Source organism: Mauremys mutica, chromosome 23 (genome assembly GCF_020497125.1).
Source record: "Mauremys mutica isolate MM-2020 ecotype Southern chromosome 23, ASM2049712v1, whole genome shotgun sequence".
Lineage (NCBI taxonomy): Eukaryota > Metazoa > Chordata > Testudines > Geoemydidae > Mauremys > Mauremys mutica.
Genome location: NC_059094.1, coordinates 11,295,204 through 11,429,595, shown reverse-complemented (window position 1 = coordinate 11,429,595; position 134,392 = coordinate 11,295,204). Strand labels below are relative to the sequence as shown.

General features: G+C 50.6%; 3 protein-coding genes across 5 annotated transcripts in view; 2 read left to right on the top strand and 1 right to left on the bottom strand.

Moving 5' to 3' along the window:
* Positions 1-16,897: 16,897 nt before the first annotated feature.
* SLC9A1 (solute carrier family 9 member A1) lies at positions 16,898-67,359 on the bottom strand. Its single transcript, XM_044997880.1, has 12 exons — positions 66,450-67,359; positions 33,460-33,920; positions 27,245-27,495; positions 24,556-24,773; positions 23,336-23,538; positions 22,476-22,565; positions 21,969-22,039; positions 20,949-21,122; positions 20,505-20,619; positions 19,460-19,561; positions 19,024-19,096; positions 16,898-17,477 (listed from the first exon to the last, which is right to left on the bottom strand). The coding sequence occupies exons 1-12, from the start codon at positions 66,805-66,807 to the stop codon at positions 17,155-17,157; spliced, it is 2,439 nt and encodes an 812-aa protein (XP_044853815.1). The 5' UTR covers positions 66,808-67,359; the 3' UTR covers positions 16,898-17,154.
* Positions 67,360-76,743: 9,384 nt separating this feature from the next.
* Positions 76,744-117,067, top strand: WDTC1 (WD and tetratricopeptide repeats 1). Its single transcript, XM_044997881.1, has 17 exons — positions 76,744-77,040; positions 84,724-84,786; positions 88,304-88,451; positions 91,878-91,961; positions 92,908-92,954; positions 93,895-94,006; positions 95,132-95,319; positions 98,256-98,438; positions 98,769-98,863; positions 100,198-100,313; positions 101,605-101,680; positions 102,276-102,372; positions 103,646-103,819; positions 109,862-110,097; positions 110,928-111,096; positions 111,805-111,997; positions 113,811-117,067. Exons 3-17 carry the CDS (start codon positions 88,344-88,346, stop codon positions 114,006-114,008), a joined length of 2,076 nt encoding a protein of 691 aa, XP_044853816.1. The 5' UTR covers positions 76,744-77,040; positions 84,724-84,786; positions 88,304-88,343; the 3' UTR covers positions 114,009-117,067.
* Positions 117,068-127,334: 10,267 nt separating this feature from the next.
* TMEM222 (transmembrane protein 222) overlaps positions 127,335-134,392 on the top strand; it is a 16,378-nt gene continuing 9,320 nt past the window's right edge. For 2 of the 3 annotated variants that reach the window (XM_044997732.1, XM_044997731.1), the window contains exons 1-5: positions 127,335-127,486; positions 131,857-131,941; positions 132,908-132,939; positions 133,706-133,802; positions 134,368-134,392. The exon at positions 134,368-134,392 is cut by the window's right edge and continues 106 nt beyond it. In XM_044997732.1, the coding sequence (XP_044853667.1) occupies positions 127,359-127,486; positions 131,857-131,941; positions 132,908-132,939; positions 133,706-133,802; positions 134,368-134,392 (367 nt within the window). In that variant the 5' untranslated portion in view covers positions 127,335-127,358. The remainder of the gene's footprint in view (positions 127,487-131,856; positions 131,942-132,907; positions 132,940-133,705; positions 133,803-134,367) is intronic. The other variant, XM_044997733.1, reaches the window with a different exon arrangement.

The following is a 134,392-nucleotide window of genomic DNA, read 5'->3' as shown; positions in this document are numbered from 1 at the left end:
ACTTCTGGAGAATCGTTGCTCTTGGTTCTCAAGGAAAAGAAACAATGTGCTGTGTATCCAGCTGGGGAGGCTGAGTGATTAGGCAACGTTTCAGCACGATCCCTTAAGAAATGCTGGCGTTTCACTCTTAGCACTTATCTACAAAGACAAGTGACGCAAATGCTCTTGTCTGGGGCACCTGGCTGACAAGGAAAGCAGCAGGTTGGGTAGCTTAGGAAGCTTCTGGCACATAGTACCAGCTTTGGCGTAGAGCCCTGGAAGCCACCATTGGCACAGCCCCGAGAAAGACACCACGCCATTAAAACAGAACGTACCATTGCGACATCCAGTGACTTAGACCCCACGGCCCTCGCAAGGAATCCTCTCTCCTCCCACTCATCCCAGGGAGAAGGAGAGTGAAAGCAAGGTAATGGCATTCACAACTCGGATGCGAAGGGAGATGCCCCATGCAAGACACCAGGCTGGGGACATGCTCCGTGCCTTGGGATGCTTGTTTGCACATGGCCAATGTTCACAAATGAAGTTGGAGCAGCACACCCAGTAGTTTAGGTCCAGGGACTAGGGCCCAGGAAACGAATGTTCTACTCCCTGCTCGGGGAGGGGTATGGTTGGAGCAGAGAATAAGGAGTCAGAAGGCCTGGCTCTGCCACTGATTTTCTGTACAACCTTGGGCAAGTCACTTCCTGTCCCAGTTACCCTGCCTGTAGACCAGGGTTAACGGCACGGACCTCCCTTTGAGGGAAAAAGTCCTCTCATCGAAGGTGCTCGAGAAGTGCAGAGTCTGATTTCACAATGGCGGGGTTATGGACGCCGATGGCTAATCACCGGATGTTGTCTCAAGCTGCAGCCATCCACCAGCACTGGGACTAGCTGAACGTGCCCAGGACAGTGCCTAAGACAGCAGCCGAGGACACTCAAAGACCAGGCGCCCGCTGTCCCGACAGAACTGCAGTGATCCCTGCTCCACAGCAGAGAGCAGGCGCTGACTTTCACACCCGCCGAGCAATGCGTCCGAGAACAAGCGAGATGAAACCCATTCCCTAGTGCAGGGCCTGATCCTGAAATCCTTACTCACCCGAGCAGGAAGCCCCTTTCAATCACCGCAGTCTTGCCAACGCTTGTGGGTTTTTTCCAGCGTTTTTCTTAAAGCTGCAGCTGCTGTACTCAGGAGCATCCTGGCTTTCATTTAAAAACAAAGTTTCTGGCCCACGTAGTTGCAGAGAAAAGCCTGAAACCGTGAAGCAAGCACGACCTAAAGGGGTGGGCTGGGGAAGGAAGGCAAATAAAAGGAACCCGACTTACAAAAATCCTGATTTTGAAGCCAATCTCCTATTTCGGGCAGGCCAGCCTAAAGGTTGGTGAACATTTGCCACTGGCAATATTGTCAGCGAGATGACTCGGGTAAGGAAGGGTTCCAGGGTCTGGCTCCAACTTACCTGCAAAGACCCGACTTCATGGGTTCCCTGATCCAGTCAATGAGATATCCGCCCCTCCCACCCCGACCGACTGTGGCTTAGCTGCCACCGAAACAGAGGCTTCTGGGCCTGAGCCTTGTCAAGTCAGATGTTCAGAGAAATGGGGGCGAGAGCTAGGCAGGGACTGACTGAAATGCCAGTTAAATGGACCATCCCTTTTCGGAGGGCAAAGTGTAAAGCCATGAAATCAGTGCTAAGAGCTTCATTAAAGCAACAGGCAGAGGCTGCCTCGTGGAAAAGCCCAAGTCAGTGGGTGGATGGTTTGTTCCGTCCAGAGAGATCGTTGCCAAGGGGGGGGAAATAGCCTGCCAGAAAATTTCCTAGGAATCTGGAGTCCTTCAGAGTATGTCAACTCTACTGTCTCTGAGTCAACTCTCCTGGGTTAAACATGCAGACAGCCAAGCCACACACACTAGCAACAGTCAGGCCCCAGTTCAGCAGGGTATTTAAGCATGTGTCTAATTATAGGTACATAATACAAATTAATAATAATAATAATGAACATCGACTAGTTACATGCTTCAAGTCAAGCAAGTGCTTAAGTACCCGGCTGAATCAGGGCCTTAATTGGCAACAATTAACAAGAGGATTAAAATGGCACTTTTGTAAAAAAGACATGGCCCCTGAATGCGTCACTGCTGTCACTCTGCTGCATCCCACAAATTCACGTTGACAGAGAGGACAGAGCTCAGATCTCCCTGCTCCCAAAGCCGATGCCCTGGCCATTTGAACTTTAAAGGACAATCCCCTTTAAGTGCCAGCAGTATAGGGCCTATGACACACAGCCAAGCCATTCCAATTCCATCCAGTAAAGCGCATCAGTGCACACAAGCAGGACCCAGTTCATTATTAGATGAGTGCCCCATAACATACATAGGATGGTTTAGTGCTCTGCATGCCAGTCCCATGTTTGCTAGTTACCAATACAACCAGTTTGGTACATTTTCTCCTGTTATAAAATAAAGCCTCCCAGCAGAAGCATCCAAAAGCTTGGGGAGGATAGTGTCACCTTGGCTCATGCCCACGCACCAGGACGTAACTTAATTGCTGAAGCCCAAACCCAGCTATTAGCCATGAAATAACAAGCTGCACAAATGGCAAAGGACAAATTCATTCAGAGATTCCAGCTGCCAAGGTGTCATTTGAGCAACCCCTAGGGAATGGGGCTCTCAGTGTGCCAGTAATTCTGCATCCCAGCCCTTCTAAGAGGTAGGTGTTTGTGATCTCTCATTTGCAGCTGGGGAAACAGACACGACTCACCCGCAGAGCCAGGATAGAACCCAGAGGAGCTGACTCCCACCTCCCACCTTAGCCACAAGACCACACGTCCACCCGGCAAGCCCCAGCTGAACCACTTTGTGAACAATCAGCAGGGCCGGCTCCAGACCCCAGCACGCCAAGCACGTGCTTGGGGCGGCATGCCGCGGGAGGGTGGCAGGCGGGTTCGGTGGACCTCCCGCAGGCGTGTCTGCGGAGGGTCCACTGGTCCCACGGCTTTGGTGGAGCATCCGCAGGCGTGCCTGTGGGAGGTCCACCGGAGCCGCGGGACCAGCGGACCCTCCGCAGACACGTCTGCAGGAGGTCCACCGGAGCCGCGGGACCAGTGACCGCCAGAGCGCTCCCCGCAGCGTGCCACCCTGCTTGGGGCGACGCAATTCCTAGAGCCGCCCCTGACAGCCAGATCCAGCTCACATCTGTTCCCCTCCTGCAGACGAAGCCTCATCCCAGCCCCAGGCCTGGAGGTCCAGAGAAGTTTAATGTTTTCTTGTTTTTGTTTTTTTTCCATTCTTTGCCTGGCTTCTGTGCTCCCAACCAGGTCATTCCCTATGGCCTGATGGGGCCCCGGGAGCAGCGTGAGTTCAGGGGGGACCCTGCATGTGCCAGAATTGTTGTGCGAGTCCTGGGCCAGGCAGGGCTGGAGAAAGCTGATCCCAGATTCTCCTCCTTCCTCAAAGTGAAGGGGAGGTCTCAGCCCAGGGGACAAGTGTCTCCAGCAGACTGTCCCTCTAGTGGGCTGTCTCAGCATGGAGACCCAGGATGCAACGGGCCGTGGGGAGCCCAGAACACCCCTTTCGTCCCAGAAAACGAGGGCTGAGGCACATGAGTGAGGGGGTCGGGGGGACCGTGCCTTGTAAACAGGCTTCCGTCTCCAGGGCTGTTAGCTGGGTCGTGCTGGCCCAAAATAACGACTTCCCCAGGAATTGTCCTTCTCGCCGGGTGGCTAGAGGGAGGCCAGGCTCCAGCCAGCGCGCTGGGTCTCCTCAGCCGCAGGCAGGGAAAGGGAGGGCACTGTCCACCAACTCGGCCCAAGCTCAGCCAACTTCTCTTCTCCGTAACTGATCTGCCCTGAAGGACCCACAGCCAGGCTGGCCCTGGAGGCGCCGTCTGAGGCCTGCATGGCCGTGTCTATGCCAAAGTGAGAGGAGGGTCTTTGCCCCTCTCTTCCGTACTCAGCTTGGAGCTCATCAAGGGGAAGGCCAAGCCCAGAAACCCCCCTGAGCTGATGGGCTCTTCCTGGGACCCGGAGCCTCTCTAGAGCAGCACGTTCTTTGCTCTCACGCCCCCAGCGCCGTCTTGGAGACCGAGCTGATGGCAAGTCTAGTCTGTGGAGGTTCTCAGGCCGCTCTCCTCGGGGAGTACCTGAGCACCGTGCATTGAGTGACATGACTGACCCCTCTCGCAGGGGGTTCATTATCCCTCATTCTCTGCATTAGGCTGTTGTGCTGCACTTCAGAGCTGGGTGTTCGAATTGATTCCTGAGCGTGAAGGATCTCCTGGAACTTTTTGACATCACAGCAACGTTAACGCCGGTGACCTGGGCAAATTCCAGCTGGGACAATTATCTTCCTCTTGCAATTTTGGTTGGATACAGTTGGCATTCATCATTTCCGCTCCTAAAATGTTTGATAGCAGCGCCGTACACTGTTCAACAGCTGCTTGGTTCCACCCCAGAAACGGCTGCATTTCAGTGAGTGGGGAGGCGTGCTCAGGGTATCTCTATGCAGCAAATCCCAAACCCTGCAGCAGCGTGTCTCAGAGCCTGGGTCGACTGGCTGGTGCTCGCGCTATGCGGTGAAACATGGGGGTGTAGATGTTCCCACTTGGGCTGGAGTCCGGGTTCTGAAATCCGGTGAGGGCGCGGGTCTCAGAGCTCGAGCTCCACCCTGAGCGGGAACATCAGCCCTGCTGTGTGTAGCCTCATAGCATGATCCCAAGTCAGTTACCCTGGGCTCTGGGGTTTCTCACTTTGCAGTGTAGACATACTCTCCATGTCGATAGCTACCACATGCATTTGTCATTGGGGCTGAAAAGTGTAATGGAAAGAGCTAATGCTCAGGGTGGGGTGAGATGGCCCCAGCCATTGGTGGCTGCTGCTTCTAGCACATTGGGCCTTTGGTGGGGTGTATTTGCCATAAACGAGGGGCTACTGACGCATCCTACAGGTGCAGAGAAGTCACTAGCAGCCAGCAGGTACTTTGCAGGGCTCTCCAGTTTCACTGGGATTCCTGGAAAGCCAGTTTCCTTTTGTTCCTAAGTAATTGCACGTGTCTATGCATGGAGATGGATGTGCAAGAGGATACGCACGTATACATGGGAGGGACCGTGCAGGCCTGTGACTACACGCTGGGGACCGTGCCTGAGAAATCCAAGGGCCCAACTCTTATCCCAGTGGGGGTGGAGGGAACAGGATCTGACTCCACATCTGCAGAACAAGCGACAGGGCTGCGGCCCCAGGGTCAACGGTGACCTGGCCTAAGGGGCACCAGGAGACGGCTCTATCCCTCTCACCCCTGCCGCGCTCGGCCAAGGTGTGCAGCCCTGTCTGAGCCCTCCTTTGTGTGTGTGTCTGTGTCCCATGGCAACTTCGCCAAGCCGTGGTAAACACACCTGCCTTCTGGGACGGCACACCCCTCCGCCTGCAAGCTGTTTGCCATCAGCTCCTTGCTAAGCGAGCGCAGAGACATAAAACACCGGTGTCACTGCTCTTCTCCTTCCCCTGTCGCCGCCGGCCTGCAGCGGGGGGATGGCCCTTGCACCAGGGAACGGCCCTGCTCGGTCTGAGCTGGACTTTGCCAGCCGCTGAGCTAGATGCGTGTGCTGAAGTCTCCCAGCTCACTAGGGATGCAGGCCCAGTCTCCTGGCCCCCAGCAAGCAGCGGCCGTCTCTTCTCTGGCCGTTGCTTCTCAGAGCAGGGATCCTCCTGATCTGGCCAGACCGAAGCACCTCGGAGCTTTGCCAGCGGCAAGTAGGGTTGCCAACTTTTGAATGGCACAAAACCGAACACCCCTGCCCCGCCCCCTGCCCTGAGGCCCCGCCCCTTCTTGCTTCATCCCCCCCACCCTCTCTCACTTTCACCAGGCTGGGACAGGGAGTTGGGGTGTGAGGGGGGGTATGGACTCTGGGCTGGGGGTGCAAGCTCCAGATGGGGCCACGGATGAGAGGTTTGGGGTGCTGGAGGGGGCTCCGGCTGAGTGCAGGAAGGGGTGCAGGGTCTGGCTTGGGGTGTGGGCTCCGGGGAGGGGCCAGGGATGGGGGGTTTGGGGTGAAGATGGGGGCTCCAGTCTGGGGTGCGGGCTCCAGCTGGGGGCGTGGGCTCCGGGGAGGGGCCAGGGATGGGGGGTTTGGGGTGAAGATGGGGGCTCCAGTCTGGGGTGCGGGCTCCAGCTGGGGGTGTGGGCTCTGGGGAGGGGCCAGGGATGAGGGGTTTGGGGTGCAGGAGGGGACTCTGGGCTAGGGCAGGGGGTTGGGTTGCGGAAGGGGGTTCGGGGTGCGGGGTCCCGGTGGCGCTTACTGTGGCTTCCAGGAAGCGGCGGCCAGGCCCCTGCAGACCCCTGATGCATGGGCGGCACAGGCACCACCCTCGCAGCTCCCATTGGTTGCAGTTCCCGGCCAATAGGAGCTGCGGAGCTGGCACTCAGGGCGGAGGCAGCGCCTCCTGGCTGCCCATGTGCCATGGGGCCGCAAGGACCTGGTGGCTACTTCCGGGAGCTGCAAGGAGCCTGCCTTAGCCTCAGCCCCTGCTGTGCTGCCGACCGGACTTTTAACGGCCCAGTCAGGGGTGCCGACCGGAGCCACCAGGGTCCCTTTTCGACTGGGTGTTCTGGTCAAACACCGGATGCCTGGCAACCCTCGCAGCAAGGAGTTTGGGGAATTATCCCGAGCTTCACCCAAATAAGCCACCTCTCTTCCTCTCCGCTCAAGCTGTGGAGTGTTCCTGCCTGCAAAGCACCGCGGCAGCGCCTCAAACCGTGGTGCAGCACAGTCACCTTCCCTCAGCCGTGATGCCACCAGCCCTCCCTCCCCTCCTTGGACTAGGGGAGAAGCAAGCATGACAGGGGGAACACATGCACAAGCAGGGTCTTATTAACAACGTAACACAAACAGCTGGGGGGGAGCAGTAGGTGTGATAGATCTGCAATGTATTGAGGCTTTTGACGCAGACCCCCATGACATTATCACCCCCCAAACTAGGGACATGAAGCCTAGATGAAATTACTATAAGGTGGGTGCACAACTGGACGGTTGGAAGCCTGGACTCCAAGAGCCGTTATCAATGGTTGGCTGGCAAACCGGGAGGTGGAGGAGTAGGGCCATCCTCAGGCATACACCGCTGCATAGGGCACCTGAAAACTTGGGGCACCCCTGGGCCTTAGTGTCCACCCTCTCCCTCTCCCTGTTCTGACCCTTCCTGCAGGCTCCCACCACAGCTGGCGGCTGCAGCCTGGTGAGTCTGCCGCAGGAGGGGATCTAGTACTTAACAGTGAAAAAGCCTCCAGCCTGCCAGACCTATTAGCTCAACACTGAAACTGTTAAAAAGCCGTTCAAGGGGTAATGACGCCATTTACCAGGCATTTGCCAACTCCCAGGGATATCCTGTCCATTTCTGAATTTACTGACGAAAATAGTTGTGCGCTACTGTCATACTTCGGGTATGTTGTTTGCACACAGTAGGATGTGGTCTCTGTTTGAAAGCACCTTCCATAAGTTCTCTCCCTTCTCAGGCCAGCCCTGGGTGCCCAGGAGGAAAGATCACTTCATGCTTAGGGACACAGAGAAGTGGAGGAACTTTACCCAAGCCCCTGCCTGAGGTGGTGCTGGAAGCATGAGAAATCAGGTCTGTGCAGTTTCCAATCCTAGGCTTCTACCACTAGGGCAGACTTCTATGCGGAGACAGGAGCCCAGGTGGCCATGGATTTGGGGCGCCCATCTTGAAAATCTGACCCACACCCTCAGCACCCCTAACTAGGCCCAGATTTTCAGATGCTCAGCACCCTGTGGGCAGCTAACTAAGCGCACAGCACCCAGCTGCTCCTTCAATGACACTTGCAGCCAGGTGGGCAGGAGAGGTCAGCACCCCACATGCAGAGCAGGTGTGAGAATCTGGTCCTGTGGGGCTGATTTTCAGACCTCATGAGCATCCCCCTGGGAGCGGAGGGGGCTCGGCCCGCCTGAAAAATACCATCCAAGCTAACACCTTGGGGACCTGAAATCACTGGCCTCTTCTGAAAACTGATCCCACTGTATTTCCTCTGTCACGCCTGACTGAGCTGCCAGCAGATCTAGACTCCGCATCTCCTCTTTCTCAGAAGGTGCTCAACCCCCAGACCCGATTCTACACACACGCCGGAGCCTTTCTAATCCATGCCCCACTTCACCACGAGCCCCGCTCCCACACACCGTTAGCTGCCAAAGGAACCCGCCAATCACATGTACAGCTTTTAAAGGCACAGTGTTAAGATCAACGACATACTTTAAATCTCCTCAGTATGACTAACACCCGGCTCAAACATTCAGAGAGGCTGGTTTCTAGTCCCAGCTCCGGCACTGACCTGCTTTGTGATCTTGAGCAAGTCCCTGCCCCTCCCCTGCCTCAGTTTCCCTCCCATCCTTTCTCTGTTCTGTCTATTCAGACTGTAATTGGGGCAGGCCCCATCTCACTAGGTGTCTGTGCAGCACCCAGCACCGTGGTGGCCCTGGTCTTGGCTGGAAGGTCGAGAGGCTACTCATCACCAACGCTGCTAAAGTGGTTAAGCAGAAAGGATATTGAGAACCGAATGCAGTTCCCGTGTGGCTGTTGTCTGACTTTTTGACGTGCTCCTTTTCTCAGTTTACAGAGATAAGTGGTGGGTTGTCTCTCTCGCTCCGTCTGCGTTAGTCAAACCCAGGGATAAAACTGGATGAAATGTGATGGTCTGTGCCCTGCAGGAGGTCAGACACCAGGAGCTAATGATCCCCACCTTAATCTCTATAATCAGAGCCCCTGTTGGTTTGCCCTTAAGTTTCAGCTTCTCACACCCCAGAAGAATTTTTAAACTCCCACAAATCAGTTTCTTTGCCATTAAAAGTAAAATTCTAGATAAGCCACTTCGGCCTGTGTGTGTGTGGCAGGGGGGAGGCTGTTCTGTCTGGGCCCTGGCCCCTTGACACGGTCCCCTTTTAACCCCAGTGCTCTGCCAACGGCAGGTCAGAGTTAAGCATCAGCCTCTGGCACCAGCTCCAGCCTTTCACCCTTCTGCTGGTGGCCACGCTGGTGATGGCAGCAGATGGGCGGAGCCCGCGGCTCCTGGCCTGTATTTCTGGCATAGCGACTTGTCCTGACCCGGCCACACTCGGGGCAAGGGAAGGAGGAAACAGGCTTTCCACGGGGCGGCTCCTGCCCCCACACATCTGGGCGGAGGGAGCAGGGGGCTGAGAACCAGGTTTGCAATGCCAGCCTTTCGAGAGCTGCACTCCCCAGGGCTGGGACGTCTCTCTGCAATGGGGCAGGCTGGCATGCTAGGAGCTTGGCGTGCAATGCTAATACCACCCTGCTCTGCCCCCTTCATTGCAACCGGTCACCTGCTCTTCTCTCTTCCCCACAGCTGGCGCAACCAGTCATATGCACCTCTCCCAAGCACCGAGCTGGGGGGTTGGGGTGTGAGACATCCCTTGCAATCGATACCTGCGCTATCAGCCCAGTACCCCTGGCTTGCACCACCCAGTGGTGTTGAGGGCACCACGCCACGTGCTGTGTGTCTGCCTCGGTTTCTGGCTATGAGGTGGGAAAAAATCAGGCTGCGCACTGAATTCGAGCTCCACGCCAAGCTGCCGGTGGCCCTTTAACATGCAAGGGATGGAAAATAAAGTTGAGGAGGGCAAGAGATTAGACGTGCCAGCGAACGAGCTCAGCCTGCCCCTGGCAGAGCAAACAGCCCGGGTTTGTGTGTGTTTCCATGGGCCACGTGCCCACCCAGTGCGGTTCTTCCCAAGCGCTGGAGTGAGGTGCTTGCACTGCACAAAACCAACCCCCTCACCTTCAGCCCCGGCAGCAGGGCCCTGGGTCAGCGGCTCATAGCGCTGCCCACCCAGCGTGCCCGCTGCCCTGCCACACAGCGAGTCTACCTTGCACAGCGTCCCTGCCTCCTGCACCCCAGAGCTGCGGGGTCGGGGCACCCCAGGGCCAGTGCGCCCCCAGAACCCAGCTCAGGGGCTGCCGAGAGACTAGAACCAGAATTTTCCAAGTCTGGCCACGAATTTGGGGGGAGTGTTACATTTCCTGGTTCTCTGCTTGAGCCACCTCAGGCCACGGAAGGGGCTGGGCTCCCGTGAATACAGGCCTCAGCACCACTGAGAATCAGGCCCCACGCAGCTCAGGTTGGGCCCCCAAAGGCTGAGGTAGCCTAGGCCGGGCCCAAGCGAAGGGGAGTCGAGACCACGACTGAATGGAGCCTCCTGGGACTGGTCTGGCCACGAGCCACCTCACCCCTGCCTTAGCCACCTGCTCCCAGGGCCCTTGAACCAGGAGCCCAGCAGGACTGGCCCGGGCCTGACAGCTGGAGCTCCCATGTTGTACTTGCTGCGCAGGTCTCTGCTTCATTATGTCCCAGTGGGGGATCTAGGCCAGGAGCAGAGGGAGGCCCTGACCACCATAGACCACCTGGACCTCTGGCCATGGCAACTTCCCATCCCACAGCCCGACCCCTTTGCTCCAAAGCCTTCGTAACAAGCGTGGCCCCAGCTAGGAAACTCCTTGTTCTCTCCGCCACACACCACGGCTGCTCCAAACTGGCCCTGCTGTTGGCATGAAAACTCACGGAGCTCACACACGTTTGGAGCAGGTGGGTCCGCTGCTTGACCCCAAGGAGAATCTCCCCAGGCAATTAGCAGTATAGGGCCTATGACGCACCAGTGTCTTACTCAGATTGTAAGCTCTTTGGAGAAGGGACTTTTTGTTCTGTGCTTGTACAGCGCCTGGCACGGGCCAGAGGCGCTATGTGGGAGGAGGGGGTAAAAGCACAGGGAAGTGGAACCCAGTGGTCAGGCCACATCATAGGTCCCATGAACAAGCCAGCCATTCCCAGGCCAGCAGCTCCTCCTCGCCAGGGACCGCTGACTCCTGTCATAGTGGGCTCATGTCACAGAGGAGGAGATTTGATTAAAGCCATGCCAGAGCTCTCCAGCAGGGAAGCTCAGCATTCATCAGCACCTCGACAATTAGAACTAATTATTTTAATAAGGCAGACCGGGTCAGCGTCCTCCTCCTGTTCAGTGTCATATGCCTCGCCCAGGGCTTGTAGGGTTGCTAGGAGGAGAACTGTTTGAGCCTGCAACTATGCCAACGCCTGCTGGGAGACCGTGGGCTCCATCAGCAAATCCGGGGCAGGCTGGTTTACTATTTCAAGGGGAGACCCCCAGCCCCACTCACGGTGGGGATATTCCTTCAGAAAGGGGTGCCCTGCTCTCACCAAACCAGTGCTGGGGGACTTCGTGCCGACAGAGGCCTCTGCTTGCAAAGGCTCTGATGGCAGAGTTTCAGTGTATCCATTTCACTGCCTAGCTTAAATTGTTAGGCAGCGTTGCTGTGTGCCGTTAAGCAGCTGCCCAGTTCCCCCCAGAAGTGGGTGCATTTCAGCCGTATGCAACTTGATTTCCTTAGCACTCCTGCTCCACTGCAGCCCCCTAAGTCAGGGACAACAGCCCCCCCAGCTGAAAAGTGCCATGTAAATGCACGAGCACACTGACACTGCTTCTCTACACCCCCACCCCTGTTAGCATCTATTTAAAGAGACATCAGCCCAAGAATCGCCAGTTTCACATATGCTCCATACAAACAAAGCCAGCAGGTGCCTGCTGGGGCCAGTATCGGGTGGCAGAGAATGCTTGATGCTCATTAGGAAGAGCTAGTTCTCATGATCCACACCGCAGGGAGCAGGAGGTCCTGTGCAGTTAAGCTGCGGGGGTAGGTACGATCCATACAACAGCTGTGCCGAGATCGACCCAGAACCCTGCTCCTCCATCACGCAGGCGTCGGAGAGGCCACCTGCTTCTGATCCAGCACCTCAAGTGCACCAGGACAAGTTGTTGCTCATTCTTTAGGGAGCTGGCACCCTCTGGTTTAACACTGGACTGAACACTTCCTTGTGCAAATCGGGGGAGACGTGATCACACAGGCACCTGGGTGGGGCATGAGGCTAGGGGAGTGAATATCACACCCCCTGGAGATAGCCCGGCTGTCGCTGCAGAGCCTAGGGGGCAGCCGGGCCCGGAGCCAGCAAGCTGTTTCGCCAGGGCTGGCCAGACCCCCAGCCCTCCTGCTAAGCCGGTGAGACACAAGCAGCCTCCCCGTGAACAGCCAGGCCTGGCTGCTGGCAGATTCCAGAAGGCTCCCCACCCCTCTCCGCCCCACCCCAGCGCGTATGAGTCAGGGAACCTTCCTAAAAGGGAGGCTGGGTGCAACACCTGGGAAACCGGTGGCGTAACCAAAGCCCCAGCGCCGTGACCCAAACCAAAAGGGAGACAGCAGGCAGGAGGCTGCCAGGGCGTGTGGGGGGAGGGGGGAGAGAGAGTCCATTGCCCAGAGCAGGGTCCCACACGGCTTCATGCCACGCCCCGAGCACAGCCCGAGTGACGTGAAGGCACCAGAGCCCTGGGGAAGGAGTGAGGATCTGCTCTGGCACTCGGTGAGGACAGGGGCAGGACTCCCCTTGGACTCCACCTCTCTGGTCCCTGATGGCTCAGTCGGACCCACTCTTTTCCTTTCAGTCTCTGTCTGCCCTTGTGGCTAAGCACAGAACTAGGAGCCAGGCCTCCTGGGCTCCGTTCCCCCTGACACGCTGGGTGAACCGGGCATTGCCCTTCTGTGCCTCAGTTTCCCCATCTGGAGCTCTTATGTCACAGAGGCACCGAGAGGCTTAAATTAACACTTTAAAACAGGCTTTGACACCCAGAGCTTGAGACACGCCCATTCTTCTCTATTCAACTGATACAGCTCCAAGAGAGACTTGCAGCAGAAAAAGGTTATTGCTACGACTCCTCCAGCCATATACGATGCTTTACTACAGGGCTCAGGACCCAAGGCCCGGGTACCTTAGAACAAGTGCCTGCTGCCAGGCCTTGGTCTTTGTCTTTCCCTGGTATGGCAGCTGATTGCTTTATGTAACTCCACTACAGTGGAGTCTGCTGCAGACGACTCCCTGTAGGTCACACACACACACTTTGGCAGAATCAGGGTCAAAACGAGCCGTGAGGACAGGCCACTGGGGTGGGACTCAGCAGCCCTGGGTTCTAGTACTGGACAGCCAGGATTGAGCACATCATCAGAACAGCCCTGGCCCGGGGGCAGAACAAACTGGCTCTGCCGTTCGAGCACCTCAGCTCAACCGAGCCCTGCCAGGAGAGCAAGTCCCTTTCACCTCTCCCTGAGCAGGCCAGTTTGGCATTGTTACAGCCGACAGCAGCAGAATGAGACAGGTGCAGATACGCCCTTGGAAACGCTGCTGGCCAGCAGCTGGGGGGGGGGGGTTTGAGTTCTAGACAGAATAGCCCCATGAAGCTGGGGTTTCCACTATCTCCCCCCGCTGCAGAGACACGAGCTGTCCAGGAGAGAAGAGAGGGTATATTGTGCACTCCAGGATGACGGTGGCATGGCTAAAGGAGGCTTGGGGCTGGGACGCAGATCTGGGCTCAGTTCTTGGCCCTGCTACAGATTCCCTGAGAGTGTGAGCAAGTCACTGAACCGCTCTGGACCTCAGCTCCCCACCGGTAAAGTGAGGCTAACGATCCTCTCCCAGCCATCTTCTGTCTTGGGTGTTTGGCCTGTAAACACCTGGCGGCAGGGACGGTCTGATTCCAGATGAGTTCAGCGCCTGGCACAATGGGGCCATGTTCTCGGTTGAGGCTGGTAGATCTCAAGTAATAACCCTGGACAGCATCTGCCCAACTCCCCACATACCCTGCAGTCAACTTTCTACAGCCAGGATGACTTTAAGAGCCAGCCGATTGGAGACAGACGCCAAAGAGCTTGTTGCGTTCCTTTGGAGAGGCAGGGCTGCCTGCCTGCCGTGAAAATTAGGGATCGTGCTAAAAGTAGTTCTGCCCTTCTCCTAAACCCAAGTTAGGGAGGGTGCAGACAGCCCCTAGTTTCTGAGCACCAGTCTGCCCACCTAGCATGCGAGACCACCTGTGAATGTGCACTGCCATCTGCTGGCTGGAGCTCCATCTACCTCCAGCCCAGCGCTCTGATGCCTCGCCCATCAGGGTCCCCTGACCCTTACAAGTGAGTCCTGCCTCCTCCATCCTTCGGGTCTGTAGGGGGTAGTCCTGAGACCAGGAACATTCCCGACAGTGGGCTCTGCAACCACCAAGCAGAAGGGCCTAAGACTGCTACTAGCTTTGGGTTTGCGCTGCCAGGTTCAGCTGCAGCATGACAAGGATGCTCTAGGTTACTGCTCGTCTTCGGTGCATCCACAGCCGCGGGTAGTGCAGCTCAGCACCGTGCCCCGCTTCCAGAGGTAGGGAAGAAGCGAGATAAAAGAGGGTCTGGCTGAGGGTTGCAGCTGGTTGTGGATACTAAAGGGAAGAAGGTCTGCAGTAGCCAGAGCACAGAAGAGAAGTGAGGAGACCTACTCCTAGCGCCAGCCCTGTTGCTGACTCACCATGTTAGCATTTGGCAAAGTGCAGCCAGGGTGACTTAGTTTCCCCATCTGCAGAAGGAGGATAGTACTTATCTAGCTGCAAGGCAGTGGGTTGGGCCATTGGCAAGCGCTGCTTTGAGGTCTGACTGGAAGCTTCTAGAGAAGGAGGATAGAAGGGTCCAAGGTCAATGAAAAATCACTAAAAATTCAACATTAATTTATTAGAAGAGTCATGAAAAAAGATCTTCTTTACAGGTGTTTTATACAAGAGAGAATTTTCATTGCTTAATTATTCCTCCTGGAGGCAGAGCTTTGCACACGCTCCCAGAGACAGCCACGTTCCTGTGGACTCCCTGCCTCTGGGCACTCAGAGGCCATGAGCTGCAGAGAGCCCTGCGTCAGACCGATATTGCACGTCAGAGAAAAACCACGCCGCCCGCCCGCCCCCTGGCCCCGCGACCAGGCTGGGCGAGCAGGAGGCTCGCTACGTGGATGGCGGAATGGATTCACATATGGAGCAGGCTGGGTCGAGGCAGGCGCTCCGGCCAGGCCCACCAAGTCACTGGACACACAGAGCATTTACTGAAGGCAGAAAGGTAGGAGGATGCCGTTTGCGCAGGCAGACACCGTGTGGCTAAAAGGCACAGCGCGGGGCACAGAGCAGAGCGCTCCAATGGGGTTGTCTACATGCTACTGGAGGACGGCAGGCACCAGAAGGGCTGGCTAGGCGGCAGGTGCCCGTAAAGCCATGCTCGCAGCACGCCCTGGAGCGCCCTCCACAGGAGAGGCAGCGCCCACAGGGGGCTCAAGAACTGGAGGTTTTCCGCCTGCTCCAGAATGGACAACCCAGGCCCTCATCCCCTCCCCCATGCCTGCAGCCCCGCCTCCCCCTGGCCCCCATTTTAAATACACGGCCCCAAAGCAGCAGCTGTTCTGTGTGACCGCCCCTTGCTGGGCAGCCCCGTGGATCGCCCCTGGCCACTAACAACCTAGGAGCCCCTCCCTGAATACAAAGCAGGGGAGCAAAGCTTTGCAGCCCAGGAGAACTAGACCCAGACTCCTAGGACGGGGGGAGCGTAGCAAGAGCCGGTTTCAGGAGATTCTCCCACCCAGCACGGGAGGAAAGCAGCCCACCTGCAGCACAGGGGTGGGGATGGGACAGCCCCGGGGGTAGATAGGAGCAGGAGCTGTACTACATGCCAGGAAGCGATCAGAGATGCCCCTGAATGGGTCCATCAGTGGGGAAGGGAGGAGGGATACCAGCTATGGGAACAGTCGACAGAAACATGGGCGAACCCCAACCCCTGGAGCCGGTGACCCACTGGGCTGTCCCCTTTGGTGGAGAGACTTCTCTGCCTGTCAGGGGGCGTTAAAGCTTTACATTAAGGAATGTGCAGTGTGAGGCCATGGAGGAGGCATCCCCAGCCAGGCAGGGCGAGTGGCTTGGACGTCCCAAGGCCCAGACCATGTTCATTAAGTCACCAGGTAAGAAAATATACGCCGTGTTTAAAGAAAAAAAAAGCATTGTTCCCTATGTGCAATCAACCATCTTTGGTTCAGAAACGCTCCTTGCTTTTATACAGCTCTAGAGCCGGGTGGGGGGTTTAGAACGAGGCGCCTAGATCATCAGATCAGAAATTTGCCAACCAATTGGGGTGGGGGGGGTCAGGGTATTCCACACAGTGACCGTACCCAGAATAGGGAGGGATGATGGGTGGGCTGGGGCTCACCCACCACTGCTCAGAGCCCCCCTGCGGCTCAGGTTCTGCCTCCCGGCTTGTGGCAAGCTCCCCAGCAGCTTCTAGCAAAAGCTTTTAAGTGAGAGAATGCAGAGCGAAAGGAGACTTCCGGGGCATGGAACCACAGTCACCCCCTATGGCTATACGGATTTTTTTTTTTAAATTTTACCCACCCCCCTCATTAAAGAACCTAAAATGCTGCATTCACCCTAACCCTGAACAAAGACATTTAAAAATCTGGCTGTGGGGGGAGGGGGGGGGAGGAGGAGGAGAGGAGACGGACACACACAGCCTGGCAGCTGGAGGTCAACGCAAGGCGAGAGCAGCCGCAGAACAGACCCTGCCAAGCTGGGCCCCTGCTGAGCTCGGGGAGAGGGTGAGCTGAGCACCGCTGAGGCTGCTGGAAGGAGATGAGCTGTGCGTTAGCACCTGCAGCAGAGCACGTGCAGGGTTTCCAGCCCCTCTGCGGAGGGACACCCTCGGGTTGCAACAGCCTCAGTGGCAAGGCCGGCTGCCGCGCTGGCTCTGGGACAGGGACGCTAACTTACAGCGGGTAACCAAGCTGGGCAGAGGCTAAGCCCAGAGTCCTGCTTCCCTCATGCAGCCCGTCTGGAGAGTAACCCACAGCCACACACACTGCAGCAGTCCCTGAGTTGGCAAGGATTAGGGTTGCGTCTGAGGCAGGGTAAACAGCACAGATCTGCCCTTGGGGGAAGTTTCTCCAACAGCCACGAAGCGCCCGCGTAAGCCGGCTCTGCTGCCGCACAGGTTCCCGTAGAGCAGGGCTCCTTTCAGCAAGGGAAAGCAGCCCAGGGCAGCGCGTGAAAGCTGAAGGACCGGGCTGGAATGCATGGGCTCCCCTTCTCGCTGAGAGCTGCTGGGGTCTTCTCCTCCACTCAGGCCGCCTGCCACAGCCAACGCTCGCTCGGCAGGGCTGCGGCCCCATTCCACCCTCTCAAACCCCCAGTGTAACCAATGGGAAATAAAAGAATCCATGTGCGTGCAAGCAGCTCCCCCTGCAGGCCAGAGCCGGCAACGCACCCGCCGCTACTTCCCTTTGGGGATGAATGGCTCCCCCTCCTCGGGTTCGGGCTGAGGCCCAGGGTCACTCAGGCACCGCATGATTCGCTGGTTGCTGGGGCTGTCGCCGGCCCCCGGGGTGAAGACGTCGTCAGTGCCCGGGGAGGAAGGATCCTTCACACGCATCACGAGCCCTTCCTCGTCCTCCTCGGGCGACGGTGGGAGGCAGCTCGTGCCCTTCAGCTCCTCGTTCACCAGGTCGACGGACTCCGGAGACTGGGGCGAGGCCGGGTCGACCGTGATGATAGGTAGGTTCCCTGAGTCCGACTTGGGCTCATACGCCAGCGGGTCTGGAGAGAGGGAGCGGGGCGAACACAGTCACCACCTCAGCTGCCCTCAATACACCCAGAGGGCCAGGTGGAGTTTTCTTAGACCACTGGGGGAAGTGGAGTCTAGTGGTTAGGGCAGGGGGGAGGGGAGTCAGGACTCCTGGGTTCTATTCCCAGCTCTTGAAGAGAATATGATCTAGTAATCAGGGGATGAGGAGCTCAGAGTACAGACTTTTGGGATATGTTCCTACTTCTGGGAGTGTGAGCTAGTGGTTGGAGGGTGGGGGTGGAGGGCTGGGGAAATCGGAGTCAGGACTCCTGGGTTCATTCCTGGCTTGTCGAGACTGGGCAAGTCACTTCACCCATTCCTAGCCTCGGATAACTTGTCCGTAAAAAGAGTTCACAACACTACTACCCGACCACACAGGCAAGTCAGAGGCTTCAGCCAATGTCTGTAAAACGCTTTGAGGTGACGGTTTTATACATGGCAATAAATTGTCACGAACCTCCCGCCCGGAGCGAGGACAGTTCACCTTCTAAAGAGCGAACACTCAAGGCTTAAAAAACCCAAACCCTGACGAGAGCAGCCCCTTTAAGGCAGCCCCACTCACCCGGCTGGCTAGGAAGCCCAGGAGAGAGGACACTGCTAGCTCAGCACAGGTGCCAGCTATGTAAAAACAGTCTTTGAGCTGCATGCGCCTTTTCAAGTGCCCCAAGAATATTTGCTTTGCCTGGGGCTCGGGACAGTGCACGGGAATCTACAGTGCATGGTCCCTGGCCACCGGGCCCAGTTTGAGCTGCAATGCAGGACACCTTCCCCGAGCAGGAGGCGCAGCTGCAAACTCGGGGCCTGATCTCCAGAGTGCAGAGCATGGCCCCACTCGAACAGAAGTCAGTGGGAGCTCAGCACCCCTGGGAACTGGGCCCTGAACAGCTGTGGGTCACCTATGCAGCAGCAACTGCACCTTGCCAGGAATGGCTCACTCCAGAAGCTGGAAAGGCTGCCCCCTCGTGGCCATGGGCAGGAATTGTCAGAGGTCCTGACAATTTCCTCTATACTTCAAATTCTCACTCCCAAGGGCAATGTGGGTTTCTTTTCTATTCCCTGGGTGTTTGATTCAGGCCGTGCCAATACAGTGCTCCGCAGAGTGCTGGACATGCTTTGCAGGAGGGAGGGGATGGGGAGGAAGAGGGGGAAACGACACAAAGGACTAGCTGGTGGGGGGCCTGGCCCGGAGGGGGTGGCAGTTTCCATAGTGCTGCCCTGCTAATGCAGCTGGGCCAAAGCAACGGGAGTGGAGGGGAGTTCAGTTCCCAGTGTGACAAACTCCCCCTAAAATCCAGCTGAACAAGGCTGGTCTGGAAGCAAGAGGAACAGGAAACTGCAGGGGACTGCGTCATCATGACCAGAGCTGGCCTTTAACGGGAAGCGTGAAGAGCAGAAGGGGTCGGGTCGTCGTCAGCACAAGTGCAGCAGAACAGCTGCTTTAAACAACACCCCATCACCGCGTCTCTCGCGTCATCCCAGGCCACCTTTTACCCTCCACCTCCGGCCGCCCCCACGTACCTGAGCCGATGCGCGCTCTGGACATGGTGGGAGAGTCGAGCTTGTGGGCTGGGACTGTCAAGTAATTGTTGATCTGAAATCAGGAGGCAAAGCGGGCGTGAGAGCTCACATTTCTAAAGGGCCAGGACGGGGGTCACTGGGGACGGGGCAAACAGAAGCAGTGAGGCTCCCAGTGGATTCACAGGGAGCAGATGCACCATCCCCTGCTGCACGGACAGCAGACAGAAGCTCTGGGCCGGCTCAGCTGCTCTGGTGAGGGACACACCCTTAGGACAAACCCCACCGGCGTCTGGAAGGAGAGCCACGGAGGGTCACCACATTTCACTGGCTGCCACTTGGGCCCAGTCTCCTTCAGCGGGAGTGAGAAACACTCTGTGCAAACGCCCCCCGCCCAGCACACCGCAGCCAGCTGGCAGCTCCCGCCTCCCCAGCGCACCTTCTGCTCCAACTGCCGGGCCTTTTGCCTCCGCAGCAGCATCTGGTTCCAAGCATCCTCGTAAGGGTCGGCCACCAGCGTGTGGCGGTTGTACGATCGCAACTGAGAAGGGACCCAAAAGGGATCAGGGTAAGACACATGGGAAATATGCAAGGCACCCACTCTCGGCCGCAGAGCCCTGGGTCCTGCCGCATGAGAAGCCGAGCGTGTTCCCCAGCACAGGGAACAGGGCTGTCAGCAGGTCTCCGAGCAACTCCCAGCATGGCATTTCCGCACCTCCCCAGAGCGAGCAGCAAAAGTCCATAGATTTCATCACAAAAACCAATGGGACTTGTGCTCCTAGCTCACCGAGGAGCTCCTGAGAGCCCCCAGAGGCCCCAGCTGAGATCAGGCCCCGCTGTGCTGCACCAAACACACAGATCCTGCCCGCAGGAGCTTACACGCCAAAGGCAGGATTATTTTCCCTGTTCTACAGCCAGGGAACCAAAGCACAGAGAAATGATGCAACTTGCTCCAGATCACAGACCGTTTAGCAAAGCTGGGGAATTGAACCCAGATCTCCTGGGTCCCGAACCAGGGCCTTAACCACAAGGCCAGCATTCCTCCGTCCAGCAAGTCACCCTCCAGCCCAGCTGTGTGCTTCTTCAGGCTCGGTACAGCCTAACAAGGGAAGGGGAGGAAAGGACTGGGAATTACTGGACCCGTGTCCCTAGCCTCTGTTTGCCCGAAGCTGGGAGTGGGCGACAGGGCATGGATCACTTGATGATTTCCTGTTCTGTTCATTCCCTTTGGGGCACTTGCCATTGGACACTGTCAGAGGACAGGATACTGGGCTTGATGGACCTTTGGTCTGACCCAGTCTGGCCGTTCTTATGTACACAGGTAGACAATGAGGATGAGGCGGGTAAGTACACTAACGGGTGGGTAGGAAATGCAACACGGGTCCCAGCTGCCCTATTTGGAAATTCTCTCCTTCCTCCCCATCCCCCCAAGGGGATGGGCTGAGCTGCAAGGAGGCAGCCTGCGGGTAGATTCGAGTCCTTACCCTCTGCCTGGTTTTCTGGAGGTTGTTGCGCAGGATTTTCCGGATCTCCTCCTCTTTGTCCTTGGACAGTGCTGGCAGCATGCGCTTCACGGGCAGGGCTTTGGGATTGATGTTCCTGGAGAGACGGACAACGGTAAGGGAGGAAGGGAGATAAGGGCTTTACGGCAGCCGAGGAGGGAGGCGCTGGGAAGAGGGATTTAGAGCCAGTGGGAGCCAATGACAGAAGTTAGCTGCCCCTATAAAGCAAAATGTGGTTTGAGCACTGGCCTGCTAAACCCAGGGCTGTGAGTTCAATCCTTGCGGGGGCCATTTAGGGACCTGGGGCAAAAATCTGTCTGGGGATTGGTCCTGCTGTGAGCAGGGGGTTGGAGTAGATGATCTCCTGAGGTCCCTTCCAACCTCGATATTCTATGATTTGCATCAAAAACAACAAGGTACACTCACTGCATGGAGACCGTGGAGATGGCAGAGGGGATCTTGCCCAACCCTCCGCTCTCCACCAGCTCGATGGCTTGTTTCATCTCCATCTTGTGGTAGAAGGCAATCAGCTGTGGCTCCTTGGACCGCTCGCCCGCAATCAGGCACTTCTTCACGTACTTCTTGTTGAAGCGATTCAGCCTGCCCGGGGTGGGGGAGAGAGAAGGGGATGTGTCAGGAAGGGACCCTGAAGTCCCTGCCCCATTTGATTAGTGTCATGCCCAGCGTCCTTGTGTCTTCCCTTAGAACCAGCGAGCCCAGCAGATCAATAGAGTTCGGTTCCTCTGGGTGCGGCGGAATCTGGGCCCAGGGGTCAGACACGCTCCCCCCGTGCCCAGGGCCCCCAATATGCTTCAGAGACTGAAGAGTCGCACATGCTCATCAGCTACAGGTGACATCAAGGCCAGAGGGATATCCAGGACCGGCGAGCACAGCTCCTGGAGCGTTGGCATCGGATCCACTGAGCACGGCAGCGGGCTGCTGGGTCATGCGGTGATGAGAATGAAGGCAGAGATGCATCCTGCTACCCCCCTCCATCAAGGAGCCGGTGCTGACCCTCCCCCCTCCAGCGCCTGGCAAATCCCTCCCTCACTCGGTAGCGAGTCCCCCACGCTCTCTGGCAGCCCCCATACACACAGCAGGCAGCCAGGAGGCGGAGCCAAAGCTGAACTTCCCACGCAGAGCAAGGCAGTTATGGAATGTGCTCTGGGCTGGAATTGGCTGGGTGGAATCAGAGGGCAGCCTGGCTGGTGGGGGAAGAGGACAAGGGAGCGCAGGCCTCTGGCACAGCATAGCTCCATGCGGCAGCACCGCCTCCCTTTGCTTCTCACCAGGGGTTCCTGGAATGAGCTGGAGCGGAGCAGGCTTTCAGGACATTGCAAGAACTGGGGGACCTGAGCTTGCTAGGCTGCATCTAAAATTCTTGCTCCTTGCCCCAGTTTCCCCTCATCCCCCACACACACCTGCACACGCGGGAGCCGCACTCACTTGTCTTTCCAGTGGTGGTGGCCGTAGTGACCACATATATCCTCGATGCCGGTCAAGAGATGATCCAGGAACTGGAGAGGGCGCAAAGCAAAAAGCCTGTGTTCAGCCTCGGGAGCGTGCACCGGCCAGACCTCTCTGCCCACCCGTCCCAGTGAACCCGGGGCTGGTGGGCTGTCAGGCTGAGCCTCGCTATTAGGTGCGGCTCCAGGAGGATCGGCCTCTGGGTGGCAGCACAGGCTTATCCTGATTGGCTGCTCTGCTACTAGTTACAACAGGAAGGTCTTGGCTAGAGAATGTGCACTAAAAACGACAGGGACCCGGCAGAGTCCTTTAACTGTCCCCTCCCGCCCCCCTTACCTTGGGTACCAGCTCCGAGGCAGTGCCCGGCTGCACACCCACCTGGGTTATCGCCTTTGGGGCAGGGGAGCAGAAACAGAAGAGGACTGAAGGCAGAGAAGAGCAGGAAAGCAGCGCCAGGGAGGGACCCCAGCTTGGGAGAGCCATTACCTGGGTGTGAATCTCTTCGTTGATGGAGCGTTTCGTCTCTTGCTTCTTCTTCACAGCCAGCAGGTCCACCAGGGGGCGAATGGTCATCCCCTAGGGAGGAGATTATACCCCTGTGAGAGCCCTCGCCCGGCTGAGAGAGCCAAGCACAGGCACCATCCTTACCCTGGAGCAAACCCTGCCCTCCTGGAGTCTGTCCTGTTACATGACACAGTGGACCCAGACACTCCAGGTCCCTCCTACCTCCTCTAAGGCCTAGGGCTGTCACAACTGGAGATAAGAACCAGGCTGTATCTTATCTAGCTGGCTTGTACCCCTCTGCCTGTGAGGTGCAAACCGCCCTCCTGTTCCTTTGTGCCATGGGAATCCAGCGGTCGGCCCCCAAGAGACTGACATTACAGGGGGACCCTTCTCTATAATAGACACCGAAGCACAGAGGTGATGCCAGGCAGAGGCTGGAGCCACTCTGGACTTATCACGGCCTTTGAAAGCTGCTGAGAATCACGGAGCTCACAAAGCGACAAATCTGCGGCGTTTCCCAGCCAGCAATCCCGAAGAGCTGGACAAAGTCAGGCAAGTGTCACTACCCCATTTTACAGACAGGGCAGCTGAGGCCCTGAGAGCGGAAGGGATCTGCCCACAGTCATGGAGTGAGTCAGCAGCAGGGCGAGGAACATCCAGAGTTCCTTGCCAGGGTGAGTCACTGGGCTGTCCCACAGCTCATCCTCGACAGCAGCCATGGACCCAAACATCTGCTCCTCAGCCAGAAGCGCCAGGGAACCAACATTCCTGAGTGATGCCCATCGTCACATTGTCAGGGTGCCTGGCCAGGCAGCAAGGCCAGGAAGGGGAGTTCCGCCTACCTGCACGAAGACCGTGAAGAAGATGACTGTGATGATGGCTGTGAGGAACATGTCTCTCATGGGAAAGTGCTCGTACTCCAGGAGGTAACCCAGCGAGAAAGCAATGGCCCCTCTCAGGCCACCGTAGGCGATGATGAACTGGTCCTTTGGGGTCAGTTTCACAATGCGGAATTTGTTGATGAACCAGGTGAGGCCCAGGACACCTGGAGAGCGAGCAGGGAGGACAGGACAGACCTCCTCCAGGTTACACAAGCAGAGTCACATTCACACACCCCGACCCCCGGCTAAGGTCAGCCATGTTATTCCATCAGCGGAACCAGCCACATGCAGCACAAACCATTTCCCTTGGGGGAAGGGGTGAAACACAGAGTGCTCCAGTGAAAGCAAAGGGCTGACAATGGTAGGACCCCCATGCTCTGTGGGGGTCCCTCTCCCCATCCCAAATCTTGGCTTGCAACCCCCAGCTCTAACCATCCTATCCCCGGCCAATAAGACACAGCATATTGTCTGGTACAGCCTATGCTAGAACCTCCCATGGGTCTGAGCCCAGCCCAGGCTGGCAGTAGCCAGATACCCCCACCTGGAGGCTGCTCAGGGGTTGGGCAGGGCAGGTCGCAGTCCAGTTCCCCATGGACAAGCGTCGACAAAGGAACATCCCAACCGTCCCTTGCCTGAGGGCTGAAAGGGGCCACGCAGGCTGAGCAGCCTCCCCAGGGGGGTCTGCAGCCCAGATCCGAGAAGGGAACGGCGACGGTGCGTGCGCTCCTGTTCTGTGGATATGCACAGGCCCCTCTGGCCTCCAGAGGAGTCAATCCAGTGCTCGGTTCACCCAAGGGAGAGCACGGGCTAATGGGGGGGGGAGTGGTGTCTAGGGACCAGTCTAGCCCCTTGCCTGGGTCAGCCTATGACCAAGGCAGGCTGGAACCCAGTCCTCTAGAGGCCAAGTGCTAGGGTGTGAATGCCAGAAGCCCCGATAAGTGCTCCTCCCAGCCCCCCCTGCAGTGCTGCATGCTCCCTAGAAACCAGGCAACCGCAGCCTCCCAGCTCAGTGCTCTACCTAGCGAGGACGAGAATAGCAACAGCCCCTATCTAGGGCTCAGAGAAGCCAGCTTCCCGTGGCAATACCGCTGCTCTCCGGCTCCGGGGGCGTCTCCATGCTTGGCGAGGGCATGAGCGCGACCCCACCAGATGGAGCAGGCACCAGAGCCCCGGCGCCTCACCTAACACCCTGGCGATGAGGCAGAAGATCAGCGTGCTGATGATGAAGGTCCAGTTCCAGTAGTGCCGGCCGCCCACAGTGGAGACCCCCAGGAAGATGAAGATCAGGGTCTCGCTGACGCTGCTCCACATCTTCAAGAAGTACTTGATGGTGGTGTGGGACTTGTGGGAGATGTTCGCCTCCACGTAAGGGCGCATGACCACACCGGAGGCGATGAGCCTGCAGGGAGAAGGAGGGGAGAGGACTTAACAGCACCCAGGGAAACCAGCACCCAGCAGGATTGTCTTCAGCTCCTCACCCTGGGAGCAGCGCTGGCCTCAGCAGCACCTCTGGCTTTATTACACACAGGTCAGTCAGCAGAGACCTGATACGAGAAAGGCGGCGCTGCACTGCCCAAAGGACAAACACCAGTGCAGGTGGGGCCGGAGTCCGGGACCCACCTGCAGCCACTTGGGGCCACCAAGGAAAGCGGCAGAGGAGTTCCCGGGCAGGGCACGGCTCAGGAACGTGACTGGAGGCAGGCTGGGGCTGGGGCACAGGGTGCTTTGTAAGCAAAGGGCTCACCATGCTGTGTCTGGCACGCTGGCCTCTCTGGCAACAAAGCACTGCAGTGACTCACCAGGCCCACACTGCAGCTGATTCGGCTCCATTCACAGCGGGAGCGACAGGCAGGGAAGGAGGCGGCAAGGCCTCTCTCTCTAGCCCCAAGGGCAGGGCAGGAGAGGTTGCAGAAGCAGCCTTGGTGTGTGAGACACAAGGAGAGCTCAAGCCACCTGCAGTGAAAGCAAACTCTCCAGGATCACTAAGGGCACGGCTACGCTGCAATAAGAGACCCACCCAGCTAGCCCGAGTCAGCTGACTATAAAACTGCACCACGGACTTTTAGGCTGGTTCGCAGTGTAGATGTCCCCTAAGGGGCTCAGCACCCATCCAAGGGTGGGAATGGAGGCACAAAACTGACCATGGCTACTGCTACGGGCCTGGCACAGAGCTAGAGTCACTGGAGCAGGAGCCTGGGTTCTATTATTAGCTCTGATTGGTGTGAGCTTGAGAAAGATTTCTCTTATGCCTCAGTTTCCCCATCTAACATGCCTGGAGGCCTTCTGATGACAGTGCTACCCGAGTGCAGAACAGTATCACCGCTGAGAAGGAATTAAGTGGTCCACCCCCAAGCTCACTCTCCAGGACAGCTTCCACTTCTGGAACCAACATGATGGACATTTGAATTCCTGTCCCCATGCAATTTAAAACCCTGGAAAGGCCTCTGATCCCTGCAGGGTTTGGCTCTCGCTGGCGACCACCTTAGGCCTGGCTGACGATCAGGAAATTCGCACTCGGGTAACCACGGTGATGCAGTTCATCAATTCCAAGGCCGGAAGGGACTGCTACCGTCACTAGTCGGAGACTTCCCAGAATTACTTCCTGCTTGAACTAGAGCAGGCCGTGGCGAAACCCCCACTTGATTTAAGAGTTCCCAGTAAGGGAGGATCCGTAAGTCGCTCTAATGGCTAACTCCCCTCACACCCTATTTCCAGTTCAGTTCCTCTAGTGCAGGGGTTCTCAAACTTCACTGACCATAAAAATTACTGCACAACCCCAGGAGGGGAGACTGAAGGCTGAGTCCACCTGATTCCCACTGCCCGGGTGGGGGAGCCAAAGCCCGGACCCCCCTGCCCTGGGCGGGGAAGCCGAAGCCTAAGGGCTTCAGTTCCAGGCACGGGACCCGTAACCTGAGCCCTGCCGCCCAGGGCTGAATCCCTCACGCTTCAGCCCCAAGCCCCAGCAAGCCTTAAAATGGGGCCCTGACCCCCAGTTTGAGAACCTCGGCTCTAGTGCAAGCCCCTGAAGCAGGTGCACTGCACTGGCACGACACGGGCTTCCCCCAGCTCAGCAAGTCTGCGCTAGGGCCCTGCACTAGCAGAATCAATGTAATTCAACTGGGGCAAGCCCATAGCAGGTATCATTGGGGCCAAGAACACGGCCTGATTCAAAGAGGGACTGGAGGTTTCTACGGAGAACAAGACTATCTGGATCTATTGCAGGAAACACTAGAGCACTCCAGGAGGGATCGAAACCTGCTGTGTCAGGATAACACAAGTTTAACAGGTGTCAGGAGGAGATGGTCCCAAGCGCAGATTATCCCATAGCTGCCTACAGTGGGGTTTCTTCCACCTTCCTGTGCAGCCACTATCAGAGAACGGATACTGGCGTAGATGGATCAGGGGCCTGATCCAGTGTGGCCAATGTTACATCCCTAGTTATGTCCCTAGGGAGTAGGGTGACCAGACAGGGGGTGGGGGAGTAATAGGAGCCTATTTAAGACCCAAAAATCAGGACTGTCCCCATAAAATCGGGACATCTGGTCACTCTACTAGGGTGGGTCTACACTTAAAATGCTCCAGTGGCCCAGCTATCTATGCCGGCAGGAGGGACTCTCCCGTCGGTGTAAATAACCCACCTCTCTGAGAGGCGGTAGCTAGGTCAATGGAAGAACTCTACCGTCGATCCAGCGCTGTCTACCCAGGGATTTAGGTTGCGCGCTTGCGTGTCACATCCCTGAGTGACTTAGCTGTGCCAACCTAGTTTTCTAGTGCAGACCTGGCCAAACACAGCTCAACCCTGATCACTAAGCCAAGGCAGAGAGTATATTAGTGTGCTGAGTGCGACAGTCCCGCCCAGCCGGTACTCACGCCATGATGCCGGAAAGGTGGAAGAGCTCGGCCGACAGGTACGCCATGTAGCTGTAGAGGAAGACGAAGAGGGGCTCGATGACGCGGATGTGGGAGGTGAAGCGGGAGGTGAAGGCAGCAATGACTCCATAGATCACGCCAATGAAGACACCACCCAGGGACACCACGAAGAAGCTGAGGAAGCCCAGGATGATGTCAGTAACTGTCACCTGCTCTAAGTTGGCAAACTCTTCGAAGAGGTGGTAGAGCACCTGGAAAGGGAGAACATAAGAATGAGCCTACTGAATCAGACTATCAAGGTTGGAAGGAACCTTAGGAGATCATCTAGTCCAACCTCCTGCTCAAAGCAGGACCAAACCCCAGACAGATTTTTGCCCCCGATCCCTAAATGGCCTTCTCAAGAACTGAACTCACAACCCTGGGTTTAGCAGGCCAATGCTCAAACCACTGAGCTATCCCTCCCCCACAAAATTGTGGAGATATACCTATTTCCTAGAACTGGAAGGGACCTTGAAAGGTCATGGAGTCCAGCCCCCTGCCTTCACTAGCAGGACCAAGTACTGATTTTGCCCCAGATCCCTAAGTGGCCCCCTCAAGGATTGAACTCACAACCCTGGGTTTAACAGGCCAATGCTCAAACCACTGAGCTATCCCTCCCCTCTGGGTCAGACCAGAGGCCCATCTAGCCCAGGGGGCTGGCGAGAGAGAGAGGGCTATTTCAAGCAGCCAGCCACGCTCCTGTGATGCACAGGGAGGATGGGCTCTCCCCTTGGGGGAGCCCTGATCAGAGGCTGCCAACGGGAGATCTGCATCAAAGGGACTATGCATTAGTCTGCGACATGGCAAGGAAACATAGCTAAGCCCCTGGTTCCATAGCCAGCACCCGCCCTGCTGTGTGCAAACCCTTTGGTAATTGCCATCCTGGAATATTTGTTCCATCAAATCTAATGCAAAAGCAAGTGGCGCTCGGCTGCATGAGACATGTAAACACCCCAGGGACGCAGCAGCTGGGAACAGGTGGGGGGGGAGAAACCAGCCCTCCGGGCCACCTTCCCTTCTGGTTCATTGGTGCTTCACTTGATCTCAGCATCCTGCCTGCAGGGCGCTCTGCTCTCCAAAGCAAGCCTCGCGGCTCTAATGGTTTTCATTCCAGGAGGGCCCAGAAGCGCGGCGTGCAACACAGGCCTCCTTGTGTCTGTACAGCTCCTAGCACAGCGAGACGCAGCCCCCGCTCCCAAGAGTTTGCAATCTAAAATGGACAAGATCAAAGGTGGGGTCCCCCCGGGCCACGGAGATTGAAAAGTCAGAAGCTCCCCTGGGCTGCAAGGTGTAACAGCAAGTGGGAGACTGAAAATCCACGAACCCCTGCTCAAGGTCTGCCATCTCAGCTGCAGCCACAAGGTTGCCTGGTTAGTCAGTGCGCACTGGGGCTGCTCCGTTAGCCAGACCCAGCAGAGCCGAGATGCCTTTCAGGGCCATGGGATTCAGCTCAAAGTACCGTGGCAGCCACAGCAGAGCAAAGGGCTAAGTACTGTCAGCTGCAGTGCTAGCCCCAGAACCAGGCGGCCACGAGTGCAAAGAGCTGGTGCCTTCCCCAAGGCCCAGCAAGAGCCGTTAAGAGCCTGTGGGGCAGGGAGTCTCAGGCAGCGCAGGGCAGACAGCGGGACAGTCACGACACCTCCCTCTTCGCTTCCATCTCAGGTTCCCGAGGACCCTGGGTAGGCTACTGAGCAGCCACGCTCCGACGCGGACAGACGGGACGTACGGTAAGAGCCATTGCACCCAAAAGCAGCGCAGAAGAAAGCGGGAGGCGTTCTGCTGTCCGCAGCACTCGCCTCCGGACACTGCCTGCACTCACAGCCGGCCCTTGGACCGGGATTTCCCTTGGCAACAGCCAGGCCCAGAGCCCTAGCTCATTCCCTGGGGCGCTGCTCTGTCTTCCCTGCCAAAGGCTCCCAATATCCGTACGGGGAAGGGTCCGCACCTTGCCAGAAGAGACCCCCAAGATTATATTAAAGGCCAGTCTCTTGCTCTTCGGGGCTAGGGTGACCAGACGTCCCAATAGAATCGTGACCGTCCCGATATTTAGACGTTTGTCCCAACATTAGTTACTCCCGACATTTCACGGGACTCTTTTCTGGTTTTGCTCCGTTGGCAGCACTCGGCTTTTTTTTCCTTTTGCTTTGCCGGCGACTCCCCCCCCAACGTGTCCCGATATTTTCTTCCTCTCATCTGGTCACCCTATTCAGGCTCTACCTACACAATCCCCACAGGGCCAGTGTGTAGCTTAGCCGGGACCTTAACCCTGCCCCCAAGAGCCTTCCGCCTATAGCCAACCCCCTTGCTCAGTGCTCCAGGGCAGCCCAGGCGCCAGGCGCATGCAGGTCCCTTCCCTTTCATTTCCCGCCTGGGTCACAGGCATGGGGCAAGCCCGCTGCTAGCCAGGGGGGGTCCAGCCTCAGGCAGGATGGAGACCCCAGCTTGCGCTTAGCTAGAGCCTCCTGACCATTCTTTCCTTTTCTATTGCTCGGTGACGCTCCTGCTCCAGTTTCTATGGCACTGGGCTGCAGTTTTACAGCCTGGATCCTAAAACGACCTTCTGGAGGGAAGGCTTCTTAAGCGCAATGACTGCAGCAGCAGAACAGGTCCCCTTGGGAGGGCCTGGTTCTGCCCTGCATAGTCTGGGGTGGGGGAGAGAGCCATGATCCCGCCCTCCAGTCAGCCAGCCGCACCTGGGCACCCAACAAAGGGATAAACCTGTTAGACAAGTTGCTATCTGCAGAGCTGCAGGCCCTTCCTCAATACAGGGCGGGAAGAAACCTCACACACCCAGCCTAGGCCAGGGTGGGTCAGCAAACCCCACTCCTTTCCCATGCCTGACCAGGCGTCTGCCCCCTTGCTGTGGGGGCCCGGCTGCAAGAGAACAAAGGCACCGACCAGCACTGTACAAAACACAGCAACCCAGGCCCAGCAGACAATTGGCATTTGATCCCTTTACTGCCCCAGGTCGACTTTGCCCAGGCTGCAGGGACGGGCTGGGCAGGTAGACTCCCTGCGTGTGTGCACATGGCAAGTGGCAGGCAGCCAGCCAGAGCTATGGGAGCTCGTAAGTGGCCCTGCTCAGGGCTCTGTATAAATGGTGAAAGTGAAAGTGAAGCCTCCTGTAACAGGCCTAACCGCTGGCTCACCCTGAGAGACCCCCAAAGGATGCAGCCAGTCACTTCTGTATTACACAGAGCCGCCGCGGCCAGTGCTCTTGCAAACGCAGAGTTAAGCGGTTGTTAGTCTGCGTCTGCAATCGGAAGGCAAGAGTCTCCCCAGACTCACGTCCCTGTTCCAAAGGCTCTGGCAGACTGCACGTTCTGACCGAACACCCAATGCACAGGCCACGACTCTGGTGCCGCGCTTCCTCCACATAACTGAGGGCTCCGGAAATTTCCCTTTGCACGCAACACCTAACAAAGGAGGAAGCATGCGTGGGCGGTGCAGTCAGTGCTTTCCCTTGCCGAGAGCAAGAGCAGACCCAGATTTCTAGGGCTTAGCGATGCAGCACATTCTCAGCCGATTTACAGAACCATGTCCCATGCCCAAGCAGCAGCTGAGCCCAGCCTCTCCCCTGGAAGGGAACAAATTTAAGAGACACTGATTTCACTCCACGATTAGCACCCATGTTGCCACAGACACGGAGACAGATCTCCATAGCCAGGAGCTCTTACACCTGTTCTCTAGTGATGGCAGGTGTCAGAACTGGCTCCGACCAGGGTTCCAGAATATCCTGTTTGAAGGGACTTGGAGATGCTTAGTTCCCCAGCCTGGCTATTCCTCTGAATGATCCTCGCAGACCACTAGTTATGCGCAGACCCCACGCATGGACTGTCTGGTCCCAGAAATGCCTCGGAGCAGGATGCCAAGTCCCAGGTGAGCTTTGATGCCAATACATGTAGCAAACCGCTGAACGGTTTCCAAACATCTACCCCCTTCAGTCAGCGTCAAACATCCCCTCGCCCTTCCCTTCCCTCCTCTCCCCCGAGCAATCGGCACTAAGCTCTTCCGCCACTACCCCCTCGACTGCTGGTGAGCTCCTGCTCCCGCCAGCAAGCCCAGCGGCAGGGAGTACACAGGCAATCTGCTGGGCAGCTCGTGCTAGACGGGTGAGACCCGAGCGCATAGAATAAACCTGCACCCCAGCCCAGCCCTGGGAGAGGTTTTCCCACGGCTGCCTATCCAGGCGGCGGCACACAGCAAAGCAGGTCACCCCTTGCCCTTGTGGGAGAGTTTAGCCAAGCTTGCAGTTTTGCCCTTATCAGAGAGCTCAGCAGAGTTTTCTATAGACATTAAAATAAATCCTCCGGCACTGTGCGGGAGGGAGGAATTAGAGGCTTGGCTGAGCGCACTAAACCGTGTACGTCCTCGCTCAAGTTTAAACCAACACAAAAAAACCCCCAGTCCTGGGCAGCGTTGATCTATCCGGATGGAGAGGTGAGCGCGGGCCGCAGGACGGGGACAGGAAAGGAGAGAAGAGGCCCCTGCCCCGGGCAGTGACAGGCTCCCATCAGGCCCTGCTCAGACCGGGATCCAGGGAGGAACTGTACAACTTTATGCAAAGAAACAGAGTTAAAAATAGTCCAGCAAACTCCAGCCCGAGGAACCTTTGCGGTGGGACGGGGGGGGAAGTGTAGCTGGGTTGCTTCATTACCAAGTGACAGCGTGTGTATCAGAGGCTGTTTCCGGTCTGGCTCCTCTCCAGCCCCCGCTGCAGCCTGCAGACAGGGATAGATGCATCACTTCCACCAAACAGCCGAAGATCCCAGCTGCCCCCACCCGCTGCCCACTTCCCCCAACCAGAGGGCATCAGCGCTGCCAGGGATCAGTTCAGAGAGGAGTGTAACGGGAGCGGAAACGGTGGGGGACACTACTATTAACGATTGCTATTATCACAGCACCAAGGAGCCCCACTGGTACGCTCCCAGCCCTGCCAACGGAGACCCAACTTCTATTCCTGCCCCGACCTCAGGCACCTCCCTTGCCCAGTCTGTGCTCAGTGTCATGTCCCCCCCGCCCCCAACATGCTTTACCTGAGATCTCCAGAAGGGCTAACGGTATTATCACCCACATGCAACTCAGGCTACGTCTACACCGAGGCGGAGGGAGTGGGGAAGGGGGGGTTGATTTGCAGCACACATAGCACATAGCAGTGAGGACCTGGTGGCAGAGACCGCACAAGCTCACTTGACACCCCACACCCCGTATGCACTCGCTTGTGCAGCCTGCGCTGAAGTGTGCACCACCACGTCCTCACCGCTCGCTAGCTAGCTAGAGCACAGCAAGCTTCAGCAACGCTACACAAGCTGCAAGTCACACCCCAGGCTGCAGTGTAGGTGGTCACCTAACCCCCACCCACAACCATCCCCCTTCCAAGTCAGAGTCTATGGGGAGATCCAAGTCAGTGCAACTCGTACGTCAGGGTTTAGCAAGCAAAGCATCTAATCCAATCATGGCGACAGGTCATCATGGTCATCAGGGGCTCGTTCATCTGCACATCTACCAATGTGATACATGCCATCATGTGCCAGCAATGCCCCGCTGCCATGTACATTTGCATCTGGTTTGGCCAAAGACTAAATGGACACAAATCAAGAACTGTAACATTCAAAAACCAGTAGGAGAGCACTTCAGTCTCCACGGACACTCACTAACAGACTTAAAAGTGGCCATTCTTCAACAAAAATATTTCAAAAACAGACTACAATGAGAAACTACAGAACTGGAATTAATTTGCAAACTTGACAGCATCAAATTAGGCCTGAATAAAGACTGGGAGTGGCTGGGTGGCGACAAAAAATAATTTTCCCTTTGTTGATACTCACACCTTCTTGTCAACTGGTGGGAATGGGCCACATCCACCATGATTGAATTGGCCTCGTCAGCACTGACCCCCCCACTTGGTAAGGCAACTCCCATCTTTTCATGGGCTGTATATTTCTACCTGCTTACTGTATTTTTCACTCCATGCATCTGATGAAGTGGGTTCTAGCCCACGAAAGCTTATGCCCAAATAAATTTGTTAGTCTCTAAAGTGCCCCAAGGACTCCTCTTTGTTTTTAATCCAATCATACCCACCTGCCCTCCAATCTAGACTCTGCCGCCCTCAAGGGAGCTCTGCCGCCAGACCAACCACAGGGCCGCACAAGCAGCTGGACACGTGCTTCACTCACCACAGTGACGGCGTCGTTCAGCAAGGATTCCCCAAACACCAGGATGTGCAGGAGCTCATTGATGTGGATCTCCTCAAAGACAGCCAGCACCGCCACTGGGTCCACTGCTGAGATGATGCTGCCGAAGAGCAGGTTGGCCAGCAGGCCGATGTCATTCAGGCCAGTGCCGCTGATCTGGCACACGGCATACATCAGCCCGCCCAGGAAAAAGGCGTTCCAGAGCGTCCCCACCACGGCAAAGATCAAGATGGTCCCCAGGTTCTCCGTGAACTGGCGCAGGGGCAGGAAATAGCCGGCATCCAAGATGATGGGCGGGAGGAGGAAAAGGAAGAAGATGTCCGACTTCAGGCTCGGGGGAGTCTCCCCGACCCCCTTGATGAGTCCCCCAACCAGCAGCCCCACCACGATGAGGAGGCAGCTCTCCGGCACGATGTTGGACACAGAGGGAATCACATGGAAACCTAGGCGAGAGAAGACAGTTGCAGCCACGTTACAATGGGCAGCCCCATCCCCTCCCCTAGTAGTGAGCATCAAACAACTGAGACATGTGTTTGCTGATTAAAGGAAGGGTGGTCTTGTGGCTAAGGCACTGGCTTGGGACCCAGGAGACATGGAGTCTATTCCCTACTCTGCCACTGACTCTGAGACAACTTGGGCATGTCACTTCATCTCTGTGCCTCATCTGTAAAATGGGGCTATTAGCACTGCCCTACCTTGCAGTTGCAGACAAATGCATGTGAGTGGCTCAGATAGGAGGGTGATGGACTAAGATGACCTGGCAGATCTTTGTTGTTCACTTCCAGGCCAGGGAACAGAAGAAGCTATGAACTTCCACGGGCAGTAGAGGCTACTTGTTAATGGCATAGCTCTACGGCCACCCAAGCGCTGCCCCAAACTCCACCACTGCTAGTCTGCAGGGCTCAAGCTGCTGACTGCTACAGCTCTGCTCATCAGACTTACAAAGCCTAGACCCAAATATGCCCCTGGTGGAGAGTTCACTGCCCACACAATGCTGCTTCAAAGGACACTAGGCCAGCACAAGCTGGCTTGTGCAACACTCCCTTGATACCCCTGGCTGCCAGTCTCCTACCCAAGGAGCCCAGCACCTCTAGCACGGACAGTGGCCACTAACTCAGAAGCAGACCCTCTGCTCTTTTGAGGCCAGAGCTGCTCCTTAGCCCTCCCTCTGCAGCAGAAACTAGCTGAAACATCCAGGCACGAAGAACTGGGCAACACGTCCTCATGGACCGGGGTCGCTTTGTTTTGGAAGCTGAGTTGGGGACTTATTTTTAACTTGTGAACTCACCCTCACCTTGGAGCATGGGGGAAGGAGGCCAGGATACGAGCTCCCTGTACATCTAGGCCCAGCACCCACAGTACTCCCTTCCGCTGGCGTAGGAATCCAACTAGTGCTCCAGAGAGGCGTTTTATAATCCTCTTTTAAACCACCATTTCAACCAAGTTTCCGGATACTGATGCAATTCCCTGGATTTTACCCAGTGCTTTATTGTTAAGACGCGAGGCACATATGCTACCCTCCAGTTTCCTGGCACAGGGGCGGATTTTAAATGAGAAATCCCATGCTTTTGTTAGCAGCTTGGCCATTTCATTCTTCCGAGCGCATGGCTGTACCATCTGTTCCTGGTGACGTGGCGAACAGGAAGCTTTCTCCAGTGAGGGAAGGGGTCTAAGTTATCAGTCGTCGAACCGAAGATTTTCTACATGGATCGAAGGCTCTTTGGGACAGGGGACATCTTTTTGTGGTGTGTTTGTACGGCGTCGAGGACAATGGGGTCCTGCCCATGCACTACAAATAAATATATAAGAAGTTGCAGCCCTTACATGGCTGCAAAGATAACTTTCCATACGAGAACCAGAGCAACGCTTTCCTCCTGAATCTGCAGAGACGCAGCCCCAGTGCCTCTGGTGCTGCCCAGGGTTTCACCTTGCGGCTGCTTGAGGAAAGCTAACAAGGCTCTGGTCAGTTCCCTTATATTCAGAGCCCAGCAGGCAGGAGTTGAAGTGATAAGAATCAGGTTTGTTGTTCTTGGTGACTGCTTGGAAAAAATGAAGCAGCAGCACAGGTAGGCCCTGTGGCTTATCATGGGGGAGGATGACCCCTATTCCCCCCCTCCCCCCCCCCACTTCTCCCCACACCTTATCACCTAAAGTTTAAAGAAAAAAATAGCACCCCCTGCTATGCAGGAGCCTTTTGGGCTAAAGGGCCCCAGAGGGGTGGGGGAGAAAAAGAGAACACGCTGCCCCTCTGGGGGCCAAAATGGGGAACCGACAGGTGGCTACAGGGAAGGACTTGAAATGTATCCGTCACCTACCAGTCAGAGACAGATATGAGAGCTGGAGCCTTGGGACAGGCTCCTGTCATGGATCTCAGGACCCTTCTCCTCTCCAGGGGCGTAGGAGGAGTAGAGCTGCTGGAGATCCCGAGTCTCCCCCCAGCCCCCTCCCACTGGCTTCTGGCTAGCAGGTTTAGTTCTCTGGCTAGCAGACTTCGGACAGGCTTTTCAAAGTAATAATTAAGGAAGCTGAGAGAAACTAGTAACATTTTTAACCCCCATTTTAACAAAACCCAACCCGGCTTCATCTCTGCAGGTGCCCTAGCTGCAAGGTGAACTAGCGAGCAGGCAAGTCAGGCGCAGGGAAGAGGACATCTGCAGCTTGTGTATCAGGCAGACGGGGCTTCTTGCCTTCCAAGCCAACCGTGCGAGGCAAGCATCTTGCAGCGCGAGCAAACGCAGACGTGCCTAGTTCAGCTGGGAACGCAGGGCTCAGACACGGCCTCTGCTCCGCCAGGACATCCTGCGGCTTTCACCCGATTTGAGCGCTGGGATGGCAGAGGCACAAATTCGAGCGCGTGGCTGACGGTCAAGCAGTGAGTCAGCAGTTTGGCTCTGATCACTAGAGTGGATCACATACCCCCAGGTTTATAGGATTTACAATGAGCAGGCCTAAAGGACGGAAATAGACTTAAAATGACGTTAGCTTCCATTGCCTCCAAACTGCAGCCACTCCCTCACTGCGCAGCGGCAGCAGAGCTCCAATGTGGGGTAGGGGTTATTTCCATCCCCACAACGTGAAACCAGCCAGCCTGGGGTTGGGCTCCGGGCTGAACGAGGACTTTGTGACGCTGCAAAGCTCCAATAGCAGAAGGGGCATTTGCAGACCTCAGACGCAGTTACGTCTAAACGAAGGAGAGAAGGGAAAACGCTTCGTGCTCCTGCTTCATTTCTCAGGGTGCTCGGCCCAGAACAACCATCGCACCAGTGCCAACTGGCTGCTTCTAGGGGAGGGGCTCCTGCCCACCCCCACCTATTAGAGCGCCTTACTCTGAGTAAGCAGCCCCAGAGCATTGGTGCCTTTTTTGGGGGTGGACGTGTGTGACCAAGAGACTTTTTTTTAAATGGGTAAATTTTAGTGCTGGGAGAAAACGTAGGGTTGACAGCCCCAGAGAACAGAACAGCGAAGGCAAAGGCTGCAACGGTGCAAACGTCCATCTGTGAGGGGGGAGTTCGGTCTATGTGGCCCCTTCAGTCCATGGCCTCTGCTGAAGCTAGCGAGGGGACCAAGGGGCGCCAGTTACAGTAAATCTGCAGGAGGGGGACACTTGGCCATCGTCCAATTCATGTCATGCAGGCCAGACAGTCATCCGGTCACTAAAGCCCTGGGTCGGCTTTTAACCAGAGACCCGGAGAACAGAGGCTCTTAACCCCATTTCCAGTCCCCCGATGCATGCGGTTACCTCTGCCACCAGCTGCCAAGAAGGCACATCCAGTGGAATTACTTGTAGACAGTTACAATTAATCGCCATGTACCAGACCTGCCATTGTCACACACAATCTAAGAGTCTGACGGGGACGCGAAGGCGGCTGAGGATCTGGAGAGGAGGAAAAAGCATCCCCTGCCTTTCGCATCTGCTAGCAGGCAATAGAGGGAGGAGTGGGGGGAATCATTCAGCTCCTATATTAGGCACACTGAGCCAGTAACATACAACAGAAATGCGACCGTGCTGCATGTTACTTCCATCTCCCGCCCTAGGAAACGGGCCCCTCCAGAGGTGATGAGCTATTGGGATTTGTCTACACAGCAGTAAAAGACCCACATGTGGCTCGCCCAGGTCAGGGGCTACAAAACTGCAGTGTAAACATTTGGGCTCAGGCTGGAGCTGGGACTCAGACCCCAATGGAGGGGGGGAAGGGTCTCAGAGCCTGGACTCCAGCATAAGCCCGAATGTCTGCCCTGCTGTTTTTAATGCTGCAGCCTGACCCAGGCTCCGAATCTTGCAGCATAAACACACCCCCAGGGACTGACTGGAGCTGCGGATGATCAGCACCTTTGCCAACCAGGCCCTGGGGCTATAAGGCTAAAACCAACCTGGTTTCTGCCTTGCATAAAAAGCAGGCGTGGCAGTGGAGTCTACCCAGGTCCCTGACCCTGCTAGTGACAGAACACGTGGCTTTTGGCGCTCGCCCACTTCCGCTGCCACTACCAGACACAGCCACGTCTCTCACTTGCCCTAAGTCATGTCGAGATGGTGTTCTTTAAAACACCGGTCTGTCTGTTTCCCAGGAGAGACGTTAAAGCAGAGGATTGAAAAGGTTTGTACTTCCACTGCATGGGGTATTAGTGTTTCTCAACCTTTTTGATACCAGGGATGGGCTTGCTGCCTTCCTGAACTGTGTGAGGGAAATCTCAGGGACCGGCAAGGAGGCTGCTATGGACCAGCACCAGTCCATAGACCTTTGTTGAGAAACACTGATCTAATGCACATCAGCCCTAGCCAGATCAGGGCTTAAGTACATGCATTGCAAGAAACCTGCAGTGAGTCAGTCAGGTGTCACTTGTGACATATGTTCAAGTACTGAATAATACTCTCTCCCCCCAACAATTCAGTGTCTCTCACTTTGTCCCTATAGCTCTCAGGAGTCCATTAATCTGGAGCATCCATGTGCCAGTGCGAATTCAACACCCACCGCCTTTCTGTGAAGCCCTAAAAATAAACTTGCATGGGCTGCGCATTAATTATGCCTTTGATCTTGCTGAATTTCAACACGTTCACTCCCCACCTTCTTCTCTCCTTAAGAACGCACCAAAGCTTATGTCTACCTGGCTTCTGCTGTGATCCCATGGAGACAATTACCAGCCTCAGCCCGCCAACGACGGGAAAGCAAGGAACATTAGAGCAGCGCATCGTGGGATGGGGAGGGGGTAAAAACAGTTATGGCAGCAGCGTACCCATTGCTGGAGTGGCGAGCACCCCCACCATAGTGCACCAGGCCTGATGTGAGAAAGGGAGGCAGGGCAGTGAGTGGGAGAGAATGGCCCTTGCAGTGCAGGCTTGTGGCACACAAGCAAGGCCAAAGTTCGAACACCACCTGACTTCTAACCCCATCTCCGACACAGACTTCCTGTGAGTCTCTGGGCAAGTCACGTGTCTGCGTGCCTCGGTTTCCCCATCTGTAAAGTGGGGATGGGATTTACCTCCCTGGAACCTCAGTGAAGCTGCGAGGGTTGATTTCTTCCAGAGGAACTCTGCAGAGGCAGATTGCTCCTCAAGGGTTAAGCAGCCACGTCAGCTGGGGCAAGGCAGCTTTCCGGTACAGTTCACCCCAATAAGAACACGTGCCAAGCAGCAGGCTTGCCAGGCGAGCTTTGCGAAGCCTGCAGGGCCTCGTTCATTCAGTGAAGAGCACCAAGGTATTTCGTGGGCAGGAGGCGAAAGGTGACAATTGGCTTTCTGATTATCATCCCCTTGGAGCAGGATTCCCAGCCTAAGAACTGCCACCCTCTGAAAGGCAGATGCTGATCCAATATTAAAACAACTAGAGCAAGCTTTATAAAAGCTTGCAGCATCCTCACCTCCCAGCTGGGTGGGGATCGTTCAAGAAAAAATTAAGTACATCTTTCTCCCGTTAAGTGAAGCAGGCACGGGACACCAGAGCTAAGGTTCCCCAGCACCCATTCACATCACTTGCTCATTGCTGTTACCAAGGGAACCTTCCCCGGCCTCGTTAGAAGCTCTCGTCTTCTCTCAAGCTCTCTGTGTGCTGTATGTCGCAGATGGGAGCGCGATACAGCTGCGGCGTACAAAGGACACCGGTGGAGCTCATTCTCCAAGCTCCTTTAAGAAGAGGCAGAGGCTCTACCTTTGAATGCAGAACCTGCTCTGCTACCAATAGCTTTGGCCCAGAACACAGCCCTAGACTTCAACGCCAATTCTCTTCTGGCCTCCCAGGACTGAACAACAATTTAGATCTCTGTTCCCTTCAGGGTAACATAAGCAGTCTAGCATTGCATGGAGGGCCTGGTACTTTCCATGTGGGATATTTACAGACTGCATGGGCTTGCTCAACTGCTGAAAGTGTTGCATAAGGGTTATACAAGCTGTGTGTCATCTCAGCATTGAACCCAGCATGGGTTCATTCGGGCATACAGATGTTATGTTTTGCTGCTCTCCAATCCTCCTGCGATTTCAAATGGATTGCGTGTTGTTTGCTTCCTGTTGCGTTGTGCGCTCTCCAGCCCCTGCTGCGTTCGGGAGCCTAGCAAAGCAATTCCTGTTTGTACAATGTGTGGAGAGGGCTTTGGGACCCTCTGGGATGCAAGCACAAAATAGGGTAAGAGACAAAGACATGGAACTGGCTGTAAAATGCCAAACAACAAATCAAGTCAGGGCTCTATTTATTTTAACAATCCAAATTTAGCACCTGGCCCAGGTTCATGCTGATCTCTGGCAAATCCAGATGTACGATGCACATGGATTGTCAGCATACAGAATTGGGCACATCTAGTTCAGGTAAAATATTAATTATTGCAGCGCTTAATTTGTAATGAAAGACGTGCCAGGGCTCAGGCCGGTTTTTTGGTTTTTTTTTTTTTAAACTTTCGTAACAGCTGCAGCAAGCCCAGCGGTGCTGGGGCTACAAACCCCCAAGCCCTGGCACAAAATTAAACGCTGATTATTTGTACTGTGGCAGCATCTAAGAGCCCCAGTCACGGACAGGACCCTGTGATGCCAGGCTCTATACAAACACAGAACAGAAAGATGGTCCCAGCCCCAAAGAACCTACATTCCAGCAGCCTATTTCAAATGAACGCAACTGACACTGGAGACCATCGCTGCTCCTTGGCGTCCTGATTTCAGAAGTAAATCGTTTTTCGCTGCAGCACAGGACAGAAGCCTGATTTATTTATTTATTTATTTAAAGTCTCCATAGGAAAAATCCCAGATGGGAAGGATCTCCTCAGGCAAAGCTATTACAAAGTGACTCACCCAGGATGCCTGAGAAGAGTAAACAGCCTTCCTTTGCTAATGAGCTAGGAGCATTAACAGCAAGCCAGCTTACACAGGAGCGTATGAAGTTCATTTCATTTAGGCTGCTGGCAGAACACTGCATGGGGGGGAAATCTCTGGGGCTAATGACTCTTGCTATCAGACACGTCAAATGCCATAAAAACTATAAAATGCAAGAAAGCTGAGTCAACATTAGGGCTGAGAAATCAAACAATCAAGGAAAAGGAAATCCAAAAGATAGAGGTTTCTATTAAACACTGACTTGGCCATGTCACATCCTGCATGTGTTCCGGCACATATGGGCAAACAGAAGTTAAAGATACATTTAAGGAGGCAGACAGAGCAACTATTACCCATATGCAACGTGGTCAGGTTAGGGTTAAGGCAGACGCTAATTTTTTTTTCAAGTTCCCAACCAGAGCTCTCAACATTCACTTCAGGGAAACTGAACGCAGCATAATCTCCTCTTGCCCTTAAATGCCTCGCACCTAAAATTAATGATCTTTTAAGCAATTAAGGATGCCTCAGAGGCTGTACTGTCGCTGCCAAAAAAGGTGTGGATTTTACACTGAGACTGGTAACTCAAGATCGTTCTCAATGTAAAACTTTAATGGAGGCAAGGGACAGGTAGTTTTTACCTGGGTGGTTAGTCAAAGTCAACCCTACATTCCCATCCTGGCACTTGCCTCTATGTAACTAGTCAAAGTAATAAATTAGCTGTGCCCTGTCTCCACTAGCACTTTGCATTGAGATAGATGTGCTCCTGCGCCAAGTTGGCCATCTATGTGTTGCTTTGAAGACATAGCTCACGCTGATGAGTTTCACTGGATGCCCCATGTTCTAAACAGATTTACTGTCAGCCTGCCACTGAAAGGCAAACGGACGCGGCTCCACTGAGCAAGTCCAAGCACTCGATTTTAAAATGTTTATGACTAAGGCCTTGCACCTCCATTTGATCACATGGGGGCAGACTAGCAGTGAGGGACCCTCTGCTCAGGCAAAGGCCCACTGGCGAAGCCCACCTGTGTGCTACCCACTGCAGGAGTGGAGCCTAGCTCCCTGGTAAACCACTTTGACATCTGAAAGTGGAGTGCTGTGCAAATACTAATAAAATAACTTGAGAGAGACTGATCTGCTTTTCGACAGAACGGCATGGGGCGTTTTCCCTTTGGCACTGAGAATTAGGTTAAATAAGCCAAGTCCAATATGAGCATTATGCAGCTGCTTGATGTCAGCCAATGTCTGCTTTCTTTACTCACTAATGACTCTGAAAACTTATGCTGATTCTCCTCAAACTTTCTAAGAAGAAGTCAAATTCGGGCTGAATCCAAACCCGGGAAGGGAACGCCCCAGGTGACACAAGAGAAGAAATGGGGGGGAGGAGGGGAAGAATGAAAAACGGATCTCACTTATTCGTCATGTTTGCTACCAGTGGACACCATCATAAACTGGCCCCTCACTATGGCAGGAGGTGAGTGGTGGTGATGGGAGGTGATCTTTTAACTGGAGCTAACATTTGTACCACTGCAGCCAAGATAAAAGTGCTACCCAGGCTTGGTGGTATTTATTATTGATCAGTAGCTCTCAAAGCGCTCCATAATCTTTAACCCTCACAACGGCCTCGTGGGACACAGAGGTGCAATTATCCCCATTTTACAGATGGGGAACTTCGGCATCGAGAGACTGAGACCCAGATCCACAAAGGTATTTAGGTTTCCTAACTTCCAAATTCAGTGGAAGACCTTTATGGATCTAGGCCTGGGTGACTCGCCCAATGTCACACAGGACGTTTATGGTGGAACAGGGAATTTAACCCAGATCTCCCAAGTCCTGGGCCTAACCACTGGGCCAGGCTTCCTCTCTCTCGAGGCAATCTGGCTGTACATAGCTGCCCAGGGAGGGGCGGTCTAGAACAGTGCCGGCCCTAGGGCGATTCAACCGATTCCCGGGAATCAGGCCCCACGCCGTCCCAAAGGAGCTGCCGCTGAAGTCTGGCGGCTGTCTTTGGCAGCAGCTCAACCGTTGCCACTGTCTTCGGCGGCATTTCCGCGGAGGTTCCTTCCTCCGTGGCAGCGATTGAGCTGCCGCCGAAGACAGTGGCAGGACTTCAGCAGCAGCTCCTTGAATAGGGCCCCGCAGTGCCTAAAGCCGGCCCTGGTCTGGAAAGTATTCTTTGTGCACTCGCCTACCCCATCCATGGACAGCATCTGGATCATTTATTTTTTTCTCCACCACCCACTGATGCATGAACAGCTTGTCAGCCACAGTCAGATGCAGCCTCAGGATTCTGATCTAATAGGCCATATCCTGTCTCTTGGGCTGCTGACAGAGATAGCCTGGATTATAGCTACTCATCAAATCAAAAAGAATCCACCCAGTGCCATGGAACAGGTCGGATTTGGCAACAGATTGAGCAGGAAGAGGTTGCGAAATGGGCTGGAAGCAAAATATTAGAGCTAGAGCAGAAAAAGTTCCCAAGTCTGAGAAATGCCTACACTTCTCCCACCTTAACTTCCAAAGCAACGCTTTTTCTGGAATCCCAGCAGACAGCTCAGTAATACTAACAGATACTATGCCTCAATAACGAGCCCCACTATTATTGCAGGGAACACACTTCCATCTCACGAGTTACCGTTCCCCTTTTCCAGAATGGGAGAAACTGAGGCACAGAGAGGGGGAAGTCTCTTGCCCACGGCCATGCAATGACTCGGTCAGAACTGAGAATAGAACCCAGGACATCCTGACGCTCAGCCCATGCTGCTTTTCATTAGATCAGATATTTTGCTGCAATAACCCTTTTTAGAGAGTGCTGGATACCAAGGACAGGAAGATGTTGCTCTTTTGTGTGACTTCTAGGTGACACTAGACACCAAACACAATGAAGAATAAAATCCCTGGGTCATCAAGTTCCAGACTGACAGTGGAAGACCCCGAAGATGGGACCACCCCCCACCACCCCCAATTATTAACCGTGGTTATTCCTTTGCTGTTCTAACTAGGGTTGTGCAGTCCTTAGTCCTCTGATGGGAGGGTAGTCTGGATGCAGTCTTAAAGGAGAAACATGGTTCCCTCCTACAGTCTCTGCTCAGTCAGCTGATGCATACAGCGCAGAACAAAGAGCAAAAAGTTAAGTCTGCAGCAAAACTGCAGATCCCAGAGCAGCTCAGCCAGTGCGAAGGCAGCGATGCTCCCAACAAAACCCTGTGGCTCCCACCTCACTGGAAATACACCATGGAACTATACCCATCGCTGTTCCAAACACAGCATCGCGAACAGCTGGAAAATAGATTAACACAGGAGGGGAGCGGAGCATGCTCAGTTGGGGCTGCCCTTCTGAAGGACACTGCAGATAGCTTGCTCCAGCAAGACAGACAGCTGCACACACCTCAGGTCTCTGTGCAACACAAGCGTCTTCACAACAGGGCTACCTTTAACTCTTTAGGAGGCCAAAGCTGGCAGGTCAACACCATCCGAAGAGGCAGCAGTAAAAGACTGAACGAGGATGCTGCTCTTCCTAGACTCGACAGAGGGGAGAAGTGCTGAAATGTATATGCATTTCAGCAAGCAGACGGAACACCCTCCCCCAGTGTTATTTACTGCTTTCAGAGGGATTGACAGGCTCTTGCTCCCCTATACAAAAAGGATCAGCCCAACTATACAGTTGGCTGCATTGAAGCCAGTGTCACTCTAGGAGGTCGACAAACCGGGATCCAGTCGCTAGATGCCTGTGACTGCTTAGTAGGGGGAGCAAGCACGATCCCCTCATAATAGTTATCCTAATCTTGGTACTTATATGACCAGCCCCTGTTGCCACAGTAACCACGTACCTAATCCAGTTGCAGTCCTGCTACACCTACGAATCCCAACATCCTCTCTCTCATCCTTCTGCTGGCCCTTAGAAGACCACTGTATTCCACGCCCATTTAAACACCCTTCCATAGGCCCCCCTACCGCTTCCATACCAGCTTAATGAAAGGGGCCTGCTCCCCGATGAACTAACCAGTGCACCCGGTTCCCTTTTTGCCCAGCATTAGGAAAAGACAAAATTTCCACCAGACTGAAGCTACGAACTTGAAAAGGCAGAGGATAGAGTGGGGGTGGGAAGCTGCCGCTAGCTTGGTACCTTCTTTGTCTGAACTGAGTAGGAGAACGCATGGTTTCTGTGCTAGGAAGAACAGACAAGCACTCGTAAGGTCTAAGCTGGGTGACGTCTCTGATGCACACACATTTCTTTACTCCTGTGGAGCAACTTGTCATATAACAGGGGAGGGAAATGTTCTTTGGCAGGTGGAGCATAGGCTTGGGAGTCAGGACTCCTCCTGAGTACTATTCCCAGCTCCATCGCTGGCTGACTGTTTCCAAGGGTACAGTGACTTCACCTCTGTTTTCTCATGCATCACCATAAGAATACTGCCACCTCCCAGAGCTGTGAGGCTTAATTAGCGTTTACAAGTGCCTTGAGATCCACAGAAATGCAAGAGATTACTCTTAATTAAAATCCTGTGTATCTGTACATTTTGGAGCGAGGATTTGTGGAATAAGCATCTGGGACTCATCTACCAGCTCATGAGTGGAGGCGGGAAAGCAGAGAAATCCCATCCCCCAACTCCCCTGCCATAGTGATTCCTCGTTTCCCCCAACAACTTCACCTCCGGCGAGGCAAAGAGCTGTTCCAGAGCTGTTCCCGAACCCCTCCCTCCAGTTACTCATTTATCCAGACACTGAGTGAGTTTCCAATGTTCTTCACTCTGGGATGAGGATCCTGGAAAAATGTCAGTTGAAAGACATCCCCTGCCCCCTAGCTAATCTTCCCCAGACACAGGTGTGGCTATGAATTCAAAAGTGCTTCCTATGACGTTGCGGAATGTTATGCCCAGCTGCTTTAACAGAGTTCTATCTCAAAAATCCACATCCCTCCACTAGGCAGGGTGGCAAATGGGACCAACCGGCCCACCCGTATGAAAAATAAAAGTCAAAGACAGACCCTAGGGCTCATGCAACCACAGCAGCACCAGGCACTCAGCAGTAACCTAGATGCTTTGGGGTAGAGACAGAGACTGGACTTGCCCTGAGGGAACTAAACAGCTAGTGATTTTATACCTAACGATAAACCAAAACCTATGCTCATGTCCGCCCTGCAGTTAAGACCTTAACACTTATTATATTCGTTAAATCACATGAGGTCACTCAATCACCTGCCCCATCCCCCAAACCCTTATTTAAAGAGGGATGAGCCCCAAACCACATCATTCTGGGAAGCCATCACACCCCCACCTCCAAACTTCTTGGCTCCCCCCCACCCCCGCACTGCAGCTCTCCTCCCCAGGGCGATGTACGTGAGGGCTGGTGCTCTGCCAAAAACACTGACATTAGTTGAGGGGCAAGAGAAAGTACCAATCAAAGGCTCTGGAGCCAGAATTCACCCAAAAAGCCTCACTGAAGGAGGAGGAGGAGGAGGAAAGGGAAAGAAAACCAAAAAGCAAGTCCTGAGACAGAAGGACGCAAGCTCCATCCGAACTTTCCCTAATGCTCTTGGACTTTGCCCTAGGCTGCTAAGCAGCAATCAGTGTTATTTCAGAGAGATTCAATCAGCTAAATGAACCGGGAACTCACTGAACCACCTCATGCAGTGGGCCCATTCAGAAGCTAGATAAGATCTACTAGCGTCAACATCCTGGTTTGTAGTTTCTAGCCATTTGCACTCTGCAAAGGGTGGGCACTGAATACATCAGCCCCAATTACTGACATTCAGACCAACAGATGATTTGGGCGGGTGAAGGGAAAAATACACGGCTCTAGCCCTGTCTGCGGAATTGCTGCCTGCTGCACTTCATCAAGCAGCTCTTTATACAGGCATGGGGCACTGGGCTACAGTCTAGGGAAGACACGTTGGCCTGTGTAACTCAGCTCTGGACTGAGACTCGTAGGAGACAACCTTCCTAAAATGTTCCCATTTAGCTTGCGTACAGACCTTGGGCTCTCTTTTCTCATACTGAGCCAGATCCTTGGCTGATTTACACTGCCTGAGCATTGGGCCCACAACATTGAATACAGAGTGGAAACCCACCCAAGCTAATGTTAAGTGTCCAACTGCTTGGCAGTGACCAAAGCTACCAGGCACGTCTTGCCTTTGCACTGAATTCAAAAGAACGTCTACGGAACAGGGGTGGCCAACCAGTGGCTCTTCAGAAGTTAACATGCGGCTCCTTGTATAGGCACCGACTCTGGGGCTGGAGCTACAGGTGCCACCTTTCCACTGTGCCGGGAACTCCTGGCTCTGCCACAGGCCATGCCCCCTCTCCTGAGCCTGCCATGTCCTTGCGCTCCTCCCCTCCCCCCAGCCTTCTGCATGCCATGAAACAGCTGATCGGAAGGTGTGGGGAGGGAGGGGAAGGCTGCTGGTGGGCAGGAGGTGCTGGGAGCTGGGGCGGGGGCTGCACACATATTACTGTGGCTCTTTGGCAATGTACATTGTTAAATTCTGGCTCCTTCTCAGGCTCAGGCTGGCCACCCATGCTCTGGAAGGTAGGACGCAATGGTGTTTTCCGTTTAACAACTATGAAGATTTGTTGCGAGCTCCCCAAAATATGATGATCTTTCCTCTCTCTCATTCAAGTCTCTCACCACTCCTTCCAGGAATAAAAAAAACAGTCCAGAAATATGCTCACAAAGAGACCCCACCTTATAACAATACACTACTCCCTTGCTTTTCACACCTTCTTTTACTACTGCGAACAAAGCCGCTAATGGATTAAAGGAGGCGGAGTTTCCCCTATTAGCAGATTAACAGGTACCTGATACAGTTTGCTGAACTTCGCCTACAAGAAACCAAACCCACGTGACAAAGCAACTTGCCCAGACCCAGTCACTTTGGAGAAGATAAAGAACCATGTGAATCATATCAGGCCAGCCCCTCATGCTATGAATGAGTCCAAGCTTTCGAGTTACCACAGAACTCGTGTCGGTTACTGTAACCCAGCCACCCAGAGAAATATACTCCCCACCCCCGAGGCACGTAAAACATCAGTCTTTTAAGGAACAGTTACTCAGAGCTTTTGACGAATTCCAGCTGCCAGGATGGGCAAAGGCCACAGGGACCAGCAATAGGCAGATTGTATCTTTAAACAGCTGAATTTCACTGGGCATTGAGGAAGGTCAAGTCATCTAGACAGAGGGAAATGACTCCAGGCTGCAGATCCTCCCCTTCCAGAGCAACACAAGCCCCCTAGGAGGAATGCCGATCTCCTTGCCATTGTTTTTAGAGTGAAAAGCCTGCGGGACCAGGGCTGAGTCAATAAGGCGAGAGTCTCTGTTCCAACACATTAAAAGCTGGCACAATAACGTGAGGAGTCATAGGAAGAGGTCTCTCTATTGCGGTAAGTCACTCCCTACTACAGCTTCAGGGCAGGGTGCATCTGGGCCACATCTTGGTCACAAGGGCCTCGTCTTCACTAGGGAATTTTTTGCTCCGATTTCCCGCCTGTTTTTTCACTGGGCACAGCTCCACCAATGGGAGCACTGGTGTACGTGGGGTGCTGGGCATTAAGCCCCATGTTGTCTACCACTGCTCAGAGTAGTTCTATAGCCAGATTTGGAGTCCCGTCTATTATATCACTCCCACCAGCAGTTGCAAAGGTGGCTAATTTTTAGCAGAAAAATTCTAGCACAGGACCATGCAAAATTTAAGGGGGTGGGAAGAGCCTGGGAAACGGCACCATTTCAGCCTGCAAGACCACGAGGTGCCTACAGTGCTCTGCATCACAGTTCCCGGCACAAGACCCCCATCTGCTGCTTTGTCCAGTTTTCTCCTTGTAAAAGGCAAACTCTCAAGTTTCAGTGTTGGGAGGACCAATTGCAGCGATGCAGCTGAACAAAGTGTCCAGTGACACTGCAATGGCGTAGCAAGCCAGCAAAGAGTGCAATGATGAACCTTACTCAGAGCAAATGGAATTTAAACAGGGCTGAGCACAGATGTGAGAGGTGTTACAGGTACTGCAGGTTCTTGTGACACCAATTCTCTAGTGCAGCTGAACCTTTTGAGCTCCCGGCATCAGTTCCAAAATATCTTTATTCCCTGGAGGAACAGGCTGAAATCTCAGCAGGGTTGAATCAGCTCATTGTCCTTCTGAAGGAGATAAACTGGGATGTAGGCAATTTCTGTGAGCTGGTCTATTAGCACACACTTCTATGATTTCATCTATCTGTGGATACTAAAGATCTGCTGGTAGTGGTTTACCCATGTATCCATGACCAAAATCCCCCATCCCATTCTCAGTTCAGTATGTTGCATACTGCTTGTCTACCTGGCGGCAGCCCTCCCACCCCAGAAGTAGCTGAATTTCAGTGGCACTGCGTATATTTTGTACAGGCCTTGGGGTCCTTTAGGATGAAAACAATGATGTAACCACAGAAAATATGCACTAGGAACAAGGTACTCTGATCTCTTCCTTAAAAGGCTGTGAGATTAAGCCGTTTTAAAAGCCACCAGAAGGCTGGAGACAGAACGTCTATGAGACCAGGAATCATGCATTCCGTGTTTGGCCTCAGAGTTTGGGTGGGAGGCTCCATTTCATCTGTGGTAACAGAGTTAAATCTCAACACAGACAGAGAACAGAGGCTGACAGAAGAATGCTGCAGACCAGGCCAGTCAACCAGCCAAGAAAGAAATCCCAACAAGCAACAGCTAGATGCCCTGGAAGGCAGTCCTGTGGGGTGGATGGAACAAAGGAAGTGAGTGTACATAAGCTTCTTGTGGTATAGGCAAGAGAGATTGCTTCCCTAGAATTCAGGCCAGAGAGGCCTTCTGCTGGATAGCCACATACCCAGAAGCCCCTCAAATGGAGAGCCATAAGGTGGAGGGGAGAGAATATTTCATTTGTAACTTGCCATCAGAGTCACTTTCAGCACCCATGGTGGCTGTGACCTTTTCCAGCAGCAGGACGCTGCTAGGACTAGAGAGCAGAGTCGACTGTATTCCCACTCTCCATCCATCACACCCAACACCATAAACTCTGGCTTCTTATGTTTAAAGTCTCACATGCCAAATGTATACACTTTCTTAATCTCTAGAGCTGGCAAAAGTCAAACCAAGAGAGATTTGCTTTCCAGCTGTCTCCAGTAACCCCTAAGGTGCAGCTATCCCTCCAGCTGAAGGGACGGTAAAAGGCACTCAGGTACCATGGTGACGAGTGCAGTACAAGTGCCTAGATACTGCAGATAGATCCTGTATTTCTGTTTTTTAAAGCCACCTAAGGATTAGCTGGCTGTTGTGCCCAGATGAGCTGGAACAGTACTTGGCAGCTTTCCAGGATCCCAACCACAATATACAGCAACCTTCATCCAAAGAAGCAAGATGGTCTTGTGGTTAAAGCACAGGACTCGGAGACAGGAGCTCTCGGTTCTTATTCCAGCTGCGCCGCCTGGTTTGAGACTGCGCCTCATCGTGAAACAGGGCTAATACTGCCCATCTCCACGGATGTTGCAAGGCTGAAGTTTTTGATGTTTGTCAAGGACATGGAGATCCTCAGACAGCAGGTGCTGAAGAAAGGCAAAGGGCTCTCAGTGGTTCGCAAAGGTTAATTAAGTCTAACATTGACTATATCCATCTAGAGCAATGGGGAAATTGAGTCACGGAGCGCATCAGTGACTTACGCAGCGTCATGCAGGAGGTAAATGGCAAGGACAGAAACAGAATCCAAGAGTTTGGATTTCTAGTCTGCTGTTCTAGCTACTCAGCAACGTTAAGGGTATTGCAGAAAAGGATCTGCTATGAGAGACCAGCAAGTTCAGTACAATAATGGAACGTTTGAATGTCCAAGCGCCTCACTTCCTTTCCTCCATCAAATCTCACATCTAGTGATTACCAGGTCAAAAAGCACAACACATGAACAGATTTCCTGTTTAGAAATAAAGTGTGAGTGAGTTCTTCTGATTGACGGCTGAATGGCAGAGACAGCACTCTATAAAGCACTGGCCCTGAGGTCAGATAACTGCAGAGTATAGCAGACAATTAACAACAAAACAAAAAACAAACCAACCATTTTCACCCACACTGGAAACCAGACAGCAAATCTTACTTGTGGTTTGTTCTTACAAGCCTGCAAATTTCCAGGCCAGCACTAAACAGGCACCTAAGCTTCCACCAATTAACTTTATTATCCTGACATAGGCAGCGGCTCATCCAGACCAGCTAATGTCTCTAAACAGGCTGGGGACAGTAACTGCTTCCTTGGTCCCCTTCCTCCAAAATAATGAATGACTTTGGACGGATCAGTTATTCAAACACTTCTCCAAGTGCTACATAGGTGAGCAGCTCACAGAACCCTATCTGGTGCAGCAGACCACAAAGAGCCTGACTGGTTTACTTACCAACTCGGCTACACAGGGTTTTTAAAAGGGTCTTAAATTATTTTAGCTTAAATAGATTGTAATAGATTTCCATTAAGCCAAGTCCACACCAGGGAGGACTGCATCTCTCTGCTGCAGCCTCTACCAGAGCAGTGTTTAGATCAGGCCTATGCCATGGCTCTTCTAGCCACATAAAACCATGTTAGACGTGGCTTGAAAGAGCAACCCCGCTGTTTGCATCCTTGGCAAAGAGGAAGGCTCATTTTGGGGCCTTCCTTACTTCCTCCCAGACAGGATAGACCTGGTCAAGGTGTAACATTAAATCCTCCCTCAATTAACCTCTTATGATTTGGCAAATAAGCTACAGTACAAACCAAGAGGACTCGCTCCTTTCAGCCCCTCGCTTACTCCCTTCTTGGGGTAAGGGAGCAGACGCTGGAGGGTGCTGATAAGGCAGAGGGAGGAAAGAGATAAACATAAGCAGCGTGCGTAGAGAAGATGAAACACATGACCCTGTCATCTGGCACGGAGAAGTACATAGAGGAGACAGTCAGCACTTATGCCTTGAGTCACGGGAACAGCCACCGTGACCCTAACTGAAAAACCAGAGCCCTTCTGAACTAGCCAGACAATGCTCGAACTGCAAGAGATGCTAGTATACTACCACTGTCAGTGCAGCTGGGATATTCACCACCCCCATGTATGCAAAGCAAGCCCTGGTCACTATTTCAATAGCACCTTTGTCTCAACAGCACTGATTGAGTGAGTTCAACAAGTCAGGCTGTTCAGAGTCCAGGATCAGCTTACAGAGGAGAAGATGACATTTCCATGAATTACCCTAGGTCACCATAAAATAATCTGCAAACAGGAGAAGCCACAAGACATTTCTGTTTATTTTTCAGGGCAGGGAGAACTAAAGCACCAAGAGGCATTTACACACATCTTGCACTTGACATTAACAAATCAGTTGCGACTCCCCTGTGGAGTAGGTATTAATTCCCTTTTTGCAGATGGGGAAATGAAAGAGAGGTTAAGTGACTTACCCAGGGCCACCGAGTGAGCTGGCACTGGAGCCAGCATTAGATATCAGCAGTTCTTGGCCTCAATCCTACTTTTACATAATGTCTCACATTCGACCAGAAGAAGAGTCAACTTCTGGAGGGAAAAAGATACTAGGCAGTGTCCACTTGCCAATAAGGAACTAAAACCCTCTTGTGACAATCTCAACTGTCACCCAGAGTTGTGCTCTGGCCAGACAGGGAGAAGAACATTTCCACCTAATTTGGAGAGGATCACAGCTGTTGGTGGGGTGGGAAATGCAGATACTTGATGCTTCAAGACATAAGCCCATTACCAACTGTCTGGTGTTCAGAAGAAACTTCTCCCATAGCCACCTTATCACAGAATGCTCCACGACGGGGTTCCTTGCACCTTCGTTTGTAGCTTCTAGTTCTGTCCACTGCTGCAGATAGGAGTCAGACCCAAGCAGACTCATGTAAAGTCTACATATTGATATTGTACAGTCATAACCCTCACTAAATTATATTTACATTACAGACGCATTCCCCCAAGCCCTCCCAACACACAAACTGAGATTAGCAAAACTGTTTAAAACCCTAAGGCATGATCTACACAGTTTTTGCACTGGTCTAACTGTGTCGGACAGGGGGGATACTGGTTAACCCCTAATGTTGATATAGTGGAACCAGTATAATGGTGCCTAACATCAATATAGCTTATTCCCCTTCCCGTACAGGAATAAGCTATTCCAGTGTAAGTATGTTTATACTGGTATAACTGCATCCACACCATGGGTGCTTTAAGGATACCAGTACAGTTAAAGCAGTACAACGTGCGCGTTCAGACAAGGCCTAGTAAAAATACTCTAGTAAAGAACTCTTTGTACTCTAGGGAGGAGGACTGAATAAGTAAACTTGACTGTACAGCAGAGGTCTTAGCCGTGACCTACACATTTTTCCCAGATTTCAACTGCAGCAACATACACTGAATGTCACAAATAACCAGGCTAGGAGAGATCATTTAGCATAGTTGGCTGCAGTTGTGGGATTTTATAATAAAAATGGTGCAAGTTACCAACCTTTAGCGATGTACAAGGTCTCCACAATGCAGCTTTTAACACAATCATGAAACAGCTTTGGAATGCTGGATGCTTAAGGCTGATTTCTGATCGTCACCATTCCATACGCAGTTACAGAATAAGGTGGTCCAATTATTCCTCCTTTTAAAGGAATTATTACACTTCCCAGCCTCGTCTTCTATTGCACAACACAGGTTACAATTGCATAGAAAGGCACTGCCTGCTGCACCTTAGTGAAGCCTCATAAATGGTTAATACGATCATCAGACTTGCATCAGTCATATTAATGGGCCATAAATAAACTCCCCAACTAAAAGAGCACAACTGCTCTTCTCAGATTAGAAAGACACATTTAGCAAGTCCTGAGGGAGAGCGAGGGGGTGGACAAGCTTCCAGGGAAATAGTCAGTTGGTCTCCCCACCACTCTGCACTACTACCCTCTGAGCAGGGATAGTGGGAATCACAGTGGAAATATTCCTGTAGCTTCCCAGTCAAAAAACCAAATAGCACAATTGGAAATGCATGTTGGTCCTTGGCTTTCCGGGAAACAGGAGCCACTTTGTAAATTCCACATCAGCATCTGACATCACTTGCCGCTTCTTGAGCCATTTATAGTAATGGCGAGAGATGCAGTTTTGCAGGCTATACCTACATAATCCCTGACACGTGACACTCCCACTGGGGGTGGGATATGGGGCCTTGCAGTGGTCAGTCTTTAGAGCTGTATTCACACACAGAATTCACTGCTATCATGCAGACAAATATTGTCTCATTGTTTCCTTGTACTCTCCCACTCCCTCCCCCCCAATCAGTCTGTCTGTACCCCTCTGGGGGCTCCTAAGAGTTACAATACAAAGAAATATACTGTTTACAGAACCAGCCCTCTGAAGTTGTCCCCAGAAGCAGGCCCCAGAGGGTATGTCTCTATTGCAATCACAGGTTATGACTGCAGCTCGAATGGACATACCCAAGCTAGCCTGGGTCCTGGAACAATGATGCTGCAGCTGCATGAGCTGCACAAACCTGCCAGGAACCCTGGATGATTTCTTGCAGGGCTAGCCTGCACTGACGCTTGCGCTCACGTGTCTGCACTGTTTCAGGACCTGAGCCAGCTAGATTAACTTGGGTATGTTGGCTCAAGGTGCATTCATTCACGCCATGATTGCAGTACACATATACCCTAGGGTACAGCCAGTTCAGTTTCACACACAGGTGACCTGCAGAATCACTACTGGCTCCATTCATTTACACTATGGGTTATGGAAAGGAGAATGAAGTAAGTTTCAAACCCAAAGGAATTCAGATTGCAATGGAAAGAGGCCTCCCAAGAGAAAATTAAGGTCTCTCTCTTTAAGGGCTTATATATGCATAAGAATATGCCAGTGAGGTTTGTGCTGCTGAAGCCTCATGCATCAGGCTCAGAAACTGCCACCTCACCTGGGTCTGCCACTAAGTTTTAGTATGGCATGAAAGTGACTCCCAACCTGGGAATATTTCTGAGAAAAGAAAAAAATCCCACTGCAGATTACCAGAAAGGATTTTGCTCTAGTAAACACGTCCCTCGCGGGCTTGGTAAAGCTAAAGAAATTATTTTTTTCCACCATTAAACGGAATACAAGAGCTGTCCCCAAGAGCTTATTGTAGTGCAACTTTCACTGCCTACCTGGTGACGCAGAAGCCTGGATGCTGCGATGCCTACGAGTCATAGATTCATAGACTTAAGGTCAGAAGGGACCATTATGGTCATCTAGCCTGACCTCCTGCACAATGCAGGCCACAGAATCTCACCCACCCATTCCTGTAACAAACCCCTAACCTATGTCTGAGTTACTGAAGTCCTCAAATTGTGGTTTAAAGACCTCAAGGTGCAGAGAATCCTCCAGCAAGTGACCCATGTCCCACGCTGCAGAGGAAGGCGAAAAACCCCCAGGGCCTCTGCCAATCTTTCTTGGAGGAAAATTCCTTCCCGACCCCAAATATGGCGATCAGTCAAACCCTGAGCATGTGGGCAAGACTCACCAGCCAGCACCCAGGAAAGAATTCTCTGTAGTAACTCAGATCCCACCCCACCTAACATCCCATCACAGATTACTCCTAGTTGAGGGAAATGCATTTGTTTTCGTCTCATTATGAATAATACTTTGCATTTATTGGACTTTCCACCTGAGGATCTCAAAGCACTTGACCAATATCAAGTGCTGCAACGGCCCTGTAAATAATAGATCCATTTTACAGAGGGGGAAAGGGAGGCACTACATGCAGTTCCCTCCGGAGTCAGCCCAAGACTGTGGAATGAACTCCTACAAGAACCAAGTACCATCACAACCCTTACTATTCTCTCTGCATTAAGTGCAAGGTACAGTTCTTTAACCGTGGCTTCTCTAACATATAGCTCTGTGTTTAGACACATGACAGATGCTAGTCACAGGGGTTACCACAGTACTGAAAGGCAGTCAGATGCTACCATGAGCACAGGCCAGCATGCGGAAGTATAGGCATGGAGGATAAGCAACATGCAGGGCACAGACCACACACTGGGGCTTCTAAAGTCAATCAACAGCCAAGACCTCCCTGCTCCTTTAAGGGGTGTTTTCCTCACTTTGGTGTTACCTAAAGTGGGTTTGTTGGGAGCCTTTCCCCATGATCCCTTTGAAATCAACAGAAGCAGATTAAGGCCCTAAAACAGGGGTGGCCAGCCTGAGCCAGAATCTACCAATGTACATTGCCAAAGATCCACAGTAATAAGTCAGCAGCCCCCCATTAGCTCCCCCCCGCCCCGTGCCTCCTGCTCACTGGTGGCCCTGCTGATCAGTGCCTCCCCCTGCCTCCTGCCCACCACGATCAGCTGTTTTGCAGTGGGCAGGAGGCTCGGGGGGGGAGGAACAAGGGTGCTGGAAGGAGTGGGGACCTGGGGCAGAGCCAGAGGTTGAGCAGTGAGCACCCCCCGGCACATTGGAAAGTTGGCGCCTGTAGTTCCAGCCCCGGAGTCGGCGTCTATGCAAAGAGCCACGTATTAACTTCTGAAGAGCCGCGTGCAGCGCCGGAGCCACAGGTTGGCCACCCCTGCCCTAAGAGATAAGAAACAAGTGCTTAAGGCCTTTTTATAGCTACGGGTGGGAGCAGGGAAGGAAAGTACTTCCTTAACTAATGCTACTTAAAGTAGGCTCAGTACGGCTGCATTCTCACAGTATAGTCCGGATGGATTTCAGTTTTCATCTGAACAAATTAAGCCTTTGGGAGTGAAAGAATCCAGTGTTTACAACACTGCTGCAGTAATTCATTCCTCATTATCGTTTGCTTCTAAAGTTTCCTCCCTCAGTACCCACAATCCATTCACTGAGCCACTGGACCAGCTACGTTAAGAAGATTCAGAACTTACCACATTACCGAAAGTATTTTAGGGGCACTCTCCTACGGAGACGTCTATAGCTTCACACCGGGAAGGGATGTTTTTGAGGGGAGAACGGGTTACAGTAAGGCAAGCCTATTTTTCAACACAGTAACAAAGCGCTTGCTGAATTTCTGTTTTATCTAAATGAAAAAAGTGGGTCCCCCAAAAGAAAAAAAAAATGTTATGCTTCAGGATCCAAGATGTCTACCTACTTACAATCCAGAGAGAACAGCATTACCTCCCTCAATACTGGTGCCAATATCTAGCTCATGTTTCCGCTCTGCTCCATTCTCCACTTAATCTGGCCTTCATACCATCTTTAGAGATGTTATCTGGAGTGTACCTACTAGCACTCAACCAGTGGTTAACTTGCTAGGGAACGCTAGTTCAAGTTCCTTTGACGATCACAGTTGTGGCAGTAGGGCAGAATATCTCAGATTCATAGTTTTTTTAAAGCCAGAAGAGATCATTACAATCATCTTGTTTGGCCTCCTTCAGAACACAGGCCAAAGAACCAGATCCAATAATTTCTGCTTCAAACCCGTCACTTCTGTTTGAGCGACAGCCTATCTAAAGAGATCTAGTCTTGGTTTAAAGACTGCAAGTGACTGAGAATCTGCCATGTCCCACAGTTAATTATCTTCACTGAGACCCTAGTAACCACAACTCTGAACCATTTATGGCTTTATAGGTTAAACACTAACACCTTGAATTCCACCCAGGAACTTGGTCAGTTTTGTGACATGCCCTCAACCTGTTCATAAGAGGAGACTTCAGGCTGGGACATTCCACACTAGTCTTGAGGTGTAGCCGGATACAGATTGTATTTTAGCAGACACTAGGGCTCACTGGGGAGTGCTCTCCGGGGGGGGGGGGGGGGTAGGTACAGGCTGCATTTACACACATCACATGCACACAGATGCTCATGTTCTTCCCACTCTGTAAATAACCCATATTCCATGTGAGGAATTTTTCACCGCTCATGCCCTAATTACATTAGTACTTTCCTCAGTTCCCTGGAGGAAACTGTTTGGATCGTTCTTCTGTTCAGGCGCCAGCAGCAGACAGACAAGCAAGAGAGAAAAGGCCACTGCCAATCTCCTTCTCAACCCTCAGTCACGCTGGCAAACTGTATGAAAAGGCAGGAAAGAAATAGCTGTGTGCATTAGGATCACTCACAGATAAGGAAGCGAGAAAGACCAACACGGCTGCTGCTGAAAAGAGTGTTTATTATAATTAAGAATAATTTGCACTTCTATAGCACCAGCCAGAGAAGAACCTCAGAATCATTTACTCATGTTCATGAATCAAGCCTCAATACCCAGGCAGAGAATGTATTACCCTGATCATCCAGATGGGGAAAGAGGCACTGAGAGTAGGGAATCAGCCTCACTAGACAAAAAGTGGGCCCTGCAAGAGCCCTGGCAGAGCAGTTCAAACACCTTTCCACTCTGGCAAGTGGCCCAATTGCTACTCTATAATTTCCATGACATTCGAGCCTGCGGTGTGCTAGCTGCTTTCCACATAGATCAGAGATCACAGTCTTTGCCTCGAGGAGCTTACAATCGAACAGACAAAAAAAAATGGGGGAGAGGGATAAACACAATTAAATAAGTATCACTGTCTCCAGCTGCTTTTCTCTCAGTCACTTCTAGTTGGCCAGTCCTTTCTGGATGCTCTTATTGGTTCAGCTAATACAACATGAGAGCAATTTGTGTTTCAATTCTTTTCTTGCTCACCATTCACTGACACTCAAACCTGCTTTGTTTCCAACCCGGCCAGAAGCTTGTTGTGACATTCAGAGCAGCTCCCCAAATTCTTCTAGGAATAGAAATTCTTCTAAGAATAAGACTGATGTCTTCTTAAAGAAACCTAGCAAAGAGTTCTGTGGCACCTTATACACTAACAAACGTATCAGAGCCTGAGCTTTCGCATCCAACGAAGTGGGTATTCACCCATGAAAACTCATGCTCCAATACGTTTGTCTATAAGGTGCCACAGGACTCTCTGCTGCTTTTACAGATCCAAACTAATACGGCTACCCACTCTGATATTTAAAGAAACCTGCGTTACTGTCACGATGAGGAGAGCTCGTGTGAAGACAGAAAACTGGTTACTAGATGCATTTCTTGGATCTTTGGTTTCAGAGTCCAGTAACAGTGAAAGCTCCCCACGCCTGCACGGCATAAGCTTAGAATGTCCCGGGTCTCCTCCCACCTGTGAGTCGGTGCCATCTGGCACGCCTGCCCTCATGCCCAGAATACCTTCCCCAATCCTACACACTATGCAGACTCATTCTTCTCTTGCTTCATGTCTTTCAGCCAAACTTTCCTCACACTGGTTTCTAGTCCAGCCTCTCATGCCACGGTAGGTATCTACCACACTCCTCACAATGGTATCTCATTGAATTTAACTCCTCAAACCTTAGACACTTAAAAATCCTACAATACAATAAATACCAATATACACGTCTTGTTGGTTTCTCTTTTTATAATGGGTGGGGCTTTTCAAAAGTGCTGAAGTCTCATTTCCAGAAGTGGCTTAGGCATGTAGGAACCAAAGTGCAAAATTTTCAAGAGCACTATGTAACTTAGGAGCCTTAGAATCACTGCCAGTGGGATTTAGGTACTTTTGAAAAGCCCATCCATTACAAATAGATACCTGTCTTGTTGGTTGCTCCAACAAATATATCCTGTGATCTTTTACCCTACCCCCCTCTAACTCCACTTGTGTTTTGTCACTTTGTTGTCCTTTTTCTAGCTCAAATGGAAAGTTTTTTGGGGGGCAGGAACCTCCTTCCTTTTTATTCATTGTTATAGTGCTGAGGGCCACATCAAGGTTGCGCAACTGTATGGAGGGCAGGGAAGGGAAGGCTGTGCCTCCCCAAGCAGCCTGGCCCCCACCCCCGTCCGCCCCCTCCTACTTCCTGCCCCCTTCAGAACCCCCAACTCATCCAACCTCCTGTTCCTTGTCCCCTGACCGCCCCCTCCCGGGACCCCCATCCCCCCGCCCCACTCCCTGTCCCCTGACCCCATCCACACCCCAATCCCCTGACAGCCCCCCCTGGGACTCCCACTCCCTATCCAAACTGCCCTCTGCTCCTCATCCCCTGAGCACACCCTCCAGAGATCTCCCCCCGCCCCTAAATACACCCCAGGATCCCACCCCCTTGCCCAACCCAACCTGCTCCCTGTCCCCTGACTGCCCTCCCAACCCCTATCCACATCCCTGCTCCCCGACAGGCCCCCCGAGACTCCCACTCCCAACCCTCCCTGTTCCCCATCCTCTGATTGCCCCCGTAGAACCTCTGCCCCATCCAACCGCCCCCTCCTCCCTGACTGCCCCCCAGGACCCACTGCTCCCTTATCCAACCCCCTCCCCCCGCTCTCCACCCCCTTAGCAGCAGCAGGAGCTCGCAGACGCGACACCCGGCCAGAGCCAGCTGCGCTCCCCACGGCGGCATGGCTGCGGGGAGGGGCCAGGAGCTCAGGGGCCGGGCAGGACGGTCCCACGGGGCCGTAGTTTGCTCACGTCTGTTATAGCGTCTAGGTGTGCGTGTGGCACTTTGAAAAGGAATTAAAAAGAGCACTGAATATTTGGCTGCAGGAATCAGATGCCATTGCAGGAAGCCGTTGGCTGAAGTTAGTGACATTTCTGAGACCGTACCATAGAATTACTGAAACGGATCTTGTCCTGCCTATTGTAGATGGGCCCAAGAAGCCTAGCCTAACAGACATCAGAAACGTCTGTAACTCCACTACAGCACCCCGACTATTATCCATAACACAGGGTCTGTGTGTCTACGTGGAACAGGAGGAAAAACAAAGTGTTATTTTTCCAAATAACAGATCTCAGCTCAGCTCACTTTACAGCTAACGTAACGTAGCTAACAAGGACATGGATCTTTGTGACGTATTGGTTGCTGTCTGCGGCTCTGAAGAGACAGGTTAGTGTAGTGCTTGTTGTAGACCAGACAACCCTGATCCAGACATTCAGAAAGACCAAGTGCTGTGAAGAAAAACCAGCGATGACTCAGTCATTATAACAGGCTCCAGCCAAACAGGAAGGCTGCATCAGCTGGTGATTTAAGGTCTCACATGCTAGAGCAGGGGTTCTCAAACTGGGGGCTGGGACACCTCAGGGGGTCACAAGGTTATTACATGGGGGGGTGTCGCAAGCTGTGAACCTCCACCCCCAAACTCCGCTTTGCCTCCAGCATTTATAATGGTGTTAAATATACTAACAAGTGTTTTTAATTTATAAGGGGGGGGTCACATTCAGAGGCTTGCTATGTGAAAGGGGTCACACATCCAAAGCCTCCTTCAGTGCAATATGGAAGGCTTGGAGAGAAAGGATCAGACACGCTGCCACACCTTGAACCCGGACAATTCCCAACACAGGGCAGTAATATTTTGCACTTCTATAAAACAGATTGGGGGTCTCCAAGTGCTCGATTGACACAGTTAAACCTCAACACTCCTACAACGTATTTTTCCTGCACAGGTCGGGGAAGTGAGGCACCCGGGTGAAGTGACTTACCCAAGGCCAAACAGCAAATCTGTGGTAGAGGAGAATCCTGACTGCCAGTCCCTGGTCTATTCTGCTATAGTCTGGCACTGAAAAGAGACACCATGACAGGTACTATTACTGCAATTTGTTATTAAGCCTTTATTTGCATTCCTTGCTCATTCTTTCCATTTCAGTGGAAATGAGCGATATTTATTTATGTCTGAATTAAATGCCTGTCTCCTGACGCACTGGCAATGAAGGTCAGCTCCCTCTCTCTAACCTTGAGTTCTGAAGTCACTGGCGATTCTAGTCCTACCAACTGACGTTGCACTAAGAGAAAATTAGCGAACAACACTCTAAGCAGGCAGGGCGTAAAGAAAGACTTAGGAGAAACCTGAAATAATAAAAATGAAAGGGTGAGTGGGAGAGAAGGTGAATCAACACCACAAGAACCCGGTTTTGTCTTCAGTGAGGCCATGTGAGAAACCGTCTTGAAATTTCTACCCCAAATGCCCTACCCAAGACTCAGTGCCAAAGCCAGGGGAAATAATCTGTGCCTGCTTCACACAGATGGAGGATTCTTTGCACTGCAGAATCACTGGTTAGAAGCTTAGCTACCACTATCTCCTCCTGAGTGGGTGGTCATCAAGGGCCCATCTACACAACTGAACTCGCCACACGGCAAATAATGTTACAATAATTTGGTTTCTGCTAACACAGCTGGCACCAGACTCCATATAACTAAGATCCCAAATGAAGATTAGGGGTGTAACGCCTTCCATAATCTATTATGGTTATACCATGATATGGTTCCATCTAGACAAACAAAGCAAAACTGTTACAACACATTTCCGACATGTTAGATGGGGCATAGAAGGTGTTTCAACTTACATTCCCATAGTCCATTCTGGTGCATTTCACCGAGCATTCCATCTTAAAATGCCTCTTAATAATATATCAGCATCAGTCCTAACCACAGGTGCTCAGACTAGGTGAGCCAGTAACAATCCTAGTCTCCATGGCTGGTGGAGATCACGGCCACAAGTGTGTTTGTGTTACACTAGCGCTCACTTCTAGTGCCGGTTACATTCTCACAAGCCGGCCAGTAACTGAAATTTGCAAGATAGCTGCTCTTTGAGGCACGTCACAAGACGAGCGTGTCAAAGTCAGCCAAAGTGCACGTGCCAGAGATCCCAAGGAATCAGGTCCCTCAAGACTGAGCTGTTAGGCCAAGCAACTAGGACACTGAGGCTCTTGAAGTGCTGGCTTGGCACAGATTAAACTGCCATACAAAGATACCCCAAGGGACTCCTTTAAGAGAGGAAAGGAGTTTTTAAAATCAGGAAGTGGGCGGGGGGGGGGGGGAAGAGATCGAGGAGTATGACAAAGTATAGCTGGGGTCTGTTGACCCTGATAACAGCCCATTAATTTTTACTCCAAGCTCTTCAGCTTCTTTTCCAGTTCTTTCAGTGTGCACCAAGCAGCCCATCCATATTGCCACCAGTTATAGGTATCCAGAAGAGCACTTCCCAGGATTTGAATCCTGTCCCCCAGGTCTCTGCAATGGCCCAGGCATCATTATTCAGAGGAGCTGTTCAATCATCAGCCCCTGCCTCAGTTGAGAAGCAGCCTGGGCCAGTGGACTAAACCCAGAGCTAGAAAACAGAAGCTCCTGAGTTGTAATCCCAGCTCCCAGACTGTTTCCCTGTGTGGTTATGGGCAAGTCAGAAACTCGCCGCACCGGTTTCCTTATCTGTAAGAGAGCAGTAATACTTTTGCCCACCACCCAGGGCTTTCACAGGTAGAAGTCGAAGTTTGCAAAGGGCTTTGAAAATAAAAAGAACCACATACAGTGCTAAACACTGTTGCCATTAGCCATTCCGATCCTGCCCTTACTTCGTATTAGGCCCTGTGGGGAGAGTAAGCATGAAAGATTTGGAGGATAAATCCTTGATCTGGTTAATCAAACCTGGAACTCCCAAGTCCTGTCATTTTAGATTCCACTGCATTGATCTGTATCAGCACCCACAGTTACAGACTTGCCGATCTGTCTGAAGACTGAATTACGCAGCCAGGACACCATGAGCTACAGGGGTGGGGCTAGGAGCGCAGAGTAAGCTCCTGCCAGGGAACATGCTCCTCCCAGAAGCGGGGACATGTTCTCTAACACAGGGGTTCTCAACCTTGTTCTTTCTGAGGCCCCCAAACATGCTATAAAAACTCCATGGCCCACCAGTCCCACAAGAACTGGTTTTCTGCATATACAAGCCAGGGCCGACGTTAAGAGGTAACAAGCTGGACAACTGCCTGGGGGCCCCATGCCACAGGGAGGCACCGTGAAGCTAAGTTGCTCAGGGCCTCAGGCTTCAGCTCCATGCAGTGGGACTTCGGCCTTCTGCCCTGGGCCCCAGCAAGTCTAACACTGGTCCTGCTTGGCGGACCCCCTGAAACCTGCTCGCGGCCCCACACGGGGGCCCTAGACGCCACGTTGTGAACCACTGCTCTAACAGACAGCAAACAGGTGCTACCACAGCAATGATGTTAGCAACTCATTCATTTGGAAAACACTGGTTTATACCGTTAATCCCCTAGTTTAAGGGGGTGCAATCGGGAACTATGAGCTAAGACCCAGAAACACACTAAGACAGTTATTCTCACCCATGCTGAGCTGACCCAGCATCAAATCCCTTGGAAATAAGGCCAAGGAATAGGATGTTCCATCTTTGATCTACAGCCAGAACTCCTAACAGGAGTAAGGCAACCTAGGCTGTGGTGTAGGCTGTGTCCCCAACACCTCAGTTACCTGCAATGGGTTCTCAGACATCCTTGAAAAGCTGCAAGACTGGTCCTCCTAAAACATGTACCCCGAACACCCAGACTCCCCACAATCCCTTCGATGTGTAAGAAGTGACAGACCCTGCTATTGACTAAAAACAACCTTAAAACAGCACAAACAGCCCTAACCCACAATGTAGAGTTCTGCAGAATCTGCTGTGTCGCAGCCTCTGCGTAGACACTACAGATCACTCTGATAAATGAAGATGCTCACAAAAGAAGGCAGCCAGCAAACCTACTGGAAATTAGAAATTCCCTAGCCCCATTCCCCACCTTCGGCGCATCATATTTCCTTACAGGGTATTTCTGCTGCCTGTCCTGGTGCTTTTCACCTGCAAACACCAGTTTCACATCTTGCACACCAACCACAAAGCATGCCTTGAGACACACTAACAGAATTGAAACCAGGTTCTGTGTGGCTAAAGACCAGAAGGAACAGCAGCACACCCTCTTCTATCAGCGCATGGAGATTTCTGATCTCCCCAGCCAATAGAGTATTAGAGGGGTAGATGTGTTAGTCCAGGGGTTTTCAAACTGGGTGTCGGGACTCCTCAGGGGGTCATGAGGCTATTATGTGTGTGGGGAGGGGTCGCAAGCTGTCAGCCTCCACAGCAAACCCCGCTTTGCCTCCAGCATTTATAATGGTGTTAAAACATATTTAAAAGTGTTTTTAATTTATATGGGGGGGGCACACTCAGAGGCTTGCTGTGTGAAAGGGATCACCAGTACAAAAGTTTGAGAATCACTGTGTTAGTCTGTATCCACAAGAACTAGGAGTTTGGTGGCACCTTAAAGACTAAGATTTATTTGGGCATAAGCTTTCGTGGGTAAAAAACCCACTTCTTCAGATGCAATGGACGAAGTGGGTTTTTCGTCCATGAAAGCTTATCCCCCAATAAATCTGTTAGTCTTTAAGGTGCGACGAGACTCCTCATTGTTCCACCCAATAGAGTTAAGGAAGACTGTAAATGCAGTGAAGTAACTGGAATCAGTCACTACAAGTTACTTAACATATGGAACACGTGCCAGCTGAGAGGGGACTATGGCTATGAAGAGAAAAGCAACAGCATTGCTTATTTGTCTAGCACCTTCTTCTAAGGATATTTAAGAGCACCTGAAATGACTTGTCCAGTTAATGTCTGAGTTGGGGGGGAGACAGAACCCAGGAGTCCTGATTCAATACCTGCTCTAACCACTAGAGCGTACACAGACAGACACATGGAAGTCTTCTGGGCCTAAATGTTGACACTTATATCCCTAGATTCAAATAAAAGGTTAAGAGGCCCACAGAAAAGTATTGAAAGTTGTTCATATCTACACATACACTCCCCATCCACACCAACTTTGGGGGGGGGGGGGAAACATTTCTGTAATCTCAGGCAGTGATCAGCCATTTGCCCTGAATTACCAGTCCAGTGTTTGGAGTCTGTTACACCAGAACCACGGCAGGCATAGCCAGCCATGAGATTCCCCAGCCCAAGCACCAATCTTTCTGTTAGCTCTCAGAGTCTGACAGGATCCTGGTGCAAGATTCAGCAAGTTACAGAGCACTACAGAAGAGCCTCTAGGAGTGTTAGGTTTAAAATAATTAATGGTAAGAGTCAGGAATGAAATGAAGGAAATGCAGATCTCCTCCCCCGTGACCATCCAAAACAGGAAGCGGCAGACACTTCATCCGCACTCTTGGCATTACGACAGAATATAAACCGAGACATCACCAGTTGGAGAGCGGCCAGTTTGACCTCTACACTGAGAGTCAAAAGCCAGCTTTGAAATCTAGGCATGTGATAGGACCAAGTGTGCGCAGATCAGATTCTGGAGAATTCAACTGGTATTAATCCGGCTGCAGAAGTTCTGAGAGATTTTTCTATCAGAACCTCAATACCTCAGACCCTGTTTGGGATCATTATCTCTCCAGGGTATCTAGGTACTTATATGCCCCAACTTTTAGAGTACCTGAGCACCTCACAATGTTTAATACCCACAACACACCTGAGAGAGAGGAAGTGCAATTATCCCTATCGTACAGGTGGGGAACTGAGGCACTGAGAAACTAAGTGCCTTGCTCAAGAGCTCACAGGCGGTCTGTAGTAGGACAAGGGATTGAACCTAGGTCTCCTAAATTGCAGGATAGAGCCCTAACCACTGGACCATCCTTCCTCACTAGGGAGGGTCAGCTGTAAAAGGAAACAGAAGTGATTGTTAACTGATCCATCTGAATTTCTTTGTCACAGAATGGTCAACAGTTGCGACTTCTATACCATATTTCATCCATGGATCTCCGAGACCTTTACCAATGAATCTTACAACACCCCTGTGAAGCAAGTTTTATACCCATTTTACAGAGTGGAAAGCACAGAATGGTTGAGCACTTCCCCTGAGATCACAGGGATACTCATCGGGAAGAGAACCCAAGAGTCCCGACTCCTAAGCCTGCAAGCATGGGCACTGTATACACCCCCTCCACCCACACCGCCTGCAGAGAAGTGGTGCCAACGTACCCAGTTTCATGAGACATGCCAGCAGTATCCAGAGGGAGATCTCAAACGGTATCCGCACATGGGTGTAGTCAATGCCCAGGACAGGGAAGGCTTTCCGGTACTTGGCGTGCCCAGGGCTGGAGTGGTTGGGCAGAGGGCGAATCTCCTGGGAGACATCCAGAGGGGCTGCCGTGAAATCCCCAGGTTCACTTCCACTGATGACTGCTGGGTAGTGGTGGGGTGGCTCAGAGGCCAGCATCGGATTAGGCTGCAAGCCATGGCTGTGAAGCAAAGGCAGCAGCCCTAGGAGGGCTGCCACAAGGAACAAAAAGGGCAAAGCGCGGAGGGAAGGGGCACCGCGGGAGCCTTTCGCCTGCATCTTTCCCTTGCCCTCCAAGGGAGAGCCCCGCTGCCCGGCTATTTCAGAGGAAGCCTGTCCCGGAGGGCTTCATGGGGAGCGCGAAGGGGCCGCTGCAGAGGACAAGAAAGCGCGAGGGGAGGGGAGAAGGGGGCAGAGCCACCACCAGACCGCTCCAGTCTTCCCCGGGAAAGTGGATTTAACCAAATAAATAACCAACTCCTGAGCCCAGACCGGGGCCGGCCGCTTCCCCGGGGAGGGGCAGAGCCTGCAGGCAGGAAAGCGAGAGTCCTGCGGAGCCCGAGGCAAGGCAAGACCCCCCCTCCCCCAGCGGCGGGAGCGCAGAGCAGCCGCCCCCGGGGACAGAGGGTGCAGCAGCCCCCCGGGGAGCCCCGGGCCGGCGGAGCGAAGCGGCCGAAGGTGAAAGGTGCAGCCCGCGCCCCGGAGAAGCCGGTTCCTCTCTGCCGGAGAAGGGCTCGCCCAGGTCCCTCCCTCCAGCTGGCTGCCGGGCGGCGCGGCCCGCCCCGCCCCGGGGCTCCGGGCAGAGGGGATCGGGGGGCCAGGGAGTCCCCGCTCCGGCAGCTCGGCTCCTCCCGCAGCGCACGCCGAGCTCCTGCCCGCCCGCCGGCTCCCAGCCTTATAGCCGCCGAGACAAGGACGCGGGGAGAGGCAGGCAGCGGCCGGGGCGCAGCCGCATCCACAGCAGCACCCACCGGCCGGGAGCAGCAGTGCACAGGGTCCCGCTGCCACCCGAAGGAAGGGAGAGGGTGGGAGGGCTGCCCTGGCCCTAGTCCTACCCAGGGGCATGCAGGTTTCAGGGGACCCGCTCTTCCTGCAAGTGACCCTTAGGACACAGGGTTCAGCCCCCTAAAGTCAGGACATTCCTAGGTATAGAAATGCGGCCACCTCTGGGGAGTAGGTATCAGCCCCTTAGCAGGAACAGCCATGGAAGAGATGAGGGAGTGGGTAGCCCAGGGCAATGGGACAAAGTCCAGCTCTTAAGAAAAGTGCCATGGGATCTTTAATGGAGCGTGAGAAGGAGAGACACCATGGTGATGGGCACCTCAGTACAGAGAGAGAAAACAGCCACACATAAAACAGACAGGAACTTAAATAAGGTCTCATGCAAACAACTACTGTGCCCAGCAAGCTCCCTGGAATTCAAGCTCCAGCATGTACAGTCTATAAAATAAACACAGCAAGGAAATTCATGCAGCAAAGCATACCAAGGAGCACTGGACACTGTGAAAACAAACCAGCAAAGCCAACCAAGAGAACGTATAGCCTGTTTTAATTGACTTTTTATGCATGTATACAAGTAGAAAGGAGATTTACTACCAAGGATACAGCCAACGTACCAGACCTGGCCAAACCTTAAGACCTACACAGCCTCTTGGGACCAGATTTTTAAAGGTATTTAGGTGCCTAAAGATGAAGATGTGGGATTTACAAAAGCACCTGAGGCACCTAACTCTCATGGGTGGTGGGTTAAGTTCCCTGTAAGCTGCGCAGCTGGGGAGAGGCGCCCCTCCCCTGGCCCAGCCCAGGCCGACTGGAGCTGCCATGGCCTGGGAGAGGCACCTCTCACCCGGCCCTGAGCTGCTGTGGCAAGAGAGGGATGGAGGGAGTTCTCTCTCCCCACCACAGCCTGCACCCCAAACCCTCATCCCCAGAGCCTGCACCCCCAGCCAGAGCCCTCACCTCCTGCACCCCAACCTTCTGCCCCAGCCCTGAGCCCCCTCCCACACTCAGAACTCCTGGCACTACCTCCACCACACATCACCTCCATATTGGTGCACATAAATTTCATTCCACACATGGATGTAAAAAATTAGAGGGAACACTGGTGGCGGGTATCATAGGCTGGAGGAGGCTGAGCCTCCCCAAACAGCCAGGCATGGCCCGGCCCCGTTCACACTCCACCCCCAGTCCCAGCTCTGCCACTTGTCTTCCCCTGTGCTGTGGCCCCCAGCTTGGGCTGGGGCTGCACCACCCGCCTGGTGCTCCAGGGCTGGGGAGGGGATAGGCTGGGGCAGGAGCCGGTCGCCTTGGGCAGAAGTGGGAGGCACTTGGGCAGAAGGGATGGGGATGGGGCTAGCCTCCCCGAGCCAACCATTCATGCACCACCCATGCTGACTCCCATTGGAGTTAGATGACTCAGTGCTTTTGTAAACTCCCACTAAGCATCTACAGTATTTGTATCATTAAGCACCTAAATACCTTTAAAAAATCTGGTTCTTGGCTGTTAAATCCGATCAAAGAGCCACCCGAAAAGCAGACCTGTAAAATAAAACCATGGCAGTAACATGGATGGTTTTGTGGTGAAGCATGTGATTTTTGGGAGTCAGCTGACATGAACTCTGTTCCTGGCTCTGCCACCCATCCCCAGGCACAACACACAGGGCCTGCTCCATTGAAATCAATGGAAATTTTGCATTGTTTTAGTGCAAAACTAAACACCCATTTATCCGCCAACGTAAAATGGGGAGCATGATCCGTCCCTACCTCGCAGGGGTGTGGTGAGGATAAATTCAGGAATGTTTGTGAGGCACTCAGATACTGCGGGGATAATGCAAACTCTCAGCTTGCAACACTCCCACCACTGAAGCAAACCAGAGTCCCATGCATAGCAGACTCAGGACCTTGGATTCATTTGAGTGGGTCTTTGTTTTAAATAGCATTGTCTCCCAGGATGCTGTGCTGCAGTTTAGATAGACAGAAGAGGAGAGTTGAATACCGGGCTACAGGAACTGCAGGTTGAGTATCACTGAAGGATACATTGCTCAATAGATCCTTACTCCAAACTCTGGAGTCCAGAGTAGGGGAACTAACGGTCTGTCAGTTACCCAAGAGAACCAACGAAGAATAAACCTGACTAATCTAGGACTAGAAAGAAGAGAACATTCAAATGAATCACAAGCCTGAACAGGAACAGCCAAATGTGTTAACGTCTCACTTCTGCTTGGATACAGAAGAATCCCATGCACTGCTACAGACTACGGACCGAGCGGCTAGGCAGCAGTTCTGCAGAAAAGGACCTAGGGGTTACAGTGGACGAGAAGCTGGATATGAGTCAACAGTGTGCCCTTGTTGCCAAGAAGGCTAACGGCATTTTGGGCTGGTTAAATAGGAGCATTGTCAGCAGATCGAGGGACATGATCATTCACCTCTATTCGGCATTGGAGAGGCCTCATCTGGAGTACTGTGTCCAGTTTTGGGCCCCACACCACAAGAAGGATGTGGAGATATTGGAAAGAGTCCAGCGAAGGGCAACAAAAATGATTAGGGGCTGGAGCTCATGACTTATGAGGAGAGGCTGAGGGAACTGGGATTGTTTAGTCTGCAGAAGAGAAGAATGAGGGGGAGGGGATTTGATAGCTGCTTTCAACTATCTGAAAGGGGGTTCCAAAGAGGATGGATCTAGACTGCTCTCAGTTGTACCAGATGACAGAATGAGGAGCAATGGTCTCAAGTTGCAGTGGGGGCGGTTTAGGTTGGATATCAGGAAAAACTTTTTCACTAGGAGGGTGGTGAAGCACTGGGATGGGTTACCTAAGGAGGTGGTGGAATCTCCTTCCTTAGAGGTTTTTTTAAGGTCAGGCTGGACAAAGCCCTAGCTGGGATGATTTAGTTGGTGTTGGTCCTGCTTTGAGCAGGGGGTTGGACTAGATACCTCCTGAGGTCTCTTCCAACCCTGAGATTCTATGATACATTCTGGACAAGTAAATTCATCTGCAAGGAAGTCCTGGACTTTACATTTATCTATAGGAAGAGCTTTGTCACATGCTCCTGAGTAGGGCCCTATTCCTGAACTATTAACCATGATGAGAGTTTTGCCATTGGTTACAGTAGGAGCAGAAACAATCTTCCTCCTGCAGAAATCAATGGCAAAACTCCCATTAACTTTAAAAGGAGTTACAATTCCTAGGAACATGCAGGTAAATAGACACTTGTCCAGGGCACTCACCTGGGCTGGTTCTCTTCCAGAAATAGTGCCCAGAGTAATTAGGTCAAATCTTTCCATCTCCATAAGGGTGCCAGACTTTATCTAGATCACTCAGTAATAGTGGTAAATAGGTGCAAATTCCCTAGACTCTGAAAACAGGATGTTTGCCAATTAGGACGTGGGCTCCAAATTAATTTTTTTGCTATTTTGGTCAGACATTTCACAATCAGCTTGACTGAAAGTAACTGTAGCTGGGCAATATCTCCTGATCGACCCCTACAGTGCAGAAACATACGGTACTCTTCCATTCATCAAGGCCCAGTGCAGACTACTAGTTATTCACGATTCACATTTTATGGGGGGAGTCGAACTATCTACCGGAGATACCCTCTATGAATTTTAGAGCATGCATTTACCTTCACGCCAGAAGGAAGCCTAATTAATTCAGTTTAAGCTTCTTGATCTGCAAGAAATACAACTGTATGGAACAAGCAAACAGGCCTTTAAAAGTATACAATGAAGCTAGGGCCTGTCATCCTTCTAATTTCCTTTTCAGAAAGTAAAGAAAAGACCCTCCCACAGCATCCCAAACAAAGGAACTTAATATCCCACAATCTAGAACTCATGGGAGCACCAATAGCCTTACCTTATGCAAGTTCCAAAAGCCCTTTCTCGGTTATATTTGCACATCGTTCATGCAGAATTCAGCTCCACTGGAGCCATAATGGAGGAATTTGCAACATACTTGCCCTTCTATGGCATCCTTGATCAGAGGATCTACAAGTGCTTCACAAACATTGTTTAACGAGGAGGTAAGCATTATTTATAGCCATTGCACAGATGGGGTAAATGGGAGACTACAGTGGAGTCGCGTCATAGGCACATTTAACTTACGCGATTTTAACTATACGAGCTCGGCAAAACAAAAAACAAAAAAAGAGAGAAATAATTTAAATACTGTACCTGTAGTGTGGACGATTCTGCCCGCCATTCCACTCAATGAGCGTTTGATTATACACGATTTTCACCTTATGCACGGACTTCAGAACCTAACCCCCGTGTAAAATGCAACTCCCCTGTACATTGTCCTAAATCACATAATGAGGCAGTGGTAGATCTGAACACAGAAACAAAAAATCCTGACTACCTAGCCCATGCACTGGCCATTAGACCACACAGCTGTTAATGTGTTTGTACCTCTACTACAGTTTATCCCTATATCTGACCCATTTATTTCTCAGTTCCTACTGCTTTTTTCATTCATGAAGAATATCCTAGCATGTCTGTCTCTCTCCTTTTAAGACATTTTTTACATCCTCTCGCTGTTTCTCCAAGCTGATTGTAACTTATGATCAGCTGAGAAAAGTAGATGAGATGCAGCCTTCCTTCCCTTCTTGATTCTCCGCCACATCCCCTTGTAAACCAAACCAAAAGAAGTCTGGAATGGTGTGGCTTTTCTCCTCTCTACCTCTGATGTGTGCAGCAAAAACATATGGGAAAAATAATATACTATTTAATTTTGCTTTTCATTATAACTGGCGTGGACTAACATTTAGCACCTGCGAATGCAGGGTCTATTCCATGCTCTGCAATCAACTTGCTAGGTGACCTTGGGCAAATCACTTCACCTCTCTCTCTACACTCGTTTCTTCTTCTGCATGACAGAGGTGGTAATGATACTTGTCTACCTGGCAGAGAGTGTTGTGAGGCTTAATAATTAAACACATATAAAAGACTGAGATTCTCCAATAAAAGGTGTTGTACAAGTGCAAAACATTATGATTTAAGTACAGCGGCTAATTTAAAAATGTAAATGAAAAATAAAGTATAATGAAAATAGAATGCTGATCTTACAGAGCTTATACAGTGCATAGAAGCAGTCAGATAAGAAGATAAATCTACTTGGTTCTCTCTCATGTAAGAACACTAGATACTGAATCACATGGGACCTGTTTTCCTAATAATTCCATAACAGAAGCCCTAATGAGATATAATATGAACTAGATGAGATTATTTCAAGCCCTCGCACATTCAGAATTTCATGAATATAAAAGTCTTCATATAATGCATATGTACAACATCGCTTACTTAACACTTGTGGCACCTTAAGAGACTAACAAATTTGCAGATACAGATTAATATGGCTGCTACTCTGAAACCTTACTTAACACTGCAATAGAGAATGTAACTTTGAAATTCCCAAATTTTGTTGTTTACATTCCCAATTCAAGTGGTGTGTTATTACCCAAAGTTTTTGGCTTTTTATTATTAAAGAAAGAGTGGGAGACAAGGAATTGGGTGTTTATTGAGCATGTAATTTAAATTATGTGATAAGTCTATTTTCATTTGAGTGTTGTAAAATGGAAGAATCATCAGTTCTCATCTCAAGGCAGTTTTATTCCATTCTTCCTGCATGTTTCTTAAGACAGAAAATCCAGCAATCTCCTTTCAAGTGAGTTGTGTAAAAGACCACGTATATAACATGTATATTAGGCAAGTGGGAAGGAGAAGTTACATTCCTAGCTTTGACTTTCTCAAGGTCACACAGGAAATTGGTGGCAAACTCTCAGGACGTGACACTCAGAGCCTCCTGAAAACCTGCAGCTCTCGGGACTTTCAGTTGTGGGGGGCATGCCCCCCACCTCCGAAAACCAGGCCCTGCATTCCTCCATTTCCCCATCTGTTAAATAGGATAATGACACCTACCTGCCAGGAGCCTCTGTGGCTTAATTAGTTTCTGTAAAGTGCTTAGAGATCCCCAGATGGAAGGCATTAAATAACTGGGAAAATATTGTAAAGAAGGTTAGACTGTAGGAACTGGAGTAATGGATTCTGACTTTTAAAAAAATGACTTAATCTGGCATTAGCAGTGTTGTTGTAGCCATGTTGGTCCCAAGATATTAGAGAGATGAGGTAGGTGAGGGAATATTGAACCAACTTGTGTTGGTGAAAGAGACAAGCTTTTGAGCTACACAGAGCTCTTCTTGTCTGGGAAAGGTAAGTTAAATACAAGGTGGAACAGATTGTTTAGCATAAGTAGTTAACACATTTTATAAGAGACATTCAAGATGAAGTGGCCAGTTAACACCTCTTCAGTCATGGGACAAAAAAGGGGGTTAGTGGGTTATATATTGTTGTAATAAACCATAAATCCAGTGTCTCTATTCAGTCCAGAGTGGTAGCCATGTTAGTCTGTATCAGCAAAAAGAATGTACTTCTCGTTCTATTCAGTCCATGATTTTAGTATCTAGCAAAGTTATCAATTTAAATTCCCAGGCTCATAGGTGCCGACTCCATGGGTGCTCCAGCCCTGGAGCACCCACAGGGAAAAATTAGTGGGTGCTCTGCACCCACCAGTAATAATAAATAAAATAATACTTTGAGATATACCTACCTCATAGAACTGGAAGGGACCCCAAAAGGTAATTGAGTCCAGCCCCCTGCCTTCACTAGCAGGACACGACTGATTTTGCCCCAGATCCCTAAGTGACCCCCTCAAGGATTGAACTCACAACCCTGAGTTTAGCAGGCCAATGCTCAAACCACTGAGCTACCCCTCCTGCAGTCAAACCCCCTGCCCTGAGCCTCTTGCTGCATCCTGCACCCCACACCCCAACTCCCTGCCCTGAGCCCCTGCCACACCCCACCTGCACCCCCTGGGGGCAGGGAGGGAGCGGCGTTGGGGTGGGGATTTTGGGGAAGGGGTTGGAATAGGGGCAGGAAAGGGGTGGGAAGAGGTGAGGCCTCATGGAAGGGGTGGAGTGGGGGCAGGGGCGAGGGCAGCGGGGACGAGCTGTTAGTAATGCGGCCCTCAGGCCAATGTACTAGTCCTCGTGTGGCCCTCGTGGTCATTTGAGTTTGAGACCCCTGGTGTATAGGGAGGTGACATCCATGGTGGCAAGGACAGTATTCTGAGGGAGGCTGTTAATCTTGCAGAGTTTCTGGAGAAAGTCAGTTGTGTCCTGTGAGACCTTCTCATGAATGTGGATAGATGTGACAGGGATAGTATCACCATTTTCACTGAGACATACCACAAGAGGAAACCAAAAAAAGATAATGAGAGATTGCCCAATTAGAGGTAGTAGTTGGTCATTTATCAGAGGGGTAGCCGTGTTAGTCTGGATCTGTAAAAGCAACAAAGAGTCCTGTGGCACCTTATAGACTCAGGGCTTGGCTACACTTACAAATTTGCAGCGCTGCAGCAGGGTGTGAAAACACACCCTCTCCAGCGCTGCAAATTGCGGCACTGCAAAGCGCCAGTGTGGTCAAAGCCCCAGCGCTGGGAGCGTTATTCCCCACAGGGAGGTGGAGTACGGACAGCGCTGGGAGAGCTCTCTCCCAGCGCTGGCGCTTTGACTACACTTAGCGGTTCAAAGCGCTGCCGCGGCAGCGCTTTGAAGTGCTAAGTGTAGCCACAGCCTAACAGACGTATAGGAGCATGAGCTTTCGTGGGTGAATACCCACTTCGTCGGATGCATGCATTGGTTCTCTGGGTTTCAGTGTGGGGGGGGCACATTCATGGAGCTTACATATAGTAGCTGTTTTAAGAAGCTGCTGCTCTTTCTGCAGAAGTTGGAGAAGGAGAAGCAGTTTTCTCTTGCAATGTCCAAGGTTGAACCTGGAGGCATGGGATTGTGGTTTTAAATGCACCTTAAAAATTAGTAAAGGGTTCAAAATATTTAATTGCAAAATAAAGGATATTTTGATTTTAAATGGAGTCTAATGATTCTTGGAATTTTAGTAACTATAAATTTTTGCATTTTTCTAATCAGTTGATTGTGATTTAACCTCACTTAATCAGCATTGTACTTCCCACCCCATGACTCTGATCTGAAAAGTGCGGCACACAAAAAAAAAAATCTCTGTGTTAGTTGGTAAAACAAAGAGCAATGTTTAGATCTCTCAGAACCGCAGGGATCTGTGCTTGAAAGATGAAGCAAGGGAGCATTTTTGCAAACAGTGCCACCACCTGGAAAAAATACTTTACCACAGCAAAAAGGTCCAAGCCTGGAGCTTCCTAAGATAAGACCAGGTTCCTCATTTGATTTCTAGGACAGTTTGGTATGCAGACCAGAGAGTCAAGCTTAGGCATTTGGGTTTTCCTGACAAGACTTGGACATGTCCACTTACCTCACTGGACTCTAGGTGATTTCAGGTTGCTCCTTGAGGTGTTACTGCAGAAGGTGGATATAGTGAATACTGCAAGCCGGAGAGTCAGAACAGCCTATGCTCTAGAATAGGCCGAAGGGAGACAGGACACAGCACTGTTGGGCTGGAACGCAAGGCCGGGGCTCAGGAGGAGAATGACCCTGTAACATGTTGACAGGTGAGACTGGGCTTTCGGGACACTTGGAAACCATAATGGGTTGGAGCAGGACCCTGGCCTGGGAGACCGAGTTCCAGGCAGACCAGGTGCCATGGAGAACTACAGCATGAGATGGGGATTTGGGGCTACCTGGCTGCTGTGGGATGCGGCAGGAGAGCAGGGCAGGGAAGGGCCTAAGGAAACACGGCTAGTGGGAGGCAGAGGCCAGGGCTCAGGAAAGCCAAGGGGCCCTGGTGGGTGGGTGAAAGGGAGACGGACGGGGGCTTAGCTTGGCCTGAAGACCTGGTGGGTGGGTGGAGAGGCTGCAAGCTCGGCATGGCCTAGGGACCTGGCAGGCCAATGGGGGTGAGGCTGGGGCTGCCCAGGAGCCTGGCTGGAGGAGCGCGCACAGGAACAGGGAGGGAGGCAGCGATTTGCACCGCGCCGCCCAGCGGGGCTGCCACTTATCAACTCCTCTTATAGTCTAGCACGGGCCGCCCGCCCTCCTTGAACAAACTACAACTCCCAGCAGGCGCAGCGGCGCTCCAACCCCCGCCCCTCTTGACGCACCTGCCGGCAGATTGGCTCAAACCGCCTGCGGAGCTGGGAATCCCGTTGGTCGGGGCTGCTGTCACTCCGAGCGCGGGCCGAGAGACGTGATAGGCGAGGGAAGGGGGATTCTAGAAGCGAATCCGCGGGGTTTGCGTGGCGTAAGGGCTGCCGCGGGGAAGGAGTGGTGGCGCAGTTAGCGTGGCGCAGGCGCAGTGCTGGGGGAGTTTACTGAGCCCCAGACAGCTGGAGGAGATAAACAGAGGAGGGGGCTGGGGAGGGACCGAGTCCCGGCCAGCCTGGGGCTGCGGAGCATGGCGAGGGGCTAGGGCGGCCAGCCCCACCCGCCGAGGGAGCCGCCTGTCCCGGCCCAGGGGCCGGGCTGTCCCCTGCATGGATGGAGCCTCTCAACTTCCACTCGCTGCGGAGCGTGCGCGCTGAGGAGGCCTGACAGGTAACTGCCCCCCCCCCCGCCCGGTAACTGCCCCCCCCACCGCCACTGTACCCCTGTCCCCTCCCCCCCGCCCGGTAACTGCCCCCCCCGCCACTGTACCCCTGTCCCCTCCCCCCCGCCCGGTAACTGCCCCCCCCGCCACTGTACCCCTGTCCCCTCCCCCCCGCCCGGTAACTGCCCCCCCGCCACTGTACCCCTGTCCCCTCCCCCCCGTCAGATAACTGCCCCTCCCCCCTACATCTCCGACCCTGCCCCTGCTTCCCCCCCGCCCGGTAACTGCCCCCCCGCCACTGTACCCCTGTCCCCTCCCCCCCGCCAGATAACTGCCCCTCCCCCCTACATCTCCGACCCTGTCCCTGCTCCCCTCCCCCCCGCCCGATAACTGCCCCCCCTCGCCACTGTCCCCCTGTCCCCTCCCCCCGCCAGATAACTGCCCCTCCCCCTACATCTCTGACCCTGCCCCTGCTCCCCCCCCCGCCCGGTAACTGCCCCCCCGCCACTGTACCCCTGTCCCCTCCCCACCCGCCCGGGAACTGCCCCTCCCCCTACATCTCCGACCCTGCCCATGTTCCCCCCCCCCTCCTAGGTAACTGCCCCCCCGCCACTGTACCCCTGTCCCCTCCCCACCCGTCCGGTAACTGCCCCTCCCCCTACATCTCCGACCCTGCCCATGTTCCCCCCCCCCGCCTAGGTAACTGCCCCCCCGCCACTGTCCCCCTGTCCCCTCCCCCAGCCAGATAACTGCCCCTCCCCCTACATCTCCGTCCCTGCCGTTGGTCCCCCCCCGCCTAGGTAACTGCCCCCCCGCCACTGTACCCCTGTCCCCTCCCCCCGCCAGATAACTGCCCCTCCCCCCTACATCTCCAACCCTGTCTCTGTTCCCCCCCCTGCCCGGTAACTGCCCCCCCTGCCACTGTACCCCTGTCCCTCCCCCTGCATCTAGGTAATTGCCCCCCTCCCCCACTACACCCCTGGCCCTGTTCTCCCCCCCCCCGGGTAGGTAACTTCCCCTCCCCCACTACCTCCCTGGCCCTGTCCTCCCCCATCCCCCCACTTGGTAACTGTCCCCCACCCCCTGCCACTATACTCCTGTCCCTGTGCCCTCCCCCCCTGGCTAGGTAACTGCCTCCTCACCTATTATACCCCTGGCCCTACCCCCCTGCTAGGTAACTGTCCCTTCCCCCATTACACCCCTGGCCCTGCCAGAAAACTGCCCCCCCGGCTATGTCCTCTCCCCCCACCAGGCAATTACCCAATTCCCCTGCTACACCCCTGGCCCTAGCAGGTAACTGCCCCCCTGGGTGAGGTAACTGCCTCCTTTCTCTTTCACTATACCCTCTCCCCCCCCCCCGGCCCTCCTCCCCTGGTGAGGTAACTGGCCCCCAGCCCTGCCAGGTAACAGCCCCATCCTTCTCCTGCTACACCCCCCCTGTCCTGCCATGCAATTGCCCCCTGCCCTGCCCGGTCACTGTCCCCTCTTCATGTCCTCACTGCTGTATTCTCATGACAAGTAACTACCTACTCTCTTCCCTGCTACACCCTCTGCCCTACCCCTCCCAAGTAACTGCTCCTATCCCTACAGTGTCACTCCTTTCTCCTCCTGCCCCCAACAGGTAACTGTCCCTCTGCCTCCCCTCCCTCTGCATGCCTGCCTGCCCTTGCATGCCCCCTGGCAGGTAATTGCTTGTCCACTCCCTTAAATAACTGCTTCCTTCCCTGGCCCCCCTTTCCCCATGCCTTCCCTGTTCTCCCGACTTTTTTCTCCATCCCTATCTGGTAATTTTCCTCTCTCCCCTTATTTCCCTTGCCCTGACATTTCTCCCACAGACACCTGCCCAGCTTCTTCTCCCTTGACAGGTGATGTGCTGCCCTCCCTCCTCCTGATTCCCAGCCAAGTGACTGTCACCTCCTTCGTTCCTCCCAGGTGTCTAGGGTTATTCCGTAGAGACACCCATCTCTGGACAGTTGGATTTGAAGACCTAGGACATGTCTTAGTTTTTTTTAAAAACAAAACAAAGACCCTCCACAAACACTGCCCCAACCAAGCTGATCCCTCTGAGATGTCACTTGCAGGATTTTAGGAGTAGGGAGTGGAGCCCTGCAACATGACCTGAACCCGATGGGACCCAACTGCAAGTGCTGGGGTTGGGTCAGGTGGGAAAAGAACGAGATCAGTTTGAGTTAGATTCGCTCTCTTCCTCCTCCTCATAGGGTCAGTGTGATGGCAGCTGCATGCAGCAGTGGCAGCCTTTCTGCTGTCCACCATCCCCAGCTGCGCTGTGTGTGTTGCAGATTGAGTGTGCCACGGAGTGGCAGTGCCTCTCACTCGGCAGTGCACACACAGCAGGCAGTGGTGGATGGGGAATAGGGCCTGCACGTATAGCTGCCATGCTGACCCCATGGGCAAGAGGGGGTGATGGCAGCTATGGCATTGGCTCACCGTTGGTAGGAAGGGTCAAGGTAGGGTCAAAAAAAAATACTCAACCCTCTCTGGCTTGGGTTGGGCCTAAAAATTAGGCCCGAGCAGTTTTCTAGTAGAGGTTATTTTACTTCTGTGTTTGGCATTGATGGGACTGCTTCTGGAATCCTGTGTCTAAGTTCTGATGTCCCCAATTCAAGAAGGATGTTGATCAGTTAGAGAGGATTCAGAGAAGAGCCCCCAACACAATTAAAGGATTGGAAAACATGCCTTGTAGTGGCAGGCTCAAGGAGCTCCATCTAGTTAACCACCTCTTAGTTTAAAGTGAAAGTTAAGTCTGTAAGTACCTGCATGGGGGACAACTATTGATAATGGGCTATCGGACAAAGGTATATCAAGAGCCAAGGGCTGGAAGGTGAAGCTAGACACGTTCAGATAGGAAATGAGGCATACATTTTTAACAGTGAGAGTAGTTGACCATTGGAGCAATTTATCACTGGCTGTAGCGGAGTCTCAGTCACTGGCAACTTTTAAACCAAGACTGGATGCTTTCTTAAAAGACGTGTGTTCTAGCTCAAAAGGAATTTACTTTGAGGGAGTTCTGTGGCCTGTGTTATGCAGGAAATCGGACCAGATGGGCGCAATGGTTCCTCCTGGCCTTGGAATTGATAAACTGTGCCTGGGGGTTGCCAGGCCTTTGTTGCTCCTGCTGTTGGACCCCATCCTCTGCCAGGCCAATGAGCCACTTGCACCTACGGGCTGTTGTGCTTCTTATTTTCCCCTCTCATCCCAAGAGGGTGATTATGCCAGTTTAGGGATGAGTGGCATGGAAAGGTGCAATTTAGATTAAGTTTGCAGGATTGTTGCCCATGCTGTATCTGTTGTGTGGGTTAGTTTCATTCTGGGCACATCCAAGCTCCCCTATGGCAGAAAGCTAAGAACCCCTCCATGTTGTGAGCTGGTGCTGCCAAATCCCTAGCTGCTTTCCCACCTGCCTCAATCCCATTCTAACCAGCTTCTTTTGCTGATGGCCCAGATTGTTGAAGTGTTAGATAGCAGCTCTGTCCCCGTTCTCTCTTTCCCCTTGTCCCTAGGAGTTGACTGCTGCTGACAGCACCTCGTGCTGTGTTTCTGCTCCTCACTAGCTTATTTCCCCTACCTTTCTAAGCCTCATAAAAAGGGAATCTTATCAAGGAGCAGTGACATTGTGGTAGGCATGGGGGAAAGAGGTGGGTGGAGCTAGTGCATTGGTGAGTACCAGTTTGTATTGGATGGGTGAAAATAGTTTGTGTGTTGAGGGGGAAGGTTGTGGAAGTTTTTCCTTGAGATAAATTGTATTTCTGAAAGGACCATGGGGAGGTAGAAATCAAAAAAATGCCCCCCCCCTTTTTTTGGCCTTGGATTTACAGTCTGAAAACCCTGAATTATGTCCAAAAGGTTTGGGATTAGATCACTAATTTAATGACAACCTCTGTGGTTTCCTAGTGGACTCCTATTCACTTGGCATTGGCAGAACTTTTTTGAAGAGTAAGTGATACCAGATTTTAACTTTGAAGTACAAAAACTGTCAGACTCACAGGAAACTTTTGTATACATGTGTACCTTACTGCATGTATAAGAGAGGTGTGTGGGAGGGGTGATTTGGGGGGAGGAAAGCTAGTTAATGGGTTAAACTAAATCTGCTGTTCATACAAAAATCTAGTAGGATTCTGAGATACAAAACAGATCAAGAACTACAGCTATCTGCATTTTGACTGTAGTGACTTCCTCCTGCTGGGAACAGTTGGAGTTTACCAAGAAGGCACAGAGTGTTCTTGAACAATTAGCAGGACCACTGGGTGAACTAGTCTGGTAAATCTTGTAACTCTCTTTTGTGGAGTGCTTTGGGAGTGTCTTTCCCGGAAACTGCTGCTGTCTGTGCTCCTAAAGTATTGTAACTCCACAAACATTAACTGGCAGGCTGGTGAGGCCAAAGCCAGTAGGATTCTGCTGATCATTAACTTTTGGCTGCAAACTTTGAGATCAAGCATCACAAAGTGTCAGCTGCCTTTCTAGACCTTGCCTGTTCTCCAGCATCACTTGCACAGGATTGTTCTGTTATGAATTATGAAAAAGTGCTACAGAGGATGGGGAAGGGGGGGGGGATGGGGGAAGAGTGTGAGAAGAGTGTAAGGATGAAATCCCATCTGCAGTATCTCCAGACTTTGTGGAACGATGTGCAGCAGGTAATTGAAGGAAAAATCTGTTCTGGATTAACTGAGTTGATCATAAGGACAACTGCATGAGATTTGTATGGGAAATATGTTCCGATGTGGCCTAATACCCTGTCCTGTTTATATTGCTTTAGTTTTTTTAGTAGTATAAGAGTTCAATGTTGCATGTACCCAGAGTGAAGTTACCCACAGCACAGATATTGCATTGGTAGTAATAGTGTAAGTTTACCCTAGAATGTGGCACAATGGTAGGGAGCAATCCTCTCTTCCCAAGAGATGCCAGTGCCTGCTTGAGGGTCTTCTAAATGCATTTGCCGCTTTGCCTCTCTGAGACTACCAACAGGGAGGGGAAATTCTGATGATGATTTTGTGACATGGATACTCTACTAGGAACAGATCTGAAACACACCCACTTGTTTTGCACAAATCATCGAAAAGCCAGTGGTGACTAATTCTCTATTGTCACTAGTTTGAATCCAGCCCAGATCCTGAAGGTGAGAAGGCTCTGTCTCACTACTAATTCCTTGACATACCCAGTCCCCCTACCTCATAGCAGAAAAAAGTCTTATTTTAGAGGTTAGAGGGGAGAGATCAGGAAAATGGAGGGTATCGGACTTTCTGATCTTGTCTCTGACCGAGATGCTAATACTGAACCTTAAGGTAACAAAATAAATCAATTAGTGCTTTCTCTCTTGGTGGAGGATGCTATATGGAGTGCAGGGAAAGAAACAAAGTGAATGAAGAGATGGGAATGAAAAGGGATTCCTAGTAAAGGAAAGAAAATGGTAGAAACTAGTTGGAGTCACAGGTGGGATGAAGAAAAATGTGGTTGTATTAAACCAAGCCTTGTAAAAGTAGATCTGATGCCCCTTATAGTTCTAAATATTAGCTGGCTTCCAGGGCATGGCCTGAGGTTTTTCCATTAGGTATTGGGTCACACTGTACTTCCTGGAGCACCTTGGTTTTTCCTGCAACGTCTCTGTCCCATCTGAGTTTTGTAGCCTGATCTGGCTCATAGCTTGAGGCGCTGTTGCTACAGACTGCGGTGGGGCATTATGATGCCGGGGACATTCAAGCACCTCCCTGACAAAATACTCCCAGCTATATGGTTCAGAACTATATATAAAATAAACAAAATTAAACCAGCTTGCTTTTAAACAGATTTCAGCCGGGGTGGTACAAAATATGCTTTTTTGAATAACTAGGAAATATCTAAAAAATGAGCCACATGGGCCGAGAGACCTGCTGCTAGAGAAGCATACATTGACTGATACAGTCTGTTGGGGGTAACAAATGTGCATGCCCTTTTGTGGGACATCCAGTAACCATTTGGCCAAAATAACTGGAAGCCCTTAGATGTACTTCCCAGGAGATCCATAAGGTTTAAAAGCCTTAATCTAAACTTTATTTTGGGATCTGTTTCTAAATTAATCAGGGACTATTATCTTTAAATCTTAAGAGTAAGATAGCATGGCTAGCAGAGTGGCACTCCGGTTTATTAATAATGAGCACTTGTAGAGCGCTCATTATCTGCAAAGCACTTTAAACACCAGCTAGCCTATGCAACACTCTTGTGGGTTAGGTAAGCATCAAACATATGATGAAAGTGAGTGTGATTTGCAGATGATGTCAAATTGGGGGTTTGGGGGGGTTGCTTTTACTTGTAGTTTTGAATTCTGATCCTCTCCTCCCTTGACAAATTGGAGAACTGGTCTGAAATCAACAAGAAGAAATGTAATAAAGACAAGTGCAAAGTACTATGCTTAGGAAGGAAAAAAATCAAATACACAATTACAAAATGGGCAATAGCCGGCAAGGCAGTAGTAGTGCTGAAAAGGATCTGGGGGCTATAGTGGATCACAAATCAAATGACTCAACAATGATGCAGTTGCGGAAAAGGCTAATATTCTGGGGTGTATTAAAAGGAGTGGGTAATTGTCCTGCTCTATTGGCAGTGGTTGGGCGCTCAACTGGAATATTTTGGCCAGTTCTGAGCACTGCACCCTTTAAGAAAGATGTAGACAAATTGGTGGGAGTCCAGAAGAGAGCAACAAAAATGATAAAAGGTTTAGCGAACCTGACCTATGAAGAAAGGTTTAAAAAAAAACTAGGCATGTTTAGTCTTGAGAGAAGATGGGGCAGGGAGGAACCTGATAAATCTTCAAATATGTTAAGGACTGTTACAAAGAGGATGATGATCAATTGTTCTCCATGTCCACTGAAGGTAGGACAGGAAGTATTTGGCTTAATCTGTAGCAAGGGAAATTTAGATAAGATGTTAGGAAAAACTTTTGAACTATAATGGTAGTTAACCTCTGGAGTAGGCTTCCAAGGGAGGTTGTGGAATCCCCATGTTTTTTAAGAGCAGGTTAGACAAACACCTTTGAGAGATGATCTAGGTGTCCTTGGTCCTGCCTCAGTACAGTACAGGGGGCTGGACTAGATGACCTCTTGAGGTCTCTTCTAGTCTTAACTTTCTTTGACTTTCCCAGGACTACAGACCATGTCTGATTTAGGATTAGAAGTTGGGAGTTCCTGGTTCCCAGTCCCCTTCTCAAACCAATAGGTGATAATTCAGGGCCTGCAGTCCAACTGGATAGATGTTATCTTGAAGGATTTAGGATCTTGCAGACTTGGTTCACTGCTCAACAGGTCTTCAGAAGCGGTAGATGAAGAAAGCAATTTTTCAAACTTTATCTCCAAACCATCACCGCTTCCAAGACACACAGACTTACAAAATTCTTCCAGACCAGTGTTTAAAATCTTATAAAATTCAAAATCAAGACCAAATTCTTACTGGGCAAAAGTAAACTGCTTACTCTCATACTTTCCAGCTTGACCATTTTGTCCCAAGCCATTCCTCTTGCTCTTGTATCAGCCAAATGTCTTTTCTGGGATAAGGGGGATGGGGTGGGGGGAGGTATTTAATAGAACTGCAAATTGTTCAGTGCAGTGGTGATAGTGACTTTAAGTTGGGACAGTCCTTTGCAAAGACACGTATCTTGTTGTAAAAGTAACTTACCCTTTTCCCTTTTTTTTTTTTACATTTAGTACTGATGATACACAGAATTGGCAGACCTGAAGGCAGAAATTCTTCATATTACTGCAGAACAGGTACAGCATGGGAAGCAGTGGGGCTTTTATGTACCCTGTCCCACTAATATTCCTAAATCATGCCCTGGAATGACCACCAGTACAGGCAAAAGGGTAGCTGAGCCCTGTTGACTGCTCTGAGAATCCTAACAAAAGGCTTCATTGGCAGTTATGTGGATGCTTGTCCACTGAGAGCAAAACTATGACCTCCCAAACTCATTCCAAATGAGCTTCCAAACAGCTGGCCAGCTGAGCATAACACCCTTCTGGTTACAGCAAAACTGAGCTGAGTCTTAATGGTCAAACAAGTTGAGAAGCTCCATATCTCATTACTCAATCCTGAAAGCCGGCCACTTTCTCAAAAATAGCGAATGACTGGCTTGTCTCTGTGCTCCTTCAGCGAACTGGTTGTTCAGGATGTTCAAAATTGCGGGGGGGATTTACTTATAAATGGAACTTTTAAAGAAACTGTAAATGCCTTTCTTGGGCCACTTTTAACAAGTTGCAGAATTTGGGAAGTCCCCTACGCTTGGCTAAAATGCCAGTTTGTGTTGGCCTATGTGGAGAAGGAGGGGGATCTGCATTTTTATTAATATTTTTATGTACCTCAGCTTACCTGCTTGGCATTCCAACTGACCACAGCCTTACATGGGGAGAGACTGAGAGGCAGAGAATGCAACAAGGGCAGTCAGTCTGAGACAGAGGCACTGTGGTGTTTCTGGCAGCCAGGCTTGCCTATGTTTTTGAAGAAGTGATAAGATTTAGGCAAGGCCCAGGTGTGCAGACCTCTTGGGATACTAACCCTTTTATCTGTGTGCAATGTACCTTGGGGTGAATGGACCATATGTCTATTTACAAAAAAGTGATTCAAAACCACTCTCTCTACCACTGGTCACAGGTTCATGGAGGTCACTATTTTGTAGATGCCAGATCCAGTTGGGCCTGTCATGTAACCACTGTTGGAAATGAGATCTGATTCCCCAGGCAGAGTTGTAGAACCATGGGGTTCTCACCAGAGAGGGGGAAGGTAATTAGTGAAGGCTGTCATTGGGGGTGCACTCGTGAGGGACTGCAAAGGGGTATAGAGTACTAACCGTACACTGGGAATAGGGGGTTTTGTAGCCTGGCAAGGCAATGTAAAGTTGAGTGAACCATGGAGATTGACTCTGGAAGAAGTGCAGGTAGAGACCCATTGCTTGGAAAGATTGCCTGCGGAGGTACTGTGGGAAAGATCACAGGTAAAGCTTACTGCTGAAAAGTCAGTCTGTCAAAACTTGAAGCTTCCCTTCCCAGAGAAGTCAGGAGAAATTCTCTTATCTTCACTCAAAGCCTAGCAGAAAAGTGACTGACTGGAAACAGTCTTTACTGGTTTCTCTGACAAAGTAGCTTGTTTTGCACATTGATGTGTTTTACCCAGGACTGGCCTTGGGCACAAGTAATGGTTTGGTGCCCTGTGCTTCTGGGGGCCCTGCAGTTCTGCCTCTGAGTCAGGCTGATCTCCCTTGCCCAGTGTTGGGCATAGAAGGGGAAGTAGGAGCCAACTCCCCATCCCCGTTCCGCACAAAGTATCTGGAATGGAGTGTGACAATCTTATTTGTTGCCACTGGGTTTGCTGCTGGGCTAACCACAGAAGATGATGTTATGTTCCCTTTAGGAATTTATTAACATTGTTGGTAAACTGGCCTGGATAACCAGAGGTTAGTTTAAAAAATCTGATAGTTTAATCATCTTACCTCACGGTTAGAAATATTGATGACTCGAATGCATTCACAATGCTGCCTTTTAACACTGAGTCTGGGAGGTGGGATTAATATGGGTAATGTTAAGATCACTTAAAAATGTAAGGTCTCTTAATGGGCATACACACCAGCTGTCTGGTATCACTTCATGTGTAAATAAAATCTGGATTGAGTGTGCATGTCTAGTGGCAAATTGACTGCATCGGCCTAGACTCAGCAAAGGCCCAGTAGCGTTGGCCATACCTAGATACAGTACAGACATGCTGTCCAAACTCCCCTCTTCTCATCCTGATCTGCAGCACCTTCTGCTATTCAAGCCCTGAACTTCTGATGTGCAGAATTTACTAAATTTTGTTTTAAGATGTGTGCAAAGAGGTAAGAATAAGACAATAACAATCAGTGTCTCTCCTAATCTGTTCTAGGAATTGTTCCCAGACTTCTGGGGTGACGGGCTATCCCACCTTGTTGTTTCTTCTCTCCACAACACCACTCAGCAAGACCTATTTATTTGATCGACTGCTATGCACTGCTAAAAAGTTCATGTTTAGGTGTTCTAACTTCCCTGTTATTCCTGAATTTCAATCTCTGCTTAGCATTTCCTGATTCTTACAGGTTTAAATAAGATCCTTAATGTTACCCTTATTTGGAGTTGTATACTGAGAGCAAGCTAGATTAATACTCATGAACTCTCATTAAAGAGACTGTCACCTTTAGTTCTGGTACCCCATAACACAGAATGTATATTAAAACCTGAACTTTCAAAGCTGGGTTTAGAAATATTGAAACAGTGACAGGTACAGCATCCTTAGTAACTGAATGAGGTTAACCTCACTGGGAGCTGATGTTTTATTTATACTCCATCAGCTGAACCTCCTGTTGGGGAACAGGATTGAGACACAAGAATGTATTTCACATTCCTATGCTGAGACTCAAATTTCAAAGCCTTTAGGCAAGTTATGTTAATTTACTCCCTGAAAATTAACCACCTTTATTATCTTGTTTAGTTTGTTCAAAACAGGTCCCTTCTTGCATTCAAAAAGTCACCAGTTGCTGATCTGACTGTCAAGATGGCAGCGATGTCTGATGACTAATCAGCCTTTATCATATCGAAGGAACACTTAGGCTCTTCTAGTAATTTACTGTAGTTCATAATCAAATGTAGTGATAATCGGTTGCATTCAGTTGCAATTTGTTTTTCTTTTAAAATGGAGCCTCCTGGCTAGAAGCAAAAGCCTAAAAGCATACATATGAAAGAGCTTGTACACACTATCACTTATGTCTGTATAATGTCTGTCGCTCAGGGGTGTGAATAAGCCACCTCCGGAGTGATATAAGTTACTCTGACCTAAGTGCCGGTGAGAGCTTATCCTGCCAACATAGCTACTGCCACTCACGGAGGTGGTTTTATTATGCCAATGGGAGAGTTCACTCCTGTCGGCGTGGAGCGTCTTCACCAGATGCACTGAATCGGTGCAGCTGCACTGGTGTAGTGCTTCTAGTGTAGACTAGCCCCGAAAGTCCACGTACTCTTATTACACTGATTTGGGTCTCTCCTACCCCCAACCCAGACTTGCATCCTTGATAGCCTCAGTACTTTCAAGGTCTCTGCTGCTGACAGGGCTTCCCTCTTGCTGTCAGCCATCTCCCTTCTGAGTCGCTGCTTCTCACTCCTGTGCTAGGTGGAGGAGCCTTGCTCGAGGCTCACCAGTTCTTTTTGGGAAGGGAGCTCAGCGCTGCCATTAGTTGGAGACAACACTTAATTAGCATGACCTGTTAAGTTTTTCTTTCTCTGTTTGTAGGTAATTAAATGTCTTTACTGTGGATCTCTGCTTTGTTGGAATGCTTGGATGCACTGCAGCTCCTCCTATAGCTTTCTTTTGTCTGCCTCATTGTGAGAAGATGGCAAAAGTAAACATTACTCGAGACCTCATCCACAGGCAGATCAAGGTATGTGTCATTCAAGAGTCTTATTTGTGGTTGGTGGATGGGTAAGGAGAGCGTCTGTGGGGATAGTCCTCACAGAACTAAATATCTGCCATTTCCCTCACCCTACCCCCAAAATATCTTGCTGTGATTTTGTTCGCTCTGGGAAGGATTCACACTTGGCTGGGAAACTTTGCTGCAGGAAGTTGTGCTGTGGATTAGGTAGGGCAGCACTTTCTTCAGAGTAGATAGATATTGAACTAGTCCCCAAGCATAGTGTTGGGGATACTGTACTGATGGAGTTACCATCTTGGATGACACCCAAGAGGTTCTGATGACTTGTGATAAATTAAAATCCCTTTAGTAGATGAGAGGTGTTAACCTCTAAGTCCTGACCAAGTTTCAGCTGTGACAATTCTATTCTTTAACTTCCTGAGCAGTTTCCTCTGGACACTTAAAACGTTTTTCTTTCCTAAACTGTTGTGTCGTGCTAGTATCTGTATTTCTAAGGCACTCATTACCATTGTGTCTTGGAGTTGTAGGATGGTATTTAAATTGTTTGTGTCTTAAATTTGTAAATGTTTGCAAGCGAATGGGATGAAACATGCAAGCTTATAATCGTGCTAGCACTGCCTCCTTTCCAGGTACTGAGCAGGAGGGCAGAACATCCAATGCTCTGACTTAATTTCCTGCACTATGGCCCTGTGCCCACAGTGAAGAATGCAGTGGAACCTGATTGTTGGTGCCATATTGTAGGCCACTAAAGCAGTGACTTTCAAACTTTTTTTTTTTCTGACGACCCAGTTGAAGAAAATTGTTGATGCTCATGACCCAATGGAACTGGGGATGAGGGCTTTGGGGTGTGGGGATGAGGGCTGCGGGGTGGGGCCAGGGATGAGAGGTTTGGGGTGTAGGAGGGGGCTCTGGGTTTGGGGGGGCTCAGGGCTGGGGCAAGGGATTGGGGCATGGGGTTGGGGTGCAGGCTTATCTCAGGCATAGGTGCTGACTCCATGGGTGCTCCAGGGCTGGAGCACCCATGGGGAAAATTTGGTGGGTGCAGAGCACCCACCGGCAGCTCCCCGATCCGCCCCCCCCCAGCTCACCTCCGCCTCCTCCCCTGAGCCGGCTGCCACGTCCTGCTTCTCCCCCCTCCCTCCCAGCACTTGCGCCGCTAAACAGCTGTTTCGTGCAAGCCTGGGAGGGAGGGAGGGGGGAGGAGGAGGAGGAATGCGGTGGTGCTTGGGGAAGAGGCGGGGCCAGGGCAGAGATTTGGGGAGGGATCCAATGGGGCAGGGAGGGGGCGGAGTTGAGCGGGGCCAGGGGCGGGGGGGGGCGCGAGCACCCACTGGTGCCAACAAAAGTTGGTGCCTGTGACCTCAGGTGGCTCCCAGTCAGTGGCGCAGCAGGGGTGTTAAGGCAGGCTTCCTGCCTGTCCTGGCATTGCGGGTCACGCTGCGCCCTGGAAGCGGCCAGCAGCAGGTCTGGTGCCTAGGCGGAGGCATGCAAGCACCTCCGCGTGGCTCTTGCCCGCAGCTGTTGCCCCCCAGCCCCCATTGGCCGGTTCCCAGCCAATGGGAGTGCAGAGCTGATGCTCAGGGTAGGGGAAGCGCACAGAGCCTTGTGCCCCCCTCCCACCTAGGAGCCAGACCTGCTGCTGGCGGCTTCCAGGGCATAGCACGGTGTCCAAACAGGTAGGGACTAGCCTGCCTTAGTCTGGCAGCACCATTGATGGGACTTTCAACAGCCTGGTCGCCAATGCTGACCAGAGCCCCTGCGACCCAGCACCTTACATTCCACAACCCAGTACTGGGTGGGGACCTGTAATTTGAAAACCACTGCACTAAAGTATACACGTGCTGCTCTGCCACGCTCTCTAGACTAAAGTGCTAGGTGCTCAGTGGTTTGGGCTCAGGATACTTAAAAGATTGTCTAAAGCTCCAGGCAAGGACTTCAGGTAAGATTGCCAACAGTCCTGTATTATAAGGGATGTCCCTTATTTAAATAAAATATTGTCTTGTGCTGATTTAGTGGGGGACAGACACCTTTTATCCCAAACTTCAACTAGGGTAGTGCTACTGGTTGGCAACTTGATCTGGTGCACAGGGTCACAGTGCCACTCAACTTTGGCCCAGCCACCCCTCAATCATGCCTTAGCAGCCCCTGGACCTCTGGGTTTCTCCTGTATTTTTGAATTGGTGTTGGCAACCCATCTGCACAGTTCTGTTCTTCAAGCACAACGGAACTATGCTCACCAAGGGTAGACCCCATTCGGACATGGGAGTGGAGCTTTCTCCAGGGTCGATCCAAAAGTGTGGAATGAACTTCCACAGGAATTAACCATCAGACCCTGCGACTTTCTGCTCCAAGTGCAAGGTGCACACTCTTGAGCTTGCTTTTGCAAGTACAAGCAGTATACATGTATTCTATCAAATTATCTAAAAACACATTTATCCTTGTGGGGGAGAGAGAACTACACATGACGGGTGTGGATTTTGTTGCTGAACATACTTCCAGAAGGGGCTCAGATACTGTGGTCACAAGGTCTATATAAGAAGCTTAATAGTGCAGAGCCTCTCTGCATTTCATGAATAAAGAGTTAGGGTGATATATGGTGTAACTAGGAATATACGGCCTCTGCAGTTAGTCTCCCTTCATCCGAGCCAACTACTAACCTATCTATGATCTCATTAAGGAACACAGGGAAACAACCGTCCTTCATTTTCCTCCTCTTCTTCGTTTGTATTGGCACAGCATTGTGGTAACTGTTCTCTTCTCTGTGGAACAGCCTGTGCTAATGGTACTGCAGTTGTGTGCCTCGGTTCTGTTCCTCTGTCTGTGAGGCAAAGAAGGCTGTCCAGTTCAATACCCCAACTAGCTCCTGTCTAGTGGTTAAAGGTCTTGGGAAGACTGAGAATAGCCTTGGAACAGTGAAAATGCAAGTGCGGATTTTGTAGTAAAATGACACTTGGCCCTTCAGGACAGGGTTGTATGTGTCATGGTAGCTTTTCTGAATAGCTCTAATCTAGTGCTTGTGTTTATCCTTCAGCTGTGACTTGAAGCTTCTGGCCTTCAGCTTGTTCTTGCCAAAAGATCAGACCTCCTTCTTCAAACTCTTGGGTGTATCTTTTTGGCAAAAAATATAAAACAGGCAACCCTGTTTTTCTTTTCCTTGGGTCACCCTGATTCCTATCTCGGGTGTCTGGCAATTGGGGTTTTATCATGAATAGTGGTGAAATGATGGCTTCTCTCTTTCTGAACTGGAGAGTACAAAGTACCCTGTGCATGAGTGTTCTTCACGCTGATAAGAAAACTGTGCCCTTGCCAGCGGAAAGGCATCTGGCTGGTGCCATGGCCCATTTTGGGAGGGAGGTTGTGTGTGTTTTTCAATGTGCGGGATAAGGGAGTGTTCTGTGCTTGCTGTAGTAAGTGTGGTGGTTTTCCTTCACGTAGGAGAAGGGCGCCCTGGGCTTTGAGCGGCACTATCACGTCACTGACCCATTCATCCGACGCCTGGGCCTGGAAGCTGAGTTGCAGGTAAGTGAGCAGTGCAAGAAGAACTAAACTACCCTCCTGTTCCACATTAAACTGCGTAACACACACCTGTCTGAGCTCTGTAGACTTGTACACTCTCTTTTGTGCCCTCAATATGGGGCACTTCTAGCACTATGCTAGAGCCAGGAACAGTGTAGTAGGTTAGAGCGTACATGACTCTACTAATGCACCTTACACCAGCTGTCTTGTACCCGGGACAGGCACTAATCCTACTCATAGTTGTTTTTGATATAGGCAAACCTCTCCTAGTTCAGTCTCATGCCCTGACTTCTTCCTGTGATATTTGTGACTGCAGCAAGTGCCTTAGAAACCAATAAATGAACTGTCACACTGCAGTCTGACGCTCCCGAAACAGATTACAAATCTTTGAGAGTTTGTCTTCCCATTGGTACAAATTCAGATTTTTTTTTCCTCCTACACCCCTCTTCAACTCCATCTTTCTCTCCTCCCTAAATCCACCCCCAACCTCCCAAAATGCTGACGGGGCACTCCAGCCATTCCTTTTGTAATCCTTTGTTAGATAGGCTGGAAGTATATTGCACATTCACCCAAAAGCAAGATGCTTCTCAAAGGGAGGTAATGAAAGCACATCTTCCCTGCATGCCCCAAGGATCTGTGCACATGATTCTCAGCCTAGCCAAGAGCTTTTGAAACAAAGTCACCTTTCCTTGTGTGCAGCAGTATCTCTGCATTAGCCTCGAAGGCTGAGCTGCTATTGTATCCAGTTGTAAATTATTATTTTTCCCAACAAGCTAGAGCATGCCTTTCTTTCCTGGAGGTGCCTGTCTGAGGTGTGGGTAGGGGTGTCTGAAATGGAAAGCTGTTTACATCAGAACAAGTTGTGTGGGGTGCTTGCTATGTCCTTGTTTCATAATAGTCCTTGATAAGTCTGCAGTTTGTGTAACATTCTCTTCCCTTCTTTGCTCAGGGTCACTCTGGATGCGTCAACTGTCTAGAATGGAATGAGAAAGGAGAGTGAGTATGTGTCTCGATTCAGGATGAACAAACTGATAGCCTAAACTCTCCCATGAGTGGGCTGAGGATCATCTTATCATAAGGGGTCACTTTCTCTTCCCAGTGAAGTGAATGAGGGCGAAGGCTAAAGGTTTTGAACTATACATCCCAGATTTTAGAAACAAGGCTTATTTTGTTGGCTACGTCTGGAAATGCTCCTCTTGTGAGTTTGTAAAGGAAACGGGCTGGATGGCAAGTGAAGGATCCTCTTCCATAGAGGGCTAGAGTCCCATCCACTTAACTAGGGTTGTGGCACAGTGGATCTTTGGGATTTGTACCCTTATATGGGGCTGGGGTGGTGGATTTCTTTCTTTTTTTTTTTTCCCCTACGCTGTAGTCTGAGTGCTTCTCTGGTGGGGAAGCAGAGTGTAGGGGTAGAGGGTGGAAGAGTCCCTCTCTCCATCTAATAACCTCCTTCTCTGCACTATCATATGCTAAAGCATTTGTGTTTAATAACTAGCACAAGTGAAGTAAACAATATCCACCTGGGAAATAAGTGTAAGGGAAAGTCTCTACTGTGTTTTGAGCCAATTACCACGGCCTACATTCTGTCCTGTGGTCCTCACCCAAATCCACAAGTCAGTTGGAGTTTCATGTACTTGAGGGAGGAATTTGGCTCCAAGGAGTAGTTCTCAGGCTGAAGGTCATGGCATCTGTTGGCATCACCGTCTGGTCACCTGTTCCATGCCTCTTCTGCTGAAGTAGGCCAGTTCTGCCACTTGTGCCTGCTTCTCCTGACACACATGCTTATGAATCACTGCATGGATTCTGGTGTGGGGCACATTTGAGGACCAGTTGTGAATGACGGGATGTGGGCTGACAGGATGAGTGAATGAGCAGCTAATCACAGCTGGGAATGGAGCAATGCTTGTAGCACTCTGCTCTCTTGGTTTTTTTTCAGCTTGCTGGCTTCTGGCTCCGATGACCAGCATACCATTGTCTGGGATCCCCTGCATCACAAGAAGCTTCTTTCTATGCACACAGGGCATACTGCGAATATCTTCTCTGTCAAGGTGAGTGGGGCTCCAAGTGTGCGTTTGAAAACGAGAGGTGGAAAGAGGGCATAGCCAGATGGGGCTCGGTGTTTATGATTTGCATGAAAATAACTTGTTGCTGAGGAATATTTTTCCATAAGCAAGTTCTCCAGAGAGTACTAAATTTGAAGACTTCCAGTATTAGGAAAAGTTATATTAGATGTAGCATTCTGCATCTCAGCCTGTGCAGTTCTCTGAGCTTGGTCACATATCCATATAAATACTGGCAGTGGTGGCTATATGCCAGAGAACTGCATTGTGTGTCACGTTGTTGGAGACTTAGAGACTTGTACAGTAAGCATATGCATGGAACATACGTAATTACAGAAGGTTACTCCACGTGCATAGAGAAAGGATGATCCAGTGTTTAGGGTGCTAGCTTGGGACTCGGGAGACCTATGTTCAGTTCCCTGCTCCTCACAGACATTCTGTGGGGCCTTGGGCAAACCATTTAGTCACTCGAGTGTGCCTCAGTTTCTCCATTTTACAGCTGGGGATAATAGCATTTCCTTACCTCACTGTGGGTGCTGTGAGGATTAAAAAGATTGAGAGGTGCTCCATTATTACATTAATGAGCACCATATAAGAACCTTACATAGATATCTGGCCACGTGGTTTTTGATCGCTGCTCTGCTGCAGTTGGGAGTGGCTTACATCGCCCTGTGCAATGTAACAGATGTCTTTAAATGGAGGAAGAATTTGCTGTCAAACCATCCCTCCTTCCAGAAGGAAAACTGGAGATGGTCACTTGTGTTATGCTGAGTGGTAGCCAGAGTTGGCTGCATGCAGAGCCCTACAATCTAGACTCAGTCTTGCCTTCTCTGTAAATGCTGCAAGAAGGCAAGAGTTGCTTGGCCTGTTTCAAATAAGAATGACCTGCCATCCATAAAGCTTTGATTTCCCAGCCAGGAGCTCCTGTTCTACTGCATTGTTGCCTGTTGTGATCCAAGCTCTTTCAGGATGTAACTGTAGCTACAGCAGCTTGTTGCAAAGGGAGACGCAGCCGCGGCCAGGCTATAACTGACTAAGGTTGGATGACTGTAAAGTGGCAGTTGAAATGTCTAAAGCTCTTCCAGGTTTGAATCCCTGTCCTTCCTTCCACAGTTCTTGCCACATTCAGGGGATCGGATCCTCATCACCGGAGCTGCAGACTCCAAGGTGCATGTTCATGACTTGACTGTCAAGGAAACCATCCACATGTTTGGTGACCACACCAACAGGGTCAAGCGTATTGCCACGGCCCCAATGTGGCCCAACACCTTCTGGAGCGCAGCAGAGGATGGGCTCATCCGGTAAAAAGCTTTGGTGCTCATTCTGGGGAGTAGCTCTTGGTGCTGTGAGAGACCTTTATCAGAGTAGTCTTGCTTGAGTGGTCACTGACACCCTCAGTTCACTCAGTTCCCTGCCCCTTCCTGTTGGGTTGGCACAGTTCTGTTAATAAATGAAGGGGAACTTTGGTTCACTGGTTTGACTATTACTGACACTGTCTGCTTCTTGTGACCTTATTTATTATTTGTATTGCCGTAGCCCTAGTCATTCACCTGGACCCCATTATGGTAGGCGCTGTACTCGGAACAAAAAGTTGGTCCTGCCTGAAGGGGATTACAATTTAAGTATAAGACCAACAACAGATGGATACAGTAGGCGAGGGTACAAGGAAGCAATGAGACAATATTGGTGATAGGGCAGTGGTCTCAGCACACCAGCCACCTAACGGTTGTCAAGTACTTGGTAGGCCTCGTGGCAAAGAAGAGTTTTGAGGAGGGATTTGAAGGGTGGCTAGTGAGGTAGCCTCTTGGATGTTTCTGGGGAGCTCCTCCCAAATGTGAGGGGCAGCATGGGATGGGAGACTGCAAAAGTTGCTTGTTTGAAAAGTTAACAACTGGGCAATGGAGGCTGGTATTGTGGGCCAGCTAGTGGTGAGTGTTGACGCTCAATGGTGAATGAGAGAGAAGTAAGGTGGGGATTGATTGCAAAGAACCTTGAAAGTGAAGAGACTGAGGCTTGTTTACACTGGCACTTTACAGCGCTGCAACTTTCTCACTCGGGTTTGAAAAAACACCCCCTGAATGATGCAAGTTTCAGCGCTGTAACGTGCCAGTATAGACAGTGCACCAGTGCTGGGACCTATGCCCCTCGTGTAGGGTTTTTTTCTCTCCCAGCGCTATGCCGTGACTACACAAGCCACATTAAAGCGCTGCTGCAGCAGTGCTTTAACGTTGCCAGTGAAGACATGCCCTTAGCTTATGTTTTGAGTTAGAGAAAGGGGAGGCAGTGGAGAGAGATGCAGAGAGGGGTGATATGACTGGCTAGGAAAATTGTCTTTGCATAAAGAAGGATGAGCACTTGGAGTAGAGTTTTAGCTGTGTGGATGGATGAGAGGCCCTATCTTCGATTTTTAATATTACTGTAGTGCCTAGAGGCCAACAGGTTAGGGCCCCATTGTGCTAGGAGCTGTACACATGTAATGAGAAAATTCCTGCCCCAAAGAGCTTGGTCTAGTCTCTCTCTCTCTCTCTCTCTCTCTCTCTCTCTCTCAACCCTTCCCCCCCAAATCTGAATGGTTCAGCTCGAAATAAAGGGTATCTTTTTTTCATAAATAGAGGAAAAGGGGAGGACATTTCCTGTTACAGAAAATGAGAGGTGAGAGAAGAACAGTCCTATTGTTATACAGACAAAACTACACAGGATCTTTTCAGGGGGCAAGACAAAGATGCCACATTTATTATGATATCTTAATCCTTATACACACACATTATACCTAATATTATATATATATATATATTATAATACACACACATACACACATCCATCAGATGTTCTGCAGCTGCTGCATAGTTACCAGTCCTGAACATAGCTTGAGTTCGTGGCTTGATTTTTGCAGCTTGGGTTCGTAGCTTGTGGCGGCTAACTGGCCAGGAAAGCTGGGCACAAGGACGAGCTGGGTCTCTGTTGGGCATGCACCGATGCCCTTCCATGTTGGCAGCAGAATGTTACCCTCCAAAGTCTTCTATCTCGCCCATCCTTTTTGTAGGCTTTAGTTTGAATCCAGAGTCTATAGGTCTTGCTGTGTCACGCTGCCTCTGGGTTTGGTGATTGATCACCTGTCAAATGCAGACTTGATTTTTCAGCCTCGGACCTGGCTTTGATCTTCCTTCTATTGTACGTTTTCTTTTTAGGACGAACTCTTTTTACTTCGTTAGGGCTCTTGTCTGTATCTTCAGCCGTTGGTGTTTGAACTTTATTTCATCAGGACAGGCTGGGGCTGGAGGTTGATTTCATCATCCATACATGCCTCATTCACACATCTAAACTAAGCTAAGATTACAGCAGGGTTTGCAAAAATGAAGGTTGGAGGAAGCTTTTACAAAATGGAGTAAACATTTTAAAATGGGGATTGAATTACAATATGGCAAACAGTGAACAGAAGTTACAATGTAAACAAGTGTAATAAATGGTGAACAGAAGTTACAATACTGAAACAGTGCAAGTCTCAGTGATTTAAGCAGGAATTGGATTGATAGTGAAACTTACAAAGGCAGCTGACTGAACAGCTATGGCTCCTAACAAGCATTTTTATTGTCAATTAGCCAGTTATTGGGGGTAACCAGTTTTATGAATGATCGTTGTTTCATTCATAAAACTTTACTTATGAAGTTACATTAATAAAGTGAATAATTAAAAACCATTTCATTCATCAGTTCTACACTATCTCCATCAGAAGGAGCAGAGGAAGGTAGATGCAATGTCCTGTGAGATTCTCCTCCAGAACCCTCATTAAGACTCTAGAACAACTAAAGATACTACCCTTAAAGATTTTATTTATTCCAGGTTTAATACTGGACTCTGGGTGTGTGGTAGGTCATGACTCTGTGAGTTCTCATTGGTGCTAGATAAATTCCCATGTAATACAGACTTGTCAGCAGAAAATGTTGGTTATCCTGGTGTCAAGGCTTAGTTCATCAAATCAAGGAGCTCCCAGTAACCTGGGACTCTAGAAGCATTCGTGTGATGGTTCTGCAGTAACAGACCTGGAGGGGAAGGGTGTCCTCTTTCCTCCTCAGACACCTAGATTTTACAGGACTGGATGGTCACTATTTAGCATTAATAACATGGCAGTATCTGAATTCTTCCTCTGCTTTCCATGGTGATCAAGCTAAACTCCCTTCTATTGCTGCCTTGGTTCTTCCTGGGCACTGGTTAACGAAGTTTTCCTTTTGCCCTGTAGACAGTATGATCTGCGAGAGAACAGCAAACGCTCAGAAGTCCTGATAGACCTGACCGAATACTGTGGGCAGCTGGTGGAAGCCAAGTGTCTCACTGTCAACCCCCAGGATAACAATTACCTAGCGGTGGGAGCCAGTGGGCCCTTTGTACGGCTCTATGACATACGCATGATCCACAACCACAGGTAATGGCCACCGTCACTCGTAGGACCTTCTCGACAGGGAAGTGAGTAACACGAGACCTGAAAGAGGCCTTGCATGGTGGGAATGGGGCATCCAGAGGAGCTGGCGATCATCCTTCTCAGCTGTGCAATGGTACTAAGTTTTCTTCCCCCAGCATCCTTTACGCACAGGTAAGTGGAACTGCCTAGCACTCTTGTGGTGGCTCGGGGCAGGTTTGCAGTTGCTCAACTGTCACACGCTTTCTTACGTGCAAAGAAAGAATGCATCTCAGGACAAGTTGAACTCAGGCAGTTGAGTGTTGTAATCATAAAACCACTTTCCCTTCTGGCTAGAAAAAGCATGAAGCAGAGTCCCTCAGCGGGAGTCCACACGTTCTGTGACCGGCAGAAACCCCTTCCGGATGGTGCGGCGCAGTACTATGTGGCAGGTACAACTACTGTCATATGACCAATATTTTTATCTGGCAGTGCCTAGGAGCTAGGGTCAGTGATCAGATGCAGCACCAAAAAACTGCCCAAGAGAGCTTACAATCAGTTGCATGTGCCTCCAAGCCTCACCGGCTATTATGTTATGAAAACTAGGACTGTCCTGCTCTGCTATCCTGCAAGGCTATAAAATACTGATGCATTAATTAACCTGGGGAGGGACGGATAGGTATAGATCCCCTCTCATTTCTGGGTTGGATTCACACCTGATGTAGATTGCTAATGAGCTTGGCCTACTGATGTATGTTGACCAGTCTACATGAACAAGCTGCTGTCACCACTCTGCTACACTACAGCTGTCCCCTTTTAATCAGCTTCATTGCAGAGTCAAGAACTGAATAAACCACAGAGACTCTAAACTCTCCTTTAGAGGGGGAAGCATGGCCTCATTCAGTACCTGTCTCGTGGAGAAATGGGCACCTGTTTTTCTGTGCCCTTCGCCAGCACTAATCACTCCGTATGTTTTTTGTTTGTTTCCTTTTTTGTTTTTTTGTTTTTTGTTTTGTTTTTTTTGCCAAAGCCCCTAATATAGATTGGTCTGAACCACTGCTCTGAACCAGAGTGAATACTACAAGTCCAACTGGGAAACGGATCCATTAAAAAGGATCAGAATCGTACCCTTGGAAAGCCTTATTTGTAATAAGGTCCCACCATAGGGTCCCTTAATGTTCTTAATCCTTCTGTGTTGGCCATTCAACGCTTCTCCGGTCTATCTGAAGCATGAGAACCCATGTGTGGGCTGAGCAGTTAATGCACAATGTGTTCAAGAAGCCCGTATTCTGCTGTGCCAATGAACCAAGACACAGAAACATTATTAGAGAGCTGAAAAATAATGAAATTCAAATGGAGTCTTCCATGAATCAGACAGTGGCTGACTCCAGTGAATGGCTGGAGCTTCAGGATATTCTCACTGAAGCAGTGTCTGGCTGTCTTTAGATCCTAGCTGGATTGCAAACACCAGTTTTCAGGGGCTGATTCCTTTACACCTGGGCATAGCCATGCCAGAGGGCTTCTTTAAGAGGCCCTAAAAGGATGGCTGTGTAAGATTGAGGGCAAGTCTTCCTGCCTTAGGTTAGAGCACCTCAGAGAGTGATGTAAAGACTTGTTATACACAGCAGTAGAAAACTGGGAAATAGCTTGGAATGTGACTGCATTTCATTCATGTGCTCTCTTTCAGCAGTCTCCCACAACACATGGTGGCCAGTGTGGAGCAGAAGACGTGGAGGGCTACCAGTTAAGCAAGTAAACTATGCTAGAGTTTCTTTCTTCTCTGCAGGGCACCTTCCAGTGAAGCTACCAGACTACAACAACCGGCTGAGAGTTTTAGTAGCCACATACGTCACCTTCAGTCCTGATGGCACGGAGCTGTTGGTCAATATGGGAGGGGAACAGGTAGGATGCGAACTGAAGTTCAGGAATAAGAGTTTTACATAAGACTGTATTAGCTGGGTCATGATGTCTTGACTCGCCCTGATATTATTCTACAGAGTTTATCATGCCTTGAGCAATTTGTCTGTAATACAGTTTGATTCAAATGGCTGTGTCATGGATTTAATGATTACCCTCTTACATCAGAGGTCAGTGTAATGTTAGATCTGAGTAGCATTTTCACTCTGGTTTTGCAGTTGACATTTGCCTATCAGGAAGAGCTGCAGAAATTGTCTCATGACTGACCTGGGAATGAGTTGCTTTAGGAAACCTGCACTAATTCCTATGCTGCCACCTCTGGCTAGTTCTGTGGTAGAATCCAGTGGAGGAAGAGCTGTCTCTGCCTATAGAGACAATGGCTTGCACCTGGGATGTTTAACAGGTTTCATTCTAAGCATCCGATGACATTCTTGGGTCTTTGTAAAGCCTATTGTGAATCTCTTCCTGGTAGAAATCAACAACTGCAAATCAAGGGCTGGTTTAGATTGCAGTGAGACAAGTAAATCCTGCTGGCAGAGTTAACTTCTAAGGATTAGGGAGGGAACTTCCCTTGTGGGCAGGTTATTCCATAGCCATTCTCTGCACCTTCCTCTGAAGCGTCTGATAATGTCATTTGCAAGAGAGTATTGGGCTAGATGGACCTTGAATCTGATCTGGACTGGCAGTTCTTATGCAGATGCACTCTTGCTCAAGGGCTTTGCAGGACAGAATTCTGGGATTCTCTAGAAGGGAGTCTTCCTTTGCCTATAGATGGGTTTTCCCTCCGTCTAGTGTGACCCACTTGCTTCCCATTCTCAGCTGCTAATTGTTTACAATCCAGTCATAAACCCAAAAATGGTTCAGTAATGTGTTTGTATAGGGTGAAGTTAAATTTGTAGGATGTGTGTGTGGTGGGTTTTTTTTAACCCTCTTTACATTGTAGGGGGAACATTTTTGCCTTTACTAACCATTCAGTCACCAGTCAATTCTTGCTTCTGTAATATGTTTTGGTATCAAGGGGGCTTTATTGCTATTAGTTTAGTAGGACAGGTGTCATTTCTCAGCACAGTTCTTTCTGAACCTCTTATCTTGTCCCAGTGCTGGTACCTCTGCCCTTTGTCTCCTTCCTGTATGTGTCTATAACATTCTACCAAACTCTGTAATAGACAGAAAGCAAAACGGTTGGCTGGGTGGGTGTTCTATCCTGCTCATCATCATGGTGTCACTGCCTGTGCGTTGGGTCCTTGGAATCGCTTTCTCTCCCATTGCCTTGTAGGTCTACTTGTTTGACCTGACTTACAAACAGCGGCCGTACACTTTTCTCCTGCCAAAGAAGTGCCACTCTTCAGGAGGTAAGTGTGGTGCTGTATGGGAAGTGAGAGCGAAGCCCAGTGCAATTCTGCTTTCCAGTGTGAAATCTGAGCTAAGCGGGAACTAGAAGAGTGAAAGGGCAGCACAGTTGCAAGGCTATTCTATAACCTTAAAACCACTACTGATATGAAGAAAATACGGGGGGGGTCATGGCTTGTGCCCAGGCCCAGCCTGTTAAGATGAAGGGCATTCAGGACCACCTTCGTCTTCCATTTTCTGTGGGAATAGGGAGGCGGGAGAAGATTGGAGAAGCTCTAGGTGTATTCAGCTTTTTTGCTTGGGAGATCTGTTGTGATGGATCCTGCAAAGTATTTGTAGCTGATGTCCGAGGGCGTCAGCCAACCCTGCCAAATGCTTATACTTCCATATACTTGGCGGTAGGAACCAGACTCTCTGAAGTCAGTGGAGTTATAGCTACTTACTTCTGGTCTGAACTGGGCTGCTGTTGGCCTGACTTTGTGTTGGTGGAATAGAAATCCCAAGCTGGATTTTACTCTTCTGTTTGTTTCTTTTAATTTTAATTTTATTTTTAATTTTATTTTATTTTTACAAACCCCCCCTTACTCCCCTCCTTAGAAGTGCAGAATGGAAAGACCTCAACCAATGGAGTGTCAAACGGCATTCATCTCCACAGCAACGGATTCAGATTGTCCGAGGGAAGAACACATATCAGGTGAGGTGACAAATTCATTTGGATGAGATGCCCCTGGTTCTGCTCTGTGCCTTGTGCTCCCAGTGAGACCCAAAGCTGCTGACTGAGGTGTGAAGTGGACTTCTTCTTCACTTACTAATGCAAAGATTACCCAGGGAGTACTGTTCTGGTATTCACTCAGTTGCTAGTGGTAAATGGGCTGCAAATCAGAGCCAGGTTAGGCCAAGAGCATGATGGGGGAAATCCTGGCCATCAGGATCTTTCTCCTTTTTATGGTTGTAGTGAATTATAGCTGAATAAATCCACAACTGGCCTGTCACACATGGAAACTGACCTCCTTTACTTATCCACAGCACCGTCTCCCCTTCCTAAGCTGAAGGGAGTGCCTTTGTGGGGTTGGAGGAAAAAGATGACTGTCTCCATGGCCCATAGTGCCCTTCTCCCCTTTGCTGGCAAAGGGATCTGTTGGGATGTGGGCACCTGTTTGGTGTGAAATGATTTGGCAGCCTCAGTTCACAGATTCATGACCATCCAAGGGCTGTTCTGGGCTCAGTCGTGATCATCTTGGCCTGGATTTGAACTAGTGACCAGGTTGAATGGCTCTTTGCCATTACCAACATCTACTCTACTTCTCTCTTTTTAAAAGGACTAAGTGTAGTTGGGGAAGCAGAGGCAGACTTAAAGTTTAACGTATCTGGTTTTTTGGGGGTTCCTCTAGCTTAAGGTTAATTCATCAGAAATCTTTGAAATGTCAAGAGACTTAGTGCAGTCAAGTGAGCTAGCTTATTTGACTCTTTAAAAAAATAATTGTGTAACTGAATGTAGACTTAAAACTGATTAAAAGAAATATTGTTTACACAACACAACCTGTGGAACTTGCCGCTGCAGGGTATCACTGAAGCAAAGAGATACGAGTAGAATTCAGTGACGAGTTAAACTCTTCACACAGATAACAAAAGCACCTATTGTTACATTACTTAGTGTTAAAATAAAAAAGATGAGAGTTTTTGTGCTCCAGGACATAAGCCAACTCCTAGCTGACAGGACTTCAAAGGAAACTTCCCTAAGCTCAGGTTCTTCCATTATGTGGTTTCTTGTACCTTTGTGAAGTGTCTGGTATTGGCCACTGTCAGATACTGGACAAGATGGACCCTTGGTGTGACTGTGGTGGGCTCTGTTCCTTTTCGTTTGAGTGTAATGGAATTATTCTATTAGACTTTCAACAGTTTGGTCTAGTTAAATCTCTTCAGTGTTACCATAGTGATTGTAACCCCACACCTGCCTATCCCTGCAGTCCCCAGATTGAGCTGCCTCCGTATCTGGAAAAAATTAAGCAGCAAGCCAATGAGGCATTTGCATGCCAGCAGTGGACGCAAGCCATCCAGCTGTACAGCAGAGCAGTTCAGAAAGCACCCAACAACGCCATGCTGTACGGAAACAGAGCTGCTGCCTACATGAAGCGCAAGTGGTAAGTAAGCTGGACTCCTTTTGTGGAAGGCTAACGAAATGAGTGTGTGCTGTCAAACGTAGTGTACCACAGGGCTTGGACGTCAGTACTGCTAGGTATACAATGTTATGGGCTCCAGGCTTGGGTGTGACCCCACCGGGTTCCTTTCTTATGAGCCCCATTGCTCACAGCAGGGCTCCTAGCCACATTTGTGCAGAGTGGGGCTTATCTATTAGGATAAAACCTACTGAAGGATACTGGGAAATGTAGAATGGGTTAATCAGAGAATCTAACGTGAGGTGTATTATTTCACATAGTACCTGGACTAGCCACATCCTGCCATGCTGGAAACTACCTGGGATCCTTTCAGTAACACTGCAGGGTTATGGTTAATTTTGGGGCACTACCGAAGGCTGTGTCTGGCACATTGCTGAATGCATACTGCTAGCATCTGCAACAGTTAACATCCCTTCAGACAACAGCCAGAGCTGCTCACACAAAATATGGCAAAGCTGTTTTGGTGCATGTGCGTGCACGCGCGCTCTCTCTCTCCCTTTGAGTAGAGTAGGACCATTGGATAATAACTTATGTAAAATAGCTGTGATCTCTCTCGTCTACTGCTGTTTGTGAGAAACTCCCTCCTGGTAGGAGTTCTCCTACCTTTTTGCCAAGATGCAGAACTGCCAGCAATTTGATCTGAACATTGGTAGCTGGCCAGTGGTTAGTATTGGAAAGACAGGAACAAAGGCAGCCTCAGAAGGATATAAAAGTCAAGGAGGGAGAAGACTCTAGGGTGATGCAATGGAAGGGAATTGTGAAAGGGAAAACATAGGTTGAGCATCAGGGCAAACTTCATTAGTGAGGATTTCAGAGTGGTAGTCGTGTTAGTCTGTATCCGCAAAAACAACGAGGAGTCTTTGTGGCACCTTAGAGACTAACAAATTTATTTGGGCATAAGCTTTCGTGGGCTAGAACCCACTTCATCAGATGCAAGTGCAAAATACAGTAGCAGGTATAAATACATGAAAGGATGAGGGTTGCTTTTCCAAGGGTGAGGTCAGTCTAACGAGATAAATCAACAGCAGGATACCAAGGGAGGAAAAAATCTCTCTTGAAGTGGTAAGAGTGGCCCATTACAGACAGTTGACAAGAAGGTGTGAGTAACAGCAGGGAGAAATTAGTATTGGGGAAATTAAGTTTAGGTTTGGTAATGACCCAACTGCTTCCAGTCTTTATTCAGGCCTAATCTGATGGTATCCAGTTTGCAAATTAATTCCAGTTCTGCAGCTTCCCATTGGAGTCTGTTTTTTGACTAGAAGGTGAACAGCAGGATATTTCTTCGGGTGAGAAGATGAACAGTTAGAGCTCCACCAGGTTTCTTTCATATGTAATTGTGACGAGGTCCCCAACCTGGACTGTGGGACCACTGAACCCTCCAAATCCACCGGCCTGGACTGTATCTCGCACTGTGATGCTAATGTCAAGCTACAAGCTGCTGATAGGCATTGCAGTTGTACAGCCATCTACAGACAGGGACACATCCAGCTGAGTTACAGGAATGATCACGCAGCCACTCAGGACCCGTCAATAGAGGGGCCTCAGCCAATTCCCCCCCCACTCCCTAGCCTTGCACCCCAGAAATATACCGTCTTACACTGCTCAAGGTTCCCTTTGACAGCGCAAACTCATCAATAAGATTGCCATTTCTTCATAGGAAAGTGGACATGCACCAGCCTTTGTAATCTGAGTTGAGATTGCCCAGGCACTTCAGCTAAAAACACTTGCTTTTAGATAAAATATAAAACTGATGTATTAACTCCAGAGAGATAAATATTTTAAGTGATTATAAGTAGCAGTCATGGAGATCACATTTGGTTACTTAAGAAATAGAGTTTAGAATGCAAATTTTATTTTTAACAGACTAAGCAAGATTTGAATCACAGTCTCTTCCCCTAACAGATGGTACAAACCACTTACAGTTCCTCAATACACAGATTGGACCCCCTTCCAGCCTGGGACCAATCTCCCTAGTTCAAAGTCTTTATCTTCCAGATGATTTCTCAGGTGTTCAGATTTGGGGTGAGTGGAGGGGTGAGAGGCCAAGTGACGATGTCACTGCCTCTCTTTTTATACCTTCTTCTAGCTGCTAGAAAGATCCTTGCTGTGATGTGGGAGCCAGACAGTCTTCGTTGCCTAGGTGCACTTTCTGAGAAGCTTCTGGGAGAGTGGATTCTCTTTGATGGGCCATCAATGCCTGTCTGGCCCTCCTTTCTTGCAATGGAAAGGCTGGCTGTGGGCATCTCGCACATTTCAGTAGCACATATAGCAATACTTGATAACGTCACACACAATGATAGTACATACAGTCCAACAGGATATTATGGTTTAGCAGATCAAGACTTTAAAAATGATACCTCACAAGGCATGCATTGTACAAAACCCATCCTAATCACGTGACCATGAATATGGGGGTTCCCAGGTGCTACTTTGAGGTACAGAGTGTCACAGTAATCTTTGGAATTTAACTGAAGGATATATTAGTAACTTGCCAGGAGCACAAAGGATATGGTGATTGGCTCCTTTTCTCCTGCCAAGGGCAGCTACCACCATCCGGCAAATGGAGGCTGGGGTCTCACATGAGACAATGCATTGTAGCCTGGCTCCTCAGCCCATGTTGGGACACATGAACTCCCCGGGCTATGTCCTCCATGCTCAAGGTGAGGGGAGCTGCAGGCCAAGCTCTAGAACTCTGTGGGCCTCACTTTGGCCTCCCTCTTAATGAACAAGGGCAGGTATAGAAGGAGGAAGACTCTGGATTGTAAAGTCTTAGCCTTCCTCCTTCTTATGTTCTTATGTTCTAATAGCTGGTTTTCAAACATAAATGTTCTGTCACTTACAATCTGAAAATGTCCCAGTTTGCACTTACAGGCAACGTTTCCTAAGCAGTCTTCACTGGCTGTAATTAAACCACTTTATATCTAAAGCTTTTGAGCTCACGTGATGTCAAATCTTGTAACTCTGGGAAGGAAGCTGCTGCTTTAGAATAGCAAATTCTTGATACCCAATCTGTCTGGCTGTTTCCAGGTTGATAGTGAGGGCTGAAGTCTCTTTGGGCATGTCAAAGTAGCTAGCAGCAGAACTAACTCTTTAAAATACCAAGAGAGCCACATTCTGTCTCCATTTCACTTAAAGCTTTGCCTGTGGTCAAGTCTTTTCTTGGATGTCAGCTGCCTAATAGAAAATTTGTTTGTTTAAAGACTTGATTTGAGCAGGGGAGCCTGCATCCACACTGCTGGATTGATGGCCTGGTGCTTCTGAAGTGTTAAGTGCTGGGTTTGTGTTTAATGCTGGTTCTGCCACTAATTTCACAGACAAAGCACTTAACCTCTGGCTACCACACCCTTCCAGCTGTAATGTAGGACCAGTATTCCCCTGCCTCACATGAGTTGACACTTACTGGCTAAATTCAGGCAGGTGCAACTTCATTGTTTATTAGAGAATATTTGAAAATAAATGATACAAAGTGTTTGAAGCGTCAGTTATTGTGTCATTGGGGGTAACATACAGGTTGTAGGGGGATGTTAGCGTTTGGGTATTGGACGGCATATACATATACACAGTCTGTCATGTCCCCAATGCGGGGTATACGGTGGGTGAGTTCAAGGTACAGCCAACAAGCAGTGAGGGTACATCACTCATACAAACAGGTTATGGGTAGTCGTGGGCATGAATAAATGAGCGGACTGGGTAATGATGATAGGATGACCCTCTGAAATGAACCCAATGTTTGCAAAGTGCTTTGATTTTTCTTTGCAGTAGAAGGGGCAGGTGGTGATACAGCTGGCTGACCTGTTGGTCTGCAAATATATTTCCATAAATAAAAAGCCTCTGGGCTGACAACCTGCTTTCAGATTCCATTCTGTAGAGATGAGTCTGCTTTACCTCTCTCAATCTTCTTGTGACTCGCTAGATTTGGACTTCCGGGCTGAATAGGACTCTTGTGGGCAGTGCAATGCTGTTATAGCAGGGATGGCAAAAGACATTTCTAGGGTTGGGATCATCCCTTAAAGCCTAGTGGCCTCATCACACGTGTATCTTCTTTCAGGGGAGGGGGAAATAACCATGCTCTTCCAAGTTCCACCCACATGAGTCCTCAAAAACACAACATTGCTTTCAGACTCTGCAGATGTTCAAAAAAATGTGCACGTGCTCACTGGGCTCGTTGGGCGTGGCTCCATTCATTGGGGGCCCGGATGGCCTGCTTGACTCACTGATAGCAGAGGGAAAAACAAATGGTGGTCTCCCCCATGGTGCCAAAATGAGGAATTGCTCAGGGCAGTTCTACACTTAAAACACTGTATTGGTGCCTCTGTAGAGCTTAAGTGAAGACGCTCTGTGCCGACAGGAGAGCTGCTCCCCTCAGCATAGTTTATGCACCTCCTGGAGAGGTGGTTGCTGTATCCATAGCACTGTCTACATGGAGGGGTAGGTTGGTATAACTACATCACTCGGGTGTGGATTTTTCACAGCCCTGAGTGATGTAGTTATACTGATTATAGGTAGAGCTGGCCTCAGAGTTCCCCCTCTCTTTTCTTATGTACTTTCATGAGCAGTGAAAGAGGTAACAATGTTAATGTTCTAAAATACCAAATGGGGCACCTGAGTTACCCTGTCACTGAGATATATATGGGGCAGTTCCTGCTTCGCTGAGAAATTGTTCCGGGCTCTGGCAGATCAGTTTGCTCTGTTCAGTTTTGAGATTATTTGTTGCAACCCCAGCAGTTAGTGTGGGTGGTGGTGGAGGTGGGGGGTTCACACCCCTGAGCGACGAAAGTGCCAGTGCAGACAAAGCCATATGCCAGGTCTACACTACAGACCTATATCTGTAACTATGTTGCTCAGGGGTGTGAAAAACCCATATCTCTGAGCTACATAGTTATATCGACTGCTGCATGGATAAGCTGTCTGTCTGCAGGAGAGCTTCTCCCACTGACCTATCTACTGCCTCTCGGGGAGGTGGATTAACGGCCAACAGGAGAAGCTCTCCCATTGGCTTAGGAGCATCTCCACTAAAGCGTGGCAGCTGTGCCGCTGTAGCGCTGTACGTGAAGAAAAGCACTTAGAATTTATTTTTTAAAATTCTGAGACTGGCACAGGAGGGCAGCTTGGGAGAGTAGCTAATACTGCTGCCTGCCAGCCCAATCAAAACCCTGGCTTCCATCCCCTCCTTCAGCCCACATCTAATATAACTAAATACCAAAGTGAAAGGTTTGTCATGCTTCTTCTGCTTCCGGGATGCATGCTGAGACAGGTTGGCATTGTCCTCCACTTTCTCCTTGGGTACAGGGCAATTAAGCATGCTTAGCCTAAACATTTTTTAATGTAACCAGTTGGATATTATGATTTAGCTCAATAGGTACCAATCAGGGTTACAGAAGACATTTAAAAAAAAAAAAAAAACCCAAACCTCAGGATGAACATGAATTGCAGGAGGAGAAGGACATTTCTCTCCAAATTGGCAATCAGGAATATAAAATCCTGATGGGTTTTATATCCCCCTGCTGGACATCTAACTTGGCCATTGGAAAGGGAAATGTGCTGCTACACTGTTTCCCCACAAGAGGGAACACTTGAGCTACTGTGCTCCTGGAAAGGTATCTGTGCCCTAGGGCTCCTTTCTGCAGGCTTGGCCTGGGGACTTGCTGCTTTGGGGGATGGGGGATCCCCACCACGGACTAGCTTGCAGCAATGAGACTTGATCTGTAGGACTTAAAATAGTAGCACAGGAAACTACTGTGCAGCCACTCTAGGGTGGGAGGTAGAGACCTGGTCTTCAAACAGGAGGTGATCCCTCTTCTGCGTGGAGACATAGTTCTGTGAGCAGAGCAGCTGGGAGATGAAATGAGAGCTCTTGTGAGAAAGGAAGTGCTGCTGGAGATGCTTGGGAAGCCCACAGGCACAGGGAGAGCTGAGAAGTCGATGACAAGCTCTCGTGTTGCCCAAAGCCTGGAAGGAGGGTAGTGGATATTTAGATCCCTTCAGGGTCTGTTCTTCTCTCTGCAGGGATGGAGATCACTATGATGCTTTAAGAGACTGCTTGAAGGCCATCTCCCTGAACCCAGGCCACCTGAAAGCCCACTTCCGCCTGGCCCGCTGTCTCTTCGAACTGAAGTATGTGGCAGAAGCGCTAGAGTGTCTGGATGATTTCAAAGGGAAGTTCCCAGAACAGGCGCATAGCAGCGCTTGTGATGCACTGGACCGAGACATCAATGCAGCCCTCTTCTCCAAGAGCGATAACGGTGGGTGCCAGTGCTCAGCCCTTTGGGCTGGATTGCGGGATAACTCAGGAAGGAAGTCTTACAACCCTTCTATAAAGTGAGGCTCACTGAACTGCAGTTTGTCCATAGATTGATCTCCTGGCTGAAAGCTGTCTCCATAACTGCACCAGCTATCTTGTGACTTGCAGCTGTTAGTTGGCTGTTTTACAGAGAGTTCTAAGTTCCGTAGTATTTTATGGTCTGTCCCTTCTTGCTGAAAATTATCCCTTTCCTTTTAAAAGGGAGGTTCCTGAAGGTTGTGCTCCTGAGACCACTGGTTGCAGGGGGAGGGTCCCAAAGAATGAATTGGTGCTTATATAAAGTGTTGGATTCACAGCTCTGGAGAAAGGTCCTTGTGCCACAGAACAGGTACAGTATGGGCAGCTTCAGTGCAAGCTTCCTGCCAGTATCCTTCACCTCTTGGCCAGAAGGCACCTCAAGGGAAAATCTCCCCCAATGGTTTATTTGATCCTTGGTTTTTGGAGGCTACCCCCACCAAGGGGGGTAGTTATGAGATGGACATCTGCCCTCAAAAATTGGACTGAGCTTGATCTGAAGAGTCAGTCACTTTTGGTTAAGCTGCACAGGAGCTCTAGGGTTGGTATTGCAAGAAGAGGGTTGAGGTACAGAGGTGGGACAGAGTGCACACTTCCTTCTCGCTAAGTACCTATCCTCTGGATAAACTGGCCTTCGCTCTCAACTAGAGCTGTCAGCTGAGTTCCTCTCGCAAGTACTAAACTTGTTGGAGAATTCTCTGCTCCAGCATGTGATGCGTGAGGAGGAAAATACCTCTGTACTCTTCATCCTTCCAGCTGAAGACAAGAAAGGGGGTGGCCCAATTCGGCTGCGAGCAACTGGGCGCAAAGACTCCATCTCGGATGATGAGATGGTGCTGAGGGAACGCAGCTACGACTACAAATTCCGGTACTGTGGCCACTGTAACACCACCACAGACATCAAGGAGGCCAACTTCTTTGGCAGGTATGTTGACCTTGCATGGTAAAGGTGCAGGATTTCAGTTGCACGGAACAGCAGAGTGCTGCTGTCCAGTGGCCATGTCATGATGTGCAGCCCTAGCAGGGATGGCAATGAGAAGATAGTGTTGCTTCTGGTCTGCAGGGATTTTTGACCACTGCAAGTGGTACTCCATGGATCGCTGGTTAAATGGTAGGTCAGCATAGAGATGACTGTTCATCACAATCTTTCAGTACTCCATCCCCAACCATATGGGTTCTGAGGACGGTGGGAAATGACACAGAAGACTACCTTTGTCGCTATCTAGAAACATCCCTTTCCTTTGGGCACTGGGACAATGCTATCTGAATCTGGAGGTCCGTCTGGTTTTGTGAGATTTCCCTGCTCGGTATAGTGCTGAGAAAGATGCTGATGAACCTTTAAGTGCGTGGTGAAACCCAAGTGCTGGATCTTGTCGCTAGCCGATTCCCTGAGCTAGTCTTGTGTGTAGGTGAGAATAAGGCTAACCAGGCAGTGGCTTCCCTGCTTCTCAACCTCATGGACTTACCTGCTGCCGCCTTGATCCTTCAGACCCATTAGAATAGCCACCTCTTCAATGAGCGTGCCCTGTAATAGGGTACAGAGCCCTCCTCCACCCTGTCCTTCAAGGTATGACTGCTGGCTTCTCTGACTACCCTGTGATCTCAGCGGAGCCCTTTGTTCTTCCCTTCCTAGCAACGCACAGTACATAGTCAGCGGCTCAGACGACGGGTCTTTCTTCATCTGGGAGAAAGAAACTACCAACCTGGTGCGGGTGCTGCAGGGGGATGAGTCTATTGTGAACTGTCTCCAGCCCCACCCGAGTTACTGCTTCCTGGCCACCAGCGGCATTGATCCAGTTGTACGGCTCTGGAATCCGAGGCCAGAGGTAAGAGCAGTAACAGAGCATCTCTAAAGAGATAGGTCCTGGATGATGGGCTTTAGGACTCCTGGCCAGAAGCCATTGTCCTCATGGAAGCAGAAGATGGGTTACAGGGCACTGGGATAGTTGCATGGATTCAAAGTAAGATTTCTGGGTTTTGTTCCTGGCTTTGCCATTGGCTCACTCTGTGCCTGCCTCACTGTTCCAGGCACTGTCAGTATTACTCTGAGAGTAAATCGGTGTGTAGCAGTCAAAAGATGCCCAGGTAGAACAAACTTTTGACTTCTTGCCAAAGCACCTGTTTTCAAATGTCCTTCTGTGAGCTCCAGGTTAGGCTGCGGATGACCTCTTCTGAGCCAGGCCAGGTATGGCTAATCCAGCAAGAGGCTGGGCAGTTGGGGAAGGCCTGGTATTGGAGGAAGGCTTGGAACAGAGGGAAGATGCCTATGCTCATAAGTGAGGCTAAGGTCTAACTAGAATGAGGCATAGCATAATACAAGTTCTGTTCTCCAAGGGTTCCTGCCTCCTTTTTTGCCAGACTTTGCCAGTGCACCTCTCCTGACATGGAACAAGTCTTGGTTTTTCAGCCATCATGGGATGGCTTGTGTGGTGTGTTGGTTGTTTTTTTTAAAGCCTCCTTTCTTAATGCTTCCAAAGGAAGGCTGAAGTCAGGGGATTGCCCAGGAGGGGAGGGGGCACTTGCAGTGTTTCCTCTAATTTTTCCCACCCATGTGCGGAATAAATGTTTTGTGCACCAATATGGAGGTGAGGTGAGGTGTCACACATCCATATTGGTGCACATAACAAAATGCATGTGGCAGGGGTGGGGTCGAGGGGATTGGAGTATGGGAGGGGCGCCTCTCCCCTGGCCACAGCAGGGCCGGAGCTGGGTTGGGGCTGGGGGATGAGGAGGGGCGCCTCTCCCCTGGCCACAGCAGGGCAGGAGCTGGGTTGGGGCTGGGGGATGGGGAGGGGCACCTCTTCCCCGGCCACAGCCTGAGCGCCTGTGCGGCACTTAATAGGTGGCTGCGTGCAGGGGCGGCTCTAGACATTTTGCCGCCCCAAGCACGGAGGGTCCGCTGGTCCCACGGCTTCAGCGGACCCTCAGGCACGCCTGCGGGAGGTCCACCGAAGCCGCGGGACCAGCGGACCCTCCGCAGGCAAGCCACCGAAGGGAGCCTGTTTGCCACCCTTGCGGTGACCGGCAGAGCGCCCCCCGCGGCTTGCCGCCCCAGGCATGCGCTTGGAGCGCTGGTGCCTGGAGCCGCCCCTGGCTGCGTGGCCATGCAGCTTAGAGGGAACTTGTCACAATGGGCACCTCAGCCTTTGCTTTTCTCCTGCTGCACAGTTGTGTGGTGCATCTTGCCTGAACTGTGAGTATCAGGTACCCCAGCTTGCACAGCCCAATTGGAGGGCCAGCAGGCAGTGCAGCAGAACTATGTGCAGGCAGCTGTGCAACCAATTCTTTTCAAGATGGCCAGCGGCTTGGTCATTAAGCCACTGTATCCAATCCCTGCTGAAATCCTAGTTAAATACAATCTTCCCCCAGCACAGGCCTACAGACTAGAGGATGCCTAGTAGCATCATGCTATTAAGCTTGTAATGTGAACATTCACCCATTAGGGAGTGGGCCAGCCCGCGAGTCTGTGGTGTCGTATGACATGATTTTCACCCAGTCTTCAGTCCAGAAAACCTGAGCTTAAGGCTCCAGAAGGGAGCAGTAGAGATGATGCGTCCCTCTCTGGTCAGCAAAAAATCACAGTTCTAGTGCCACCTCGTGCGACTGCCCTCCCAAAGCTGTCTCCTTTCTTGTTTGCAGAGTGAAACCCTCAATGGGCGTGTGGTGGAAGACATGGAAGGCGCTTCCCAAGCTAACCAGAGACGAATGAACGCAGACCCCCTGGAGGTGATGTTGCTGAACATGGGCTACCGTATCACAGGACTGACTAGTGGGGGGGCTGGAGGCTCGGATGATGAAGACAGCTCAGAGGGGCAAGTCCAGTGCCGGCCCAGCTAAAGCAGAACGGCTTGTCCTTCCTGTAATTGTTGTGTTGAAGGGGAACCTGGTTTCCTTGGTTCTAAACTTTCTCTGACTGCACTGTTTCACACTATGCACAGAGTAGGACAAGCTGGCAGGGGCAGGAGCGGCCTTCTCATTAGACCATCGCCACCACCTCTCCCCCTCCTCCTCGTCACACTACTGAGCAGCATGGCAATGCAGTCTGGGTTTTGCCTTTAGTGGAATTTAGTCCCTGCAGGGATTTTGAGTTGTCTGTGAGCAGTATAAACTGGTGACCTTCTCCAGCGTGAGCGGGAGGAAGGGGCGTTGGCTACATTCGTGCATTTGCAGAGGATTCTTAATGTCCCAAATAAAATGTAAATCTAGGGCAGGGACTATGGAATGACTTTACTGCAGCGATCTTGGTCTCTGAAGCTTGGCTTAGCTGCTCTACTGCCGGCCCTGGTCTGGGACTGTTGGTCATAATGGAAAATCTCTTTGGCCCACTGAACATCTCACTAGCGTTCATCTGGTCTCCATCTCTTACCGTATGGTCCTTGAAAGGGGCAGTGTTTGTGTTTTAAAAATGGGTGGTGGCCAATCCTTGTCTCTGGGTATCTACCTTAGTTGATGAGTAAAAGGAGACATTGAGTACATGCAATTGGGAGTGGGGGGGGAGAAACTGCCTTCCCAGCTTTAATATCCATTATTTTCCTCTGTGTGGCGTGTGAACCAGTAGAGTCAAGATGCAGTAATGGGAGGAGACTTGGCCTGGGGTATGAGGCTTGGATGACTAATGTGGGCAGAGCTACCAAGGAAAGTGGCTAATAATAGCACTCTTCCAAAGCTTCCGTCTCCTTCACCCAAAATACTTTTTAGATCTATTTACCTTCTCCTTTCCTAGCACCCACGCCCTGGTGTTGGGAATGCTGCTGCCACACACTATGGCATCTGGAGTTTGAGCTTCTAGAAGGTGAAATTTTAGTGCCGTCAATTACTCAGAATCTCCACTCCTGGCCTCAGCTGAGGTGATGTCTCCCTGCCTCATCACCGTGGTGACCTCCCTCCTTGTGCAACAAGTAGAGGAGGTACTGTGGGTTAGTGATCCTCTCAGGAGCCATCCTTGCTTTCCCTACTTTTCCCTTGCTAACTGTCCGCAAAGCCAGGACTGGTGCTTCATATCTTTAGAACATAGCACTGTATTTCCACTCTTTTTTTCCCAGGTAATTTTCAGCCCTGTGTCCCCTCTTGCACTTGCCAAACAGTAAATGTCCAATTGATCTTACACGACTGTGCTATAGCCTAAGTAGAACTATGTTTTTTATGACTATCAACTAAAACCAAAGAGCCCCTGGAGATCTTACTGCTTTCTTACACTCTTTACCTTTTGCTGCTGAGGATCTAAATATGCTGACATTGGTCCCAGGAGTGTGGGGGTTGTGTGTATGGGCATGCTGCCTTAGGGCTGTTTCCCCACATGGTGGAATCCCTGGTCTTCCTGTACCTGTTGTGGAAGGGTGAGTGGCCCATCCTTCCTTCTCTGGCGGCTGTGTGCTGCCACACATTGAAGGGAGGATTGGCTGGGTGTTGGCTGATCAGTGTGACTGGCTTCTCTCCCACCACCACAGCCCGCTCTACCTGCTGTACAACAAGGGTGAGGCAAGTATGATCTAAAGAGGTCTGTGGTGTGTCCCAGGGCCTGCTCCCTTTGTAGTACAGGATCTACACTGCAGTGTTCAGCAGACCCCTAGCAAGCAATGCTGAACCTTCCACCTGCTGCAATCTGGGTGGAGCTAGCTGGGCCCATATGGTCTCTGCAGGCTGCACCTCTGCCTCTAAAACACAAAGGCAACCAATGTCTGCTCCATCTTACCCAGGTGAGGCTCAGCCCTCATGTGCTTTGGGTCACTTGGAGGTGCACCTTGTGAAGATAGAGTGCTCCTGTGCTCTTCAGAGCCTCCGGGGACTAGGTCAGGTGGTATTCATAGTCCAAGCAAATGTAACCTCAGATCTTCTTCCCTCCAGACAAGACTTTCCTGGGACAGGCCATCTCTTGTGGGGGGGAGGGGGTGCTTATGCCTTTCCCATTCTTGCCTGGTTAACCTTTTAATATACCACCAATGTGATACATGCAACTCTTCACATAGTTGTGTACAGGCTACTCCCTGCAGCAGTGTGCCAGAATTCCCAAGTGCTCGGTGTTTAAAATCCATTGGCAGCAGAAAATGGCTCAGTTGTTTTGGGGTTTTTTTGTTTGTTTTTTTGTTTTTTTAAAGTGGCCTGGAGTCTTTTGCCTAAGGCTTTCCAATAGACACACCTTTCTTTCTCCTCCCTCTCAAACTTTGCAAGCTTTTTCTGGAATCTCTTTTTAACTCTCAAATCTACTGAGACTAGAGACTCTGAAAAGAACAGAACCATAAGCTCTCCTGGGGTTTCTCTTTCCATTCAGCTTATGCCATGGCAGCTGTTTTTCTGCGTGCCAGCGTAGCTCTCCTACCTGCCAGCTGCAGTGTGAAAGCTACAAGACTTCCTGCCTCTGCAGTGGATAGCTTCCTTTTTTTTTTTTAAATGGCTGCTTTTGATTAAAAAGAAGGAAATAATAGTGGGGTTGTAGGGAGGAGTCCCTCTGGCCCCACCCCCTCATTTTGGACAGATTCTGTCTGCTTTACCGCTTGTTAATGAGAAATTCCATATTTATTGGTGAAGGAAAAACAGACTGGGGAAGAGATGTTGCTTTATTTACCTCTGCTGTTTTCTTCTACCCTTCCCCTTGAAAAGAAGCTCCTCCATTTTTTTTGGTTAACTCTTTCTAACCGAGGCTAGGCAGAGATTACGCCTTTATTTTTGTATTTTAGCCGTGGGGAATCTCCTTAGAGCCTCTAAGATTCCTTTGGATGTTGCAAAGACAACTGCTCATAGCTTTTAAATATTAAAGAGGACAGTCTCCTAACCTCTGCCCCTGCAGTTGTAGAGAGAACACACAAGCCTTACTGTCCTCATTAACAGGAGCAGAATATTTCTGTTTCTCTGGTCCCTGGAAGAGAAAGGGTTAAGCAATTAAACAGTTCTTTGTTCTAGTTCTCTTTGGTGTCATTTGTTCAGGGCATTGTGTTGCCCCTGTCCCCCGCCCCTTTCCACCATTGACTGTGCTTGGCTGGGTTGGGGAAAGAAGCAGATGACTGGAGGGATGACTATTAAATACACTTCTTCTGAGGGTGCGCAGGCTTCTGCAAGCTCAGTGCAGTGTGTGGGGAGGGTGTCTATAAAAGCTCTTCTAAGATGACCACCTGGTAGTGACTATTTTCATAGTCCTCCATAGATGTAGTACTGACTTTAACTGACCCAGTAGTGGGGGAAGGGCTGTTGTTCTCATGCAGAGGGGGGGGATGCGTCTGACTTTGGGAACAGAAGCCTCCTGCCTACACTTATCTCCAGAAGTTCTGTTAAAAATATCTTGCCCGGGGTTTGGACTAGATGAGCTGCCCAGGGCTTTTAGTGGAGGAGACCAAGTGGCCTGCCGGTGCGATTGCCTTGTGTAAGGATGTGTGATTAGTTTACTTCTCTGTTTAGAAGAGAGATCTCCAGGGAGAGGGGAGCTCACATGCTCCATGGCCACTGGGGCTTGTGCATGATTCAAGGATGGATGGGAGGGCCCTACTGTGGGGTCACGGAAAGAAGACTGTGAAGGAACTGAGCTGTTACTTCCACCTGGGGAGGAAATGGAACTCTTCCTATTAGTAAAATTGTCCCTCTTAAGCATGGAACTCTTCTTAAATGGCCACCTCTGTCTGAAGGAAAAAGCACAGCACGGGTCACCTGCCTGACTCCTTCTACTGCACCTGAGCTGCCTTTGCTTTCTGGCAAGGGAAGCACCCTCTAAAAGCACATTTGCCACCTTGAGAAATATTTGTACCTAGTGCATTAATGCTGGGTAGTGTCAGAAATGTGCCCTCTCCAGAGAACATTGCAAAGTTGTTTCTCTCAGAATGCGTGAGAGACATTCTCCTACCCCCCCATCTGCTATGGAAACACTGGGCCCTAAATAATGGAGTTGGCCCCGTTACCAAAAGAGAGAAACAACAGCGTGTTCCAGCTCACTCAGTGGAGTCCATTAAAACTCTCAGGGGAGCTCACCTAGTTAAACCTGCCGTTCTCAGCACTGCCTTGCAGCCTGCACCTCAGTGCAGCGTGGCTGAGCATGACAATGCCGGCTGAGCTTTGTGAACAGCCCTAAGCAGAGGCCTTGCCAGCGATCTCTTGACACCTTAAGGGCCCACTAGTTTCATGCTGCATCCCCATGCTTATGTTCTGAGCAATCTGAAATGTCAGTCTCGTAATATCCACCTCTGCTATGATAAAGCCCTGATCGCTCAGTTGCATTCCGAGTGGCAGCAGCAATCCTGTTTGTTATGGGTGAAAACTTTCCTGCTGCCTTCCACCGGTTACCCAGCAACTGGATTATACAGGAAAGCCACTTCATCTCCTCTTTACTACTACGGTAGCAATCCTGTCCTGCTTACTTTCCTGGGGAACGTCCTAGGAATGCAGCATGTAGATGGTCTCCAGAGTTGGAGAGTGCCGTCCTTCACCAGCAGACTTCTGAATCACCGACTAATGTGAGGGGCTTCTTCCTATGTACGTCTTGGTTTACAGGCTATAAATGTTCCTGTATGGTTTAATAATTCAAACCATTTTGATATTGCTGAGGACAAGAAGAGTCTGTCTCAAAGCTTTTTCCTACCACGCTCCTGCAGGAAAATATCTGACTGCTTATGTCAAACTGTGTGAGCAAATCTACAGCTTTCTGGGGTTTGGTATCCGTGACTTTCTACCAGAGTTGTGGGTGTTCAATTCTTTGCGGCATCCGGTGCTTGGGTTGTTCAGAGACCTCAACCCTGGTGTGAAATAGCTGTCCAACAAACTTTCATCTTTTTCCTTTCACATCTTTTACCTGTTATTAAAAGATACCTCTTTTGTACTACTCTTAATTAGAAGTTCTTAGAGGGTCTGGTTTCCCAGCTGGCTAACCATAGACTCATAGACTTAAGCTCAGAAGGGACCATTATGATCATCTAGTCTGACCACCTGCACAACGCAGGCCACAGAATCTCACCCACCCACTCCTGTAACAAACCCCTAACCTATGTCTGAGTTATTGAAGTCCTCAAATTGTGGTTTGACGACCTCAAGCTGCAGAGAATCCTCCAGCAAGTGACCCGTGCCCCACGCTGCAGAGGAAGGCGAAAAACCTCCAGAGCCTCTGCCAATCTGCCCTGGAGGAAAATTCCTTTCCAGTTGAACCTATCAGAAGCATGCTGTCACTCAACCACCAGTCTCTACTCAATGTGGGGTTATTAAAATAACTTGAACCTCGAGCTCTGGCAACCTGCTATTAGACAAAAAATCCCTCCCATTTATCTTCAGACTAGCACTGCTCATTCAATGCTGCTTTCTCCCCAGCTGTATAAAAGGGTAGTTTGCAATGAGGAGGGAACCAAGTGTTTACTGACTGACCTACACAGGAAATACCCTGTGTGTTTCTGAATCAGTCACAAAGGTGTATGCAGGCCTTGCTATGTCACCTCCTCTGGCAGAGTGTCTTCAGAGGTGAAAGTAACTCGGGCAGGAGCCTTCTGGCCTACAGTTGTTCCAGCTGATCACACCAGCAGATGCTCTCTATCAACTATCCCCTTATTGGTATGTTTTAATAATTGCATCAGCTCTTGGACTGAATTTGTGAGCAAGAGGAGGTGGTAAAGAGGGAAGGGGATGGTAGAGGTCAGACTAGTTGGATGAAAGGTTAGGTTGTGTATCTTGAAATGCTGAAGAGGTAAATTCAGGCCCCCTGTAAGGGAAAAGTGATGAACAGCTCTTCGGCTGAATTCAGCCATGAACAAAAGTAACCCCCCACCTGAGAAATGGTGATGCCCCATTGCTTGATTTACATTACAATCTAGCGGTTTAGCACTGTGGGGAACAAGCCTGCAGTGGCCGCCAGGGGTCACTGGGTCTAAGGTGTCTCTCTCATCTCACAGGAGGTGGGAAGAAGTACTGGAAGCACACTACAAAGAAAGCTGCTTTCTGATGAGGGAAACATCTCTTCTGAAAGTAATGCTCCTACCCTAGTCCCCTCAGGAGTAGGACAGGCCTGGCTTACTGTCACAGGAAAGAAGGCTGCCTCTGGACCACACCGGCGCCAGCCAAGAATGGGGAAGAAGAGCCCTTTTGTGGGCTCTTCAGTATGTGTTTGTGTCTACTGAAATCCAGTGGTGGCTGTGAATGTGAGAGTTGTATGAGCCTATATTTGGCTTCCTGGGATTGCTCCTCCATCGTGGCTCCAGTGGAAACACACAGCTGTTTTCACACTTGCTACTCCTAGAAGCTGCCACATGGATTGGTGAGCACCAACTTCAGGAAGGGGAAAGTGCAGCTCTGAAATGGCACTGATCCAGAGACGCATCATTGTTAAAGGATGGGATGAGGGAGCAGCCTGGGTTTTTGTTATTTGCTGCTTGATATCACCGCAGCGAGAAAGAAGAATCTGACATTTCTGTTCATGCTTACAGGCTGTCAGATTGCAGAAGGCACAGGCCCCCTTAAATAAATAAATAAATAAATCCACCCACTCTAGCTTTTCAGGGGGAAGGGAAGTATTTTTCAAGTGTCCTCTGTCAGATTTTGCCTAATTGACATTCCAAACCATCTCCCCAGCCTCTTGCCCACGGCATCAGCTGCCCCTATGTGGCTGCTGCTTCATTTGTCAACGTCTCTGTCTTTTTTTGCTGAGTGGTTTGTTTCTGGCAGCTCCTATAATGCTTCAGCTGTCACAACAGGCAAGGCTCAAGAGAAGGCTGCTTAATGAACAGGAGCTGGCTGCATGCCTGCTTCTTTCAAGCCTCTAGTATGAACATCTTAGCCAGTGCTTGAAAGGAAGTAAGCAAGGGATGCAATTGAATTCCTTGCAGCCCGGGTCCCGTCTATTAAGAAATGCCACCTGCTTGGATGAATCCAATCTGATGCACTCCTGGGGCTCTTCCTTCCCAAAATGGACGGGCCTGATGTGTTCCTTTCTCTGAAAGGTCTTTGAGCCCCTGGTGAGCGATGAGCCTGCCATCAAGTGTGTAAAGATCACTTCCACGAGTAAACCCTAGCCTAGGAGGCAGCAGAACATGAGACCGGGGTCATTGGTGGTAAACCCACCAGCATAAGAACAAAGGTGGGGGGGGGGGAATGTAATAGGATATGGTGCTGCTATCACAATGCTTCTTGTGTATGACTGGTGTTCCGTCCATATGGAGCATGCTGGCAGCTCTCTTGTGTCTTATTTTCCCCATCCTAATTTTATGCAAGGAAGAATTCCTTGTGGCTTCTTTTTCCAACCGCAACCACTTCAGGCTGCTGACCATTCCTGTCCTGTGCAGATTCGGGAGAGAGGAATGACAACAATGAAAGCTTGACCTGTCTACCAATTGTCACTAGGCAAGACTTGATATCTCTGCAGCTGTCCCCTCCCTCCACTTCTACCTGGGGGGAAGAGGGGGGGCCTTCCTGTAGAGTCTAAAAAGGAAATGTGAGCTGCTGGTGTAGGTTATTTCCTGTGCATGTAGAAAGGGCGGGGTGGAATTAAGGGGACTCTCTAGTAGAAACATGTATCTCTGGGTTATCAGTTCAGATCCTGCCCCAGGACAATCTCGTTCCTACTGTTCTCTGACTGCTTGACCCACACCACTGCAAGTGAGGGCTGGGTGTTGGCATGCTCAGCAGGGAGCCAAAGGCCCAGACTGTCTGAGGACCAAACTCCCTATTGCTAGACGTGGTCCTGCCACTGTTCCCCATTCCCACTGAAGGCAGGACAAGAAGTATTGGGTTTAAGATGCAGCAAGGGAGATTTAGGTTAGCTATTAGGAAAAAACATTCTAACTAAGGATAGTTAAGTACTGGCATAGGCTTCCAAGGGGCGTTGTTAAAAACCTCCAGGGATGGGGATTCTACAACAGCTTGGACAAACTCCTGCTAGGGATGGTCTTGGTCCTGGCCTCAGCCCAGGGGGCTGGATTTGATGAATTCTCAAAGTCCTTTCAGCCCTATGTTTCTGTGATTCTGTGACACTGCAAGGGAAATGTAGCCTGTTGATGCCACCGTGGCCGCTCCTGTTCTGTGCCTAAAGAGAGAGCCCGGCCCTCCGTTCGGTGCAGCTGGCAGCCTCAATCAACACTAACAACTTAAATAAGAACAAAGCAAATAACTAACCTATTGATTAATATGAAATGGGCATTCTAGCTCATGTGGGCAGTGGTGCCAGAGCAGAGGACAACTTGCAAATCTTAACAACGTCCCCTCATGCTCTTGCGAAGTGCTGCAGCCAACGACCATTCGTCCTTTAACTGTCTGGAACAAAGCAAAGTCTTTTCATCAGACACTCAAGGGTTTTGTGTTTTATCATCTGCTCTAGATGTGAAGATACAAACTTCCTGAAACAAGCTTGGCCTTGCTTGCTGGGAGGGGAGATTGATTGGGGCAGGAACACTCAGCCTTTGCTTTTTCTTCATGAGGTTTGGTAATGGAACATCTCACCATTTACCTCCAGGTTACTAGATTGAAGCCTGGCATGGAAAAAGGGTGTTACAATCTGAAGGCTTCTCTGTGGTCTGGGAAATAGTGATGGGTGTTGACCCAGTTCATACTAGATCAGTCTCCACATCAAAAATGCCATCGGGCCAGTTGGGTTCCTTATGGGATACATTAGTAGAGCTGTCCGGGAGTGAATGAGCTGGATAGACTGAGTTTAGCTCTCTTACCTACGGGTTGTTGTTCTAAGGCAGTGGTCTCCAACCTTTTCTGGGTGGTGGGCGCCGGATGACGAGCCACCAAGGACTGTGGCCGGCAGACAAGCGTCCGCCGAAATGCTGCCGAGAAGCGGCAACATCAAGAAGTGTTGCCGCTGAAATGTTGCCGAAAATCAGTGGCATTTCGGCGGTGACACCGCTTTTCGGCGGCATTTCGGCAGATGCTTGTCTGCTGGCCAGTACGCGGGTGCACATAGATGCCCCGGTGGGTGCCATGGCACGCGCGGACACCGCATTGGGGACCACTGTTCTAAGGCAGTGTCTAGTCCAGCATTCAAGGTAGGATGTTAGCTAATGTGCCAACTACTGTGTTCTAACAGTTCAGTGTAGGTAAGGCAATGACATGCTAAGCTGGTTGAGTTGCACCCTAGGCTCCAGTGGACTGGTTAGCACAAAATGTACAGTTGTCTGCACTAGACTTTCAGAATGTGTTAGCTGACATCTTCCCACATCACATCTTTAAATCCTAGTCAAGGCAAACCCTTAATTAAGTCTGATGGAGAATAGGGGAAGCTTGCAGTGCTGGTCTTTATACTGCATGTGCTCTGTGGCTAGAGGATCTCAGTTACCAAGGTTTTCAAACTGGAACCTTTCACCAGCCTGAAATGCATTAAAACATATAAACAACCCTCCCTCCCCTACGTTATTTTCTCCGGCTACTTCTCTCCTAAAAAATCTCTAGTTAATGCAGTTAACTTTAAGGTGGGAGGGTCCCACTAATTCAGTTTAACAGTAAGACGTGTAGGCCACAGCAGAAACAGAGGCATGGAGCTGAAATGGGAAAATCAGCTATAAAGGACAAGATGATCTCCTACTTGAGAATGAGCCCTATGGTCTATGAATTTATACCCTGCTAGTTACTGGGAATAACACTCTCAACTGTTCTTAATAACAAACTGCATCCCCCAAAACAGCCCTTTTATTAATGCAATGCTTTGGATTGCACTGCAACCTCTTGGTGCATTAAAGAGACCTTGTGCAGAATGAAGCCAGACATATAGGCACAGGAACTAATCCAAGACTTTTACTAGCAGAGCTCCACCAGCTGGTTTCTAACTCTGCAACACTTCAAACATTACTCATTGCTCCCACATGCTGTGGCAGGGTGCTGGTATTACAGCTACCTTCTAACCTTGAAGGGAAATAGTCACAGATCTTGGTGTAAGGAGGAACCAAGGACTTCTAGAAGCATAATAGGGATACATAGAGGAGTGTGCTGTATGTAACGCTCATCCAGGTAGTTCATCAGCTTTTGGTAGGAGCTAGGATCAAGTGTCCTGCTTTCAGGATACAGTGAGCCAACGAGAGTGGTTTGGACAAGATAATTAACCCATTTTCTGGCGAGTACAGCACATTATCCCTCCGTATCCTGCTGAGAATGTTGTGGGGGTGGAACTCGGGAATAAACAAATTTCTTCTTCAGCTTCCTCATGTAGTTGAATTCAACTTCCTAATAAAGCAGTTATTTTTCTAATTTGATTCTGGATTTGTAACTACTGCTCCAAACACAGCACCAATCCCTGCCATACCTCACAGGAACGTGTCTGAAACTTGCTTAGTTAATATTTATAAAATGCTTTAGGATCCTTGGCTCAGATTCACAATGGAAGGGCCAGGGATGTGTTATTTCTTCCCACTATTATTCTTGTATTTTACCTGATTTTCTGTTCTCTTCTTGATTGATGGTTACCGAGTTCCCTCCTCCCTCAGGTGTGCTGCTGCTGTTCCTATACTTCCTCCCATCTGTCCTAATTTATTTTAACTTTTGTACCCAGTATAAATGTCCTCAAGTTTGCCTTACAGATTCCCAGCCAGGACTTTGGAACAGCAAAGAAAAGACCCAGCTAAAATTCCCAGGGTTTACACTGAACCTAGTGCGTGCAAAAGAGGGTTAGGTCTGCTGGAGTTTAGCCAGTGCTGCTGAGTGATACTGACTTGATCAGTAAAGGTTATGGCCATCCATCACTGTCAAGTCTCATTGCCTTGATTTAAGGGTCTCCCAGCTACTGAGAACACAACACCCTATTTTGGGGGCACTTTCTAGGAATAAAAAGCACTATTGTGGTAGTGGCATTTAAAAAAAAAAAAAACCAACACCAAATCTCCTCGTGCAACAATGGATGAATAAATTCTCAGCATGTCCCAGGATGGAAGGATTCTGAAACCTTGCAAAGAGAAGGCAAAGCAGAGAAATCTGTCATTCCTGCAGCGGGGACAGCTTGTACCGGCTCCAAACTGGGAGTGCTCCAGCCAGCTCCCTGGGCCTGTCACAATGCAGATGAAACATCAGTGATGCAGACTTTCTACCAGGAGAAAGAAAGAGACGATCCCTCAGGGGAAGCTCTAATGAACGATACATAGCTATTCCTGCTGCTTCAGTTTGGCATCATTAGACACAAGCTGTTGTAGGTAGCGCTTTGTTAAGAAATGAAGAAATTCCCGTTTGGACATCCAGCCAGGGACTTTGATGTAACTCCCAATTCGTATGAATTTGTAGCATTTCCTTTCCACAAGGAATCTAGCCTGTATAAATCAGCACTTAAATCAGTCAAAGAAATACTGCACCACACCATAGGTGTAGGGGAATGATTTGCTTTTAAGGCTCTGGTTTTTTTGAGGATGGGCTCAGTGCACAAGCTGCTACCCCTTTAATGACACACAATCCTTATGGCTGTTTTTTCATTATTTATTCTAGACTCTCCACAGAGCTGGGGTGAAGAGAGGTCTGGGAAATAGCAAAGTTCCTGCCCTTTGAAAGGCAGGTCTGGTTCAGCACAGCTAGAGAAGGGCCTGGTCACAAAATTCACATTTAAATCTGAGCTGGTAGAGAGTCTAGGGAACAATTGGAGCTGGAGTTTTGGCTCAGGCTCATTGTGTGGCTGGTTCGTATAAAGATCTCATCACACCCAGCAGTGGAAACATGACAATGAAAAGATGCAAGATTCGATGAGGACGCGGGTGAGACGCCACTAGCAGGCACCAGCTCATGGGCTGACATCACCTAGAAGAGGTGGCCTGCGAGGAGCTTGAATCAGCACCCTAGACACCTCTGTGGACCAGTCTTGCTCTGGAGGTTGCAAACCATCAATCTCTTGCTGTAGGAGGGGCTGGAGGGAAACGCAAGGGCCTGACCCACATCCTCAAAGGGGTTTAGGCAGGAAGTAGGCCCAGATCTTCAAAGGTATGTAGATGACACAGTGCTCCCCCACCCCAATGTGGGGGAAATCTGCAGCCCCATGTGCACCTTGGGGCCCAGCTCCAGTTCCGTGGCAGGGCCCTATTGGGGGGCTGGGGGTAGGAGATACTTGGGGCTGGGGGGGTGTGTATGGGGAGCTACAGGCAGGGTGCCTTTATGGGGGGGCAGTGCTGGGGGGGAGTATATGGGAGGCTAGGGGCAGGATAGCTTTGGGGGGGCAGGGCTTGGGGGGTGTATGGGAGGCTAGAGAAAGGGTGGCTTTATGGGGGGCTGGGGCCAGAGGGACAGTATATGGGGAGCTAGGGGCAGGGTAGCTTTATGGGGGGCAGTGTATGGGAGGCTAGGGGCAGGGTGGCTTGGGGGGTGTATGGGAAGCTAGGGGCAGGGTGGGCGGGGTAGAGCCGGGGGGCAGGTTTGGGGGGGGTGTGGGAGGCCAGAGGAAGGGTGGCGGTGTGGGTGGGCAGGGATGAGGGAGTGTATGGGAGGCTGGGGCAGGGTATGGGAGGCTAGGGGCAGGGCGGCTTTGGGCGGGGTGGGGCCGGGGGTGGTGTATGGGGGCGGGGGCGGTGCCGGGGGGGTGTATGGGAGGCGGGGGCAGGGTGGCTTTGGGCGGGGTGGGGGGGTATATGGGAGGCGGGGGCAGGGTGGCTCGGAGGGGCGGGGTATGGGGTGATGTATGGGAGGCTGGGGCGGGGTGGGGGGGTGTATGGGAGACTAAGGGCAGTGTGGCTCGGGGGGGCGGGGTATGGGGCAGGGTGGCTCGGGGGGGCGGGGTATGGGGGGTGTATGGGGGCAGGGTGGCTTTGGGCGGGGTGGGGGGTATATTAGAGGCTGGGGCAGGGTGGCGGGGTGATGTATGGGAGGCTGGGGCGGGGGGGTGTATGGGAGACTAAGGGCAGGGTGGTTTGGGGAGCGGGGTTTGGGGGGTGTATGGGGGCAGGGTGGCTCGGGGGGGCGGGGTATAGGGGGTGTATGGGGGCAGGGTGGCTTTGGGCGGGGTGGGGGGTATATTAGAGGCTGGGGCAGGGTGGCTCGGGGGGGCGGGGTATGGGGGGTGTATGGGGGCAGGGTGGCTTTGGGCGGGGTGGGGGGTGGGCGGGGGGGTGTATGGGAGACTAAGGGCAGGGTGGTTTGGGGAGCGGGGTTTGGGGGGTGTATGGGGGCAGGGTGGCTTTGGGCGGGGTGGGGGCGAGGGGCCGGTACACGAGCCCCAAGGCAGCAGCGACGACACAGCCAGAGGCTGGCGCGCAGGCCCCGCTCTCCCTAGTTACCGGACGCCCCCGGAAGCGCGCGCGCGGTCTCCAGGAAGTGACGCGCTCCCCAGCGATGGCGGAAGCGGAGGCCGCGGGGGGGAAGATGAAGCAGTTTAATGGCGGCGGCGGGGGGGCCGGGCTGGAGCCCGAGCGGGGCCGTTTCCCCTACTGCGTGGTGTGGACGCCAATCCCCGTCCTGACGTGAGTGCGCCGCGCGGCGGCTCCGTGTGGCCAGGGCCCCGCTCGGGGTCTCGGCTGCGGCCTGGGGGCCTGGCGCTGCCCCCCCCCCCCGGTTAGACACGGGGGGGCAGCCTAGCCTGGCAGCGCCCGGAGCGCGGCCACGGGGCTCTTCCCTCCTCGGCCTGCCCGGGACGCCTGGGCTGCCTGGGCGGCTCATCCCGGGGGGGGGTTAAATCCCTTCAAAGGTGACACACGCTCCGCTGACAAGTGACGCTTCCCGCCGGAGGAGGGTCGGGGGGGTGTGTGAGTGGCGTCCGGGTCCCTCTTTAAATCCCTCCCTTGGCTGGGACCGACCGACCGACAGTCAAACCCCCCGGCCTAGCGCGACGCTTCGAGCTCTGATGAGCGGGAGAAACGAGGGGGCCTGGTAGCGCCTCGGAGCCTGACGCATTTATTCGAGCACCAGCTTTCGGGGGCTAGAACCCGCTTCATCAGAAGTGGGTCTCTGCGGTGCCACAGGGGCTCCGCCTTGCTTTGGCTGATGCAGACTAACGTGGCTGCCGCTCTGGAACCTGTAGGGAAAATGTTAGCTGAGGTACGAGCACCAGCGTCTAAAAGCCACGGTGCTCTGCGCTGCGCTGCGCTGCTTGGGGGAGACCCGGGTTTGAATGTTCAGTGTCTAGCGCCCTTGTCCTGCCAGTGCTGCAGAGGCAGTTCATCCAGCCCCGGAGTCACAGGAGAGCCTGCTTGACAGGGAGTAGCTTGATGAGGTTGATAAAGTGTCCTGGCCAGTTATCCTAAATACATATAGTAGCTGTGAAGCTTGGCTCTGGGTCAGGAGGTAGAAATGGTGGATCCTGGGGGTACAAATCTAATAGAAGCTTCCCGCTAAAATGGGCAGGGATGATCACTAGGGCAGCCAGGAGCCGACTCACAATCACTGCTTTCTCTGTGGCTTTTCTCCTCACTCAGACCGTATAACATGTACATTTGTTGAGTGCAAACCCCATGACTTATCAGGTTTTTCTATAAGAAGGCATGGTCTCTTGTCAAAGCTGCTTCTGAGCAGCTGCGTGAATTTTTACAGTTGGCTCTAGATATGCCTAGTATAGCAGCATGTGGATTTATTAACGGTTTGAAACAATTAACTAACTTATTAAATAGTTTGAAACAATTTGAGAAAAAATATTTATAATTCCTTTGTAATGATGGAAACAACACAAACACAACCATCTCTAGTGATGACTGAACATGCAAAATCAGCATACTAGAAAGAGGCATTTGGAAGCAATCTAACCTTTTGCTGCAATCTGACTAAAACATCCAAAGCCAGAATGAAATTATTTTGATTTGTTTGCTAGTTTTTTTCAGACGCTAGGGACTAGTTGTAGCAGAGCTGAGACAAGGGAGAAAAGATATTTTATGCAGTGTACCAGAAATCTGAATGATAGCCCTTTAACCTTTGGTGAAGAAGAAAAAACATATTACAGCTTTCATGTTAATGAATGCTCTAAGGTTGCAGACCAGCTTTCATTATAACTCCTGTTTTCACCTGCTTAAGCATTCCAGGCTTCGTCTCTTCCCAAAGTACTGTTTAAAAAAGAAAAGTGAGGGGAAAAAAATCTTTTCAGCTTTTTAATTAGCTGATTAAGGAGCTCCTTTTAACAGGCCATTGGGTATCTTTGTTTTCCCCTGGATTTCCCCTCCCACATCAGTATTGACAACTTCCTGCAGAATCATCAGAAATGTCATGAGATGGTTGTGATGCTGTGAAATTTCTTGTTGTTTGACACAATTATCAAATTTTCCTCCTCTCTTCCCAGTCCCCTGGGCCATTCAGTCCCAATATCTGAATTTAGAGTTGTAAAACTAGGTACTCTGTGTAATGTAGACATGTCTTCTGCAATGTTTAGAACAGAGGTGGGCAAACCGAGGCCCGTGGGCCTGTCCTGCCCGGCCCCTGAGCTCCTGGCCAGGCAGCTAGCCCCTGGCCCCTCCTCTGCAGCCACACTGCCGCGTGGGCAGCTCTCTGGGCAGCAGGTCTGCGCGCTCATGCAGGGCAGCATGGCAGTGTGTGTGGCTCCGGCCGGGAGGCGCGGCTCCAGACATGCTGCTCTGAGCGGCATGGTAAGGGGGCCAGGGCTGGGCAGTTGAATATGGGGCAGGGAGCAGGGGGCAGTTGGATGGGGCAGAGGTTCAAGGGGGACAGGGAACGGGGGGATTGGATAGGGGGTGGGGTCTGGGGGGGTGTGGCTAGGGGTCAGGGCAATTGGGACAGAGCGCGGGGGTGGTTGAATGGGGGTGGGGTCCCTGGGGGGGGCAGTTAGGGGCAGGGGTCCTGGGAGGGGGCGGTCAGGGGACAAGGAGCAGGGCGGTTGGATGGGTGGGGAGTTCCGAGGGCAGAAGGTGGGAGGGGTTGGATAGGGTGTGGGGACCAGGCTGTTGTGGGGGCACAGCCTTCCCTACGCGGCTCTCTCTACAGTTTTGCCCCCTGATGTGGCCCTCGACCCAAAAAGTTTGCCCACCCCTGGTTTAGAACTTCAGCCCCAACAACATCAGAGCCGGCTCTAGGTTTTTTTGCCTCCTCAAGCAAAAAATTTGCCGCCCCAAGCTCAGGTCGGTCTGCGGCTCGTAGGCGGCGCTGGAAGCGGAGGGAGTGATGTCATCTTCTCCCAGTGCCTGCAGCGGCTTTACCGCTCCCCTGCCCAGCCACGCAGAGAAGCCCTGATATAAGGAGTGGCACAAGGCAGCGCAGCAGCCAGTGCGCAGATGAGGCGGCGCAGCCCCGGCTCCCCAGCAGGATTCGCCCTCTCCTTCCCACGTAGCAGCTGGGCCCTGGCAGCTTAGCATCCCGGGGCTGGGGCTTCGCCTTCCCGCTGTGGCCGGGGGTGCAGTGCCCTCGCCCTGTCTAAGTGGCGCAGCTCCGAGAGCGCGAAAAAAAGGATGGCCGGAATGCCGCCCCTGGAAGTGTGCCGCCCCAAGCACGTGCTTGCTTTGCTGGTGCCTAGAGCCGGTCCTGAACACCATCCTGCCGGTATATGGCAATCAAAACGTGAAATTGACTATAAAACTCCCCCTATGTAAAAGTGAAAGTGCCTGATTTGTTTTCATTGTCCAAGTTAGTGAAATGCAAACAATAAACAGTGTAAATGGTGAAAAGTAAATAAAAGTCATTAGTGGGCTGGGAAGATTGGCTTAGCCCAGCCTATAAATATTTAGTGCTAAACAACAACTAGGGCCTGGTCCGCACTTGAAAATTAGATCAACCTAGCAACAGTCACTCAGGACTGTGAAAACAATTGCACCCTGAATGCTGTGGTTAGGTCAACCTAACCTCCAGCGTAGACGCAGCTAGATCTACTGCCTTGTAGAGTGGTGAATTAATTACAACAAAAACCCTTCCGTTGATGTAGGAAGCGTCTACGCTACAGTGGCCTAGCTGCTGCGCTTGTAGTGTAGACATAGCCGTAGGGTGGGGGAACATAACGCTGCTAGTTCCTGAAGGCTGTAAATACCAAGGAGGGAGGAGAAGATTTTAGGATAGCACAAGATAATTGGATAAAAATATAAACTGATGTCAAGAAACCTTTGGAACAACAGGACCATTTAGGCTAGGAGATATTCTTCCTAGTGGTGGAAGCCCATGGTCTGGGACACACGCAACTAGTTTTCAATGCAAAACGGCCCTGGTGCCTCTTGTTCTAGACTTAGATTGTAAACCCCTTGGGGCAGGGACCTGTGTTTGTACAGTGCCGAGCATTGCAGGGACCTGGTCCGTGACTAGGGCTCCTAGGTGGTGGTGGTGGTGAAGTATTTGTATTATTGTAAGTATTAGTATAAAGATGGGTTAGATGACCTAATAATATTTTCCACTGATAACTTATGAGATTCAGTTTGTCTTCAAGAGAGCTTCCTTTTAGAGCCAGTGCATTTACTCAGAAAAACAAAATCTTCAGAAAGATTGAGGTGCTCCTTCCCTCCTGGTCTCAGATGGCACACACAGTGGTGTAGTTTGAGAGCAGCATCAGGCCCTGAGACTCCTGTCCTTGTAATAATATGATTAACTGCAGTTAACAGCTTAAAGTCTTGGTGCCAATGCAAAGAAGCCTACATTTGTGGAATTGCTTGTCAGGGGAGGTGTGGGTTTGGACATTATCTGCTTTCATATTCTCCTACCTGTATGTGTGGGTCTGTGTGACCTAGCTCTGCCAATTTGTGCTCAGCTCTGGTTTACTTGTTGTCGTGTCTCTTCCCCCAACCCCACGCACCTACATCTAACTTGCTTGCTCTGTCTATTTTGTACCACACCGATCATTGTGTAGCCATTCTAGCAGGGGCGTGTGATCAGGGCGAGACATTTGACTCAGACATTTCATTTGTTACCTTGGTAGATGGCTCTTCCCTATCATCGGCCACATGGGTATCTGTACGTCGACTGGAGTCATTCGGGACTTTGCGGGCCCTTACTACGTCTCTGTAAGTAGATGATGATTCTGGTTGATAAATGAGGAGCATGAAGTTGGCCTGGTTCCCGCCTTCCTCAAATGCTTGTGACCGGTTCTCTCGCTGTTTCGCATTTCCAAAGTGAAACGAAAGCTTGAAATAATTGCTGCGTAAATCCCTGGAGAGCAGAGAACTACTGCGTGTTTCATTTTTTCCACTGGCTAACTCTGTATTGGATTCAGGGCAGATACAGCCATGTTAGTCACCTTTGTGTTGAGGGCTGGCCAGCGCAGATAAGCTGGTTACTGCGATCAAGGATGGACTCATTTGTTTTCTTGAGCAATAAGAGAAGGGTGTCTTTGGACCTCTTGTACTTCCAGAGAAGTGTTAGATTCCAGTGGCATGGGTTAGTCTGATGTGTCCCACAACACGGGTGAATGTTGCCATTTTGGGGTCAAAATCAGGAGTCCAATATTAGTGTAACTTAGAGATTGAGGAGGCTAAGAGAAGATGCATTTTACAATAACATGACTTCATTGGACTGACTGAAAGTCATGCCCACTTACCAACACATAAGTTGTACTCACCCTGTCAGGTTAAGTCTTAATGTGATGGATTTAGTCTGTCTGTGTAATTCACACTGGGAGACCAGCAAATGTGCTTTTATCAGTAGGTAAAAAACTCTGTTACAATTCTGAAATAAAGGGAATCGAGAAGGAAACAATAAGGCATATGTGCCATAGAGATGGAAGATGTAGCAATGTACATAGAACCGAACTCGCATTCCAACAGCAGTAGAATCAGTATTAATGAGAATCTAAACCTGTGTGCATACAAATATGATCTGTGTCTAGGTAAAATGAGCCTACTGAGGAAAGAACTTGCTAATTACCGGTAACTCATACCACTAAACAAGCCTAGAGTCTGACCTTCCAGGAAAGACGCGTGTATTGAATTTTGTGTGATCTGTGTTCTGAGAGATCTTTCCCCTTTGTGTAGGAAGACAACATGGCATTTGGGAAGCCGGTGAAGTAAGTGCCACTGTTTCTTTTTATTAAACTTTTAACAAATTCACATGGAAATGTCCTAATTCACTTAAACCAACATAAATATGTAGTAATATGGGTAACGTTCTCTGAGATCAGAAGCCCTAATTCAATGGGGCAGCTAGCGTATCTGTGCTTCCCAAGAGAGAACATTACATTAAATCTCTGATTAGAAGCATGACTGGAAAGTTATGGTATTAAAATAATGAGAGAGTCAATATTTACATGACTATTACAGCAGTTAAGACTTCATATTAAAGTAGAATTTGTGGCAATCAGTTTGCTGAAAGTAAGTGATATCAAAAATTGAGTGAGAAACAGTTCATATTCGCATCTTGGTTTTGATGTTTTTATTTGCCACAATGCAAATCAAAATATTTGTTCATCAGCTCCTGATTTTTGTACTTTTATTCAAATAAACAAGTATGTGGATAGAATTAGGGTTTTTAATTCCACATGAAAACTGGAGTTCAGAACCTAATTTGTTACATGTACACTAATCCCTTGCTATCCAAGGTGTAACTGCTTTAGGTTTGGGGGGGAGTTAAGCATAGGCTCCTGATGCCCTCTTATCACATGCACCTCTCTAGAACAATGCAGTTCCTTGAGTTCACTGAGCCTCATTAATGAATGACTGCGGGTTTGTCTGCTGACTCCTGCTTTAAATAGCCCCTTAGTGGGGAAGGAAAGAAAACTGAAAGAATAGAAGGTCTAGCGTTTAAACTAGGGGTTCTGTTGTCTTCCTTGTCAGGTACTGGAAACTGGATCCCACCAAAGTGTACTCCAGCAGTCCCAATGCTTGGGATACAGCCGTGCATGATGCCTCTGAGGAGTACAAGCATCGAATGGTAAGACTTGAAGCCCAGCCTTACTAGTCTTGATTTAACCAGGTGCAGTGGAACAGGATTTGCTTGGTATTTTTTCTTAACAAAATGCTTCTCTTCTAGAGCTTGGACAAATCTTGTAATGTTTCCTACTCTTCTCCCATCTGTGAAAGGAAATTTCTTGATGGGTTGATCCTTTTTATGAAGCAGTTGATAAGAGCTATGTGATCAAAGCCAGTTCTTGACTGTTTTCTGTGTCATGCTCATGTCTCTTCACACTTGCCTAGTGAAAGGCTTATGTTCTTGCACTGGGCTTCCATCTCTGAGGAAATGTGGAATCAGAATCCTGCTGAACGGGGGAGTAAGCCCTGGGGAATATACCCTCTCAGCAGTTGGTTCTGAACTAGCATCCAACAGCACCAGTGGGATTGGGGTCCTGTTGAGTTCTATTTGATTGTCTCCCTGCCCTGGAGAACTTCTTATCTGGCTAATTTTAGGGGACAATCCTGCCCCAGACAGAAATGGGGTGGACCTAGAGGAACCTAATGGAGACTGAAAAATTCTAACTTCATGTCCATTTCTATTATAGCACAATCTTTGCTGTGACAACTGCC

Excerpts from the sequence above, each read along its gene's own strand:
- SLC9A1 (XM_044997880.1), bottom strand. The coding sequence starts at position 66,807 with ATGCAGGCGAAAGGCTCCCGCGGTGCCCCTTCCCTCCGCGCTTTGCCC. Across the intron at positions 33,921-66,449 it reads GGCATGTCTCATGAAACTGG|GTTTCCATGTGATTCCCTCT; the intron begins GTACGTTGGCAC and ends TCTCTCGCCTAG. Across the intron at positions 21,123-21,968 it reads CACCACCACTGGAAAGACAA|GCTGAATCGCTTCAACAAGA; the intron begins GTGAGTGCGGCT and ends CACCCCGGGCAG.
- WDTC1 (XM_044997881.1), top strand. The coding sequence starts at position 88,344 with ATGCTTGGATGCACTGCAGCTCCTCCTATAGCTTTCTTTTGTCTGCCT. Across the intron at positions 95,320-98,255 it reads GCAGAGGATGGGCTCATCCG|ACAGTATGATCTGCGAGAGA; the intron begins GTAAAAAGCTTT and ends TTTGCCCTGTAG. Across the intron at positions 102,373-103,645 it reads GAGGGAAGAACACATATCAG|TCCCCAGATTGAGCTGCCTC; the intron begins GTGAGGTGACAA and ends CTATCCCTGCAG.